We start from the raw sequence: 144,179 nt of genomic DNA, 5'->3' as shown, positions 1-144,179 counted from the left end.
TTCAAAGGTGTGTCGATCTAATCCAAAACTAGGTACTTTGGACAAGCTTTTGATTGCGAGGATTGAAAGTAGTAATATATTCAAGTCCATAGCTATGTAGAGGAAGATTATCAGAAGTGAAATTTTAAAAAAAAGTGGTTGCTTATAACCTGAGAATGTGGCTTGACCCTGAACTAAGGTCATTTGAACAAGGTCAAGAGTAATAGGTAGGACTAATGCTAGAATGTGTTGTATCTCTGCAACAAGGTGATCTGAAAGGCTGTATTACCAATTGTGTACAGTAAAACACACTTATAACAAAGTGCAAAGGATGAATGATTTTGCTTCATTATAAGCATAATTCGTTATATCCATTAAGTTTACATGATATTTTAAAGTCACTGGGAATAAAAAATCACTTCGCTATAACCGTCAATTCATTAAAAGTGTGTTCACTATAAGCATGTTTTATTGTAGTAGTTAATTGTTTTGCATTACTTGAAACATGTATGAGAATATCCTGAAGCAAATACCATTCAGAAACATACTCAATTTGCAGCTTTCCACTATCACACCAACACAGTGGCATCTAGTTTACGTCAGGATTTCACTTCCTTTGATCTTTAAGAGATTCTTTCTATTTAAAATGAATTCCATATTTTACTTATTTCAGTATAAATCTTCTTCAGTCATGATCTGGAAATATTCAAAGAAAGTTGCAAAATCTTGTGCTTAAAGCCAAGGATGGTACATAAGTACAAAGATCTCTGCTGCAGCATGCAATGAAAATAAACAAATTTGTGAGGGTAATTTTTTGAAAATTTATTTAATCACCTCCATATGTTGAAGGAGGTATTTTATAAATGAAACAGAAGTTATCAGAAAGATGTTGAACAAAAATATCCCTTTCCTCTGCAGATGTACATAAAGACGTCTTCACATGCAGAAAACAATCTGATCCAAAATAAATCACTTAAAATCCATAAAAAAAACATCAGGATTTCATAATGTGGAATTTGCAGAAGATAATCAACTGATCTTTGTAATATCTACTTCATTAATTGATGTTCTCCTTAACAATTGAAAAAGAATTTAAACAATCCATTACATACATAAGTTTCATTCATACTTTTCTTTTTTATTAGAATTATAATGCAGTTTAAAGTAATTCACTGCATTTGCTTTTAATTTTTAGTCTAATTTACAAAATGAAGGTAAGCCATTAACCTATGACTGCTGAATTTATGAGCTTTGTCTGTCAAAAAATGAAAAAGCTGTGAGCAACAGAATTCTATGTACAGAAATCCTAAGATGGTTACAAAATCTTTGGCACATAGCAAAAGAGAAAACGTGAATTTTTGAAACAATGTTCCCCTGGTGGTGACCAAACACCTACTTGCCCCTTTAATCTATCACACTAAAATCTCTCCCAAATCAGGAATTCCCAACATTCATAACTAAAATATCTACAAGGTCTGAAGTCTTTTTCATGAAACGTTTTGAAGTTGAGATGAGATTCAGACTAGAAAACTAAGTCATGAAGGGCCCTGCATTGCACTCACATTGATAACCTTAATATTTTGACCTTGACCTTTGAGTAAGCAGAAAATATATTGGTGTACATGTAAATTATGAAAACACAAGGGTTCAATAAAATTCAGTTATTGGGTCAGTAAAAAAATGCAGGGTCCTAAAAAAAATTTGAATAAACAAAGGGGTATTAAAATTCCTGTGAATGGAAATTTCCACATATTCTTCAGATATACCTTACACATACAATTATATTTTTATCATACTTACAAGATTTAATAAAAAAAATTACAAAAGAAAGTGGTATGGGAGAATCATTTATATGGAAAAATCCTAGTTGTAATGTATCATAGAATAATCCATGATTTATTCTGCAGTCATAAGTTAGCAATGTTATCGACATAAAAAAGATCACGGTATCACACAGAGTCACAATATCACTTGATATTCAAATATAAACGTATCACAAATGGGATGTGTTATTGCATTATATCATGATTTATATCTGTATCAGTCTCAATGATAATTATTTTCATCAACAACTGTCAAGGCACTTTCCATACACAGAGCTATAGCAAAATAAGAATAAAAGAGGACTAGAAAAAACACTGTACATGTATATAGTCAAACCGCAATACATTGAACATCATGGGTCTAGGGAAACACTTCAAGATATTTCAGCTGAGACTCAAACTAATAATAATATGTATTAATGACAACTCACTTAAACATCTATAATGCTATTCAATAATCTGTGTGTATAATGAGGGTATTCTGGAAATTCTCATTCTGGTAAGCATTTAAAGGCAGCATATTATGTAGAACCTTCAAGTCTATTTTAAATTTCATTAAATGTACATAATACATAATGATACATTTAACTTTGGAGTACCTGTGTACACAAGAATGATATCAAATAAAACATACTGATACTAAATGATAATGTTTTTTTGAAAAATATATTCAATGTTATGATATGATGAACATAATAGACAAAGGGTCATAACTCTTATAATTACATGTTGAGGATAAAGCAGATCGCTTACAAAATTTTCTGAGTTAATACATGCAAAAGAAAAGAGAAACTTATTGCACACTCCTAAATGCATATAAAAAAAAAACAGGACACATAATTTGAAAATAAAATCATTACACATTCAATAATGGTTTGGGTATTACAAACTAACTACTAGTATTTACAACTAAGAAAACATACACATACAAAATTCAAATTAATTATCAAAAACAAAATTTAAAACACCTTGTTATTGCACTAAGTGCCAAATCCATCTTCAAAGATGATAGCCAATATTCAGCAATGAAAGTCTTCAAACATTCAGAAAATTTGCCAGCAATGACAGACTGAGCACACTCCTTTGAATTAAATTAAAAATACATGTATTATGTCACTAAAGATTGAGGAAAGGAATGGGGGTATGGATGGGGCTGTTAAAAAAAATAATAATAATAATAGCACAAGCACTAGAAAATATCACCAAGATTAAAAAAAGAAAACATTGCAAGAATTTAGCATATCCTGAGATACTTCATCACATAGTTCGACAAAGGGACATAACCACATGCAACATCAGCTTATGAATTTCCTAAGCACTGTTAATTTAACTGGTTCAACAAGGTAGCCGAGTAATTAAAGCTAAATGAAAAAATAAAGTTTAAAATCTCTCTAAACACAGTCTGCAGTAGTCATGTTCTGATGATGTTCATGTATTAATCATAACTTCCTACTGATACTGTCTTTTTTGGCCATCTGCGAGACCTTTCATTTATCTGGTCTTTTGGGATAGCGAAGTGACGACCCTTTAGTGGAGCTGCTTGGTGTTCTGTTCATTATGACTGGTGTGTGCTGTCTACCCGTAGGTGTGTTCAGACTCATGGTTCTGGTGGGGGTGGAGGGGGCTTTGCTGGGTGTAGAGGTTGTTCTGCTTGGGGTACTTGGTGATACTCCATTAGTCTGCAGTAGAGAAAAAAAAATTATTGGCATTGACTTCAACAAGGTCAATTATTATTTTTTTCTATTTTGATACATGTACATTATATTATTCCTCAACAGCAATTTTGCTAAAAAGTGTAGTCTCTGTAATCATGATGAACAAACCAATTAAACAGCAAATATAAAAATGTACTGTATGAAACGATTTTTTATTTGTGATTTTTTCAATTGATATGATTTAAAAACATATCCAACGCCAAAATATGTGTCCATTTATAACACACAAATCTGCTGAATGACTGCTTTACAACCATTTGCTGCAAATAATTTGAGTGAGAGACAGTCACAAACATTCTTCAAATAAAACTTGATTTTTAAAGTGCAATGTTCTAAAGGAGATTTTGAAAATAAAGTAGCAAATTAGCTTCACTGAAACAAAATATTCAAAGCTCAGGCCTAAGAAAAAAAATATGTTTTAAGTTTACCTGAATGACCCTAATTTTTATGCACCGGACCCAAATATATTGATTTATATACATATAAATTTTTGTTTGTAAAATCTGGAAATTGCATTTGTATATATTTTCATTCAAACATAATGGTTAATAGGTCATAAGGTCACTTATCAATTAATAGCTGTTTTAGAGCCATTAGGTAGATGGCTAAAGAAAAGATACTAATGGTATAAAATGAGAGCTTCAAAAATATGCCTACATGCAATTATGTGTGATTTACACACCTATAACATTCACTATCTGAAAAACATTCCTTATGTTTACATTTCAAAGCTTTAACCCCCCCCCCCCCCCCCCCAAATGTCAATATTTGATTTATTTGCTGCCCTATATCAGTATTTTTTTTTAACATTCCTGTCATTGTGGCGTCATAATAACATGCGATTCTCCATGTATATTTCTATGCATGACTATAATACATGAATATGGCATTCAAAGCAATTTCATAGGTGGCTTAGTAAAAAATCACAGCAAATAAATATATGTGTTTGAATAAGATTATTGTAATACTCTTAAATTTGTAGTGATTATCTCCCTTTAAACAGTTTTTTTTTTAAATTTAAATATCAAATAATTGAAGGTAACAGTGATTTTAATGTAGGGTGCAACAAACCCTCTTCCTAAGGTGCAGTAACTAGCCAAGTTTTATGATTCTAGGCTTAATAGTTTTCCAGTTACAAGCCGGACAGTGTTTTGTCATATTTGACCTTTTTTAATGTAAAACACACCTTCAATCCAAAATGTATCTGATTATTCTAGGCCTTTAAGTAATGAGCCAGACAGGAAAGAGCTATTAGATGGACAGACATGAATACCATACCAAAATTAGTCCCATCTGAAGACAGGCATATAAAAAGTGTATTTCAAAGTTAGGCCTTTATAAAAAAAAAAATTGAAAAAATCAAAACAAAATCCTACATTATTTTTCATATTATGTTAAATAGCAAACAAACAAAATTTTTTCTTAGGCCTTACAGAGTAATTTTTTACCATATTAGCACTAGCTAAAACTACAATATTAAAGATATTCTACAAAAAAAAAAAAATTCAAAATAAAATAAATTCCCTGTTGTAGAAATGAACAAAGAAATTTTAACTTTAAACTAAAAAGTTTTGTCCTAATTCTAAGCATCTACAAACATGCTAATCTGATCAAGGCAAAGAAAGCAAAAAGAGTCAGCAAAGTAGATAGATTAACAACATGCAACACTTTTATTGAAGTTCTCACCATTATGGACTGTTTTTAAATCCTTTATTACGTAAATTCTGAAATAAAGTAGCACAGGTGCAAAGTGATGGATTCCAACCAAAGTAAGTAAGGAACATAAGTCAGTTTTGTTGTAATTCACACATGCAAGCACACATATAAGAATGAATCAAAGTTATGAAGCTTTTAACCATTTTATCATCAAATAATTGTCATATTGTGGAATGATGAAAAACCCGATGAAGAACCCAGTATATGAATGTGCTGGAAAGAAACAAGTGTGTTTGTGGTGGATGGATTTTACAAACAAGTCTTCAGACATGTTAAAATTATGGAGAAAGATAAGAACAAGTTACAGTATCTGGTCAACTTTGAAAAATTCACATGCGTTTTAAACCATCCCCAACCATGCCAACACCAAGAATTGCATATAATACCCATAAAGCTCTCTGTGGCATTTGACAAGGGTCCTTTTGTCTACATCAGCAGCTCAAGGAGAATGAAGATAGAGCATAGTGCTTTTTTATATGCAAGCTCTTTTTATGTGAGCGTACCTCATCTCCAGCTTGAACCACTTGTCTGCTCGCTTGACCCAGCTCGACGGTTCGAACTCGCTGAGCAAAGTTCAAACTGCACACTGATTCTCCAAGGTTTTTCTCTACTGGAGCAATCTGTACAATCATCAAGGTCTTACTATCACCACCTGAAAAAATACAACAGAACTGTAGAAAACTTGGTACGAGTACACTGTACATGCATGTCTGATAAATAAAAATGTGATATGTAAGTTACAACTTGACAGATTTCTTTTCCACATTTCTACATTCGATCACAAATGACTCATATTTGATGATCCTTACAGCAACACAACTCAGCAAAAGTAAATGCAGTATTCCAAAAAACAGGAGACACACAAAGCTAAATTTCCATTTGGACATAAAATATATTAGACTTCTGACTTACCAAGAGAGTCTTGCAGCAGGTAGGTGAGTTTTGAGTTCCTGTATGGCACGTGGCTTTGTCTACTTCGGAGAGCGTGGATCACATCCCCCAGACAGGAGAGTGACTTGTTGATGTTCTGAGCCTCCTTAAGTCGAGTACCATCTGCTCCTGACTTACTGACTCGCTCAGAGCCTGCCAAGTCTACCAAGTTTAATTTTCCTACAAACCACCAAATGTGATGCTTAGTGAATAATATTTTTCTTTTAATATTTCTGAATTAGGAAAAAAAAAAAAATTTCAATATGATAATGTTGTTTAACAAACATCCTTAACTCTTTTAATTTTTGGGGGGAAAAACATTGAGAATATGTAGAAGTTGAATGGAAAATGATGAAGAAACAAGATGTGTTTGTGAAACACTGATGCCCCCGTATGGTAGCTAATGGTGAAGGTTAAAGTTTCTCAAATGCAAGTCAAAATCCAGGCCAAAAGATAAAAAATGTTAAATTTGAAAGCCCTAGCTGCAACTGTTCAAAAGTTATGGCAAAGGTTAAAGTTTTTAAAATGTAAGTAAAACATCAAGGTCAAGGTCAAAGTTGTTGGTATCCAAAGGAAGGTCTTGTCACAAGGATTACATATGTAAAGTGTGAAAGCCCTAGCTCCAACCATTCAAAAGTAATGGCCAAGGTTAAAGTTTTTCGAAAGTAGGTCAAACTCCTATGTCAAGGTCAAAGGGTCAAAGTGGTTGGTATCCAAAGAAAGGTCTTGTCACAAGGATTACATATGTGAAGTATGAAAGCCCTAGCACCAACCATTCAAAAATTATGGCCAAGGTTTAAGTTTTTCAAAAGTAGGTCAAACTCCTATGTCAAGGTCAAAGGGTCAAAGTGATTGGTATTCAAAGGAAAGTGATGTCACAAGGATTACATATGTGAAGTATGAAAGCCCTAGCATCAACCATTCAAAAGTTATGGTCAAGGTTAAAGTTTTTCAAAAGTAGGTCAAACTCCTAGGTCAAGGTCAAAGGGTCTAAGAGGTTGATATCCAGAGGAAGGTCTTGTCACAAGGAATACACATGTGAAGTTTGAAACCCCAAGCACCAACTGTTCAGAAGTTATGGCCAAGGTTAAAGTCTCATAAAATTTTGCAAAAGTGGGTCAAACTCAAAGTTCAAGGTCAAATATGATGATACCCAAAGAAAGATCTTGTCAAAAGGAATACACATGTGAAATATGAAAGTCATAGCTCCAACCAATCAAAAGTTATGGGCAAGGTTAAGGTTGACAACAGACAGACAGACAAACAGATAAACAGACAAACAGACAGACAGGACAAAAACATTATACTCCCGGGATCTTTCGATCCCGGGGCATAAAAATACTTACCCACAGTTTTGACATTAGTGGTTTTGTTGACACCAACGACTTGTACTGTCAGCAAAGCATGAGATCGAGAGGAATGCTCATTCATATTGGTTGTGGCAGTAGCTCGATTCTTCTGGCCAAGAGCAAACACCTTCAAAGCAAGCACACAACATAATAACTTGCTTTATTGTTATCTTGTAAAATTTACAGTTACTGGAATCTGTGTTATACACAAGCCTTACCTGATTGACATCATCTACTGATCTGACCTCTTCTGAACACAGGCCAGGTACATGTAGCCCTCCCTCTGGATTCATCTTTACCTCCATCTTGTAAGAGGGATCATCACTCAACAGATCCCTACAATACAATAGGTATATTAAAACTTTTTTTATTGATCCTCAAATTTAAAAAATGCTGTATTTTTTTTTCATTCTTTAAAACCATTTCTTACTTTTTAGAGTTAAGGATAACTAACACATGAAATTTGATTAAGTTTTTTCCCAGCCCCAATCATTCTGCAATAATGATATTTGATTGTAAATAAACTGTTAAATAACGAACTTCATAAATTCATCCAGTTTAAGATATCCTGACATTACCTGATCTTCTCGTTGTAGATCTCCATCACACTGACTGTTATGGTGTATGCCCAGTCCTGGCCACGGCCCTCCACCTCCTTAAATAACAGGGCCAGGGCTCGCTGATTGATGCCAGGATTTTCTCTGTCTCCCTGAAAATACCAGATATCATTTAACAATCTCTAAATTTTTGTTCACATGGTTGCTTTCAGAGTTGTAGAAAGCTTCCTCAGCTCTTACCTCCATGGTGAAGGTCTTTCCGGAGCCTGTCTGTCCGTAGGCAAAAATACAGACATTGTAACCATCTATACAGGATGTCACCAGGGATTGAACCTCCTCAAACACCTGAAAAGTTTGAACAAATATAAACTTACATGATCCAGACTTAATATAAAGCAAAAAATAATTATCTACTGAAAACATACGAAAGTAAAAATGCAAAAGCTTCATAATTTTTATGCAAATAATTCCTTTTTTCTGTCCACTCTAACTTTCAAAACCATCAATATCCAATAAGTCAGACCTGTTCTTGTGTGCTCTCTGGAGTGAACACTAGATCAAGTTCAAAGTTCTGTGATCTCCCCTTGTTGTTCACATAGATGAGCCCATTGTCATCTCTGTCATAATCCACCACAATATTTCCCATCATGCCTCCACCATCTTCTTTTATTTTAGGACGTACTCGACAAAATACTCTGATGTTGCCTATAAACAGAGAATTGTAACATGCACTACATGTACATCTCAAACTATAATAACTTAAAAAATAAGGCAAGCAAAAAAAGAATATTTTGACACAAGTATTACATTAAAACTTGTCTAATCTGGCCGGATTAGACAACATTTTCAACATTTGAAATTACTGAAAGGAGCTTTAAGTTCACTGTATTATGCAAGACTTTGGAATACACAGCATCAGGATCAGACAAGATTCACTGTCTGTGTGATCAAAAAAAAATTCTCTATGCTGTACAGGAAAAATGCCTTTTACTTCTCATGACGAAACAGAACATAAAACTCTACTCTTGTGTCCACAACATTAATGTAACATAGGGTACCTTTCAGTTCAACCAGTTCATTATGATATTTTTTCCTGAGCTGCATCTCTCTGTGATATCGACGGACCAGGTCTTTATTGTAGTCATCAATATTTCTTATTGCACGGCACATCTACAAATTTAAACATATTCATTACTTAAGTAAAATCTTTCTTGCTTAGCTTTTACAAATTATTTTTGAATTCATGATTGAATATCAAGGAACCCAAATATAGTCCAAATAGTCCAAATTTGGGGTACATGTATTGACTTTTAAATTGTCACAGGGGAGAGGTTCATCATGGATGTAAAAACAATAGATGTTATACTTTTCTAATGAATCTACAGGTATCCACCAAAACTAAATACAAAACCAAGAGAATTAAATATTTGAAGTTTCACTTCTATGTACATAACAAGTCTAATAGAAATATCTGCCTTACAACTTTACCTGATTCTTGACATCAGTAATGGCCGCCTGCAGTAATTGTGGGAACTGTCTACACTCAGCCTCTAGATGGACGTAGGACTTCTCTAGCGCCTGGTAGGCTGGGAGGATAAAGGAGACCTGCTCACACAACTGTCTGTACTTAGTCTAAGAAATGTAGAAATGAAAATTTTTCACAAATAAATAGTAACCTAAAATATTTTCTTTAAAATCATGATGGTTTATATATATATATATATATATATATATATGAAGTTGTCTTAACACTGACTAAGTCCTATGTGATAGACTTCTTTGACCTCTGACCTGGACAGATGTGCACTACCTTAACCACACACAGATATGACCTTTTAACCTTGAATATGACCTTGAAATAGTTATCTTATATATTTTAAAAGTTCCCATCAGAGTTGAAGATGTACCAAACAAACAAACAAGAAGAAATAACCCATTCTTTTAGGAATATAAAAAATATAGAAATATTTTAAAAATAGATGAAAAAAATCAATTCTATCGACATCATACTGTATGCAGGGAAATTTTCCGCCCCCATTTCATTTTAGCCACTTTAGCTCTCCTTGCATATAGACGAATTTAAAATGGCGTGAATTAAAAGAAGACTGCATTATATCTTCAACGCAATTGTGCCTGGGCGAATTTAAGCAACTGTGAAGGGGCAAAAATAACTTGGGGTAAAAAAAATCATGTATACAGTACTTTACTCTTTATAATGTGACAACACATTCATAAAAAGTTTCAATTTAAATATTTTTATCCCTAATCAAAATCAGATATGAATCACAATTTGTTAAAATGTCATATAAAAATTATTTCATATTACGAGACATGTTATACATGATAAAAACATCATTTTCATATTTTATTGAATATCAAACAAATGTCACAGAATTTCCTCTAATTTATCTGAATACCATTGTCTTATTGATTAAGAGTTTTCCAGTTGTTTAGAAATTAAAAAGAAAATTAACTTGTCATTTTAATATGTTTTAGTTGAGGTTTTCTCTTTCTAATTGTGCTTTATGCAGATCACTTTTCAGGTTGTGATGGTAGATTTTTAGTTTACATATATATTCATTAATAAACTGACAAATATTATAAATGTGCACAATGAAAATATTAATTTATACAGGTTTGTTTATCAACATTTGCACAACACGTTTTGGCTATGTATAAATGTTTTATTTCATTGGAGGAATAATGTTTTTAGTAAAAGTTACATTGGAGGGATATTTTTGGATAAGTTAACATTTATTCTCAAACCTGCCATTGCTGAGCATTTTTCATCCAAAATGAGGATATACCATTACAAAAGTTAGCCAACTGAAGTAATATGGAAAAAAAATATGTGTCAAAACAGTCACCAAAAACAAAATAAACTATTCTAAAGAAATTAATAAAATCTGCAAGTTGTAAAAAGTAAATTGGTTTGACGTGAAGTCTAAATACCAGCACACCTCCTTACAAAAAAATGAGAGAGCATGTTTTAGCACAAATGCATTGCCTGGGGTTTTCATGCAAACAAATTTTAGCACAAACTTCTTCCTATAAAGAAATTAGCGCAATCTCATGTCATTATGCTTAATTCCATTATAATCTGTGTTGTGTGTTTGATTCTGTCAAAATAAAATAAATTATCATTAGCTTATTAGAGTGTGCAGCTTGTATATGCATAGGTAACAATTCGCTAAGATGCCTCAAACTACATGTAAATGGTGCGTCGCACTGTCCGCAAGACAACAGCGTGTCAAAGCTATGTAAACAAAACATTAAACACACAATAAACATAACACAGATATAAACATACACGTATTATGATTTGAAATGTACAGAACATGAATATATCACCAAGCTTAATATTGAGTTGTTAGTATGCATGCATATAACTGGATCATAATTTTCCTAGCAAGTTATAAAAAAAAGATGTAGTAGCACCCCAAAAAAAGGGCTTAACTAGACAGTGCATCAGGTATTTTACATGTATTTGTTTCAGCATATCTACCTCCAAATGCTTAAGATTTCTCTCCATTTGCATTTTTGTGCTTTGAATGGCTGCTTCTTTTGCTCTGTCTGCTTCTTCTAGTTTTTCTGCTGTGTCCTGGACGAGACTTATCAATTTCTCCTTCTGCTTATTGACCTAAAAACAAAATCCCAATTCAAGCAACCAAGAATAACAACTGGTTATCCTTGCCTTCTTGTAGAAAAAATATCAAAAAATTCCTTATTTTTAACCACATATCATTTCATTTATTTATTTATTTATTTATTTTTTGCTATATATTTATTTATTGATGAATCATATCTTGAAAACACAGAAAATCATCTTTTTTTGGAATTATGAAACTTACCAGGGTATAAATTAAAAAGTAACACTTATCAAGACAAAAATGAAATGAAATTAAGGGGAGACAGGACACATGTCACATGACTCAATTGACTACGTCATAGTCACCTTTAATGTTGATGTTAAACGTTGTTATAATCACCTGTATTTGTATAATTTTTGTTAAACTTGTTGAGCTTAAACATTTTATGTAAAATATTTAAGAATTTTAAAAGATCAGGTAAATATTTAAAAATTGTGAAATCGATTTATCCACCCCTCTGTTTCTTTACGCTGCAGTCTAACATGTCCGTGACATCATATATGATCTCTCAGTGCAGAGAGATCAAGTACACGTTGAATACCTGGTCAGTTTTAAAACATTAAAACAGATTACAGTCAAAGCATCGTGATAAATGTTTTGAAGCAGGAATTACAATAATAATTTTTCAGTGTTTTGTAGCAGAGATTATCTTAATATTCCATTTCACTTGTGTAAGTTTTCGTGTGATGTCACAGTTGTTTTCCAGTACTCAGAAAATGTAAACATGAAGTGTTTTTACCACACTTATGTCTTGTTCAACTATGTCCTGAGTGATAATGAGGTAAGCATCACCTTACGATATTGCTACAATTAATTACTACGAAGAAGGACCTCAGTTCAATCGTAAATTTTAAAATATTTAGTGACAGAATTTTTTCCCAAGTACGTTTTTTGTCGTTGAAGCTGTCTTGAAAAGTGCGTAATTTATCCAGTCCACATGCATTGTGAAATATGAAAAAAATGCCGTAAGAATTCTAAACACTATTTATCATGTTTATATTCTGAATATTTGAAGAGCTGCATGTCCTTATACATATTTTTTGTTTGTGTTTAAAAATTCCCATTATAGACTCAATAATGGACCCGTAAACACGAAGAACCAAAACTTAATACAGACACTGTACAGAGCGATATTTGTATGGCGATATCTCTTTAACAAGTCAAGAAAATTGTGATGAAAGAATTGCTTTAAGATATGTAGGACATGCTAAATTAAAAATATACAAAATATGAAAAAAATTCATTGACTAGATTTTTTTCAGCTCAAGGTCCTGTTCCTCCTTAAATTAAATTTTGAACTAAATACCCTGTCATGTTGTCTGTTTTTTCTTTTAAAGTATTCTATGTATGCAAAAGAATGCATGCAAAAAAACTTCCCTTGAACTTTGAAAGAAGGCCACAGAATAGCACAAACCACCTGTACTTTTATCTTACGTTTCTTACATCTTTCACTTCTGATGAATAAACAGAGAACCCTCCCCAAAAACCACAATAAACACTATCCTACCTCCTCTGATAGTGTCTCTGTGAGGTGTTGTTCCTTCTCCAGTAGACTAACAACGTGCAAGTGCTGTGACTGACTCTCTTCCATCTTACAACGGTAGTCCTCTCTCTCGGCCTCACAGGCTTTAAGGGCATCCAGAGTCTTCTGGGAATCTACCTCCACTTCCTGTACTTTGATTTTGGTGACAACCTGTCAAAATTTACTTAAACCTTAAATATAAACTTCACTTCATAAAGTTAAAAACTCAAAAGTCATACAAATTCCTATAGTATGCTCATCGGAGTATAAAAGATTTTTAACCTTTTACTCAGCCAAATTTTTTTTTAAATTTACTGTCTTTCCTAACAATTTTCTGTCAGTGAATTTCTAACAAATACCTGAGATTTGGAATGTATCTTATGAGGAACTCAAGATATTAAAGCCCAAGAAAATATTATGTAATAGGCTTGCCTGCACCAGTAGGTTTCCCGGTTTTACATAGGTTCCTTTGGTTCTGACAATTTTTCACACCCACATTCACCTCTGCCTTACCTCAGGTTCCCTAGCCTGTAGGTGGGTCACCTCCACCATGAGGTCCCTCATTCTTTTGGAGGTGACACGGTTCTCCTCTGACAGTTTGGTGACCTGCTCTCGATGTTTCACTTCGTTCTCCTTCAGCTCTTCAGTTTTCTTCTGTAAGTTCTCCTTGAGTCTGGTGAACTTTTCTCTGTATCTCTTTAATTCATCTTCCAGATCCTATAAAAATTGAAATATTTACTGCCCTACTGAAGAACATCATCAAAATCAGGCATATTCATCAAAAGTCGTACTAAATAATAATTACATAAGATTGTTTTTAACCCTTGGTTTGATATTTCATTTTTTTTTCATGAAGAAAAACAATTTTTATGAGGAAAAAAAATGAATAAAAAAATTATGTGAGGAAATTTGATTTAATAACAGAAGCTAATGCATACAATTTATTCAACTCTTTTGAATCTTTTTCCAATTCTTTGTCTAGGAAGAGGAACCTGTGTGTGAATCTGACCTTTTGTTTTTTCACCCCCTCCTCAAACAAGGAAGTGGACCTGGCCTGGGACTGCCTCAGTTCCTGCACTTCCTCCTCTAGTTCCTTGTTGTGGGACAGCAATTTCTCCACCTGTTTCTCTGTATCTGTGTGACAAGGCCCTGTGTCTGAAGGCTGATGTGTAAGAAATGTAAAGAAAATAAGTTAACATTTCAGAAAATTAGGTCAAACTTCAAGGTCAAGGGAACGTAAAACATAAAGCACGTGCGAAATATGAAAACCCATCTCCTCTTATTCAAAAGTTATGAAAATGGAAATACCTTGCAAAAACAAATGTACCTATTTTAACAGGGTGCATATTTTGGCACAAATCTTCGAGTGTATATTCATTAATAGTGCTAAATTTTAATTATATAATTATATCCTTCAAAAAAATACTGAGTGCTTATTCATGATTGCACCAAATAGTCACTGACCTATCTTTGCTCTAAATTTTGAATACAGTTCTGAAGCCTTTATGAATTTTGCCTTAATAAACAGGTACATTTCTTGATCTGGATTATCTCTAAGAAAAACTTCTCCATCTTCATAAATTTACCAAATTATTTTTGTTGTATTTGCTGAGCTCATCCTGTAACTCCTTTTTCTCTTTCTCCAGCTGAGCTATAATCTCTTTGTTGGAGTCATCGCTGACCCCGTTTGTACAGGAATGAGTCTCCATCTCCGACTGCACCATCTCGAGTCTCTTTGTGAGGTTGACCTTCTCCTCGTGGAGTCGCTTTATGTCCTCCACCAGTTTATAATTAGCACCACCATTAGCATTTCCAGGGAGTTTCTGATTCGTGTTCCCTGCAATTAATGACATTATTTCATCCTCATGCATCTATTGGCAATAACAGGATTTCTTCTATTAACAAATTGCTGACATTTCCTATCTACAATTAATCCTAATATTTAAAGGTGTATATCAACTTCTCTGTGCATGAGTGTAGGTGTATAGAACAAGAATGTACATGTAGGTTATTATTAGATCATCTAATAAAATATACTTCTTTTAGACTTTGTCATTTTTAATAAAGAGAAATTGAAATGTTGACTGGATAATATCGAATTGTTGTTGATCGTACAAATCTACCAAGATAGATATTGTGTATGTGTGTGTGGGAGGGGAGGAAAGGGGAAGGGATGTAGGTCTAAATGTTTAGAATTTTCAAGAAATATGAACCGGTGCTAACTAAAGACTACGGACTGCTCTAGATCTACCTGTGACAAACAACACTACTGTGTGTTACACACCACATCATCATAATACTGGTGCACATCAATAAATATTGTTTATGGACCTTCAAGAACTTCTGGTAGTACGAACTAGTGCTCTATGAACATGATACAATCTCAACTGTACATGAATTAATGAACTGTTGAACAGTTCTGTCATTTAGTGAAACATATTTTGTTCTTTTCTGTTAGCAGAACCTTTATGATCACAAACGTTTTACAAGAACATTCAAATGATAACCCCCAATACTATTTCAGTAGTCTACATAAGTATTCTGCATGAATCAGTACTCCTATGAACTCTGATAGATTGTTCCAGCTCTTCAAATGAACCAGTCATTTAAATATTATATAGTATTAAACACAAATGGATAGCTTCAGTTCTCTGACATATGAATGTTTTCCACTGGAAAATTCATTTAATCTTCTAATTTACATGAACAAGTATTGAAAATTATTCCTTGATAAACTGTTCTAGTATTCCTGTTGAACCAGTACTTGTCCTAAACATGAATCAGCCCTTACTTTGATGGAATGCTCTAGTTCTTAACATGAACCATTTCTTTACTTCATAAGAATTGGAATCTACATGAACATGCACTCATGCACTTATTCTACCTGAACTATTCTGTACATGAACATGAACCAAACAGTATATGGTCATGAACCAGTCTGTGTATGAACCAGTTGTACCTACCATTGATGGACTGCTCCAGTTCCAGGATTCGGTTTTCCTGGTCCTCCACCAGACTCTGTAGATTACCAATCAGCTTATCCTTCTCCATTAAGTTAATCTCCTGGGTTTTACACAGAATCTTCATCTGTTGTCTCTTTGTCATCTCCTCTTTTTCCAATTTATTTTTGTACTTTTTGTTCTTCTCTGACAAATTCTAAAAACAATTTAGGTTAAATACTGAAGAAAAGACTGCTACAATAAATATCTATGACATTTCTTCATTACATATTTGCAGGAACCGAGTTAAAACTCCTTACATGGCATATGTATTTTAAGCTGATAAAACAATTCACTATCATTTACAAAGCTTTGTGACTCTCCATGGAGAGTCTGTCTACTGTATAACATATCCTTCTGCTTACTTTTGATTAGCTACTGAATTTCTTAAAGATTTCTAGCTTTTCTTTTTAAATGTTTTATTGTGTCTCTTGTATCTCTTCATGAAGTATGACAATATCTAAAGACTAACAAGGACATTAATTATTTCACTCAGTCCTATCCCAGTGATATAACTAGTCCTGAATCTTTGAACTGTCAGCCTTGAGGACTTGACCTTGGACACTGCTAATACATTATCAGTATACATGTTTTGTAATATTCAAAGGGACAATCCATTAACATGATTCCACTGATACTGGACAAAAAGCTAGAAGAATCATGCATAGGTAGGTCTTCTATGACGTTCCCCTTACTCTAATGGTAAACAAAAGCTCATCTCTCTCAGCATTTCTCTCATCCAGCTGTTTCTGTAGTGTCTTGTATTCCACAATAGAAATATTCTCTTTGTTATCTGTAAAATAAAATAACTGAGGTTACAACTAGGATACATACAAATCACTCATGATCATTTTCATGGATACTTTTAAACATATAAACATACAAACATACAATAAGAAAATCCGAGGTCAAGGTCATAGGGAAAGCAGTTTCACAATTTTAGCAAACTTGAATTGAAATAAATTGGGCATGCCATAATCTTTTACTGTAAGGTTGAGGTCATTCTCCTAAGCTACAAAATTCTGAGACAACTGCAGTATCATTGAGACATATGTGTACAATAGTAAAAAGAACTATTCCAGAATGTATTTCTTTTCATGCCAAAATGAAAATGCCTGTGAAGAAAGAGAAAATCTAGATCATATTCCAAACACCATTCAATTTTACTTTCCAATATTCTGACTACAAAGAGTAAACATCCCAAGACTTCTCTGATATTTACAATTTCAGATAATAAAAGACCAATACATCTAAACAGTTTCATCCCGTCCCACTACAATTACAGGATTTCCCAGTGATGCATCTGATTTGTCTAGACTGTAGTGCAGCAGGATATATTTACTGTGTATGGCAATTATCGACAATTCACTGCACTAGGATAAGGTCTCTTTAGAATAGTCTTGAAACAAAGAAGCCAATCACCTCATACCGTATTATAACATCTCATATTTGCACACTGAATTATTGTTTTCTAAATCATTTTCAAAATGACTGCATATCTTATTTCAAATCAAATAACTTTTCATTAATTATATCTAAATATGGAATCTTCTATATTTTATCCCCAGAAGGATAAAAATATATGTGGCATTACAATGAGTCAATAAGGAGCAAGGATTATGAATACATCAAATAGATAATGAAGGAGATGATTAATTAACTCATTTGTAATCCCTCTCTTTGAAAAAAGAAATAGAACTGTGTATGAAAATTTTTATAAAAGTATACACATCCTTTTGCATTAAAAGATGTATAATAAAACCTAATTCCCTCATAAATTTCAACAAAATTTCTAACCATCCAGCAAAAAACAAGACAGAAATGAAAAAAGCAAAAATTTATAAATATCCCTTACATTCAAAATAATATCCATTTCATTATGCTGCCTATATTTGATAGACAATCATCCATTTTCAAATACATCAAATTTAACACAAACTTTTCTCTGGGCAACAGGACACATTTGTACTTACATTGGACATTATTATATCCCAGCCCCGAAGGAAATATGTAAAGCTTCTGAGGTTGTCTGTGGGTCTGACATAAACAACATCCGTAGTACCGGGGACACACTAGCATTTTACCGAGTCGATGAACATACATAACAGTTAGCTCCATCTATCATTACACTAACACGTTAGGAGACACCTCCCGGGAACTATAGTTGCCAATAATTTTTTTTTGCTGCACCAGAAATCAATTCATGCCTCAAGATGCAAGTCTGTTTTTAATCCATCTTCTAAGCAATTATGCTAAAGAGGAAGCATTTGAAAAAATATGCACTGATAAGGAAATGGATTATCCCTGTAATTTAATCATGGCCTCCAATAACTGCAGTTTTTTCGAAGATCATTGATAAAAAATGGATGAAAACCGGTTTTTGTTCTTTGAACAATCTTATATGGTTCATTTTACTGCTTCAATAAACAAGTGATGAGTATGTTAATTTCACACTTGGCAATTTATGTCACAAAGTAAATACTTAATATTCAATGTACATGAATCAAAACCACTAAAATATTTAAACAATTAATCCACATCAAAGGCTGAAAAACTCACTGAGGTTTTTTGTTGTTGTTTGCTTTTTTGGTATAGATATATCAAGTATTAAATTTTTCCAGTTATCAAATATCTGATTTATGAAATAAAACTTTATACAAACAAATTATATTCATACAATAAAAAAAAAATAATAAAAAGTTAAACTAAGCTACAAATTCTAAATCCAAGACCAAAAATTACACTTCAATCTTCCCAACTCCTGCAAATAATCCATCAAAGTCTACAATGTCACAAATACACATTTTCATTTAAACATTAATATGCACTTAAATTTGTATTTAAGGTTGAAAACTCCTGCACAGTTCCTTGGAGACCCACCTACAAGTGAAGGGAGTTTTCCAATACCCAAATCACTCTGCAAAATGAGAATAAGCACATGGATCATACATCCACCCACTATCTAGTTATACAGGGTAGCTCTCAAAAAAAGTACAGCTGAGGACCCTGAACTTAAACATGCACTAAAAATCTATTTATTTTCTTCCTTGTTAACATTTATTTTTTCAATGACATCCATGAAGTTTCTACTAGTAATTGTACTTTTAGAATTGATGTCCTATTAATTACTTGGGCTCTGTGTGTTGATAAAAGCGTTGCTACTGATCAACAACAATGTGTCAAGAGGTTTTATCACATTGACTTCTTCTGTAGGTAGTTGTACTTTAAAATCTGACTTTTAATTTCCACTATGAAATAACAGCTTAAAAAAAAGGGGGGGGGGGGAGGGGGCTGCAGTTTTCACCTTTACAATGTGTTACCAAGTAATCAAATATTGTAGTATATATTTAATCTATTCCAATATATTTAATTATGATAAAGAGAGAGATTCATGTTAAGGGAAGGATGGATACTGATAGAGTCAGAGCATGTACATAGTACTCGTACAGGGATTTCAATAATTCTGAAGTAAAGAGGTGAATTTATTAATTTCCAATATTACAGTTTATTTTGCCAATTATGTAATTTGAAGATTGAAATGGTAAAAAAATCACCTCCTTCCTACCTTTATTGAAAGCCCTGCTTGTATACTATGTCTAAAAAGATGTCCTTTTCAAAATTTATTTAAATTTTAAAAAAAACACTTTAACATATAATTGCAATTATCTAAGACTTTAAAGAAAAAAAAATTCAATTCACAAATTTAGAACCTTTTTTTTTAAGCTACTCTGTAGATCCGATATTAAATCTTTGAGCCATAAAAATATTCTTTGTATAGGTGGAGATGTGTTTATCTTGAGATAAGGTTAACAGATTTATTGAAATATCCATCAGAAAATTCCCTTTTGACAATCACAGAAGTCAGATATTTGTGTACTATATAACAGTAAAACTGCACACAGTAGGCATTTTTGTTCAATTTACCTTAAATGCTCATGTTTACACACCACTTGTAATTAAATGGTTTTTAAACTGTGCCTGAATGAAAATCATGCGGTATACAAATGACAGACCTCCATGACTGGAATTTCATTCATAGATTTTATGAATGCATACATCACAAACAAGTGTTTTTCACTAAATCAACATTTCTTAAATAAAATTTGCCTCTCATTGACTTCTTTAATTTTCCATTTATGCATACAACTAAATCATTTTTTAAAATCATGTTGTTCACACTGAATATATGCACTACACTGTATGTTTTTACATTTGTCAACATGCAGTTTTGATGTTGAAGAATTTTCTATCTGCCCAGCATTTTTGCTTTACCTGATTTTGATAGCAACCTATACATGTTCTTGCTACTAATGATCTGTTACACACATGAAGGAAATTTAAGTTATTCAAGAAAAAATCCAGCACATCCATTTTAAAATAAAAAGGAGAGATAGATAATCAAAGGTTACAAAGCTCACCTACATGCATCAGTCCAGGTAGGGCTAGAACCTGTTCACTCGGTTGGAAAATTTAGGTCAAATTCAGCATAACATGGTAAGTTTGGTATTGTGCATCAACAGATGAATCATCCATGCAAGTATGATCTAAGTAGGGCTTACAGTTACTTAGGACTGAACCTGCTCTAAAACATTTAAACGTTTACTCATCTGGAAATTGTCGGTCAGATAAAGCATCCACAACCAGCCTGGTAGTGTAAATCCCTAAATGCATCATCCATACAAGATTCTTCCAGGTAGGGTTTATAGTTAATTAGGAATGACTTAAACCTGTTCACTCATCCAGAAAATGGAGGTCAGATTCAGCATCCAAAGCTGTTCACTTGTCCGAAAAATGTAGGTCAAATTATCTAGCATCTGAAGTGAGTCTGGAAGTGTACATTATCCATTCAAGTTTCATCCAGGTAGGGCTTACAGTTACTTTGGAATAAACCTGCTCAAAAACCTTTAATCTGTTCACTCATCCAGAAAATGGAGGCCAGATCCAGCATCTGAAGAAAGTCTTGTAGTGCACATCTCTAGATGAATCTTCAATGCGCATTTTTGTTACCATAGGACTTTAAGTTACTTGGGAATGAACCTGCTCCAAAAACTTTACACTGTTCACTCATCCAGAAAATGGAGGTCAAATCCAGCATCCACAGCTAGTCTGGTAATGTGCATTCATTGATGCATCATCTATGCAAGTTCAGTTACAATGGGGCTTACAGTTACTTTGAAATGAGAGCTGCTCCTTAAACTTGCTCAAAAACTTAAACCTGTCCTTTGATTTGGGAAATGTAGGTCAGATCAAGTCAAGTGGTATATATCCCATGATGCATTGGTCCAGGATTGGTCCAGGTATAGGGCTTATACCGTAGTTAACTGGGAATGATACCTGCTCTTAAAACTTTAACTGGGATGCCAACACCAACACCAGAGGTATAGTATGAGCTCATCTCGATTTCGTTGAGATGAGCTAAAAATGAATTACAAATATTTTGTCAGACACTTTGAAAAATACTGATTTTTCATAAACAGATTCTGACTTCAATCTTACTAGACAGGTGGCTTTACATATTTTAAACATTTCCTTTTTAGTGTAAGAAATTATGAGATGTTTATAAACTCTATCCATGGACCACTAAATCTGTATTGTAATTTTAGTACCAAATACATGATATGTTTCCTTAATAAGATTTCCTTATTGCTGATGGATATGATAAATTAAAACTTCAAAGCACTGAAAATGTGTTCTTTAATTGCCGACACATTTTACAGTTATCCAATATGTGTGAATTCATTTACATGTATTATGGCATGACCATGAAATTATACATTTCCAAAATCAATAAATTTGGGGTGGGGAGGGGGGTCAATGTGTGTTGATTCAAATCTCTACAACCATCACTGAAAACTTAATAATAAACAAGCATTCTGAGAGTATTGCATTAGCAATACTAGTCCCCTACCGGCAAGTGTAATCTGGTTCCCGTTAAAAATTGAAAATGCCATAATTCCGTCAAACATCATTGAAACGGAACGAAATGCAAACCTAATCTATAACTAATCAAGGTAAAGTTACATACCAAAAATCAGCTCAACATCTGCAAGCGTTTTGAAAAATATTGCGGAAAACCCTTAAAAATTGAAAAGATCGTAATTCCGTCAAAAATCAATGAAGCGGAACGAAATGCAAAGTTAATCTGTAACTCATCAAGATACATTCACATACCAAAAATCAGCTCAATATCTGCAAGCGTTTAGGAAAAAAGTGCGGAAAACCAAGTGGGACAGACTGACAGACAGACAGAGGGACAGACAGCTAGACAGACGGACGGACAGACTCAGAGGAAACCTATAGTCCCCTCCGGTTTCACCAGTAAGGGACTAACAAGCATTCTTAGAGTATTGCATAAGCAATACTAGTCCCCTACCGGCAAGTGTAATCTGGTTCCCGTTAAAAATTGAAAATGCCATAATTCCGTCAAAAATCAACGAAGCAGAACCAAATGCGAACTTGTTCTGTAACTCATCAAGATACAATCACATACCAAAAATCAGCTCAATATCTGCAAGCGTTTAGGAAAAAAGTGCGGAAAACCAAGTGGGACAGACTGACAGACAGACAGAGGGACAGACGGACAGACAGCTAGACAGACGGACGGACAGACTCAGAGGAAACCTATAGTCCCCTCCGGTTTCACCAGTAAGGGACTAACAAGCATTCTTAGAGTATTGCATAAGCAATACTAGTCCCCTACCGGCAAGTGTAATCTGGTTCCCGTTAAAGATTGAAAATGCCATAATTCCGTCAAAAATCAACGAAGCAGAACCAAATGCGAACTTGTTCTGTAACTCATCAAGATACAATCACATACCAAAAATCAGCTCAATATCTGCAAGCGTTTAGAAAAAAGTGCGGAAAACCAAGTGGGACAGACTGACAGACAGACAGAGGGACAGCTAGACAGATGAACAGACAGACTCAGAGGAAACCTATAGTCCCCTCCGGTTTCACCGGTAGGGGACTAAAAACTGAGTGTCCATTTCTCAAAATGATACAAAATAATGTCACTTGTCAATCACACATATGAACATCAACAAGTTCAACAAGTTACTTTTCCAAACAACATTTTAAACCAGTTAAACAAAGTTCCCCAGAAAACATAAATTTATGTCTTAAATAAGGGCTTTTCTGGTATCACCCTTAAAATGATAAATAGCAACTTGTAAATTAAAAATCAATTTCATCTACTTGGTTGAAGTCATTTCCAAATATTTACATAAATTTGGATCAACAACCCCCCTCACCAGCCAGATTTATCCATTTATGTGGAGGTATAGTCAATTTTAGCAACTAATTGTTTTTATTTAAATACACTCCTTGAAGGTTCCATTCAATGAAATGCCAAAAAAAACCCTAATATTAGTGTTAATTGGTGTTTAATATTGAGGAGTAAAGGTCACTTAAGTCACTTTGAAGTTGTTCATTAGCTCTGTGTTCAAAGAAGAATGGAAATAATAGGGTTTAAGAGAAAGCAGTACAAAGCCTACCACTCAGGTCCAACATTTGTTTCAATTCAACACTTATGTTAATAGGTAAATGGATGTAAAATTTACATGTAATATTTGACCAGATTGACATTATATATGTATCATCCCTCTAACATGTGAACCCATTTATGCTCCTTTTACTATTACCCATTCATACAAGGCATTCACTGAACAACAAATTTTGATTGGGCCACACACACTTTGGCTACTTTCTGATTGTCATGACAGTGTGAAATCAAAGTACTCAGAAGTACAGAGAGCCGGGCTCATATACAGAAAAGTGAACAAATCCGTTTTACATGAAACATACATTGTAATAACAGATGAATAACAACGAGACACTGGAAGAATATGTAACACAAAAATATATTTATGGCATATAGTATAAATAAGAAAAATGTTTAAAAAATTAAATAAAATGCAGTTCGAATTTAACAGTGTAAACAATTTATCACATGTATCGTTTCGGGGTCTAACATCACTTACAGAAGTAAATAAACATTGATGCAGCAAGGTCAAACGTTTATACACAGACGGGTCCTCAGCAGTGAGTTTTGCATAAAGGTGCGCATCGGGTCACGTGCTCCCCGCATTAGTGTTAGCCTGTTAACACAAGGTTCTTTATTTATAGAATGTGACGTTGACAGAGACTTGATGAAAACCTTTCGCATATTTTGAACAAATACTTAATTGAAGAAGAGGGGAGAAAGTATATTACCATTAATGTTTTTGGGTTTAGAGAATTTTGTAGTTAACTTAAATTTGTTTATTTTAGTCTTTGTATTGCTTCAAAGGTGGTTGAGCATACGTACTATATTCTTACTCGTATTTGATTTGGCGGTGAGGAAGCAGCATTTCCGGTTGAACACCGTAACAAAAGCCGGCTATTGCTCTTCGAGCAATGAGCCCGGCTAAAAAAGTACCACAAAATCAGCTCTTCAAAATATTCTCTCAAATACAAAATAATGATCAAGAAATTACAAATGTGGTCAACTAGCTACCACAGGAAGACCATTTATTTAAGTGTAAAACCAGAAAACTATTGCAAATGTCTCATTCATTACTGAATACAAGGGACAAAACTGAATTTCAAACTGAAAATTTTACAGCAGAGAAAACAATTCAGTATTTCAGATGATATGACTTTCTTTAAATTCAAATATTTCCTTTGACATCAAATTGAAAATGTAATATTTTTCAAATTAGTTAAAATGCCAAAGGTGATCAAAATATGGGACTTTCAAATGATTACATTCAATACAGATTGCTGATATTTTTAACAGTAAAAAAACATAGGTAATCAAAGATTACTAAGCTCACCTCGACGAATGTTATCTATAAGTAAGGTAAATCTCACATCATATTTTTTTCCTAGTTAGTGTACATTCCAAGATTAATATCCATCAATATTAGATTCAGAATCCAAAGTAAGTCTGGAACTGTCCATCTCTAGATACATCATCATTCATGCTAATTTGGTTAAAATATGGCTAAAAATCACTCATGTGGAAAATCTAGGTCAGATCCAGAATCCAAAGCAGGTTAGTTAGTGTACATCCCTAGATGCATCATCCATGCAAGTTTGGTCCAGGTAGGGCTTATATTTAATTGGGAATGGACCTGCTCCAAAAAAACTTTAACCTGATCAATCATCTGGAAAATCTAGGTCAGATCCAGCATCTGAAGCAAATATGGTAGTGTCTATCCCTAGATGTATCATCCATGCAAATTTGGTCCAGGTAGGGCTTTTAGTTACTTGGGAATGGACCTGTTCTAAAAACTTTAACCTGGTCACTCATCTGGAAAATCTAGGTCAGATCCAGCATCCCAAGCAAGTGTGGTAGCGTCCATCCCTAGATGCATTATCCACGAAAGTTTGGTCAAGGTAAGGCTTAAATAATCACTTGGGAATAGACCTGCTCCCAAACCTTTAATCTAGTCACTCATCTGGAAAATGTAGGTCAGATCCAGCATCTGAAGCAAGTATGGTAGAGTCCTTCCTTTGATGCATCATCCATGCAGGTTTGGTCCAGGTAGGGCTTATAATTGGGTACCTGCTCCAAAAACTTTAACCTAGTCACTCATCTGGAAAATCTAGGTCAGATCCAGCATCTGAAGCAAGTGTGGTAGTGTCCATCCCCAGATGCATCATCCATGCAAGTTTGGTCAAGGTAGGGCTAATAGTTTCTTGGGAATGGACCTGCTCCAAAAACTTTAACCTAGTGACCCATCTGGAAAATCTAGGTCAGATCCAGCATCCAAAGCAAGTGTGGTAGTGTCCATTCCTATATGCATCATCCATGCAAGTTTGGTCCAGGTAGGGCTTATAATTACTTGGGAATGGACCTGCTCCAAAAACTTTAACCTGGTCACTCATCTGGAAAATTTAGGTCAGATCCAGCATCCGAAGCAAGTGTGGTAGTGTTCATCCCTAGATGCATCATCCATGCAAGATTGGTCAAGGTAGGGCTAATAGTTACTTGGGAATGGACCTGCTCCAAAAACTTTAACCTAGTGGCCCATCTGGAAAATCTAGGTCATATCCAGCATCCAAAGCAAGTGTGGTAGTGTCCATTCCTAAATGCATCCTCCATGCAAGTTTGATCCAGGTAGGGCTTATAGTTACTTGGGAATGGACCTGCTCCAAAAACTTTAACCTGGTCACTCATCTGGAAAATCTAGGTCAGATCCAGCATCCGAAGCAAGTGTGGTAATGTCCATCCCAATCTGCATAATCCATGCAAGTTTGGTCCAGGTAGGGCTTATAGTTACTTGGGAATGGACCTGCTCCAAAAACTTTAACCTGGTCACTCATCTGGAAAATCTAGGTCAAATCCAGCATCCGAAGCAAGTGTTGTAGTGTCCATCCCTAGATGCATCATCCATGCAAGTTTGGTCCAGGTAGGGCTTATAGTTACTTGGGAATTGACCTGCTCCAAAAACTTTAACCTGGTCACTCATCTGGAAAATCTAGGTCAGATCCAGCATCCGAAGCAAGTGTTGTAGTGTCCATCCCTAGATGCATCAACCATGCAAGTTTGGTCCAGGTAGGGCTTATAATTCCTTGGGAATGGACCTGCTCCAAAAACTTTAACCTGGTCAATCATCTGGAAAATCTAGGTCAGATCCAGCATCCGAAGCAAGCGTGGTAGTGTCCATCCCTAGATGCATCATCCATGCAAGTTTGGTCCAGGTAAGGCTTATAGTTACTTGGGAATGGACCTGCTCCAAAAACTTTAACCTGGTCACTCATCTGGAAAATCTAGGTCAGATTCAGCATCCGAAGCAAGTGTGGTAGTGTCCATCCCTAGATGCATCATCCATGCAAGTTTGGTCCAGGTAGGGCTTATAGTTACTTGGGAATGGACCTGCTCCAAAAACTTTAACCTGGTCACTCATCTGGAAAATCTAGGTCAGATCCAGCATCCGAAGCAAGTGTTGTAGTGTCCATCCCTAGATGCATCATCCATGCAAGTTTGGTCCAGGTAGGGCTTATAATTCCTTGGGAATGGACCTGCTCCAAAAACTTTAACCTGGTCAATCATCTGGAAAATCTAGGTCATATCCAGCATCCGAAGCAAGTGTGGTAGTGTCCATCCCTAGATGCATCATCCATGCAAGTTTGGTCAAGGTAGGGCTTATAGTTACTTGGGAATGGGACTTGCTCCTAAAACTTTAACCGGGACGCCGACGCTAACGCCGACGCCGACGCCGACGCCAACGCCGGGGGTATAGCATAAGCTCATCTCGACTTCGTCGAGGTGAGCTAAAAATGTCTCCAAGCAACTGCAAAAATATTGATTCATTTCAAAGTTCTGATTTTTCAGTGATAAATAATGAAGAAATTGACCAGAATCAATCAGGTTGAAAAAGATTTGCATTCTCTGTTTACTTTGAATTTCCAAGCAAATAAATCTCCTCATATATCATACTTACCCTTGATTCAAATTTTCCAATCATTTTATCAAATACAGTCAGACCTCGTTATCTCAAACTCAATGGGACAGAGAAGAAACTTTGAGATATCTGAGGATCTGGGGTATCCAGGGTAAAATACTTAAAGGATAAGGGGTTGGGACTTCAAAATCACTTTGACATATCCATGGTATTTGAGATATCAGTGTTTAAGATACCAAAGTTCAACTGTATATTCAATAAATATCAGAGTATATTGGACTGCACAAGAACCCTGTTTTTATGTTTTGCAGTTAATTCTTACCTGAATCATCAAATGGATTCTCATCCTCCTCCGATTCTGATGGAGAGTCCACTGGAATATCATCTGTTGAAAAAAAAAAAGATTGTCAACAGTTTTTCTAAACACTGTAACAGTTTCTTTAAAAGTTACACTTCACTCTATTCCAAAAATAAATCATACAAAAATGAACAATTTCCTTCCTGTTCATATACTGAAATATTAATTATATTCAATTTCAAAAAATGGATAAATAGGGCCTATAGTGTAAACATACTTTTTTCCCACATGGTCATAATTACACAGAATCACAATTTCTGTTCAATCCAGGAGTAGAAAATAACGCAGATTTCTTTTATTGCCATTGAATTCTTAAATATACTTTAAGTACGCTGTGACAAATTTTGGAAAATTTGTAACTGCACACAGTGTAAATTAATTCCATGCTGAATAATGCATTTATATTGTATTTAAGGTAGTTCTACACTCAGCACTACATGGGCTCAATCTTGAAAAATCTGCTTTTATAAGATAGACATACACCCCAGCAATAGAAAAACATAAGAGAAATCAAATGTCAACATGTTTACTTTTCTGCTATTGCCTCTCAGACTATATACCCCGAAATGCAAAATACTGAAATTTATGAAAATACAAATTTGTCTATATACATGTATAAGAATATTAAAATCTAAACAGTCAATTGTAATACACAAAATAGAAGAGAAACCTGTTAAGAAATAATATTTAATCATTGTTTTGCGTGAATTATTATAAATATGTGCACTTTGATAGGCTAACGTATCAAAATTTAGCACGAGAAAATATGCTTCATATGTCAATCTCGGTCATTTTTGAATATTTTTATGGACTCAATCTTCAAAAATTTGCTTCTTTTTTTTTTTTTTTTACTAAATAACATCTAAGAAAAAGAATAAGCTAAAAACAATTATATGTTGACCCATTACTTTTCATGATATGAGCTCTGCAATAAGGGTACCCCCATGAAATTTCTCTTCCAAAAGTAATATATTGCAACTTTTTACTATAATACAGTTAAAGTTTGAGTGTACAAAGTTTTACATATTTAAAACAATAATGCACACCCAATACCTACTGTCCCTAAAATTTACCTTGTTTTAAAAAAAAATTAAAAAAAAAAAAAACAATAAAAAAAAACACTTGACAGTAAATTAGAGACAATGGATCAGAACGTGATTGACTGATTCCCACAAACTGGATGATCTGGTTAAAGAAATTAAGTGTGCTGCAAGTGAATCAACTATTTTCATATACTAAAATTCTACAGATAACTTTGCATTGTGATTAAATGCGATGGGTTTTCGTGGGGAGGGGGGTTATGTGTCTAATGTGATAATTATTATATATTCAAGACAAATATTGTAATCTTTGAAATAATAAAATTTGTCACTGTCAAATCGTAAAAACTCCTTTTCTTGCGATCTTTCAGTGTTAGCTTCAACTTGTCTGCCGACAATAGTCTGTCTGTCGTATTGATTAGATACATATACAAGTACAGTCCAGTACATTACGAAAAACTGTAATATTACAATTTTCCATAATATAGTGTAAGTAAGAGTCATCTCCCTCATTGAAAAAATAAATCTAATGCTTGATTAAATCTGCATCTAGCTCACAGCAGGACCAGTACTATCACTAACTATAAGAATAAGAAGTAAAGTAGATACCTAAGGAGTATCATGTATCTTATCTAAGCCTTTACATTGGCTTAATACAAGATTATCACCTGGATAATCATTAGTGCATTAGTTACACTATGAAAGAACCATGATGGTCAGAGCAAAACTAGGGAGGACAGAGACATAAGACCAGTATTGGGTCACTGGGTCAACTTCAAACTATACAAGAAAATTAGTGCCAATCCCAGAAAAATATTTTTCTTTGGGAGATATTGACATCCAAAGTGTGCACTATGTCAAAGAAAGTGAAAAATAAGCAATAATTTTGGACTATTTCTTACAAATTTGCACCATGAAAACAATTAAAACAGATGTTTGGAACCAAAATATAGCATAATGAAGCATTTGTATGGCTTAATTTTGATATTTGCACAACATTATCTATATTACAGTTTTCCGTAATATTACAATTTTTCATAATATAGTTATATTATGAAAAATTGTAATATAAAATCTTATATTATGGAAAACTGTAAATTACGGTTTTTCATAATGGACTGGAGTGATGTAGCATACTTGTGATCCATGTTATCGGCATATTCTCATCCACAGAAAAGTCGTTTATATTATATCTATATTACCAATCAACTCTCTGTCAACCGAAAGTTATTTCCAGCCTTACTTTTTTTTTTATTATTTTCTCCTCAAACAATGTTTGTAACTGATCGTAAGTTTGTTGATGTGACCAACTTAAAGCAAAATCGTTACCGGATATTTAAAACGCCAAGTAAAAGTCAAACCAATATAGTTCAAAAATCACATCTCGGAAATAAGAAGTTTGGTTCCAGTTTTACTATTCGTTACTGACGTAGTGCGAGTATTGGTCTACTTTAACACATCCCTGGCACAGGGAAACATGCTATTGTGAATACATGTTTGTTATAAATCATATTTCATTACCAACAATTGTATACTGATATTAGATGAATTTCTACAGAAAAGAAGAGCCCCCTAGTGGTGGATAAAGTAAGTACACTGGGTGCTTGATGTTGCATTAAATCAAAATCTTGTTTTTTACCTTCATTGTGATTTTAAAATATCTTCATGTTCATAGGAAGCAGATAATGGCTAATTAATTAATGGCTAAGGCTAATAATGCTAGGAACTGAGAGTCAAACAGAGCACAAACAATACTCCAAATTATTTTAAGAACTTTTGAGACACCCCCCCCCCTTTAATGAACTTTCCTGTTAATAAATTTTCATGCTTTAAAAGTTCTATCTACCAACCTTCAAAGCCCAGTTGTTTTTTCCACAGCTCTGATCTGGAGGGGGAGGGGACTGGCTTATTACCCACAATCCTGGGGCTGTAGGACATCGGGGTTCTGAAGGCTGGTTCCTATATAAAGTAACAAGTAAAATACGTAGATAAGTAAATATAATATGTCCAACAACTGATCTTAGAAAGTTCTCCTGCAGTATCATGTCTACTTTGCAAATTTTGTATGACAAATATAGCTTTCAATTCAACATACAAGCATTAAGAGATTCTTTTTTAAAGACTGATGAATCTTTTTTGTCATAAGAATAAGCAATACCTTCATTTTTGGTCCTCCAGGGGTGAAGGCCTTTTTTGCACTCATCTTGTTAAAGGCTAAAAGAAAAGTACAAGTCATAAATAAAATTTAAAAAATGTTTCACATCAAAATTACTTCAAAATACTCACAAGATTTATTCATGAAAATTCAACTTTTTTTCTCCTTATAGCAGAGCTTTACCAAATTTTCTGATCATCCTCCAGAATTTCGTCCCAGGATTTAGAAATTCCAAAATATAAATGGTTTAGAATGTATTCCTTGAGGCCACAAATAATCCAACACCACAAAAAATACTTAAACGCCACATTTACAGAACCACAAAACAACAAAGGAACTAAGACAAATTTTCAGTTGTAGACCCCGGTGATTAGGTACGGTCAGGTACTAACAATAGACACTGCAAATTAGCCCTTCCTAATCTTTCAATATAATTCTCTGCCAAAGTTTTCTTAATCTTTCTTAATTACATTACATAGCTCTTCTCTGTCGAATACTTTTAACATTTCCAGTTTAAATGGATTAATCATTCCCATCAAAATTAAAAGTTTCTTGTGTTGTGTGAATAGTAAATGACATTGACTGGCACATTTATAATGGAGAAATTAGATTTATCACCACACTAGGCTATTGTGCAATTCGTATTGACACAAGTTTTACAATCAAACATATACACTTGAAAGAATGGAACGGCAGCATTTGAATATTGACAGTAACAATTTAATATGTGGACCTCCCCAAGTTACCAGCACTGTTGTCAAAGCTAATTCTTTGATTGTCCTTTCATAATTGTTACAAATTTCTGCCAAAATTGAAAAAAAAAAACTTGGAGTCTCCTTGGCTAGGGACTGATTGATGGACCAGATACAAGGAGACTGTTCAACACTTTAAAGAACTGTCCTTAATCTATGCATGTAGGTCTACAATTTGGAGACTTTCTTCAGAGATGTGTCCCTCTGCCAATCTGCTAAAATTTTCTACTTCCATGTCCAACTCTACTACTACTGTTTAACCATTTGTCAATTGTATAGCCAATACAATCAAAACTAGAGGCACTGTGAGCAATGAGCTCACGAAAGGACACACCCTCCCCCATTATAAGTATATATTGAATGACAAAGTTCATGTTTTACTTTGGGGAAGCCCAACATTGTGTCCAATCAAAATGTTTAATAGGAGGAACACAATGGCACTATGTAATAAAGATTCTGTGAAAGTATCATTAAATTTTATTCAGTGGTAGAGGAGAAGTTGTGGATAAGAGATGGGTACCCCAATTATTATAGAAAGAATGGGAGTGTCTATGTTTTACTATGGGAACCCCCAAATGTGTGTCTCATCAAAATGTAAAATAGGAGGAGCATTATACTCTGTAATAAAGATTCTGTGAAAGTCTCATTAAATTTTATTCAGTGATATAGGAGGATTTGCAGATAAGAGATGGTGTACCCCCAAGTGTAACAGATGGATGGACACCCCATCACTATACACCCCTGCTTGTTAAGTGGGAGGAATAATGAAAAAAAAGTTTATGACAAAGCAATTCTTTTCAACAAAGTCACAAAATTCCAATATATCCACAACTTGTGCCTGGGGTTTACCAGGACCATGATGGTTGTGTTTAATGGTTTTAAATATTGACAGGAATACATGTTCATATAGAAGAAGTACATGAGGCTATCCCTCAGTGTTCAATAAAGATATTTTAGAAAAAATTCACAGATTTGTCAATGGTGAATAATTGTAATGGTCAACTCTGCCATATAAAAAGTAACATACATATGTTGTTTGAATTGAAAAATGAAGAAAAAACAAATTCAAATTTACAAAGCTGTACACCAGCAACTTTCCTTCATCATATACATGTATATTGAACCCTGTTCATTGGAGCTGTGGTCAGTGTTTGGCACTGGGTTCAGAATATTTCACAGAGTGGGAAAATGGGTTGAAAAATTGTATATGCATGGTAATATTCAAGTTCTTCTACCCTTCGTGAGGAAGAGGAGAGGTAATGAGTATACATCTTGAAAGAAAAGGCCAGAAGTCGAATCACGTAAGAAAAATCATCGTGTATGCATTTTGAATAGTAAATTTATTTAATTTAAAAAGTTACCCAGAATGGATAGTTGAATCTACAGTTAATAATGGCCTTCGCCTTCACAACAGTTCTGTTTTTATGGAATGTCTTTCTCTTTGAAGTATCAACAACCTGATTAATTCTCTGTACAAAATATACACCTTGACGAATCTCTTTTGTAGGCTTTTCTATTTTTAAAATGTTTTTCCTCAGTGATAAAGACCCACCTGTTAATCCCTCTTAGGTCCACAGAGGATTAGCTGGGATTAGGATTATCTACCTGTTCTCTGTTTTAATTCTTATGTAACTGAAACACTGTGATCTGAAAAACAAGAGGATAAAGTCAGGTCTTTGAATCAATAGGTTCACGTCTTATAAAATCTATACTAATGATATTTAAGGGCGTTTGTGGTCATACAATCTGTGTTTACAATTGTTTTAGAAACACATTGTTTTTCTTTTTCATGTTGAACCCTTTTTAAAATTTGAGGGAAAGGAAGAGGTATAATTATTTTAATAATTACTACATACAGAATCAGTCCATTTCTAATGTCATTATTTCATGGAACAAAAACTGATAATATTTCTCTTGTAAAATATAATTGTTTAATCTACTGATGTTTTAATTAAATAACCATAATAAAATATAATATGCATTGCATTATAGCACTGGAAAATTTCATTACCAATGTCTGAAATAATATCCTAAGTCTAGAAGTCTAACATTTACAAATCGGTACATGATATTTAACCCTCAACAAATACTTTGACACGTACCTATCATATTCCAGTAGAGGTACGTGTGACACTGCCTTCAGCAATCAAAGTATTCAAGGCACTGTTGTTAGATGAGCTTTTCCAATTCAGATTTCCTTCCTTACAAACCCCCCTTCAGAAACTGTTCAGCAACAGCAACTATAACAAATCAATACACACCATTATTTGAACAAGCAAGGTAATGCCGAAGTGAAAAAAAAATTCCTATGAGGCTGTCAATAGAAAGCTTGAGTACCAAATATTGACTTTTTGTTACACCTGATATGAAAATTACCACACTCATCTTTTATGATATATTATTGTCAACAGCGAAACTATTTTTTTTTCTTTTCCAAATAGTGTGCAGAAACTGACTTTCTGATTTTTGGTACAATGTATTTAACTTTTTGAGACATTCCTAGTCCACATTTCATTGTAAAGAAATCAATACACAGCTTTTATAAACTTAAGGTGGTGTAGTGATTCAAACATTTAAAAAACTTGAGATATTTACCCAGACCTGTAAAAATACTGCAATAGACCAAAGTTTATGTTTGGAAACTAAACTAACTTCAAGTGAAGTTTTGATCTGTTATTGATTTCTTTTTTTATCGCTTCTAAAAGTCTCCCCAGGACCACCATTTACAGAAATCCTACTCAGCATAAAAAACACATTAGCACTGCAACTGCAGTAGCATAAGACAAAAGCTTATTACATATTTAAGTCATAGTTAGACTCCTATTATGCCAAGATACCTCAGGGGATCAATGTGTTCATCTCATTTTCAATAAAGATCAATTATCCTCAATAAAATCTCAGTATCTCCAACTCAAAGGGACCAAACAAAATCTTTGAAATGTTTGAGATAGTAAGACCCTTTATAGAATATTTTGCTTGACCAAAGCATACATCTTACAAATATCTGTACAATATATACAGTCAAACTTTGCTGTGTTGAAGTCAATAGGACTGAGAAAAATCTTCAAGATACCCAAGAGTTCAAGATATTAATTCATAAAGAAAATGTGGTGGGTACATGTACTTCCAACTCACTTAGAAATATCCATGGTATTTGAGATATTGATGTTCGAGATACCGAAGCTCAACTGTATATATCATATACTGTAAATATATCTATTCTTGTACTTACCTTCAACTTTGTCAGAATTTTTGCCTTGAATTTCTTAAAACTGTCCTAGCTACCAAGGAAAAAAAATTTCACAGTTTATCAGTTTTTCATAATAGTACTCTGGTATACATAGAATTCACATATTAAAGAGAGATTTCATGCAAACTTCTCATTTATCAGCATGCAGATATACATTGAACTAAAAGAGCAAAGTTTTGTTTTCTAAAATATACCTTAAATTTGCAGGAACATGTATACTGCATGCTAAAATTAGACTTCAATTCTGTAAAGACATAAAATACAAACAGTTAAATCTGTATTTTTGTACACACAACAATAAAAATATATTATATATACATGCAGATGTCAGTCAAAATTCATTTTAAATTCAGATTATAATTTTAATTCATATTATCACCAATTTGTTATCATTTAGGATTATTATTAAATATTCAACAGACATGACAAATCCACTCGTACAAACAATCATCTCACTTCTCCTACTGCTATTGTCTACCCAAGACAAACTTCAATAACACTAAAATATTCATTTAAATTCTGTGTTTTTCAATGCTTAAATCTACACCCAAAATGAAATCTGATACTTGCTATACCCTCTCCATGTGTGCTTGTTCTCTTTCTGTCTCACAGATCAATAATCCTCCATATACATTGATACCTTAGTCTTACGATCATCTAATTTAATTGATTTACATCTTGTTCACTCAAGGTACATGTTCATTAATTAATTAAAGATCTCCCTAGTAAGAGATTATAATGGCAGAATGCATGCTTTGTACACTTAATTTAAACAACTTAGGTGAACATGTTGAAATATACAAATTTGAAAATTATCATGATTGTGCCTCAAGAATATATTAAATTTGAGTATTTTTTAATGTGACAGATGTCCCTATTATATTTGTGTTGGTTATCTGGAGAGAAATATATATTTAATTTTGTTATTTTGTACTGTTATTATGAGGTAAACATAAAATTAAATTGGTTAAAGTAATCTCTATGAAACACTGTAATAATCATACCTTGTTTGTGATAATTCAAATAAATTTTCAAAAATCAGACAATATACATGCATTAACAGTGTGAAGGTTTTTGTCCTCTACTATATGGCTAGATAATTGGTCCAATACAGTTGGTATAGAGTCTTACAATTTTGAGAGCATTAGACAGGTGTGGCATTGCAGAGTATATATTACTAATAAAACAGTTTTGTATGAAACAGATTTTTCTCATCTACCCCTTTAAAGATCTCATTCTGAATATAGTAAAAGCACACCAATCAGATACGATATTATCCAAATATTTTTCTTCAAAATAAAAACTCAAGTACCCTACCTTTGAATGGTCTCAAAGCCCAGTACTCCTTCACAAATATGTTCAATAGTATCCTGGAATCTTCCAGCTTCTCAGCTAAAAATAAATGATACCCACAAATAGATCAAACCTGACTCCGGAATCTATAGCAATTCTCTATTGCTTTTTTAGTTCCTTGGGAATCTTGAGCCAAATACCAGTTTAAGATTTGATCCTGTTATAACAACAATAAGCCATTTAACTTTCTCTGTATCCCTCTCTAAGTGACATTTTCATTAAATATCCTTTTGTGCTAGGGCAAACAACAGTTTTTGAACTTGATTTGCTCTTAGAATACAATTACAGGTCTGCACTTGTGAAATATCTAAATAGGAAACAAAAAATATATAATTATATACCTATCAATTGATCAGAATTTTAAATCAGTTTAAAGGAATAAATCTTAGCAGGTAAAACTTCAAGGTCTAAAGTTGTTAAGGAAACTCCATTTGTGGTTTAAATCCCTTAATTTCTTGTGTGACTTTACCTTCCTCCAAACTTCATATATATATCAAGTTTCTAGCACAAAATAATAAACTGATTTTTAATAACTTTGTTGAACTTTAAACATCATTTAAATGCCCTTGTTTATTCAAAATTGTAGGTAAAAAAAAATCAGCCACTGAGACTTAATTCCAAATATAGAGTAATATGTAGTATAGTACATGTATATGGAATACAATTTTCAAACTATTACATTTCCAAATTTAAAGTGAAATACAGTAATTTCTTTTAATAAAAACCTGGCAGTAGTAAGATTTCCTAAATTTATATGATTTCAAAGTAACTATTGTTGAGCTAGCATACTATCAATGTTGTCATACTTAAATTAAATTTAATGTGTAAGCAACACAGTTCTAAAACTATAGTGCCAAACAATCGTTATAGTGCTTTAATGATGAAACATTGTATTGTTATCTTATTTAAGATAGGACCCCATTGGAAATAAACTCTCAAGCTTTAATGGGTTATCCTGGTATCAACTAGTCACAGTGGAATTACATTTCTAAAAATATTGTTTCCTGATATTTATTTATAAATCTATTTAAAATTTATGGATTCCCAAATATTGTCTTTCGAATGATTATGTATAGTTATGTGTATTTGTTTTATGTGTGATGACATGATACCAAATAAATGATGATGATGATGACTAGCTTCTGCTTTCTTTAAAATGACAACAATCAATGGTATATATTGTATTTGGAACACTCCCCTTTTTTAATATATTCGATCAGTGCATATTATCTGTTCAAGATATATTACTAAAGTCAGGTACTCTTCACACAATTGCTCCGAAGAAAATAGTTCCATTCATGATCAGTAGATACATTACACCAAATGTTAAGAATAATGATGCATATTTAATACGTTAAACAAAACAAAATTTACGTAAAAAGATTTTAAGAAAATCACTTTTTCCCCAGAAAAGCAAATAAAAAGTTTTCATATTCCTACGCTCGCTGCCTCCTCAGTCTTTTTCACGAAAATATATAGGTCATACTTCGATTGATAATGATAAATCTTTTCACCAATTATAAATCTTTTCACCGATTATATTAATGTCATGATTATTGTTCGTTAATTGCCGTATATTTCTTTTGAGTGAGAATGTTAATCATTAACTGTGTGTTTTTTTCTCTTTTTTTTAAATAACGGAATGGTTATTTTGGTTAAACACCTGCAATCGTAACTTCTCTGCACAGCAACGTGATTTTGTCGGAAAGGATCTTCCCACGTGTGTAGACCTTGGCTATTTGGTCTTGCAAGCACAGGTGTGTGCACCATTCGCTAGTGACGCTAAGATCATGTAGACTGGGCATCAGAATTTTCTACAGAGATGAAGAAGTTTAGAACTATACACTAGTTTCATAACAAGTGCAGGTTTTTTCTCAAGCCCTAGACTGGGCTAGAGGGGCTGAGTTATCTATTTAAAACAATGCTAGGTCATCGATCTACTCCGTTTAAAAACACGAAATGTGCTATTTTTGTAAAGAAAAACATTTCTAGAAACAAAAATGAAGTTTATCTTCAAAACGTCTGCATATTCAAAATCTATATCAAGTGTTAAATGTCGGATTCTATTCTATGACGAAGGAATATTCAGTGATGCTCCACAGCCGCAACCGATCTTGCGCTTTCCTTTGCATTTAACAACGGCCGTCTCTGGACGAGTTCATTGATTACTCTAAAAGGTGACAGGTTGACCCATCTTTAACATCTGCCTTTACTTTGAGTGATTGTACTTTAATAGCACAAAATTAAAAAATAAATTAAAATCTATCCTTGATAGATCTATAGTTTTGCTATTTTAAAAAAAAATTGGGCTATTTTGATAATCCATAACGGCTTGGACTTGTTTACAGAAGATTCTATAATTGGAAAGTTAGATGGTACACATGTAGCACAGGCCCATAGTACGCGAGATTTTTTTCGGAGCCCCCCCCCCCCCCCCCCACTTTGAAAATGTTGCTACAGGCCTGTAACATGCTGTTTGGATTAAATATTCCTGAAAATGAGTGAGGTGTTAAATACATTTTTAAAATTATACTATTAATTATATTTAGTCTATGTTCTATGTGAAATTAAAACTATTTTTTAGGCATGTGTAACTTTGTGATAAAGTCACTATATGCATGTAACGTTATATGTACATGCAGTTTGTTTCCTAGTACATGCATATTTTTATTCAACGAAAGATGTTGAAACTCAGTAGCCTAAATTTTATGTCACTTTAGGATATTTATGGCACTTTTATAGTTGACTTTCTATAGCTTGACTATCGATTTGTCAGTAAATACTTGTTTTTTATTAGAAATCATCTGAGCACAATGAAAATTCGAATAAATTAAAAGTCGAATATCTTGGATATGGGGTAACCCATATCTATTCTTGTTAACAGGCATCTGTCAAGGAACCATAACTGGTATATTTACCTTTTAGATCCCTAAAATATATAAACTGGATACTAATAGGTCTTACAATCACATGATATTGGGGAAAATAATAAAGAAGAAAAAAATTATCTATCACAAAATCTGAATGACAACATATTAATAAGTACATATACTGAGATTTAGTTGCAAGCCCAAATATCAGTACAGTTGATTTGCTATTTAGTGAATATTTGCCAGTATCGAATAATTTTTGCATTAATATTCTAGAAAAACATAGATTTAAACACTGGTTTAAAAATTCTTACTAGGTAAACAAAATCATGAAAATTCTAACCCTGTGTAGTGTTTTTGTAAACATGATTATTTTCCACAGTATTTACAATTTGAAACAATGACCCAACTAGATTGAACACACACAAGTGAACAAATATGTCTAAAATCAAAATTTTCGATGTGTTGTCTTTCTTTTTTTTGTTAGTACGGAATTAACTATTGCTATTACAGAAAAAAATTACATAACCCGGGTAAGCTGGTTATGCATCTTTTCTGCAACAGCTGCAGCATTAATTCTAACAACTAAAGAAAGCATTTTATCGTCTAAATATGATATGTAAATATGTATACCTTAAAATTGTATAAAAATGTAATTTTCTGGGATGCATCTAGAATTTACAACTGCCTGGTTCAGGTTTTAGTTTACAATCAGCACGTCGAAGTAAAATTTGAGTGTTTGCACATCATGTTGAAGCCATCAAAAATAGAAATGACGAAATAGCAATATTGGAATTTATGAGAATGCATCAACGATATTTTTCGACAATAAGGGTCTGAAGTGAAGGTAAACGAAAAACACGTCTTATTCTAAACTTACCTATACTTTTAAATAATGCAAAGGTTTTTTGATGCTTTATTATATCAAGGCTAAGTGTAAGGCTGTAAGCAAGTTGAGCGATGAACATCCCTTTTGAATTTCCCGAAATTCTTTGTGAGATGATCGTTCATTGGTTAATTTAAGATTATAAGAATAGGTCTGAATATGAGGACACTGAATTATTCCGGAATAACAACTCTCATATCACATGGAATGGATACCTGTTCGTTGATTGATTTTCGTAGAAAATATTTGCTAATTAATATGTTGGTTAAAAATTATTCTTACTTTAAGAAAATGAATTTTATGTCTACTGGGTTGGCATGGTGTAAAATACATACTTCATCTTTCATGTTACAGTAAATGACCACAAGTGCGTCATAATTTTCTGCCCACTATATATTTCACTTAAAACTGTGATTTGAAAAATAATTATTGCAACGTTATTTGTAGTTTTTATATATATCCACAAATGCAGAATAAGTTTGTAATTTCTTTTACTATTATCTGTAGGCGTTATACGCCAAATGCTAAACTAACATTTTTATCAAGAAATAATACATGTATTTCGAAGTTAGAAATTTTGACTTAATTATTTTTCAGGAGTGATTCTCATGCAGAGATCAATGTATCCTGCGGCACATTTTTGCTTAGCATCTAGAGGAGGAAGGGGGCGCTGGATTGCATATATAGTTTTGCGAAGTTCAGTGAAAATTTGTAGAAATATTCGACAAAAATTGATTTCAACATAAGTTTGTGTAAAAAAAAAAAATGGTTTTTCAATGCAATATATGGCCATACACACCACACACTTTAGATTTTCCTTTTAAATTCTGATGAAATATATCTTTATATATATATAATAACAAGCAATTTTCACCGAATGCCTGGATACCTATAGTCTTTTTATTCTAAAAAAAATCGTTGTTGATCAATTTGCAATTGGAAAATGCGTAGCTGCATGGTGCTTTTATTCGTGTTTCCTGAAAATATATTTGATAGTTTTCATTGTCTAATATGATTAACGATATCATGATGAACTGTGAAGAAATACCATGGGTAAAAACACATTCCTTTGTGAATTCAGGGACCTTATTTTGATTATTTTCAAATACTTAACTGCTAATCTTCAAAACCTGAAGATCGGGCTACTTTAATATATGGGGATACCTACATATCACACTGGAGAAATTGTGGACTATTTTTGTTTCTGGGGAAGTTCTTTCCTCTGTATAATCTGATACAAATCTTCTATCCCCTATACCGTATTTTATATATATTAATGAGAAGCTCGTAGGAACCCAAGGGAGGGGAGGGCGGGCGGGTACTATTAGCATTTTCATATATACTGGTAGAGGGCCAATATAACTTTCAAAAATTGGAAAAGATATAAGAATTTTATGCTTGACATGTTAGAAATTCAGATACTTTTGATAAGTTATTGTGTCTAAAATTCTCAGAAAGGGGGCGGGGTGGGGGTTACACCATTAATTAAACTGTCCATCCAGTTAGGACGAGAATGAAAGTGTTTGATGAGAGTCAGACTATGGATCTACTGGTAATTATAATATAAGAGGAGGAAAATAGCATCCGAATTTGAATAACTTGTACATTTTTTTTATTTTGTTTTGTTTTGTTTTTGTTTTTTTTATTTGTTTGTTTGTTTGTTTTTTATGCCTCCGTAACCGAAGATTCGGGGGTATATAGTTTTTGCCCTGTCCGCCTGTCTGTCTCTCTGTTTGTCTGTTTGTCCGCAAAAACTTCAACATTGCCCATAACTTTTGATTGGTTGGAGCTATGGTTTTCATATTTCACATGTGTATTCCTTGTGACAAGACCTTTCTTTGGATACCATCGTATTTGACCTTTTGAGCTTAAACTTGGAGTTTGACCCAGTTTTGCAAAATTTTACCCAACTATAACCTTGGTCATAACTTTTGAACAATTGGTGCTAAGGCTTTCATACTTCACATGTGTAATCCTTTCCTTTGTATACCAACAACGTTGACCTTTTGATCTTGACCTAGGAGTTTGACCTATTTTGGAAAAACTTTTACCTTGGCCATAACTTTTGAACGGTTGGTGCTTAGGGCTGTGTTACAACGCCAAATGTAATAACAACGCAAAATGTAATAAACTGGGATTATTACATTTTGTGTTATTACATTTGCGTCGAGTTCAACGCAGAATGTAATAACGCAACATGTAGTAACACTATTTTGGATTATTACATTTTGCGTTATTACATTTTGCGTTGGGATTAACGCAAAATGTAATAATGCACTTTTTGGTTGTTACATTTTGCGTTACTTAATTTGTGTGTGTGTGTGGCGAGGAGAAGCGGTGGTTGGGGTTATTTCGTATGTTGATCATTGTATTTTTATGTGCATGCAGAAACTATCCATTTTATTATTGAAGACAGAGAGAAATATTTTATTTTTGCTGGTCTGCAATACACATGATTTGTAAAACAGTATGAAATCTTAAAGTTGTCAAGAACCCCCCTTCCCGCTAAATTTACACCTGCCAGTAAAAATAAATAGATTTTTTTTCTGAATTTCATGCAAGTGCCTATCAAAAAACAAAAGCAAGCTGATACACTGATCAACAAAATAACCTCCCCACACAAACACATACACACACGTGCGCACGCACGTTTCTAATTTGAACACCTATGAATTTAATATCAACTGATTTTAAATCGCTAATAAAATCAATTTATGATGAAATTAGATCTAATGTAAGAATCAGCATACATTTATTTTTCCTTTTGTTTTATTTTCTTTCCGTTTATTTTCTTCATCTACAACTGAATTGAAAATTATTCTCAACCTAACTAACCAAAAAGTGTGTAATTACATTTTGCGTTGTTGCGTTTTGCTTAATCTCGACGCAAAATGTAACAACGCAAAATGTAATAATCCAAAAATCGTGTTATTACATTTTGTGTTATTACATTTTGCGTCGATCTCGACGCAAAATGTAATAACGCAAAATGTTATAATCCTAAAAAGTCTTTTTTTTTTTTTTTTTTTTTTTTTTTTTTTTTTTTTTTACATTTTCCGTTATTACATTCAGCGTTGATATCGACGCAAAATGTAATAACGTAAAGTGCAATAATCCAAGTTTATTACATTTTGTGTTGTTATTACATTTCGCGTTGATGGCTTTCATTCTTCACATATTTAATCCTTTTGACTAAACATTCCTATGGATACAAACAACTTTGACCTTGACCTTGGAGTTTGACCTACTTTTTGGAAAACTTTAACCTTGACCATAACTTCTGAACAAATGGTGCTAGGACTTTCATACTTCACATATGTAATCCTTGTGATAAGATCTTCCTTTGGATACCAGAAACTTTGAGCCTTTTACCTTGACCTTGAAGTTTGACCTACTTTTGTAAACTTTAACCTTTGCCATAACTTTTAAACAGTTGGTCTAGGGCTTTCATACTTCACATATGTAATCCTTGTGACAAGACCTTCCTTTGGATACTGACAACTTTTGACCCTTTGCCGTAACTTTTGAACAGTTTTGAACACAACCTTTGCCATAACTTTTGAACAGTTTTGAACACAACTTTTGCCAAGGGCTTTCATATTTCACATGTGTATTTCTTTTGAGAAGTTCTTTTCCTTGGGCACCATTAATTTTGTCCATTTTGACCTTGACTTACTTTTGAAAAATATTCACCTTCTCCATATTTATTCAATGGTTGTTGCTGGGGCTTTCATATTTCACAGGTATGTTCCTCTAGACAAGACCTTACTTTGGGTACCAACATATTTGATTTGCATTTGAGAAAATCTATCCTTCGCTATAAGTTGCCATCAGTGTTTCACAACCACATCTTGGTTTTGTTTTTTTTGTTTTTTTGTTTTTGTTTTTGTTTGTTTGTTTTTGTTTTGTTTTGTTTTTTCAAATAAAACCAAACAACTGTAGGAGGTGTAGCAATTTAAAAATACTTCACAATTTCTTTGTATTATGCCCCCGAAATTGGAGATTCGAGGTCATTTAGTTTTTGGTTTGTCCATCTGTCAAGCTGTTTGTTAATCTCTTCGTCCTCAAAAATCTTTAATTAACATTGCCTATATCTTAATTGGAACAGATGGTGCTAAGGCTTTCAAATTTCAAATGACTGTGTTTTCTTTATGACAAGACCTTTCTCTTTGGGTACAGCCATTTTTGACCTCAAGACCTAGACCTACGAGTTTGACTTATTAATTTTTGTAAAACTTTAACCAATTTTAACCTTGGCCGTAACTTCTAAATGGTTGGTGCTATAGCGTTTATTTCCATCTGTGTATTTCTTGCGATAGGACTTTTCTTTGGGTACCATTATTTTTTACCTTGTGACCTTGACCTGATGGTTTGATCAACTTTTGAAAGACTCTAACCTTGCCCATCACTTCAAAATGGTTGGTGCTAGGGGTTTCATATTTCACGAGTAGTCCTTATGATAACACCTTTCTCTGGGTACAGACATTTTTTACCTTTTGACTTTGGCCTTGGAGTTTGAACCTACTTTTGAAAAACTTAAACCTTCGCCACAACTTCAGAACGATTGGTGCTAGGGCATTCATATTTCACATGTACATGTATATTCCTTGTTACATCCTAGTTGGGTACCAACTTCTTTTTACCTCATGACCTTGAACACATGTATATTCCTTGTTACATCTTACAGTAAGTTTGGCCTACTTTTGGCAAAAAAACTTCTGAACAGTTGGTACTAGAGTTTTCATATTTCACTTGTGTATTGTGATAAGACCTTTCACAGAAATTTCTATATATTCTTAGTAACCATAACAACACCTATGGTCAACATAAACGAGAGGCTCGTGAGCCTGGAGAGTCACCTGAATATCAGGCTATGACCACGTTGGCCCTAGCTAGAACTATAACATTGGTGACGAGAGGCTCAAGTGCCACATGACTCACCTGAGAAATATTGGCCATCTGTTCTTCTTAAGATGTTTAAAAGATTTCTTTCTCTCTATATTCCCATGAGAAATTTTGACCCTATATCATGGCTAAAGTTTAGCCCCAGGAAGTCACGACTTATAACTAAGTTTGAATCCACACTACATGGGGGTTCTAAATATCACTATGACTAATCTAGCCTTGTTGTTCTGGTGAAGATTTTTAAAAGAGATTTTCCCCTTTTTATATAAATATATAAAGTAAATTTTGATTTCCTGATTTTACCCCCAACATGAAACCCATACTGCACGTCCTTAATTCTGTAATTCAAACTATAAGTGAAATCTACACGACAAATCAATATAGTTTAAAGTTGTCCTGCTGCTCTCAAAAATTAAAAAAAAAAAAGACTAGATATTCTCATGTAAGAAATTAAACTATCCCAGTACTAATCCTACCCCAAAGAGGGAAAGAATTAATCAAATATGAACCCTTTCTCTGGGGACCATGATATAAAATAACTCTACTCTGCATTACCTGAGACTGCATGCTTGCATTGCCTAAGCAGCCTTAATTTGTTCTTGTTATAAAAAAGATTTTGAAAGAAATTTTGATCCCTTTTTCTGGCCTCATCCGACCCCAGGGGCCTAGATTTGGAAAATAAAATGAATCTGCACTTCCTGTGGATGCTTGCGTGTTAATTTGACTAATCATGACCTTACTGTTCTAAAGAATTCTAAAGAATTCCCAGTAAAATTGAGATTCCCTGTTAAGGCTTACCTCTATCCCAGTTATGGGACCAAAACTATAACAAAATTGAAATTGAAATGCTTGAAAATGCTTGCATATCAATATGTCTAAATATGGCTCTGATGTTCATGAAAAGCTTAAGATTTTTATTTCAAAAATTTATTTTTTCTTTCTTTTTGTTCCCTTCTTGTGCATGGCCTTATTCTACCCTCGATTAGAAAAAAAAATCGAAAAATCGAGTATCTTCACATGCTTGTATATCAAAATGACTAATCATGGCCTTGCTGTCTTTGAGAATTAAGTTTTTAGCTCACCTGAGCCGAAGACTCAAGTTACCTTTGCTGATCGAAGAGTGTCCGGCGTCCGTCAGTGTCATATAGTCATATATTAGTCATATTAACAAGCATTCTGAGAGTATTGCATTAGCAATACTAGTCCCCTACCGGCAAGTGTAATCTGGTTCCCGTTAAGAATTGAAAATGCCATAATTCCGCCAAAAATTAATGAAGTGGGACGAAATGCAAACTTGATCTATAACTAATCAAGGTAAAGCCACATACCAAAAATCAGCTCAATATCTACAAGCGTTTAGAAGAAAATTGTGGAAAACCCTTAAAAATTGAAAAGGCTGTAATTCCGTCAAAAATCAATGAAGCGGAACGAAATGCAAATTTGGTCTGTAACTCATCAAGATACACTCACATACCAAAAATCAGCTCAATATCTGCAAGCGTTTAAGAAAAAAGTGCGGAAAACCAAGTGGGACAGACTGACAGACAGACAGAGGGACAGACAGACAGACGGACAGACAGACAGACAGACAGACGGACAGACAGACGGACGGACAGACTCAGAGGAAACCTATAGTCCCCTCCGGTTTCACCGGTAGGGGACTAATAAAGAAGCATCCTCAGGTAGTGTAGATTCAAGTTTGTTCTAATTATGACCCCTGGCAGTAGGGCGGGGCACAACAGGGGATCAAAGATTTACATAGGAATGTATACATGTAGGAATGATCTATTTAAAAAATCTTCTCAAGACAGCAAAACCATGATTAGTCGTGCGTGATCCTTGGTCTGAAGGGACATGAATTTTATATTATTTATGAAAGGATAGCTGCTTATTATGATCATGATAACAATTTGCCTGCTAAGTCCATGAGTGATAAAAATTTCAAAGATGCACATGATGATATAACCAACTTAATTAATAATCCCTCTATGGGTCTAAACCATGAGGACCAAGCATAAGTTATAATTGTTTGCCTGCTTAATGTCCATGATAAAACAAATACATGTAGTTTCAAAGATATTTAAAAATTCATTTTCAGTTCATGTATTAAGACCAACTTTTCCCACCCTTGAACCTGTACCATGGATCCAGGGACATGAATTTTACACTTGGAAAGATTTTTATGCCCTCCCATGAATATGACCGGGACATATTGTGTTTTCATGTCCGTCTTTCGTCCCTCTGTCCTTACGTTACACTTTGCATTTAGCTCAGTTTCAAAGAAACTATTCAAGATATTTTTATCAAACTTCACATGCTGATACATATTGACGAGTGCTATTCAAAAGCATCAACATTTTTTTTTACCTTGACCTTTCCTTTGACCTTGAACTTACTTTTGTTTAAATTTGTGTTTATCTCAATTTCAAAGGAGCTACTCAAGATAATTTTATCAAACCTTATATCCTGATACATATTGATGAGAGCTATTCAACTTCATCAACATTTTTTGACCTTTCCTTTCCTTTCACTTTTCTTAAATTATTTTTTAGCTAAATTTCAAAGAAACTATTCATGATATCATTATCAATCTTCATATGCTGATACATATTGATGAGAGCTATTCAATTCTGCGTCAACATTTTTTTACCTCGACCTTTCTTTTGACCTTTACCTCACTTTCTTGAATGAGTGATTATCTCTATTTCAAAGAAACTTGGGATATTTTTATCAAATCTTATATGCTGATACATATTGATCAGAGCTGTTTAACTGCATCAAAATTTTTGACCTTGACCTTTCCTTTGACATTGACTTCAAATTTGTGTTTCGCTAAATTTCAAAGAAAGTATTCAAGATATTTTTATCAAACGTCATATGCTTATACATATTGATGAGAGATTTTCAATGGCATCAACATTCTTGACCTTGACCTATTCTTTGACCTTAACTTCAAATTTGTGTTTAGCATAGTTTCAAAGAAAAAAAATCAAGATATTTTTATCAAACGTCATATGCTTATACATATTGATGAGAGATTTTCAATGGCATCAACATTCTTGACCTTGACCTATTCTTTGACCTTAACTTCAAATTTGTGTTTAGCATAGTTTCAAAGAAAAAAAATCAAGATATTTTTATCAAACTTTAAATGCATATACATGTTGATAAGAGCTATTCAATTGCACCAACATTTTTTTTCTTGACCTTTTGTTTGACCTTCAAATTTGTATTTAGTATTGTTTTGGAATGAAATGAAAGACGTCTTGATCGTATAGTGGTTTATTTGAGACTTGTTATTATCTATAGAAACAAACGAAAGTATTATGACGTCACAACAAAGTTTACGTATATGACACTCCGGGCACCAAAATGAATAGTAAAATTTGAAAAAGCTCATATTAAATTAACAGTTCCATTGAAATAAAAAGCAAGTTCATAATCACTAAATTAAGAGGTCCATTCACGGATTCTTTCTTTGGCTTTTGGTTTTGATACTCAATCATCTTCTCTTCAGACACTTTATATTTCAGGTTTTGTATCAGAGTCTCAGTTTTCGAGTGTTTGTGACGTAGTTCTGTGTTAGCTCTCTCCAGCTCCATGTTCCGAGTCTGTAGGTTGTTGTCTTGTTTCTTTATCTCTGCCATGTCCCTGAGATTCTTTTTTTGTGACTTATCTTTTTCCTTTTCCTCGGCCTCTTTAAGTTTTTCTATCAGCTGAGTTTTCTCCCTTAGTGCCTCATCCCGAGTCTTTGCGGCGAACCTATAATCTCTCTCCCTGATATCTACGGAGTCCTGTAAAGTTTGCAGCTGATTTTCCAATCTCTGTACGTTGATCTTTAGATCACTTATTTCCCTTCGAGTGTAATCACATCCTGACTGAAGACTGTTGTTTTTAGCCTTGAGATGCTCCGAGTCAGAGGTGGCGGTTTTGAGTATGTCAACTTGGCCCCTTAATTCCTGAATCTCCTTATGCAGACGTCCGTTTTCGTACGCCAGTTTATTTTTCTGTTCCATCATTTCCTTCATCACATTCTCTACACGAGTCTGAAAATCCTTTCGTTGGTCAAATTGTGACACTCTCTCTATCAGGGTGGCATTCTCATGCTCCAACGCGTTCCTCCTTTGTGTCTGTGTCTTCAGCTCTGATTTTAATTTTTGTATCTCGTTAGTCAACTTGTTACGTTCTTCTTGCATTGAGTCCACGGTCCGACTTATCGGAGACATAGGCCTAGCTGTATTCAGTAAAACACTTGTAGGTCGATGTTCAACGTTCAGTACTGTGGTTTCTGGCTTCTTACTCGTTTCTACAATGTTGACACTTGCTGATTTGGTGTGCTCGTCTCTGTCCCTCGTTAGTTTCATGTTGCATATACTTGTGTGGTGTTTTTTCTGACACTTTTTACACCTGTTGCGGGATTTACAATCTGAGGCGCAGTGGTTTCCTAAGCAGTTGAAACATAATTTCTTCCGTTTTAAGATGTCGAATCTTGCACTTACGTCTGTAACTTTCTTGCAATTCCCTGGAAAATGATTCTCTGTGCAACAATAAATGCATGGGCGGCTCTTCATCTCTGTTGTTTCAACATGAGGAGTTAACTCTCTTGTTTTCTGATTACGTGAATAATGAACGTTGTGTTGTTTCTTTGATGCTCCGGTAAGAAACATTGCTGTTGCGTGAAATCCATCGCTGTTTTCAATCTGGCCTGATTCAAGGATTGTGACTTCTCTGCTGATAGCTTTACGAAGATTTTGTAGTGAAATGTTGTCACCATCGTACTCACGTGCAATGTTTTTCCTAATTTCAGTTGGTAGCTTGTTGATTATAACTGGAATAAGTAATGCTCCAAACATCTCTTGTCTTTGTCCTAGACACTCTAAGCTCCTGACATGAGATTCCAAGAAGTCTCCATAATTTCTTAAACTAATGGCATCATTTCTGGGGGCAGGAAGTTCGATGAGTGCTTTCATATGAGCGTTAATAATTTTCTGTGGCTGACCAAATCGTTCTTTGAGCAAGTCTATTGCCGTTTCGTAATTAGCATTTGTAAGCGCAAATCCTGCTATTGTTTGTGCTGCTGTGTCGCGTAATTGAGCTTTGAGATAGCTAAACTTTTGAATTGGCGTCAAAGTATGATTGCAATGAATCGTTGATTCGTAAGAATCCCAAAATGTATTCCATTCTAATACATCTCCGTAAAAATGAGGAAGATCTAACTTTGGTAATCGGTGATTATTCGTGGCCTGTTGGGATGTTAATGACAAAACATTTTTCTGGCTACTTTGTGCATTGAGATCAGAGACAGGAACATTGTTCAAAAAATTCTCACAATCCGTTTCACTTGAGTTAATTGTAGCTGACGTGTTAACGTTATTATCATAAATTTCTGTGGCTGGTATGAAACACTCAGCATTGGCGTTCAAAGTTTTACATGGAATTTTTTCTGTGAATTTTTCAGTTTGCCTAATTTTACAGTCTAATTCATACATGTACTCATCTGTATTTGCGATTTCTGTTTCGATGTCCTCTTCAGAAAGGATATCCAATATGCGGTCATTCAATTCTTGTAGGGTCTGCCTTTTCAGCGCGAGAGACTTTCTAATTATGTTGATTTCCTCGGTAATTTCTTCACTGGCTGGATTTTCCTTCAAGTCCAAAAACCGTCTAAATAGCTTTGTAACTGCTGATCTGTTGCCTGCTCGCATAGCTTTTAGTCTTCCTTCCATTGTATGTACTACGTAGAATTCCGTCGGTCACGGCACCAAAATGTTGTGGAATGAAATGAAAGACGTCTTGATCGTATAGTGGTTTATTTGAGACTTGTTATTATCTATAGAAACAAACGAAAGTATTATGACGTCACAACAAAGTTTACGTTACATGAATTCGCGGATAATCCATGACAAGTATAGTTTTAAAGAAATCAAGATATCTTTATCATACTGCATATGCTGATACATATTGAGGAGAGCTATTCAACTTCATCTTCATTTTTGACCTCGACCTTTCCTTTGACCACCCTTTTTTCATTGTTTTTTTCATTTTTTTTTTTTTGCTCAAAGAAACTATTCCAGATAATTAGTCCCCTACCGGTGAAACCGGAGGGGACTATAGGTTTCCTTTGAGTCTGTCCGTCCGTCTGTCTGTCTGTCCCTCTGTCTGTCTGTCAGTCCGTCCCACTTGGTTTTCCGCACTTTTTTCCTAAACGCTTGCAAATATTGAGCTGATTTTTGGTATGTGAGTGTATCTTGATGAGTTACAGATCAAGTTTGCATTTCGTTCCGCTTCATTGATTTTTGACGGAATTATGGCCTTTTCAATTTTTACGGGTTTTCCGCAATTTCTTCTAAACGCCTGTAGATATTCAGCTGATTTTTGGTATGTGGCTTTACCTTGATTAGTTAAAGATCAAGTTTGCATTTCGTCCCGCTTCATTTATTTTTGACGGAATTATGGCATTTTCAATTTTAAACGGGAACGGAACCAGATTACACTTGCCGGTAGGGGACTAGTATTGCTAATGCAATACTCTCAGAATGCTTGTTTTTTTATGTAAGCTTATGCACTGATACATTATTTTGTGAGAATTAATTTATCAACTGTGTCCATTTTTCTTTTACCTCCACCTTTTCAATGACCTTTTACTTTGCTATTTATCGTGTATTTAACTAAGTTTTAAAGAAGCTATTTAAGGTGTTTTCATCAAACTACATGCACTAGTACAAATTTTCATGATGCATTACTAATTTAATTAACCCTGGACGGGGCATTCATGTACTATGGACATATTCCAGTTATTGTTATTATGCGAAAGGGTTATCTTCTAGATGTCCATGAGTAAAGAAGATTTTCACAGGTGTAATGCATTATTTAAATTTTAATTCATATATGACCAACTTACCAAACCCTGGGGTCTGAACACCCAACCCATTTTGTTAAGGTTCTAATTGTAAGCAAGCAAACATTTTCAAGTATCAAGATTGGTGCACCTGACTAGTGATAGAGGGGTCCTCGTCTAGCCATTTCTTTCCTGTCACACAATAAAAGATTAATTCCACATTTTGAAGCTTGAATAATGGGCCATGAATTTCATGTAATTTAGGTTGAAAGCTAAGTACTCATTATACTGGTAATCATGGAAACCTGCTAACTGCCCATGAGTACAGGGTTTTCAAAGAAAATATTCAAAGATGTCATTAGTTTTCAATATATGACCAACTTAGCTCCACCCTAGGGTCTGAACCAAGGATACAGGGAACAGGAATTTAGCAAAAAGTTAAATAATCATAACAAGAGGCCCATGGGCCACAATGCTCACCTGAGTTACTTTGGCCCTGCTGTTATTCACCAGACCCCCCCCCCCACCCCCCTTGTAATACTTATTGCGACCCGCTCTACCCCCGGGGCCTTGATTTGAACAATTTAGAATCTACACTACCCCAGGATGCTTCCACATAAGTTTCAGCTTTTTTGGACCAGTGGTTCTTGAGAAGAAGATTTTTAGAGATTTTGCCTATATATTTCAATGTAAAACTTTGATTCCCTATTCTGGCCCCGCCCTATCCCCGGAGGCCATGATTTGAACAATTTAGAATCTACACTATCCACGAATGCTTCCATATAAGTTTCAGCTTTTCTGAACCAGTGGTTCTTGAGAAGAAGATTTTTTTAATGACCCCACCCTATTTTTGTCTTTTCTTGATTATCTCCCCTTGTAAGGGGGGTTGGCTCTTCATTTTAAACTCCTCTTCACCCAGGGATGCTCTGTACCAACTTTGGTTAAAATTGGCTCAGTGGTTCTTGAGAAGAAGTTGAAAATGTGAAAAGTTTACAGACGGATGGACGAACGACGGACAACAGGTGATCAGAAAAGCTCACTTGAGCTTTCACCTCAGGTGAGCTAAAAATCAGGCAAACAGCTTCTTTGCTTCCTAGATGTCCACAGGTACCTTTTCAAAGATATATGACAAACTTGGCCCCATCCAGAAACCCAAACCTAAGGACTGTGGAGTTTCTAATTTCGAATGCACACTCATTGCTTATTATAATCATGCCAAAAGTTTGAGTGCTATATGTCTAGAAGTAATGAAGAAAATCTTTGAAGATTGCATTAAATTTTATGGTTTGGCCACATCCATATGGCTGCAGGGAGACAGAGACCATGAAAATCACAATTTCTGTACCTTTTATACCCACATATATGTTAATATGTACTAAAATTGGTTGAAATTGATTTAGCCATTTCAGAGAAGTTGAAAATGTCTCTACTTGTGCCCCAAATTTTACTGAAATAAGGCCAAAACTAAAGGATAGTTTTTTTGTTCTCTCACTTCTGAAAACAATGTGGGTCCACTATACCACGTATGTTCAACCTGTGCATAAAATTTGCTGATTATCAAAGATTCAAGATGCATTTATTGGTTGAACACGTAAAAACCACTGGTTTATTGACCAACCCACCAACAACAGATCTACCAGCCCAGAGGTGGAAAGCAATATGCCTTACTTATTCAACTGCAAGGGAGAAAAAAAATTACACATTAATCAAACCTACACTGTATTTAAAATTTTTAAATTTAATGGACCTGGGCCAAGATCAAAAGAACAATGTCCGATAAAAAACTAAATTCAATAGTGAAGGCAAATTGGGATAAAGCCCCAAAAGTTGTTGTTTCCAGCATATTGAGTATAATTACACAGAAGTGCATATTATTGTACATGAGATTGTATGTTATTGGTCTTTGAAATGATTCCTTTTTAATAAATAAACAAAAGAAATGCAAATGTTTACAATGTCACTAATTATAGTTATTTGTTTAATAATAAAATTTCAATCAAAATTCGTCACATATATAAATAGATTTGAAAGGGGGAGGGATCTTGAGGAAAACCATGTGAATTTACCGCGGTAAGTTTTTTGTCGGACATCAAACTTTTGATAAGTTATTAAACGACAAAGAGTTCACCACACAGAGGATTTTATTGGACTCTGATATCTCAAACATTACATTTGTGTTCTGACTTCTAGTTAATTTAATACATTCAATTTCACTTTGACTCTCCATACAACCAGTAACAGACAGATGACATATAAATTAAAACTCCAGATTTTGATGAAGTACTACAATACTTACAAATTATAAAAAACAGTGATTATATTAAAATCATTGAGGATACTAAGGGCTTAGTTACAAAATGCATCATTCTTGTGTTAAAAAAAAGAAAACAAAAATTACAGTCAGCCTACTTTGAAAAAAGTGTTATGGAAAACAAGTTGCTTTTGCCAAGTATGAATGAAACTTTGTCAGATATCTACTATAGTACAATACAAAACTACATCAAATGCCTCTCCTACTTGTGGGTGCTGACAACTAAATATTGTACTGCAGCTGTTAGTTTTTCAATAAATATAATCACAACAAATGTTATATGATTTTGACTTGTTCAACAAATAAAAAAAAGGAATAACAGTGTTTAAGACCCTTTAAATATAGCATACACACTACTAAATCTCTCACTCATTCACTTCTTTTTCTCTCTTTCTCTCTCTCTCCTCTACAGAGATCCCTATAACAAATATAGCATGTGTTACATATAGCATAATGATCATTTTACCACATCAGAAAAAAAAGAAGAAAACAATTTGCACAAATCTTATCCTGCTAATGTTTTGATGCATATCCAAACAAATGAATATATTACATAAAAAATATTTCAATACCACATGACATTGACACTTTTTGAACAGTCCACTTCAAACCAAACTTTTGACAGATAAAAAAAGCAATTATTGTAAATTAAGATATTGTTATACAAAGACAAGGAAATTCTTATTTACATAATAATATTAATACATGTACAACAAGGAATTAAATTTTCTGTCAATGTACACAATTTTTTCTAGCTGATACAATGAATTATTAGTGTACCATCATGATCAAAATAAAAATCATATATTTCATTGCAAAAACTTTGGTTGTCCAGTTTAATTTCAAAATTTGATAAATTGTAAACAACAATGCTTCCCAGAAAGGTTAAGTTTTTGCAGTTACTGTTAATTCTTTAATAAATTACGAGAGGGGGAAAACATTGTCATGACTAATACAATCTTAATAATATTAAAAGTTAGTTAAAAACAAAGAAAGCATCTGCAGGAATTTTCCAGCATAAGCTCTAATATTAAAAAGCTCAAAGCTTTTTACAACTATCATGTTGCCAAATTAACACAAATATCACCCAACATTCATACACTGTTACAGATCTTGACTTTCCAACACCTGTCCATTATCTTTTTCAACCAAAATATCTCTATCTTCCACTATATGTTACTTTTTCCATACTAACATAAAACTAGTTGAAAAAGAGAATACAGATTTTCCAAATGAACTTTTCAACTTTATCAGACATGCTTGAATATCATGAGCATTCTGTTCATTCTATCACATAAATTTTCTTAATTCATTCAAGAATTCTTTTTCTCATCATGTGTTACTTTAGCGGCCTGCAGTGGCAGCTGCTGTTGCTGTTGACTGAGCAACTTGTGCTGCTTTTTGTTTCAACATTGTCCAGTCAAATGTGTAATCATACTGATAATTCAGGGTTCGGAAGAGAATTCGGAATAGTTGCCGCAGGTACATGTAATCAGGAGCCTCTTCAAAGCGCAGTCCACGGCAATAGTTTAGATACATGGCAAACTCTGCAGGGAAACCTTTGCACAGAACTTCTACAGGTGTGGACATCTTTTTCTCACTGATTTTTTCATACTTTTGTTTCTTTGTGTTGGCTTTAAGTCCTTGCCATGGTAAACTTCCACGGTTGAAGTACATCAAAACGTATCCAAGGGATTCCATGTCATCTCTTCGGCTTTGTTCAATTCCTAAATGTGCATTGATACTTGCATACCGGGCAGTTCCAGTGAGATTTTTGTCTTCTCTGTACGCGATGTGGGTGCGTGTTCGGCTATCTCTGTACTTTTTGGCCAATCCAAAGTCAATAAGGAAAACCTTGTTGCAATGGCGACCTATTCCCATGAGAAAGTTGTCAGGCTTGATATCCCTGTGGATGAAATTCTTGTTGTGGACATACTCAATTCGGCCTATCATTTGATCAGCAAGCATTAAAACGGTTTTCATTGTGAATCTTCGAGAACAGAAGTTGAAAAGGTCTTCAAGACTTGGCCCCAAGAGATCCATCACAAGGATATTGTAATCTTTTTCTTGCCCATACCAACGAATATGAGGAATTCCCACACCACCCTGAAGAATCTTATAGAGTTTACTTTCATACAGTAATTGGGGGTGTCGAGCTTTTGTTGATTCAAGCTTTACAGCTACCTCTTCTCCGTTTGTTATGTTGATACCAAGATAAATGTCTCCAAAAGACCCACTGCCTATTTTTCTTACCAAACGATACTTTCCTCCTACCAGGAACTCGCTTTTCTGATTTGATCCGCCAGCGCTTTCCATCATGAAGAAATTTATCACAATACTTCTATTACAAAGTCTTGAAAATGGGAAGAATTTTTGTCCCAAAATATGGTAATCTTTTAGTTTGGCTCGGTTGCCATTTTGAGAGGGCTTGTCGTTGTCGTCGCAATAGATTACCCACAATTCCAATTCCCACTCGACGAGCTCAGACTTGAACTACGCATGTGTAACCGGAAACGTTGACATCTAATTTAAACTTCCTGTGTGAAGAAAGATGATGTGATAGGCTGGTAGTGAATCATTGCTTTTACTGTTGACGATAGGTCTTGCCGAGAAATCAAGGAAAATGAAGCGACCTGTTGTCGTGCCTCGTCAGGAATCTCTCATGTATCCAATTGTAAAAAATCCTTTCGTGCATAATCTACAATTTACTACTCTAGATATCGTTAGGGTAAGTTCTGCTTCATTGTTTTCATTGACGTTTCCAGTTTTTAATGCATAATATTTATTTGAATGGCAGCATTAAAATAAAAAGAAGTTAACGTTTTTAACATAATTGTGGAAATTGTTACAAAGCTCTGTTATGTGTTATTTTGACTTCATTCCTGCATGTCCCAAAAAAAAAAAAAAAAAGATTCTATAAAGTTATGGCTTTTCAAATGGTCAGTTTGGCTTGATATTTCTTTCTGGGCAATATCAAACTGTAGTAACTATTGCTTAGTTGCACAGCTGGCTCCAACTATGGCATCCATTGTATTTGTTTATATTGTGCAAGTTATAATTTCTGATATCACAATATTAAATATGTGCACACACATTGTCCCTCGATCCTGTTAACATTACATCAAAACGAATTAAAACAATAATTTATAAATCATATGCATTTGCATAAATATATAACAGAGATAGAAAGAAGAGATAATAATGTTTGATATAAGACTGCTAAAGGATTTGGTGGAAGACATGATGGTTTTTGACACTTCCTTGTTCAAAGATATTTCCAGCAAGATGGTAAAAAGCATGTTCCATAATACAAAAAACTTCCATCTTTGATACTGAGTTGGCTTTCTTGGTGGGGTTTATACATATGCAGTGTTTGTAAAAAAAAATTATGTTGAAGTTGTTGGATAATTCTATCAACACATTTATAAATATTTAGTTACCATGGGTCCAGTGGTCAACTTCTCTGTGTAGATTAACATGTATGCTACTCAACTTGAGGATATTGATGATTCAGGAAACATTCATCCTTTGAAGTATTTATTATGTAAAATGCAGGAAGGTATTTGTTAGCCAAAACAGTATGGTGATAAAATCTGTTAATTGACATAAGGAAATATATTAAAAAGGAATTTTACTGATTCTTAAGATAAAAACATAACTACAGATGTACCAGTGAAGGTTTTATCCTGTTCATGGCATACTTTTGATTGTAGTCTTTATTGAAATTATTGCCACAGTGTAGACTCACTAGGTTTCTTCATTTTTTTTAGATGATGTACATTTTACAACATTTCATTAATTTTTTATTATAAGCAATGAATTTCATTATTAATATATACTGTATGTGAATGAATTTTTCAGATTGTGATTATGTCTGTCACTATAGCACCTGTTAGACTGGTATCCTTGGCCCTGCTATTTGGACTTGCCTGGTTACTAGCAAAAATTTCATTGGCTTGTAGAACACCAGAAGAAAAACAGAAACCGTTAGAAGGATGGAGAAAGTAAGTATATATTATTAATTCCAGTTAAGTGTGTCGTTTTGCATTACGTCACAACCTATGATGACAGCTGCGCTCAAGGTAAATGTTAGACGCCTCCTAACCGCAAGCTTTATAACTGGAAGTTTCTTCTTATCCCTGATTGGTAGCTGGTGCAACAGACTATTTCCGCGTCAATGTTGATAAAATGAGTTGACCAATCACGCAGCGGGGGCGTGAATTGTTTACGCTGGGTGCATCTGTCGAAAAAGATTGTGACGTAATGCGAAACGGCACACTTAACTGGAATTAATAATATTAATAACACATCTGAAATTAAAAACATTGAATACAATCTTAATACATGTGATAATATTTTGCTGAAGTAAATTTCAAGCTTTATCTTTGAAATGTTTAAAACAAAAACTCTCTGTGTGTCAGTATGATCATTAAAAATAAAATAGCCCAAATAAATGTAAAAATATTTCTTCAATTGTTGGGATCCTTACAAATTAACAAATTACTTAGGCAGGCTAATATAAATTGTGTCAATATATGAAATATTACTATATAAAAAAAAAAGTATTTTATTTAAGCAGTCAGTAGCAAAATGAAATCTTACTTTTCATCACTCCAGATGATTTTGAGCACTTTTTATTCTGTAATTAATGCATTTTATTTGTTTGAATAATGTTTTATTTTAATATTAGGTTATGTTGTGCCTCAGTGATATATAAATTGAAGTATGCAAATGTTTTGTTATTTTATTGAAGTAGTATGAAAAAATATACATTGAAAAGTTGGACTGCATGCACAAAACTGTTCTCTTATACCCAGAATTCTTTTTTTATTGTTAATTTAGAATGTACACACTGATTTATAAGGGCGAAACGATTACATGTGTATTAAAATGGTGACATTTCAGTTAATTGCTCTAAACTTTTAGGAAATGAATAAACATGTACACACAGGTTTATCCTGTGAATTAAAATTAAATCTATTTCTTATTACTATCATGCTGTTTTTCCTCATATTTTTCAGTGAAAACACATTATTCATTAATTAATGATCTCTACTGATAATTAAAACATTTAGATGGACTGAACTCAATTGAACCCAATATGTCTAACATTATTTAATTACGATTTTCAATCCATTATTTATAATGATTATGATTTATACATATTTCAATATATAAATTTTAAAATTATTGATATTTGTAGTTGTTTTTTTTATTATTATTATTATCAAGACATTACGAATTTTCCTGGGAATCAACGTTGAATTGAATCTCAAAGTGTTAACCTGGATTTGATAGTGCTGTTCTATAACACTTTATTTGGATATGTGGGCAGAGAAGACATTGAATTGACGGGTGTTTTAGAGTGATTCAGTTCAATTCTTTTTATTCACAATGTAAAACATAATAATTATAGAGTAAAAAAATTCATACATGCAACCCCCCAAAAATGTTAATTTCATAAATTCTCTATATTTGAAAAGTTTGTAGCCCTATAATTCAACACAATATAATTTCCTATTTAAATGAAACTGTTTTGTTTACTGCTGTTCATTTAAATATTTTAAATTTTCAGTAAGCGTTTCACCTGATTAAGTTACTTTTATCACATGTTTACTCCTTTATACAGTGGATATAGCTTACAGGATATTGTTTTCATATCCAGTGTTGTGACATCACAATGGTTTTTGCATGAATTTGATCAAGTCAAATATTGTGGATTTACATATATATAAAACACTTTTTGGGAGTTGAACTATGTTCAATCTCCCTGGTCATCACAGGCTTTCTAAGCGCAGTAATTTGTATTGATTATATAGTGGCCTTCCGTGGGGCTTCTGTGTCGACCAATTTACTCCTATGATATTCAATGTAAACTTGCATAAACGTCCGCCATAAAATAGTCCATTTCAATTTTCTGAATTTATCTAATTTTGATAAATGATATGAAACTAAATACAATTGAATTTCATTTAACTTAATTTGAATACTATATTTTGATTAAATTAAAATTGATTTATACAGAACTAAAAAAAAATGTTGAAAATTGTCGTCACAAACCTCCTTTGCAGCACAAACAGCGGCACCTATAAACAATGAGAGGGAAATTAACGACAACTCTGCACATGTGACTATATGACTGCGCGAAACCTCTTTGCATTGACTGACGCGTGGTAAAAATTATTTCACAATCAAAGTTATACCTTTTTTTAGCCATAAATATTCGAAGTTTTCAACAATATTTATTTGGTAATACAATAAACATCAAAAGAATAAACAAATTACATTGATTTGGCTATAATTGAACAATTGTTCGTTTAATATTGAATCCTAACACGTTTAACATCGAAGAGGAAGAAAATCGAAGAGAAGGTGATTAACTTACACAGAAAGATAAAACTTTAAGATAAATTACTAGATTAAGCTTTTTGAGTTTTCAAGTTGTTTTCATGTGGCATAAAATTTATAAGCATTTCACATATGAAATTCTTGATAAAATAAGTCGGAACAGCCAGGTCTGACATTCGAACTACATGTACGTATGTAAATTTTAAGTGGGAAAAACAACCAATTATAACCGTTTACGTTAGATCATCTAACAAGCTGAAACTTTTTAGGTCACCTGAGTCACTCAGGTGACCTATTGCTATCTGTTTTCGTCCGTCGTCGTCCGTCGTGCGTCGTGTGTTAACATTTGAACATTTTCAGCTTCTTCTCTGAAACCGCTGAACCAATTTCAGCCAATTTTTGCATGTGGCATCTATGTGTGAAGGGGAACAAACTTTGTGAATTTCATGGTCCCTGCCCCCCTGGGGCCTGAGGGGTGGGGCTAAAACCATCACAATTAATGCAATCTTTAAAAATCTTCTTCTTTACTCCTGGACATCAAGCAGTCAAACTGTTGACATGATTGTAATAAGCATTGAGCCCTCTACCAAATTTGTGAAATTCATGGCCCCAGGGTCAGGGGTTCTGGTGCTAGGGCGGGGCTATATAGATCATATAGTGAAAGTGCATTATTTCTTTGAAAATCTTCTTCTCTACTCCTGGGTATTATTGAAACAAATTGAATACATAGTTATGATAAGCAAGGGTGACTCTACCAAAATTGTGAAATTCATGGCCCCAGGGTCAGGGGTTCTGGTGCTGGGGGGGGGGGGGGGGCTCTATAGATCATATAGTGAAAGTGCATTATTTCTTTGAAAATCTTCTTCTCTACTCCTTGGTATTATTGAAACAAATTAAATACATAGTTATGATAAGCAAGAGTGACTCTACCAAAATTGTGAAATTCATAGCCCCAGGGTAAGGGGTTCTGGTGCTGGGGGGGGGGGGGGGGCTCTATAGATCATATAGTGAAAGTGCATTATTTCTTTGAAAATCTTCTTCTATACTCCTGGGTATTATTTAAACAAATTAAATACATAGTTATGATAAGCAAGAGTAACTCTACCAAAATTGTGAATTTCATGGCCCCTGGGTCAGGGGTTCTGATGTTAGGGCGGGGCTCTATTTATTATATAGTGAAAATGCATTAATGCTTTAAAAATCTTCTTCTCTGCTTCTGGGTATTATTTAAACAAACTAAGTACATTATTATGATAAGCAAGGACACCTCTTCCAAAATTGTGAAAGTCATAGCCCCAGGGACAGGGGTTCTTGTGATAGGGTGGGGCTATATAGCTCCTACAGTGAAGGTGAATTATTTCTTTGAAAATCTTCTTCTCTGCCCCTGGGTACTATTTAAACAAACTATGTACATTGTTATGATATGCAAGGATGCCTCTTCTAAAATTGTGAATTTCATGGCCCCAGGGTCAAGGGTCCTGGTCAAAAGGTGGGGGGGGGCTCTATTGATTATATAGTGAAAAATCAAAATTTCTTTGAAAATATTCTTTTCTGCTTCTGGTTAAAAAGCAAAGAAGCTAAGTATATAGTTATGATGAGCAAGAGTGCTTCTTTCAGAGTAGTGAATTGCATGACCCCTGGGTCAGATGTGCTGGTATAAGGGTGGGGCTGTTGATAATGTAGTGAAAATGCATTAATTCTATTAAATAATCCTGTCTGCTCCTTAATGTTAAGCAAAGTGATAACTTATGATGAGCAAACTTGAAACTTCTGGTCCCAGGGTGAGAGGCTCTGGTGTTTCTCAGTGGTGAAGGGGGGGGGGGGGGGGGAGAGGCTCTATTGATAATATAGTGAATCTGTAGTGAAAATGCATTATTTCTTTAAAAATCTTCTCTGCACTTGGGCATATCAGAGGCAAAAAGTGTAACAGTTGTAATAAGGTAGGGTATTTTTACCAGATTTTTGAACATATGGACCATTTGGTCAAGTGTTCTGGTCCTAGCCAGGGCTCAATTAATTTGCATTCTACTGAGAGGAGTTATTCCCCTTTGCCGTTTACTTTTGATAATTAATCATTGTAAATAATGTACTTGAAAAATTAATAGAATAAGAGAATTATGCAAGAATTTTTATTGTATAATACAAAAAGTATTTTCATAGTTTTAATGATCATGTGGACTTGTAAGTAATAGATAAATAAAAATGAGACAAAAATAACTTGTCTTATTAAATGTTCATCAAAGACCAAGAGAGGCCAATGTAAGAGATTACAACAAGGAATTAAAATAGTACAAAAGCACTGACAGTTTGTTAATATACTGTATGGTGATAGTGATAAATGGGGAACAGATTAGAACCTAATCTATGAACTGTTAATGAATAGTAGACTAATTATTTTGTTGATCCTGATCACCCTATTTTTCTTGCTTTTGGGCAACAAAGCTTCACCTTTCATTTCATTTTAATACTCTATGGATCCTCTAAATTGTTGTATTCTACTCAGGTGACCGTTAAGGCCCTTGGGCCTCTTGTTTTATTGTTATTTTTCAAAGTTCCAAACAATTAATAGTCATGTGATGAAGGAAATAAACCATGGCAAAATCTTGCAAATATTTCACCTATGCTTCTAAGTATATTAGGACAGATACAAATGTAAAGTCTATACAACTGTAAATGAATTTACTGTGCAGTGATTTTCGGAGCAGAGTTGTCAAAATTTTTGAATCACTGTCAGACATTTGGTCTGACAAAGTCAAATGATCTGTTTGACTGGACAAAGTTTTGTCAGACCAGATACATGCATCTTATTTTGTACGCTGAATTGCTGATAAAGGGAAAAAATAATAGCACTAAAATAAGATGCCTTTTAAGTTTTATGATATTCGATCTCACAAAAAGTCCTATCTTATGATACAGAGTCTCTAATCAGAGACATGCTTTAACAATTTTGATCGACAATCGTCACCATACGGACGATTTCGGTGTTTTGTGGTCCTTACCTAGGCACAGCGTTTCAGAATTTGCATCACGTTCAATGTTTTAAACGGTCGTTTGGACCACTGTTTTCTTGTACGTTATCGGTCCAGAAAATTCCTTATCGACCTTGCCGACAAGACTGAGTGTTTTTGATAACTCTGCAGATAAGAATTACTTATAAAGAAAGAAGTAAATGTGTGACAATTTCAGATGACATTAATTTTTAATCCTCAATTTCATGAATTTATCGGCATTCAGTGGGTCACGTGTACAACACTAGTACTGGACTTGAAAAATGTGTGTTACATTAATTAATGCATTTCAACATGTCTGCATATAAAAGTGTATTGCAGTAGTACGTCATCATTGAAAAAATGTTTCATTTGATTTTATTAATAAAAACAATTAAAATGAATGAATGCATGCGTGTGCGGATACAATGGCTTATTAAGACCAGTGATCGATATGCGAGAAAGATCGATCCTCATAATTACAACAGTTTTATTTCTTGCAGTAGCTAGTTAAACTACGTCTGATTTTTAATTAAAAAAATCAAAACAGATTCAAGTCGATCGTTTTAATTCATTGAAAGTTTGAAAAACTTGTCCAGCTCAGCTACATGTAAATAGTATACCTGAAATTCAATTACATTGAAATTTGTATCAAATCAAAATCACAAATAGTAAATGTCACTCGCGTTGCACAGTTGTTCAACTTCGTTTGCTCTAGAGATTCAAAGTAAGGTGTTAATCATTACGTCGTGGGTTCGAATCCAACTGCGGTATGCATTTAGAAACGGACCCTTCGGATTAGACCGTATAAACCGAGATCCCATTTCGCAGTAGGTGCTGGCACCCCCCAAAAAATCCCTCACTGCTCAATGGTTCTGAGTGTCCTGTATAGGTAAAAATTTGCAGCCCTAGCCTCCATTGGCAAGTGGTAGTGTCTCTTCATGAGTAAAAATTCTCGAAGAGATGTAAAACAAGCAAACAAAAGGCAAAGTATTCAGAGATACTTACTTCTATATAGAAATTTCTTGACATGAAATTAAAAATTATGGGATTTAAAAAAAATACATAATGATTGAGTTATAAAGATAAAAACATTTTGATAGAAAAATTAAATACAAAAATTCTATAAAAATTAATTATTGTGTCCGAAAAGAACCAGTTATACCCAAAAGATAATATCAACTTCTTGTTCCAATCAGAGGAAGAAAAAAATGACGATTTAGTGTCTGGTGATGGTAACATTGAAAATAAAGTGCCAGTTGGTTGTTGGCACCAAGGATCTTGTATATATTAGAAGAGAGTAGGGAGGGCTTTGTGCTTCAAATGCTTTCATAGGTATTTTAAATAGATTATCAATGTCCGAAAAAGTAAAGAAAGGAGCCCAGAAGATAAAGATTTTATTTTCAGAAATTGGGATGAGCTGTATCAGCATGTCCATTAATATTTTACAGATTCATATACTACTTCCAAATGATTTAAAAAAGTTACGTTTGTTTTGAGAAAACTTTGCTGCAATAGAACCATTAGAATGCAAACCATTCAAAGTTGTGTTGATTCAGTTTGCTTAACAAATTAAGACCGCGGAACATTAACTGGCAAAATTGGAAATATGCAACTTACGTCATCTCCATCTGTTACCGTCAAAATGTTAAACGATAAACAATGAAATGGGTGGGTACAATTTGACACGGACGTCCGAGAAAACATTGGATTGAAATTCTAGTTTGAAATTCATTTTCAATCCACCTCAGCTACGCAAGAACGTACGGTGTTACTGATTGACCAAGAAGACAAATAATTTCAATTTTGGAATAGTTTGAAATTTATATAAATCAGAATTTTCTGTCCAGTGTATTTAAAGAAATATAATGGGACAAATATTTGATTTCTGTTTGGTATGTGAATGTGTGTGCTGGGAGGGAGGGGGCTGAACGATCTTGGAATAAATATGAAAATTTTCTTTTAAATTGACATCCCCTCCCTGCTTTTGTTTGTCAAACAGTTTTCAGTGAAGACAAAACTAAAAAAAAAAAGCTTTGTCATCCTAGAAATAAATATCTTCTATCATGTGGAGACATGATCTGACTCGACAATTTTTGAGCCCCCCCTCCCCTTCTAGAATAAAATGGTCGTCCCCTGAAAAAGTAATCTCTGTCTTCTTTTACTTTTACGTATCCTTAAAATTATATGCTAAAGTACTCATATAAATATGAATGTCAAACAACATGTATTTGGGAATTGAAATTATTTGTCTTTCGGATCATACATTCACACTTTAGGTTTGAAAACAGCTCAGGTGGATTGAAAATGAATTTCAAACTAGAATTTCAATCCAGTGTTTTCTCGGACGTCCGTGTTGAATTGTACCCGCCCATTTCATTGTCTCTCATTAAACATTCTGATTGTAACAGATGGAAATTTAAATGACGTAAGCTGCATATTTCTAATTTCGCCAGTTAATGTTCTGCACTCTTATATTATATGGATTCTATGTGAGAATTGGCTAAAAATTAATTTGGTATATTTAATGAATTAAATAAATTGGGATTTAAGTTGAATGTATGTGTACAGGAAAAAATCTTCATATTTGCAAAACAATGTTATTAATATTGTGTAGATTTAGAGACCCCTCAGAGTTTGATATCGCCATATTAATTTATGCTGACACATTTTTTTTTCATGACAGGCACGTAGCATAGGGGAGGGGGGAGGGGTCTGCCCCCTTTTTTTCCAATCATGAAATTTATAAAAAAAATTAATATTGTAAATGTTCATTGAAAGTCCGTCCCCCTACTGTTTGTTGCAGAATATTCAAATAGGGGTGATGTAGTAGTGTATGAGTAAAATTTGATACTGAAAGAAGTTTGAAACCTATCCCCACACCCAAAAAATAGAATTTTCGAGCCCCCCCCCCTTTCAAAAACGATGCTACGTCCCTGCATGGGAATATTAAGTGGTAAAAGTTTTTGAAAATCTGAATAAGAACAACACGGTTAAAGTCATTAAAGTTACTCAGGTGAGTATTGTGGCCCATGATCTTCGTTATTCAAATGTTTTTGAAATTATTTCTTATGTTTGATGTTGTATCTCTATCAAATCTGCAATAGTTGACTTGTATCTAAAGCATGAAAAAATGTTCCGATATTATAGCTCCTTTACTTCCTGTTAAATCTTTCACATTACAATGTTCAACTCCCATGAGTACTTTCAGTACTTTGATTAACAGTGTAAATCATGTAAATAGCTATGTGTAAAACATGTGATAAAAAGAATCTCCATGGTTTGTGGTTAGATATGATTTTTTATCCAACTTGTGTGCTTTTATCCCTTTGCCAAGGCATGGGGCTAAAAACACACAACTCATTGAATAAAAAAATCATGTCCAACAACAAACCATGGGAGATTCTATATATATTTCTATCAATTAATAAACATATAATCCAGCCTTTCTCCACTATAATCTTGAGTTATATAGATCTATTGCTATATAGATGTCTATGTATGTTATGCTACTGTATATTCTAAACTTTGGCAGAATCCAGAATGCATGCATATCATTACAATTTATATATCTCAGTTGAGTAGAATATTCAATATATCCATTCATTTTTCAATGATATCTTAACTGAGTAGAATATTCAATATCCCTTCATCTTTCAATGATTACACTCCACAGTTGTTTACCTTATTTAACTCAAGAAAGACATTGCTTGCATTTTATTTGTAACAGAAACCCCAAATGTAACATATCACATTAACCTAAAATGATGTAACACTGAACTCTTTGACAAAGTAGATATATAAAAAAATTTTTTTTAATCATAGGGGCGGAACAGCTAAAGTCGGACAACATCGAATGTCGGACACTCTTCTTTTTCAGAATAAAATCATTACTATATTTAGTGTCGTTTGTATTTTTCTTAAGCATGTGTTAAGTATCTCTGTTTACAGGGTGTTATTGGTTGTTTCATTCAAATGTAAGTCATGAAAATGTTTGAAATAACCTCTAAAATTCGTCGGGTACATACGCATCTCACGGATCCGGATAAAAACTCGCATGCACAACACATAGTGATCCTTGGCGAAATCTTCAGTTTGCTGTCTGTATTCTGTGATTGCTAATATATTTTGTAATTAAAGCATACTTTTACATGATAAATATTAACTATTCCCTTAATAATAATAATTTGGTGGATATTTATTTATAAAAACCATTAAAATTAAACTGTCCGACTTTACATTCTGGGTCATTTAAAGTCGGACAGAGGAGAATTTAAAGTCGGACAACACACAATACATTGTTTTTTAATTGTCAATTTTCTTAAAAACTAGAACAATTTATTAACATTTCGAAAAAAAAATTTAAAAATACGGTATGGGATGGGATTTGAACCCGGAACCTTATTATGTAATATAATTTACCGGTAATTTAAGAGTATTTTCGCTTTTGCAATTCAAATTCTGCATGCTGATTCCCTGCAACTTTTAGGAAGGAAGAAATAAAAAAAGATACATCTACCTAAAGAAATTTTCATTTCAGAAAAACAATGAAAAACACCTATAAAACCAAAAAACATCTCGAAGAATTTTAACAGAGAAATGAGAAATATTGGAACTGAGGAAAATAAAAGAAGAAAAGGCCGCGAAAAAGTCTAAAAAAAAAAATCAACACAAATATTTTTTTTCACGGCTTTATTTTAGTTTCATGTTTATAACTCGGCACTCAGTTTCATTGTTTATTTTGAAAAAAAAGAACTTTCCTTGTTGAAAAATAAAATTAGTTCCATAGATTACTGATTCCACTTTAAAGATTGAGGGATATATAGTTTTCTCCTTTCCGGCTATCTGTCTTATAATCATTATATAATAAAATGGGTTTAATTTTGGAAACAATTTAAACCTTAAAATTTATTCACACAATAACGCATTGGTTTATAGATCGCAAGATACTATATGTTCATTTAAATTTCTTGGTCTAAATGGAAAGTTTATCTAAATAATCCATACAATGACTACTAAGTTTATTACGTAATAATCACTTAAATGTTCACGAAGTTTGCCCAGGCACGTAGTATCGTATTTGAAAGTGGGGGGAGGGGGCAGCCAAATGAAAAAAAAAATCAACTTACCTGAAGAAAAAAAATGACGAGCAAAAAAAAAAAAAAAAAAAAAAAAAAAAGGAGGGGGGTAATTGTCCAAATTCAAAAATCCTATTTCGGGGGTTAGTTGGAGGGTTCCAACTTCTTTCAAAACCAAATTTTATTCATACATTACCAGATTACCCTGATTTGACTATACTGCAACAAAAAAAGGTGGTGGTGGGGCAACCAGCCTTTCATTGAAAATTTTCAATGGTGAAAAGTAATGCTTGGGAAAAAAGTGAGCCCCCCCCCCCCCCCCCCCCCCCCCCCTACGTGTCCTACTCTCTAACTATGATTTAGCCTTAAAAAAAATGAAGAAAATTGGACTTTAAATGTCGAAACCAGTATGTGTCCGACTTAAAATTCTACATGTCCGACTTTCACTGTCGATGTCCGACTTTATCAGCCCTTTCCCTGACCGTGTTTGGTTTTGATTTATAACATTACAAAGCTTTTAACCAATGAAAATTAAGAATAGAAAGAGGGTAAAAAAATCATTTTATGTGATGTAAAAGTTTCCGGTTATATGTGAAGAGTTTGGAGCGTTTACCAAAGGTGCAGACGAGGGGGTCCGAAAAACCGTCCGACTTTCGCTGCCTCTCCCCTACCATTACTTTTTCTCAAGTCATAAAATTACGTACTTTGATTGCACATGATAAATAAGATACCTCTATTTGGTAGTTCATCCTTGCCGTATGCAGATTAAAAATTATCATTTGTACATGTTATTGAGTGATATAAACACAAATTAATAAGCATGCACATTTATTTTTAATTTGTATTTTCTTTTTAAAAAAAAATTAAAATAAAAGCAAAACCCCCCATGCATGCATTTACCCACAGTATAAAAAAATTATTGGAGTAAATGGAATAATATGAATATATGTTATTGGCCTCACATTTGCCGTATTATAATATGTTAATAGAAAAAATAACCAATTAAAAAATATTCATAACAAAGATAAAAGATGAACATACTTGCAACTTACAATGCTAACCTATTAAAAAATATTCATAACAAAGACAAAAGATGAACATACTTGCAACAATGCTAATACTTGGCAAATGTGAAGCTTGGCTAATATCAAGCATAATGATATAGGGCCTTTATAAAAGTACAGTACTGTCCTAATTCAATTTATATTATATCCAATATGCCTGTTATTTTGTAGCTCTTTACGCCCACTAGTGGTAATTGTGAGCCGGTGTGTATTTTTTGTCGGTGGATTTCATTGGTTGACAGTTAAAGGCGAACATCACTCGGCCAAGGAGGCCCCCATTATAGTTCTTGCACCTCATTCCTCATTTTTAGATGCCCTTGCCATCGTCTATCTTAATTTGTCCACAGTTGTTGCCAAACAGGAAACCGCTCTTGCGCCAATCATCGGAAGTATGTTTTTTTTTTAAGTTTTCAAAATTCCTGGGTATGTTTCACTTCCATTTTTTTTTTTTTTGGACTCCAAATGTGGAAAATTTTGGAAGTTTATTGTTGTTGAAAGTGGGCTAAAATTTTTAGAAGTCCTTTGTGTAGTTGTACATAAGAATGATGAGATATTTAAAAAAAAAAACAGGAAAAAACCCAATATTTCATCTTTAACGACCTTTCGTAAAATGTTGCAAGCCTGTTATTGTATGTGTACATATATATATATATATATATATATATATATATATATATATATATATATATATATATATATAGTTTTTGAAAATTTATCATTGCACAAATTTCCCTGTCATTAAATAACTGAAAATATGTAACATATCTAAGTCAGTAGGAGTTGTTTCCCTTGAAAACATTGACATTTAATGATTTAATATAATTTCTTTATTGAATATTTAGAATTTAAATATATAGGCATTTTACAAGTTAAATAAATGAATCATACTGTAACATGTGCAGCAAATATATCCTTTTCATATAGGGCCTACCATAGGTATATGTATTGTATCATTTTTGCAATCGGTAATGTTCAAGGGAGACAACTCATGGAAATTTTAAAACCTTTAAAGAACATCACTTAGTTAAGGATGCATGAGGTTCCCTTGCTCACATGTAGAAAGCATACGCAAAACATAGCAAAGAGCACATTGTTCAGATATTAATGTTAGAAATTGTGAAAAATAGATATTGAATAATGGGTAATTTATGCTGTTGTCAATTGGTTATGGAAATTAATGTTTCTGTCAAAAATTAAAAAAAAAAATGCAAGACATTCAGATCATAATATCTTTACATTCTAAATTGAATGGCTAAAATTGCAAATGCAAAAACCAAAGTGCCATTTTTAGAGGATCAAATTTGAAAAAATTTCAAGAAGCAGACACAACCCATTATATTGTATTTTTTTCATGTTTCTATTAAAATTTCAATAGATGTGATGTATTCCTTTGTGATGTGAATTTTGGAGCTTTTTTTTTTCTTTTGCAAATCTCATTTGCATGTCGCAGCAAAGAGAGCCATATTCCTATTGATTTTGGGAATAGCAGTAGTCATATTTAATTGTAATATTTGCATTTAAGGTTAACTGTGCTCTAGTAGCTTTGTGATGTTTTCGTTTGCTACTAACCTTAATTTCCCCCCTAACCTGAAGTGCTATATTAACAAAACCAATCTTTGTTCATTGTTATGGCATATGAAAATCATGCAGTCTTTAAACTTTTCAATGTATTGTTATGCCAAAAAAAGAAAAAAATGCACTTATATTGGTTCTTTTTTCAAAAATTGGGAGACAGAGAGTTTGAGAATGATTATCATGTTTTTCTAAGTCATTTTAATTATCAAGATTTATTCTAGCCAGTGCTTTATAAAAATAAACATAGATTCCAAAAAACTTAAAAAGAAAATAGAGTTTGAACAGGACCAGTACAGATTTTTTTTATTGAAAAAAAATATTGCAGAGTGAAACATTTCATTTTGGATTTAGAAAATAAAAAGATTAATGTTTTTATTAATGTTATGTCATAATTTTAAGATGGAGACAAAAAAAATGAAAATAGAAAAGATGATTCTTATTCTCAACTATGTTTGCTCTTGCATGTTAAATAGATATTGTACTTTTTCTTGTCCTTTTTGATCAGGTTCTTGATGAGACCAATGATAATGGTGGGGAGAGCTGGTATATTTTGTTCAAGTTTCCATAACGTTAAGATTAAAGGTCAACCATCAACCGCCAAGGAAGCACCCCTCCTGATAGTGGCCCCCCATTCCAGTTTTTTCGATAGTCTTGTATTATTTTATTGTTCGGAATTTCCATCAGTGGTGTCTAAGAAGGAAATCTCCTCCCTTTTCTTAGTGGGAAGTACGTATTGCCGTTCTGTGGTGAATTAAAAAATCTAATGTGTTTATTGCATGTTTAACCAAATATTTAACTCTGTTTTGGAGAGTTTGTGATATTTAAGAAGTTTTAAGATGTTTTTATCACTCAGTTTACTTAGTTTGATTAAAAATTTTCCAGTTGAATTACAAATAATACAATGACACAAATTTATATTGACAGTATACTCTCCAGTAGCATATAAACTCAATATTATACATTCAGGTTTAAATAATCTGCACATTGTATTACTGGGACATAATTATATGGTACTTTAACATTATATATATAGCCCAAGATGTACTTAAGCTTGAAATTTGAATTACCCAAGAACATGGAAACTCAAAACTCTTAAATTAGGATAAGCCATCTTGACAATGCTATGTATTACATGGACTTGCATCCCTTGAATTTAGTGAAGAGAAATACTGTACCTAATTCTGAATGTTGTATTCATAGTGTATTCTCTTTTGATATGCCGGTATAACCTAAGTACTTGATGGGGGGGGGGGGGGGGAGTAGGCAACTTAGTATATCTGGGTCTTTTACGTATATATTTAATTTTGTGTTTTTATGTACACTGTGTTTCACAGGAAACTTATGAGGATTAGGTAGTTAGCAATATGGTAGGTTTTCCTTTACAGTTAAAAGATAGCTCATTGGGTTATATCCTGTTGATTTATAATGGGTAACATTAACGGAATGTGAGAAGATCATCAAACTCTTGGTTCACTTGAGGTTACCTTATCCATGTAACTTGAGGATGTTAATGTTGAAAGGAAATGTAATTTTAGTACACTACACTGATCTTCCTTAAGTAAGTTTTAAAGAAATTAAACAAAAGAATAATAATAAAGGTTTATATAACCTTAGAGTGAATGTAAAGCTAGCTTGGTTTTAGACCCTGCATCTAGAATTTTGAAATTGAGTTTAAAAAAATTTCCTCCTAGGATAGTCATTGTGAAGTACATATAATTTATAAACATATCCACATAATTTTTTCAAAAAAAGTATTTTCAATTTCTTGGACACTAATTAGACATAAAATACCATGGCTAATTGAACCCCCCCCCCCCCCCATCCCCAAGATTTTGTTTACCATCCTATTCTTATTCATGGAGGTTGTTAAGTAGGCCAGAGCTTCAAAAAGATGCAATTTTATTGTTTTGTTTTTTGGTTTTTTGGTTTGTTTGTTTTTTTTTGCCATTTTACATGTAGAGAGACCAGGGTTTAGAAATGCTTGGTAGATTAACCTCCAGGCCCCATAGGAAAATCAAATAACCCTGCATGGTTGTTGTTTGTAAAGGAAATAGCATGTCATGTAACACTATAGCCCTGCACCTGTATTCATAGTTACTGATTTGGGGAATGCATGCTGGGAAGGGACAAAGAACATGGAAATCCATTTTAATTTTAATAATATTTCAGAGATGAAACTTAAAATCAGGAGCTTGTGAACAAGTCTAAGCTTGTTCATGATGAAGTATTTAAACCCTTCCAGTAGCATTGTTACTATAGTATTTTACACACACTTAAATTGATTGTTAATTGTAAATGATAAAAATATAGGGGGATGCTTTAACATGTTTATATGGTACTGAGAACAAAAATCATATATGACAGTCTTATGAAGAAATGTGTTTTCTTGAAGTGAATCAAATTGTGTCTGGAGAGCCAAATTTTGTTACTAACTAATGCTGTTATTATTTTTCTCAGTGAAAATGTTTTGTTGTTAATGGTTACAGATAATGATTGCAAGTAATTGCTAGGTTTTTAACATCATCAGTGAGACAAATACCTCTTTTAGAAGTCAAAAGAAGTCAAATTATTGATGTTTATTGCAATCATAGTAAACAATATGTATGCAGTTCAAATATCCTTTCATGCAATAACAAAAGTATGTTTTATATAATTATATTTGTATCTAATTAGCTCTCATAGAGTATACACAGCCAGTGCTAGTCAAAAGAGAGGATCCCAATTCCAGAACCAACACAATCAAGGAAATTCACAGAAGAGCTCATTCTGGGGGAAAGTGGCCCCAAATCATCATCTTCCCTGAGGGAACATGTACAAATAGAAGTTGCCTTATTAATTTTAAATCTGGTAAGACACTTGTAGGAGAAGGAAAACGTGGAAGGAATCACAATATTAGTTTTACAAACTAGTGTATTATGACACTAATTGTTCAATTGTAGCATACAGTTAAACTTCAGTATTTAGACCATTAATATGTTGAATGTATGAGGTATGTTGAAGTGAGTTGGTGAACATGATTTGATTATAAATGAATACAAATCTAAACTTTGATATACTTAACTCTTGGATATTTCACAGTTACCTCGTGTTTGAGATATCAAGCTCTGCCCATACAGTATGTGGCTTTATTTGTTAATTAATGAAGTACTAAATGAATCATTGAGTAAAAAAGCATTTACATTACATCGTACTCGCAGCAGCCATGTTCTGGTGGTCTATGTTTTTCTCAGTAAATACTCTTTTCAGTTACTATATTAAATGTTATTTTTTTGGTGTGCATTATAGGTGCTTTTTATCCAGGCTCCCCTGTGCAGCCTATATGTATACGATACCCAAACCAGTTTGTAAGTTTTATTTTAATCCAAAATGTTAGAACTCCACTGTGCATTTTTAGCTCTACTGGTCAGAGACCAGAAGAGCTTATGCGATAGTAAGGTGTCCGTCGTCCGTCCGTCTGTCTGTCTGTCTGTCTGTCCGTCTGTCTGTAAACAATTTTTCAAAACGCTACTCCTCCTACAGTTATGGTCCGATTTCAATATAACTTGGCACACAAGTAGACTACACTAAGATACATAATTTAGTGCATCGGTTTTTGATTTCGATGGACGGTGTTGCCATGGTTACTAAAAATAGAAATATCTGTGAAATTTCTTTAAAACGCTACTCCTCCTACAGTTTTGGTCTGATTTCAATATAACTTGGCACACAAGTGGACTACACTAAGATACATAATTTAGTGCATCGGTTTTTGATTTCGATGGACGGTGTTGTCATGGTTACTAAAAATAGAAATTTCTGTGAAATTCCTTTAAAACGCTACTCCTCCTACAGATATGGTCCGATTTCAATATAACTTGGCACACAAGTAGACTACACTAAGATACATAATTTAGTGCATCGGTTTTTGATTTCGATGGACGGTGTTGTCATGGTTACTAAAAATAGAAATTTCTGTGAAATTCCTTTAAAACGCTACTCCTCCTACAGTTTTGGTCCGATTTCAATATAACTTGGCACACAAGTAGACTACACTAAGATACATAATTTAGTGCATCGGTTTTTGATTTCGATGGACGGTGTTGCCATGGTTACTAAAAATAGAAATTTCTGTGAAATTCCTTCAAAACGCTACTCCTCCTACAGTTTTGGTCCGATTTCAATATAACTTGGCACACAAGTAGACTACACTAAGATACATAATTTAGTGCATCGGTTTTTGATTTCGATGGACAGTGTTGCCATGGTTACTAAAAATAGAAATTTCTGTGAAATTCCTTTAAAACGCTACTCCTCCTACAGTTTTGGTCCGATTTCAATATAACTTGGCACACAAGTAGACTACACTAAGATACATAATTTAGTGCATCAGTTTTTGATTTCGATGGACGGTGTTGCCATGGTTACTAAAAATAGAAATTTCTGTGAAATTTCTTTAAAACGCTACTCCTCCTACAGATATGGTCCGATTTCAATATAACTTGGCACACAAGTAGACTACACTAAGATACATAATTTAGTGCATCGGTTTTTGATTTCGATGGACGGTGTTGTCATGGTTACTAAAAATAGAAATATCTGTGAAATTCCTTTAAAACGCTACTCCTCCTACAGTTTTGGTCCGATTTCAATATAACTTGGCACACAAGTAGACTACACTAAGATACATAATTTAGTGCATCGGTTTTTGATTTCGATGGACGGTGTTGCCATGGTTACTAAAAATAGAAATTTCTGTGAAATTCCTTCAAAACGCTACTCCTCCTACAGTTTTGGTCCGATTTCAATATAACTTGGCACACAAGTAGACTACACTAAGATACATAATTTAGTGCATCGGTTTTTGATTTCGATGGACAGTGTTGCCATGGTTACTAAAAATAGAAATTTCTGTGAAATTCCTTTAAAACGCTACTCCTCCTACAGTTTTGGTCCGATTTCAATATAACTTGGCACACAAGTAGACTACACTAAGATACATAATTTAGTGCATCAGTTTTTGATTTCGATGGACGGTGTTGCCATGGTTACTAAAAATAGAAATTTCTGTGAAATTTCTTTAAAACGCTACTCCTCCTACAGTTTTGGTCCGATTTCAATATAACTTGGCACACAAGTAGACTACACTAAGATACATAATTTAGTGCATCGGTTTTTGATTTTGATGGACGGTGTTGCCATGGTTACTAAAAATAGAAATATCTGTGAAATTCCTTTAAAACGCTACTCCTCCTACAGTTTTGGTCCAATTTCAATATAACTTGGCACACAAGTAGACTACACTAAGATACATAATTTAGTGCATCGGTTTTTGATTTCGATGGATGGTGTTGCCATGGTTACTAAAAATAGAAATTTCTGTGAAATTCCTTTAAAACACTACTCCTGCTACAGTTTTAGTCTGCTTCTAATATAATTAGGCATACAAGAAGACTATACTAAGATACATAATTTATTGCATTGGTTTTTGAATTCGATGAACAGTGTTGCCATGGTTACTTAAAATAGAAATTTCTGTGAAATTCCTTTAAAACGTTACTCCTCCTACAATTTTGGTCTGATTTCAATCTAATTTGGCACACAGTTAGAATACACTACGATACATAATATGTATTTCTGTTTTTTTTTTATTTGGGTGAGTGGTGTTGTCATGGTTACCGGTACTAAAAATAGAAATTTCCGTGAAATACTTTCAAAACGCTACTACTCCTAGTTTTCATTTGATTTCAATATAACTTGTCTCAAAAGTAGACTACATTAAGATACATAATTCTATTTATTGTTGCATGTTGCAATGTTTCTAATCCAAGTGCTACTTTTCTTTTGTTATACAAACAGACCAGTAGAGCTACAGTCTCATCAGAGACTTCTGGTTTAATAGATGTCTCTATTATAATGTATAACATTTACAAAATCAGATCTAAAAGATATGATATTTATTTCTTTTTTCTATGTATTAATCTAAGGTGGATAAATGATGAGGTTACTTGGTTTTAAGTAGTTAAAGATACCTTGAGCATGCAGCCAGAGACATGTAAAATCTAAAGGACTCTTAGTAGTGCAGGTGCATTATTTAACTTACTTATGTATAATATATGTTTTCAGGAGTTATTCTAGACTTTTTTTTGCATTTCAGGACACTGTGACATGGACATGGGAAGGGCCTGGGGCGTAAGTTTCAATTTAAAAAATAATTGTACTTCTTAAAACAAAATTTTCATCTTATTTTTTCTTCGAAAAAAATTAAGCGGTTGAACAATGAATATTTCATATGGATTTGTCATGCTGATAAGAAGGGAAGACTTTGAAGCATGACTTTCTCCTTTGTTATTGTATATATGAATTCAGTGACTTGTAAACTAATTGAATAATATGGTGAAGTTCACATTTTTCTTTTTCTCTTTTCCAGCTTTGCCTTGTTATGGTACACATTGTGTCAGTTTCACACAAAGTGTGAAATTGAGGTTAGTATCTAAAGAGTGATTCTAATAAAATTTCTATATTTTGCCTGCCCTCTATATAAATATTGAAATAGTATACCATACATGTAATTATTAGAGTCCAAACTTTAAGTGGAGAAGGAGTGTACATGTAATTGGGACTTACTTGAATATAATTGTTTGGTTCAAGAGGAGTGTGTTTTTATTGTTGTATCTCTATGTTCTCTACCTGTAGTTTTTACCTGTGTATACTCCATCCGAAGAAGAAAAGAAGGATGCTGCATTATTTGCAGCCAATGTCAGGGCGACAATGGCAGAGTGAGTAGTTGGCCTAGTTCAAATATTTGATACAGAGAAAAGCTTAACCAACCCTGCAGTGGAACTGATTTTGGATGGAATCTATAGCCACAGTAGCAACTATAGTGGAAAACTCTCTTGCTTCCCTCAAAAATTCTATTCCCTCTTTAAAATAATAAACCCAAAGATAAAACATGAACACTGTGGTATAGGGCCAATAAAATTATGCAAAATATTTGTACCGTATTTGGCTGAATATAATACGCACTTTTTTCCCAAAATAATTTTTTGTGAGAAAGGGGTGCGTATTTTACACCACAATGGGATTTTGATAGGTTTTTCTTTCATGTGAAACACGGCTATCATACGCACATACCGTAGTATTACCTGGAGACTTAGGCAATTTCTTGCTGTTTATCGCCGTATTTAAAACTTCAGAAAGTTATTGTTGGAATGTAGGCTTGTTAAAATGTTATATTTATAACCTTTTGATAGTTAAATTAAATTTAAAAGCAAGTTAAAATTAATTTGAGCTACATGTTCATCGGATGTTATTTATAGGTGTTCACACATTCCTTTGCCACGTGCTTCCGTAATCATAGTACACATGTACCTAATCAGTCAGACACTCGGTTAAAAAAGTAATGTCATTTTTTAATGAAATACAATACAAAAAAATTTATTTTAGGTTTTAAATAACTCAGTGAAAATTCATTTCATTATAAACACCCCTCTATACGTCCCAATGAATGGAAGCCAACGTTGTGAACACATGCGCTTGACACTTGATAATTACCCCTCAACACCCCTCCAGGCAATTAAATTGTTTACCGACTCCAAAGCATTGTTTTTACAGTTAGAGCACTGATCATTTTTCACAGCTTTGGAGGTGTGTTGATAACTACTATTTTTAAAAGCTTGTTAAATTTTGATTTTATAACATCAGCTTTTATTTAATTAATTAATTTCAAGTTCAAAAGAGGAAAATCGTAGTCTATGAATACTTTGATGTTGAAATATCGCTTGCCCTGTTAAATATACATAATTTTCAATATGATTACCTTAAACTAAAAATAAATATGACAACTGTTAAACTTGCAACAATATCTCGTGCTTTGTTGAAATAAAATTATTTCCACAAAGAATAGTTAGTATACGGCGACGTATAATTTCAATATCACCGTGTGCTAAAAAAATTAATAATAAACTCTGTTAATACTTTAATGCAATATTATCTCGTGCTTTGTTAAAATAAATTATTTCCTCCAGATTGCCGCGATATGGAAAGTCAACATTAAGAAATAAAAACACATTTGAATAAAATACTGTGTTCTGTAAATTTTCGGCACTTTATATCCGCGCCATTTTCATAGCAAATTACCGCGATTTTCAAAAGTTCAGAACACCGCTTGGTAAAATTTTCTGCTGCGTATAATACAACCGAACTGCGTTTTTTCCCCTAGTTTCAGGCTCAAAAAGGGGGGTGCATATTTTACACCAATTAAGGAATGTTTTTAGTTTTGTGTGAGTTATTGGTGTGTAAATCACACAGACTTGTCACGTAGGCATATTTCATGAAGCGCGCTAGCGCTTCATGAAAAATATGCCTACGTGCAAGTCTGTGTGATTTACACACCAATAATTCACACTAAACTGAAAAACATTCCTTATATTTACATTTTACAAGTTCAAAAGCAACAATTTTATGCTCAATATTTGAATTTCTTGCTGCCCTATATCGTTACATTTTTATTAATGTCTCTGTAGCCTCATTGTGACGTCACTTTACCACGAGTTTCACCGTGTATATTTCTACGCGTGAGTATACACAAAAATGAACTTCAAATCAATTGCACAGTTGGCTTAGTAGAAAAACATAGCAAATGTAAATATTGCGTATTATATTCGGCCAAATAGGATACTTGAAAAGGTCTGGCAGTGGAATTATAAATCCTTTCTTTATTTTATATGTTTGAGTAACCAAATTAAAGTCAGCATCAAAGGCATTGGAATTTGATTTGTTGATAGTAGATAATGTTTCTGCCTCCTTTTTTCAGAGCCCTTGCTATCCCTGTCACTGATCATTCCTATGATGACTGCAGATTGATGCAGAAAGCAGCCAAACTCAAGCTCCCCAAAGCTGCAGGACTTGTCGAGTTTATGAAGTTAAACAAAAAACTAGGGTATGATTTCGTCACTCAAATAACCTTTAAAGAAAAGAGAGGTTGCAATCACAGACTAAGTTCTGATAATTGTTTATTTTACAACATCGACCCACCTATTAACCATTATCTAAACTGTTCATAAACTCAAAAATACTGCCAGTTAACAATTAGTGAGCTTTTTGCATGAGTAAGCTTTTTTGCAAGGAGATCCAGATGTTAATTTTTCTAGGCCTCCAATGAATACTGTGGAATCATTGTAATTTTTGGTCAAAGTTCATGGGTAACCATCTCAGATTGTTTTTTCATGAGTAAACTTGTATATACAGAAGATTCAATGAACTGATAAGTAGATTAGGGGGATGTAAATTTGTGGTTAAGGTTGACCCACAAAATCTTCAAACATTGATCCCCCACGATCAATAATTTCACAGTATAAAATAAATCAATCATAAACTATTAGTAAGAACTTACAGAAGCAAAGTATAATGTGATGTTAATCAACTGTGAATTGGTCTCTTGTTTTTAAGGTTGAATTTTGATGCAGCCAGTGAACTGTTAGATAGATTTTATGCTATTGCCAAGAACAGTGATGGAAAGATTACATACGAAGAATTTGCAAATTATCTACGTTTGCCTAAGTCTGATGCACTGGAAGAAGTCTTCTCACTTTATGATCGGGTAAGTAGAAAAAAAATGATTTTCAGTGATGCAGATTTGATTTACTTATGGCAAAAAAAAATGGTCAGAAAAGTAGCTTGGAATGCTTTTATATTCATAGATTTTTCAAGGCACTTTGGTAGGTACACCGTTATTTCTTCAAGCAAAGAATTGCACTTGTAAGAATTGAAGAAAGACTGTCAAGCACTAAATTCCCCCTCCACCTCCATGTCCATTATTCCAACCCCTAAAATCCATGCTTGTACATGTACATGTATATTTTACATATGTAGCCTATCATGGATACATGTAATATATAAAACTTTAGAGGACTAAAGTACTGAAGTAAATTGTTTACTGAAACCAATGTGCAAATATAGAATGTGACTTTCAAAAGCATGGCAACTAAGATGAAGTATATGTATATCTTTTGTAAGAGGAGTTTCTTTTATGAATGTTTGAATCTAAATTAAAATTAAATATTTAAACAATTATTTTGAACAGAAAAAATATGGTATTCTTTAGAAGTGATATATGTGAGGTATTATACACACACATTTTCAATTGCATCTTTATAATATGGGACAACCATGAAAGTGACTGTAGGGAAAACCACGAAAGTGACTGTAAATTGCATATTAGAGAGTTATTTTTCTTTATTCATTTCAAGCATAGCTCTGATAGATGTTTTTATCCTACCAAAAAAAAAAAGAGAAAGAAATGAAAGAAACTATACAAAAAGTGTATACGGTAATGAGTTATAGAAATATAGTTGAATATGGCTGAAAAACGAAAAAATTCAGTATTCACGAACATTCCAAGCTCTGATAGATGTTTTTATCCTACCAAAAAAAGAAATAAAAGAAACTATATGAAAAGTGTATATGGTAATGAGTTATAGAAATATAGTGTTGAATATGGCTGAAAAACGAAAAAATTCAGTATTCACAAACATCCCAATTACTTGATATTGTCTTTCAAACCTTTCCTTAAAAATGGTAAATGAATAATTACCTATATGCTGTTGAAATGTTTGAACAAATATGTAAGTTTTTTTTTAGGATGAATATGTTATTGTGAAGTTTTCTTAATTTGTGACGTTAAAATAATTTATTCATGATTAGTTCAGTATTATTGGTATGGAAGACATACATGTATGATGTCAAAATAGGATGAAATTTATTCATGTTACTTGAAATTTCCAATGTAACCTATTTCAGAATGTGTCAGTATTCTCCTTCTTTATCTCTCTCTCTCTGGAAAAATATGAATATGATGGAAATAAGATATGATAATTAGTGCTTCAATACTTTAAGAAAAGGAGTCTATATATAAAGTTTATGTTCAGTAAATGACAGAATGATTGTTACGATTAATTACAGGATGGATCAGGAACAATCGACTTCAGGGAGTACGCAATAGGGCTGTCTCTAGTATCCTCTCCTGAAAACACAGAGGAAACCATTCAATTCGCATTCCAGGTAAAAAAAATCAGTGTAGGAAGAACAGGTTTTCTACATGCATAAAATGAGGATATATTTTATGACATAATTGGGTTTTTTTTTTTTTGAATGTTCATTATTCATTAAAAACATAAAATTCAGAGGTTGGCCAAGGCACAGGTAGTAAAAGTATTTTATTATATCCCTGACGAGGAGGAATGTAAAATTCTTTAGTCTTAAGTGTAATAAGTCATAAACATTGCAAGTTTGCAGCAATTTCATCTCCCAAATTTAATTAAAGATATACATGTACAAGTATTTTGTGCTATTTAAACAAATCTACTTTGACCGATTTTGGTTATTTTCCATTTATTTTCACTTTCTGCCTAAAACAGCTTTTTGATGAGGGAAACAAAGGATACATTACCAAGCCAGAGCTTGGACAAATTCTGCATAATGCTTTCAACATGGATGGGCTTGACTCGGATGCTCTGTTTGATGAGGTTGACGTGAATCAAGATGGCAAAATCTGCTTTGGTATGGCAGTTTTTTCTTCACATTATTTTCTTCAGATTTTTGTCTAGTCATGAAATACAATAATACGAACTAATACATTCATGATTATTTCAAAGTGATGAAACTAATAGTAGGAGAAATTGTTGGCAAAGGACACTATTTTAATTATATCTCTACATTTATACATTTATGTAAAGTCATTCAGTCTTCATCATCACATAAGTAGTTAATAAGAGTGTGTAGGTAAAATCAAGATAAAAGCTACATAAAAAATAATTTCCCCATTGACAATATTCCTAATGGAAGTTGAGGGTTTTTATTAAAAAAAAAAAAACTGTGCATATAATGTTGTACCAATGAATAGAATTACATGGTGTATGATACATGTGTTTGTGGATATGTTACTCTTACATAGTAATGTCCCCTTTCAGATGAGTTCAAGAAATATGTAGCGGAGAGACCAGAATATTTACCTGTTTTAAAGAAACACATAGAATTGACAAACAATGAATTTGACGATGATATTGGTCTATTGTGTGTTTCAAATTTTCTTCAATTCCTTAAAAGACAAAATGCTGTATATAGCTCTATTTTCACCTCATTTTTTCTTCTTACTGTTTTGTGGTTGGATATAATCATGAATTTATTAATGTGGTTAAAATCATTTTTGTGATAATATATATGCAGAATAAGGACAAAAAGTCATCATTCTCAAAATTGAGCAAAAATTTAAACATGAATTGAATGAAAATCCATGCAATATACAGTATCTGTTTAAAGTTACTAGTTTGTATTTCTTGTGTTACTGTTGTTTTTTTCTATATTTAGAGAGTACAGCATTCAACTGTTAGATTATTTTAAATTCTGTCTTTTCCTTAATTATTTTGAATTACAATTGCATTTTACCCTCCCACTGGACAATAAAAACAAATACTCTCAAAGCACATTAATTTCTAGTTATTGCTACTGCAGCATTTGATATAATTACGGAACTAGTGAAAATGAATGCTTTCAGTCGAACTATTCCCTGCAGAAAAATATTTTAAAAAGAACAATCCAAAGATATTTGGCCTATGAAATTAACGTGTACTTAATACCTCATATTGTAAGAAAAAAATTTGAAGGAAGAAGGCATCAACTACAGTCAAACCTCGCTATCTTGAACTAGATGGGATTGAGGAAAAAACTGAGAGTTATCCAAAGGTTCAAGATATTGAGGGTAAAAAAACATAGAGAAAAAATAGTTTGGGACTTTCAAATGACTTCAACATATCCATGGTATTCGAGATATCGATGTTCAGGATACTGAAGTCCAGTTGTATTAAATAATATGGGACCTTTATGTATGTTCATAACTGCTTTTACATGTGATTGGAATCTTTACCCAGAGAAGTCATTCCTTTCACTCACAAACGCTTTTGTCAGCACCTCAAGTCAAATGACTAAATTGATAGATATGAACAAAGTTACTAAATAAACTTGAACACATTGATCTAAAATGTAATGTGTATTTAAATGCAAAAACTTTTGTTGATTGTTTTTGTTTACCTCAGATAGAATGGACATTATTAAAGAAATGAATTTAAAACTAAGAGTTATTTCTAGGGAATATTTAAATCTGAGATGTTGACAAAATTTATGTTAGTGAAAGGAACAACAACCCAGGGTAGCGTTTGATCTGATAGTATGAAAGAAAGTGGAATATCATTTTTACCACCTACCGGTAATTTTATGGAATTTGTTCCAAGTCATATGAAGTATTGAAATGTTCATTAAAGTTATTTTATTGATGTTCATTAAATTTCTTTTGATAATTTATTTTTACCAGATGAGTTTTCCCAGCATGCCATGAAGAAGCCAGAATATGCAAAGTTGTTCAAGACCTACCAGGATGCAAAAACCAATGGTCATCAGAAACAGGAATGAAAACTGCCCAGGAGGCAGCAGCTTAGCATGTACCAAATGAGCATGTGCAGTGATAGAACAGGAAGTGACATCATTGTCAGTGATGCTGGTGCTTAGTTGTGTCTGTTTTAGTTTGTCTTGGTTTTTGTTATGACAGTATTATTGTTGTCTGTTTAATTTGGGGGTTATCTCTATGACATAGTCATGGGTTTTAATTTCTTTAAAATATGTTTTTATTTTAATATATACATATACCATAATTTCTGGAAGATAGGTTGATATTTTTCTCTCAGATGTGCTGGTCATGTCCTATTTACTGGATCAGCCTTTCTAATGCTCAGGTTTAGAAATTTGCCCAAAGTTTGTTTTAATAAAAACCTATAAATTTCAATTCAGAATTTTGCCACATTTACAGCATTTCAGAATGTCGGCAAAAAAAAAAAATATGGTAGAAGAAAAGGAAAGTATTTCTATATGTGAATTCAGTGTAAATACTGTTGTACATTCAAAATTATTAACAAATTAACATGTACAAAAAACTTAAGTGTGTCTCCAGACTAAAGTAGGAATCCATAATTACATGCTACAATTAAAAATGAAATTTGATCAGTGGGTCATCTCAGTTTGATAGTAAAAACATCACATACACTCAAACAAAATTAGGTTATCAATGTTGCACATCACATAACTTGCTGTTAAACATGTTTTGATATTCAGACTGTAAATACGCTTGTATGAAATAAATTTAGAAGCTAAGTATTTAAAAATCAAGGAATATTAATTAACTAAAATGAACATACATACTATATACATGTAGTTACCTGAGTTTTAGTAAAGCCCTTGACAGAAAATGCATTGAAAAGGCAGATAATGAATTATTCGGCTTAAACAAACTCTGGGTTATGAAAATGAACTATCCTGAGAATATCTTCAGAAAAAACAACAGTGTAAATAATTTTCATCGTTGCTCAAACTCTATAAGGATCGAGTCAGCGGAATTAGGCATTGACAAGATGGAATTATTGATATTAATTTTGAAGAAGTAAAGTACAAGAGATATAATTCTTTTTAACAATTAAAAGTAATTAAGATATCAATTTATCTTTAATATTAATATGTATCAACAATACAAATTAATGATTTCTGCCTCCCCAAACATTATAGAGCATATGAATCAGTGATAAACATTGGAATTAGCCTTGTCCTTTACTCCAAATCAATCTAAAGATTTTATAGATTTTTTGCTAAAAATGAGCCATTTGTCATTCATATATCTTCCGAAAATTATGGTATATTTTACAAAGGAAGTCAATTTTCCATATACATATAGCATAGATTTGATCTAGTTGGGTATCTAGTTTATAGGAAAATATGCCTCTACTGGGGATATAGTATGCTTGATTTAAAGCAGATAATATGTTTTCAAACTTTTGTCATCTAAATATGATGGATATGTTGATTGATCTGAATTTTTATAAACAAGGGATATAGTAACTGACCTGTCTGTTTGCCCCAGTATATGTCCATCCGTCCTCTAAGCTCAAAGTTTTTTCCTGATATACCATATACAGGATTACTTTTTCCCCATGCTATTTATGCCCTGATAATCTTGGAAACAATTTTGCCCAGTTTTAAATTGGCCCAAAAACAGTTGAATTAAAAGAGAAATTACTAATCTCTGTAGACTTCGTCTTGTTTTTGTATTCACCCATTGGCGATGAAGGCGAATAAATCAAAAATAACAGGGGGGTGAAAATTTCCCTGTATACAGTAATTCCAACATAAATATCTTTTAAGACAGAGGTTCTAAAAGACATTAATATACAATGGCGTTTCAATTATTTATTTGACTGGTCCAGAAGAAGTGGTAATAGAATTAGTAGTGGCCTTGGGGGGCATGGTGTTTCATAAGAATTTTATTGCTTTTGTTGCTTGCAAAAGCAAGGTATATACATACAGGTAACTCTTGATTGCTCGAACTTCGATCTCTCGAAGTTATTGATCGCTCGAAGTGAATCTTCGGTCCCAAATTATTCCCCTGTATAACTAAGCAAATTTACTCTTGGTTTCTCGAACTCTTGATCTCTCGAAACCCTTGATCCCTCGAAGTCAAAATGCAGTCCCGCTATGCATATTCTATTATAATTTACCCTCGATACCTCGAAGTGGCATTGTGTATACAAGGTTATATAATTAGCACCTTTACCTGGACATTTAAATGGCCCCAGGCAGAAGACGCGGGAATTGAGGAACGGGATGTTTATTCAGGTGAAACTATGCTGCAAGGTGATAATTGATTTATAATTAATCTTTTTTTTTTTACCTATATGCTATTAAAAAAATTATCATCGACTGTATTACGATAATTTAGAGACGCGGTGTCAGTGAAAAGTAGTAATTGATTAAAAGACGAAACACTAATTTAATTTTTATTTCGAGTCAGTGTCAAAGTTAAACGAAATATGAAAAAGCAGAAACAGCCTCAATGTCAATATGACGACTATTATTGGAAAAATACTTGCAGAACTGCGTTCAATGATCATGTTTAGAATAGTCAATGCTATACATGTACGACGCTGTAACATGTTGTTTTCGTGTAACGAATGCGTAGTATGATGTCCGTATTACAAAACTAAATAAATATACATGAAATGACGATATACATTTTTTGCTTTACTCAGTTTAATGAAATATTCATCTAAATTACGAAAAAATATCGTTGTTTTATAAAAACCACGTGTAAAAGGTTATCACTGCGTGAAAATCATTATATCCAGTAAGACTAATTTTAAAACCTGTCAACAAACCCGGAAAATTCCGGACTCTTGAAAACTCGAACTCTTGATCTCTCGAAGTTTTTCCTCGGTCCTGCGGACTTCGAGGTATCGAAAGTTACCTGTATATATACCTTAACAAAAATGACTGTTTTACTGCTTGCACAATGAATCTTTTTTTGCAAAATCTTGTGTATTTTCACGTTTTTTTGAATTTATATTTACACACTACAGCTAAGAGTGTACTTTCTTTAGTGATGTTTTCGTTATATATTAATTAGTATTGATTAATACTCATTTCAAAGATACATATATATAAATTATATACAACAAAAAGATAAACAGAACAATTGCTTTATATTTCCTATCTCATCAACTCTCATATTTCCATTATTTTTTCCAGAATAATTGTTTTCTCATTGTGCATATGAGAGTGGAAGCCCCCCCCCCCCCTTTAAGCTTTCATGTTCCTTTTTTTTCATATGACATTCAGGAGTTTGGCATGTTAGAGGTGGAAACGACATCATAGACATGGGATATTAACTCTAAACTATTATTTATTTTCTTAAATAACTGTATGAGAAGACATTGCTGTGTACCTGTACTTAATAACTTTTGTATAAATAGAATGAATGAATATCTTATGTACTGAATTAATGGCGAGTTGCAGTCAGGTATCTGTGAATGATATTGTAAAAGAAATACGTGTTTTTTTTGTTTTTTTTGTTGTTTTTTTTGCTTCAAAGAATCATATTCAGTAATGATAGCAGTAGTAAAATGATTTTTCTCGTTTAGATTTTCTCATCAGAATGTATTTTTTTTGCATTTTGAAAGGATCTTATGATACTTAATTGATACTTATAAAGTTTACATATTTAATTGTAAATGCAACAGATGGTACTGTGTGTACCAATCTATATTTTCATCGGTCTAGTCATTTACCATAGATGGTTTTAAAAATGTAAATACATGTTGGAATCTGTGCTTTTTTGTGGGATGTTTGTGCAATGTGAATATTTTTGATAGAGTGGGGAAAGATGTGATAGTTTCTATACCTTATATTTTATTGTAAATGAAATTTCTATTTTGAATATTTTGTAACACAGCTAATGGTGACTTGTCAGCTACGTTGCTATAAGAAGAAATCGTTGTATATATATTTTATTGTATGTGTGATCACTAGGAAAAAAGATATGTGATATTAATAGTTTCATACAGATTTAAGTACAACATTTCTGTGAAGAGCAAGTGATATCAATAATATTCAAAAAAGTACGGCAGAGAAAAACCTCAGCTGTCTGAATGATAATATAAAAAAAGTAGTAAAGAGCTACCTACTATTAGTTGATGATACTACATCATATATAAAATGGTGTTCATTTCTACTGGGTTTTTCCCCTATAATCTAGACTCAGGCCACTTGATATGATAGTTCTCTTGGACAAATATCAGCTTAAGTGTTAAGCCCTACCTGCCCCAACTTTCTATTATTACTTTCTTACTTAATACTTACTTACAGGAAATGTTAATATACATTTCATTTTCAAAAAAAAAAGTTGAATTTTAATACACTGTAAGGTGTATGAATAAGATATATACACATATACATGTATTTTTTTTTAAAGCTTCAAATTTGAATTGTTTTATCCTTCATTGTTTTCAATAACATTGAAATGAAAAAAGGGAAATCAGTTTTTTAAGTATATGTATATAAATTGTCTTATCTTCAATACCTTAGGTCATCAGATCTCATGTTGTTGAATACTTAACATTTTTGGCATCCATGACTTACCATTGTTCTTTTTTTTTAATTTTTTTTTTTTTTTGGTGATATTAGATCCTTATTTGATATTTCTGGCTCAGTTTAAACTTCAATTTTTGTACCTCAGGGTCAAAGGTCATCAGGTCTGTCTTGGCATTTTGAATATTGTTATGTCTTTACTCTTCAAATCTTCCTGTACGTTAGCAAAAATGATCTCTTTTGTTTTCTATAAGTGTGCCTGTGTCTGTGTGTGACTTTTATGATCTGTGATGTCTGTTAACAACTTTTTGGATAAATAAAAAGCTCATCTTAAAATTGCTTGTTGAAATTTTTGTAATGCCTGCAGAGACATTGAAGTGTTTTACCAGGTAAAGGAACGCAGCATATTTTCTCTGAGTAAAACAATGAAGTGGATAGTATTGCACACTCTTTGCCTCCTGAAAAAAAAAGAAAATTAGAAACTAGAGAGTTCCAAGAAACACTTATGTTGCCTGCTTTATAGCATCATTAAAGATGCAATTAAATGTAAGAGTGGTCAGCTATTTATTTGCTACTAGCATTACAGATCATGCATTTGCCTGCAGAAAAGTCCACGGATAGCAAGACTGTGTTAGAGTTATAAATATGATTCCCAAACCCAAAGCTAATTTTATTCTGTGTTTAATCCAACAACCCTCTAAAAGAGATTTCAGTACGTCTTATAGACAGTCTACAACCATCCATTTTTGCATAGCGATCCCGATTTATGTTTTCATTGTATGTATGGTAACTGAATATCATACAGATAACAGTTTCTAAATACAGTGTCATGAGCTCATAAACGTGATGTAGAATAAAATGCTAATTATCAAAACTCTGCACCTAAAAAATCAAAACAAATAAGTTGAATTAACCTTCCAGAGTATTTTTGTAAAGTAGGTCAAAGGTCATATGAACTTTAACACTGTTTTTTTTTTTCGTAATATTTTATGACAAACTGCACATGCTAAATATCATAGATTTACCTCTTAAATGTGAAAAATATTCTGTATGTACATATAAAGTATTTTGAAAAATAGGTCAAAGGTCATGAGGTCGGTAACCATGGTATTTTACAAAAGCTATAGTGCCAAGCAATAAATGTGCAAAATGTCAATTCCGTATCTATTAAGGTTATCACGATGTAAGGTGTGGCATATGGATAGACAGACAGACGCCGGTGAAAGTTATCCCTCAGTGTCGCTCTACTCTGCAGGCGACAGAAAAAATAGCTCTAACCCTTTCTTATTTCTTCAGAGCCAAATTGCAATGGATATATTTTATTATATGTGTCAGATAATGAGTCTTTGGGCTTTGGGATGCGTAGGCCCAAAAGTAGGTCACTGTGACTTAGCATTATTCTTAAGGTATGTCACTCGTGAAATTAGTTATATCAAGGATTTTTTGAGAAGTATATTTTAAATAAGTACTCATATAGCATGACTCAAAATCACAAAGAAAATGGGGGGTCAGTGTGCATCCTACCGAACTAGGGTACAATTAAGTTGACCTTTTTGCACTTAAATTGTAACTCTTTGGTTAATCACTTTAATCTTTATCATATTTTATCAGATGTAATATTGGCAATGAATATAATCTTATTTTACGTAAAATAGTTTAAATGATATTTATCATTGAACAAATCATGCAAATTAATGCGCATAAATTATTGTGTGACCTTTTTGCACTAAAAAAGTATCATATCTGGGGTATAAAATATCTAAATAGGCAATAAAATATTTTCTTGTATCAAACTTTTTATGACTTAAGTGCTGATCGGTTGGAAGTATCTTGTTGTTTAAAATTATGAAAGAAAAAGTTGGGGTCAGTGATGTAAATTTTGAGATATTGGTCAAAATTTGCGATTTTCAGGCAAAAAACGGTGTAAATTTTATTTCGACTTTTTTAATATATCTTTATTTCTTGGCGAAGTCTGTTGAGTGAATGTATAAAATTTATTCTAAAAATATAAATTGAGACCTATATTTAATATTCCTAGCATATCATAAAGGAAAATTTTCTCTAAGTAAAAATATGTGGGGCTATAGTTCCAAGACATTAGATTTAACAAATGTGGAGATTTGAAGAATTTTCTTCTAAATATCCTTCCACCACAAGAAATAGTCCCTCATAAATCTTGCTTCTTTATTAATTTCTGAGCAGTTTTTTCATTGAATGTTGAATAATTTGCATTGTTTAATTTAAATATGTTACAAAAATTGAATTGTAATAAACTGTTTTGAAGCTAAGGGTTCTGACTGAACTTTTCTAAAAAGCTGACGAGTGACATACCTTAAGTCAGGTCTAGAGTCATCAAAACTTGTTTATTGATGCATCTCTGGGTGTGTCTACCCAAAAGTAGGCCCGCTACTATGGCTATTCTTAGTACACTCTGCAGTGGCCTTAAATTGTCAATTTTTTGCCCCCGTATCAAAGATTCGGGGGTATATAGTTTTTGCCCTGTCCATCCGTCTGTCTGTTTGTCTGTTTGTCCGCAAAAACTTTAACATTGCCCATAACTTTTGATAGGTTGGAGCTATGGCTTTCATATTCCTTGTGACAAGACCTTTCTTTGGGTACCACCATATTTGACCTTTTGACCTTGACCTTGAAGTTTGACCCAGTTTTGCAAAATTTTATCCAACTTTAACCTTAGCCATAACTTTTGAACAATTGGTGCTAAGGCTTTCATACTTCACATGTGTAATCCTTGTGACAAGTCCTTCCTTTGGATACCAACAACTTTGACCCTTTGACCTTGACCTTGGAGTTTGACCTACTTTAAAAAAAAACTTTAACATTGGCCATAACTTTTGAACGATTGGTACTTCAGCTTTCATACTTCACATATGTAATCCTTGTGACAAGACCTTCCTTAGAATACCAACAACTTTGACCCTTTTACCTTGACCTTGGAGTTTGACCTACTTTTGGAAAACTTTTTAACCTTGGTCATAACTTTTGAACCGTTGGTGCTAGGGCTTTCATACTTCACATATGTAATCTTTGTGACAAGACCTTCCTTTGGATACCAACAACTTTGACCCTTTGACCTTGACCTTGGAGTTTGACCTACTTTTGGAAAACTTTAACCTTGGTCATAACTTTTGAACTGTTGGTGCTAGGGCTTTCATACTTCACATATGTAATCCTTGTGACAAGACCTTACATTGGATACCAACAATTGTAATCCATTGACCTTGACTTTGGAGTTTGACCTACTTTTGAAAAACATAAACCTTGGTCATAACTTTTGAAGGATTGATGCTTCAGTTTTCACATTTCACCTGTATATTTCTTGTGAGAAGGCCTTTCCTAAGGCGCCATTAATTTTGATCATTTGACCTTGATGTTTGACTTACTTTTGAGAAACTTTAACCTTTTCTATATCTATTCAATGGTTGCTGCTAGGGCTTTCATATTTCACAGGTATATTCCTCGAGACAAGACCTTACTTTGGGTACCAACATATTTGATTTGCGTTTGATAAAGTTTAACCTTTGCTATAAGTTGCCATACGGGGGCATCAGTTGTTTCACAAACACATCTTGTTATCAATTGATTCACTCTGGTATTTTAACCCAAAATGGGTCATAGTGACATAGATTCTTACCTTAATACGTTGCATAGTATAATCACCAGAATCATCAAGCGTTATCAATTTATATGCCTTGGTGTCTGAAGTTGTGACAACCTAAAGATCAACATGACAATCCAAAAATTAAACTCAAAAGAAGGTCAAGACAGCTTTTATTTTTTGTGATTTTTTTTATTTTTCAATATATTTGTCCCCCGCTTTCGCAATCGCTAGGGGACATTAAATATCATTCGCCTATCAGTCTGTCCTTCTGTCAGCCTGTCTGTCACAAAAAAACTTTAACCTTGGTCATAACCCTTGAATAAGAAGAGATAGGGCTTTCATATATCACCTGTACCCGTGTCAAGACCTTTCCAAATATACTATGATTTTTGATCCCATGACCTCGACCTTGAAGTTTGACCTACTTTTCAAAATTTTTACATTACTTTAAATTTGTCATAACTTTTGAATGATAAAAGATAGGGTTTTTTGAAGTCTGACTCACTCTTCAGAAATTTTATCTTGCTTATAACTTTTGAGAAATGATAGGACATTCATATTTGACACGTATACATTACCTGTGACAGGACCTTTCCAAATGCACTATAAATTTTAACCCCATGACCTTGATCTTGAGGTTTGAAATTTTTAAAAATTATAACATTGCTGATAACTTTTGATTGAGAGAAGATATAGCATTTACATTTCACATGTGCATTACCTGTTTCAACACCTTTCCTATTGTATACTTTAGTTTTTGATCATGACCTTTATGTTTAACCTACAGTCTTTTCATTTGTTATAACTTTTGAATGAGAGAAGATAGGGCTGTCATATTCCTACATGTAAATTACATTCATGCTCCGGAAGAGACAGGGCTTTTTTTCACATGTGCATTACTTTTGACAAGACCTTTCGAATTGTATTATGATATTTTACCCCATGACTTTGATCTTCAAGTTCGATGTAGTTTTGAGAAGCTATAATCTTTGCCATAACTGTTATTAATTCAATAATTTATGTCTTTTTTGTATGATGGACAAACCATCTACACAATGTCAAGGTTCTGTGATTTCGGAACTCCACACAAACCCTTGACATAAGTCCTATTTAAAAGTTGAGTTTGTGGTTACACATGACGTAATGGGTAATTATAAACTAACCAATGAGAATATATTGTTCAAATCCGTCGTTTCCAAATGTCCCAACTCCAGAGCATATCTTTTGTGATTGTTAGGAGGACGATCTTCCAAAAATTAATCCTCGATGTTTCATTTAATGTAACTAGTCACAAATTCTACAATATCGACACTTTCCATCTGAAAGACGAGTCATATTTGTTTACAAAACTTACCTACAATAAAAGCTGTTTTCTGATTGGTTCCAGTCCTAGACCAGGAACAAATGAAATAGTAGCTTTCTAGCCCAACTTTTAAAGAACGACTTATGTCAAGGGTTTGTGTGGAGTTCAGAAATCACAAAACCTTGACATTGTGAGGATGTGGACAGACAAGATAGGACACAAAAACAAGGCAGTTACACTATGCCATAAATAATGGTATCCCATGCACTAAGACACCAAAAGCTGGGGACCAAAATTCTTTGAATTTGCTCGTTGTGCATGATACCCATCTACCTCACTATGAAGACTAGGATCACTATACCCTGTATGCTGAGACCTTTAAACTTATACACTCTTATATCTTTTGCCTGTTATGCAGTTTAAAGGTGCTTGGACACAGATTTGAAGTTAACATTTTCTCATTTTTTCTGTATAATTTCATGACTTATATGTTGCTATAGCATTTCATACTAAAATGTAATAAAAATCTTATTTCGTCTCGAAGTTATTAAAACTTCGAATTTTTGGACGCGTTGGATTGACACATCCTTGCGCTTTCACATATTTTAATTTTATTCTTAATACGTAAGAAAAGTGGCAATTTTGTTGCGGATTTATGAAAAATATTAAAACTATAATCCAGAAAATTCAGAGTAGAAATGTGAGAAACAAAACCTTTTCACAGTATTGTAAGTCCGTGCTCAGTTTTGTGTGCAGAGTTTACTGACAATTGAACACACCCAGTGAATCGTAAACATTAACAATAACAATACAATAACAGAGCTCGTGTCCTGTTTACAAAAAAATTTACGTTTCACGGGTGTGTTCAATTTGTTAAAGTTTGTACACGCGCACATCACAGAGCACGGACTGACAATACTGGTGAGTTGGTTTTGCTTTCAAACATTTCTACCCTGAATTTTCTGGATTATAGATGTAATATTTTGCATTTATACATAACAAAATCGCTTTCTTTTCTTAAATATTAAGGATAAAGTTAAATTTGTGTAAATTTAGGCAAATTTTTGTAAGTGCAAAGATGTGTTAATCAAACGCGTCCCGGAATTCGTAGTTCCAATAATTTCGAGATAAATTAAGTTTTTAATTATATTTTCGTGTGAAATGCTATTGAAATATATAAGTCTTGATATTATACAGAAAATTTGAGAAAATATTAAGTTCAAATCTGTGTCTAAGCACCTTTAATAGAGTAGATCTCTCGAGTCTTTTGTTTATGTTCCGTATGTGGGTCTTAGAGATATAGAATTTTTCGCGCTGAGTAAAGTGCGCCAGTCAGTGAAAATAGCCGGATATGAATTCACTTATGTATGTAAATTGAATTCGAATTGAAAGCTGTTTTGCGATTTTACCCGCACCTTCTAAAGAAAGTTCAGTATATATTGTTGTTACCCTGGTCCGTCTTTCCTTCACACTATCTTCTTCCTCAAACCTTCTAACACAATTTCTCCTTTGGAATGAGATAGGTTATTTCCAGTAGATGTGCAAAATGGTTTTGAAATTTTTAATTTCCACCCTAAGGACCAATTTGGGGTCGAAAAACAATTATGAAGTATCCAAATTATATTTTGGAATAGAATTGATGATGTCCTAGATGTGAGATGATGTCCTGGATGTGAGATGTTGTCCTAGATGTGCAATAGGGTTTCGGAATTTTATATTTTCACCCTCGGGCCAATTAGGGGGGAATGGGGAGGGCTTTTGCTACAAAAACCATTTTCCCGGAACTTGTCTTACATTTCATGCAGTAGCCAAATCAACTTTTAGAACTAATTGGTATGTAATAAGTAATAAGATTTCGGCTTTTTCTTTTCCGTCCGGGAGGTCAAATCGGGGCCGAAAAGCTCTTCATATTTTAACTACAAAAACTTTCTCTCCAAGATTCATATACAAACATAATTAAATTCTCAAGTTTCAGACCCAGCTTTAATAAATTTATTGTATGAAATACTAAGAGACCCACGGACCATATATTCACCTGAGCATTTGATCTTTAACTTCAATCACAGGAATTTTTTTCGGGGGGGGGGGGGGTCCACCCTCAGTCAAAAAATTTCCACCCCATAAATTACTTGAAAAGCCAAAAAAACAAACAAACAAACAAACAAACAAAAAACAAACAAACAAAAAAACAAAACAAAACAAAACACCCCCCCCCCCAAAAAAAACCCCATCCATTTCCAAAACGTGAAAAGAACCTATTTCGTGGTGCGCTAGAACTGCACATTTATATAAATTATTGAATAAGTAGTTACTACTGTTGCTTCTTCATTAGCTATCCGTGTATAAATGAGAATTATAGAGGCAAATGCACTTATACTGGGGTAGTTTCTCTTATAAGTACATTATCTATAAACGTGTACAAGTCTGAGATACCAATGCACTATAAGTCTTAAGTCAGATTTCCATAACTTTCTCATCAATATTATACGGTAAACACCGTTCTTGTTTATAACCTTTTGCTTGAGTTAGCGTTCATTTCTGTAGGGCCAGGGTTATAGTCTAGATTAATGAAATCCTGTCAGGTACTTATCACAATTAAAATCTATATCATTATGGACTGTATTTCACACAGAGTTATAGTGCGTTTGACGAACTGCATGTTGTCTATTAGTTCAATAAAACTTCCAGGGATCATTCTAGATGACAATCTTAATAAATCTACAATTAAATCTAACCTTGGTAAAAAAAAAATCCTTCATTATTCATATTTTGTTTAAGTGGAGCCGGATTTTCAAGCCCCCCCCCTTCCTCTTCCCGGTACAGTTATTTACATGTTTGATCAGATCTAGAAATCGGCAATCTGAATGAGGAGTTGCTAAGCAATATACTTGCAATTATTTGGTCAACGACCAGGCAACGAACCTGATGAAGACATGAAATGTCCCTCAACTTGTCCTATAAATGGTACTTTTTCTGGTTCGTAGAAAATACCGGTATGAAAATTTAAAGAAAATTCTATATAGGCCTATACACGTGTTGCTCACCTGAGCCAAGAACTCAATTAGAATATTCAATTTGTGTTCTCGCATGCACCAAATTTTAAATAAAAAAACATTATGTATTATGAGTACTGTAAATGATAAGGAAAAACATTTATTGATTGAAAAATAAGTATGTTTTTCATAATATCGATTGAAAAATAGGTACTTTTTTTTTCAAGATATAATTATAAAATCTCAATCATTTCGATACAGCAAGAAACAACTATTACAATATTTTGCTTTATTATATTTTGTGTAGCGATCAATGGAAAAATGTAATAACACAAAATGTAATATAATCACTGTGTATACAACGAAATGCCTTTCCTTGAAATGTGGTCAATAGAATTGTCTTAAATCATTTGGACCTCTCCCTAAATCATGCATTTTTTTTTCTACGACGTAAAAACCAAAAGTCATTGAAAATGAATTCCCACAGAATAGATGCTACTTACTGTGTGTAAATCATATAGGAGCACTGACTCATATTATTAGAATCATTTGGCTTGCAATGAATGCCATGCGTGATATTTGACAAATTATTGGCGAGATCATTGAATCCACAAGCACCTGACGAATGGATGGTGTCATCCTCCTTCCCAACTTCTGAAAATTTTTATTATCAAAAAACTTTTTATATACCCATTGAGGGGCAATCTCTAATACTTAACAAAAAAACGGAAAATGATATCAGAAATCGAAATAAAGGTATGCTAGACAAGGAATATTTTGGATAAATTATCGTGTCTAATAAAAATTGTCAGAAGGGTGGGGTGTGGCACCATCCATTCGTCAGGTGCCTGTGGTTTTGATCCATGTGCCTCATCTTGAACCGTGGTGAGATTTAAACTCTAACCTTATTCAATAAGTAATTGTCATATTAGATCTTTGTTTTTCAAATAAAACAAGATGTGTTTGTGAAACACCGATGCCCCCGCCCGTATGGTAACTTAAAACAAGAACTTTCTCAAATGCAAATCAAATATGTTGGTACCCAAAGTGTCCCGAGGAATAAACCTGTGAAATATGAAAGCCCTAGCAGCAACCATTGAATAGATATGGAAAGGGTTAAAGTTTTTTTTTCTCAAAAGTATGTCAAACATCAAGGTCAAGGTCAAAAGTAATGGTGCCCAAGGAAAGGCCTTCTCCCAAGAAATACACAGATGAAATACGAAAGCCGAAGCACCAATCGTTCAAAAGTTATGGCCAAGGTTAAAGTTTTCCAAAAGTAGGTCAAACTCCAAGGTCAAGGGATTACAATTGTTGGTATCCAATGGAAGTCTTGTCAAACGAATACACATGTCAAATATGAAAGCCCTAGCACCATCTGTTCAAAAGTTCTGTCCAAAGTCAAAGTTTTCCAAAAGTAGGTCAAACTCCATGGTCATGGTCAAAGTTGTTGGTATCAAAAAGAAGGTCTTGTCACAAGAATTACATATGTGAAGTATTAAAACCCTAGCACCAACCGTTCAAAAGTTATGGCCAAGGTTAATGTTTTCCAAAAGCAGGTCAGACTCCAAGGTCAAAGGGTCAAAGTTGTTGGCATCCAGAGAAAGGGATCTTCGATACGGGGGCATAAAAAAATAGTTACAGGACTCACAGACACACGCATAATTGATTTTTAAACTGAATATATTTTTTTTTCCTTTTTTTATTTTAGAAAACAAGAAAAAAAAACATGAAAATGCATGTGCTGAAAGAAAATACATTTGAAAAGAAGGAAATATTTCGTGTTGTATTCGTGACGATCACTGACTGCTGATAACGATATTTCAAAAATATTTTGACTTTTTTTTAAAGACAGATATCTTCCTTCAAATTCATAAAAAAATACTTTAGAGAATGTAAAATGTATTTGTTATTGCGTTTTATGACCCGTAACATAATAATCGTAAAATTCAGCCATTGCGGTGTCAAGGAAACACTGATTCTAGGCATTCAAATAATTGTTCATTTCTTCTGTCCTCTACCGAATTTAAGAATTTTTTTTCAGATTTGTATACAATTCACAGATAAATTACATTTCAAATAAATTCTATATTTGTAGAACACAACATTTTCTTCTTTTTCCAAGCCTATCTATAAATCAGCATAGCTCCAACCCTAAACATAACGCTTACAGTGCCCCGGGCACTAAGTTAGTCGATGATAATTTTTGAAGCGGACATTAGGATGAACCTGGCCGTTACCACTGTGGACTCTCGAAGAAATAACATTGGCCGATCTTGACAGAGTTACCATATTATATGGGTATATGAAGGACCTAGGAGTAGTTTGCAAGTAAACATTCCTGGAACTGTTGTTCGAATCTTCATATTTAATGCCTTGTTTCGAGATGGGCAAAAATTTTTCTTTTGTCTTTCTTGGTTTCAAAGGTTTGAGAACTTGTACCAGGACTCTTGGGTCAATTAGTGCTTGTTCATCGGCCACTTCACCTTTTGCTAGACGTCGAAATTGGTCCGCAACCAACCAGTTATTAAGTTGGCACGAAGGCGAGTTGAGCTCGCAACAAGGCTGTGTATTGTCTTTTTGAAAGTTCTCGAACGTTTGAGACACAATTTGGTCAAATTCTCCAGAAATGTGCTTAAGCTTTTCTATGGACGTTTCTTCTATTATTGAATTAAAATCCGCGTCAATACACGCAGCATCCAGCTCAGGTAATTTCTTTTCTGACATGGCCTACAAAAAGATATATAAATCAAAATCACATTTCAATTATAAATAATTTAATTCTGATTGTAACGCGCCATTTGATTGGATAAAAAAATTACTTTATATCGTATAAATTGGTTTGCCTACGTCACAATGACGCGTGAAAAACGTATCGATCCGCCTGACGTTACATTTAAATTTTGTGCAATTTGAAGTCATAATAACAATGATAAAAGAATGAAATACTAGAGTACGAAGCTTGAAGATAATAATATGCATTTACTAAATAATAAATAGATAACCTAACCTATGTGCAGTGAATCAGCAAATTTCATAATTATAAAAAAAACATGTTTATATCTAAAGAGATATGATCCGTAATTTTCCGATAGAGAAAAATGCCCGGCATATAAATGTACTTTTACTTCTTAGCCAAAGTTATGTCGATTCTATCTAATATTTACCAAAAATTTAAAATAAAAACCTCAAATCTAAAGCAATTAAATAAATAAAGATAATTAATACATGGAGATCTCCGACGCCGAGAGCTCTCAATATAGATATAAATAAAAACAAGGTAAATATGAGCAAAATAACGACAAAAAACTACGGTATCAATAGAATTTAAAACAGGTTTCACGCGACACAGAAAGTAGTCGTTTGCCAAGTTTCACCTATTCTTCGGATGGATGCCACTTATTGTGGTCATTTCATGTATTTTGATGATGAATAATTATGAAATATTTCTTTACTAACATGCTTGTGTATTTTTTATAAGATTCATCAAACAAATTTCTCTACCAGAAGAACATCGTCTAATGCAGACCTTAGAAAATATTTCAGAGGAAAGTTTTGGATTTGCCTCTGGGAGATCTTCCAAAGGTGACCATTCATCAGACTCAAATTCACATTCCAGCAAGTCATCCAATATGGCGTCATACTCGCTGCATACGATAGGCTCTCCACTGACAGACACTTTACTGTTTGTTTCAAGGTCGTTTAGATCTAGAAGAAGCTCTGCCAATTTTTCAGAACGCACGGTTTTTGAGAAACTGACACCTTCACCAACAATCAACTTTCGGGTGATTTCGCTGAACTGTTCTTGGATCACTTTTCTCTGCTGTTCTCGCTTCTGTTGGGCCATTTGAAGAATGGTGTCCCAGATGTCGAGAATACTTTGGAATAGAAGCTTACGATACAATGCTTGCATGTCTGTCTTCCTTGATATCTTTTCTTTTACTCGTTGCAGTTCTGTTTTGAATTCTTCCATTAGTTTTGTGTAGGCTTCGCTTGATACATTATAAACGAATTCTAAACGTCTTTTAAGTTGTTCATATTGCTTGGTTGGGTTTGATTTTAGGAAACTTGTCATAGCTGCATTTAGGGTAGAGTCATCTTTGGTGTTGTCTAAAAAAGATTTCAAAGAATTATTCAAAAAAAAAAAAATAATAATTTGATTCTTTGAAAGAGTACCAAAAACAAGAGTTGTAATTCGCTGAAGAACCGAGTGTCCAATGTCTATGTAAACGAAATAATATTGAAGGAATCCGCTGTTTATAAGAAATGACTTGTTCAGTTGAATAAATTAAAAGTAAAATTTTTATGATGTTGACATAAAAACATGCAGACCCTGATACCGATTATATGTAAGCTTCTTTATTACAAAGTTATACCGTAATACACCGGAAAAAGAAATACATGTATATCCAATCCCTGTGACCTTGACTGCGTCCAATAACTGTTATAGAGGATCGGTACATACCCTATAAAAAAATCCTTTCACTGTGTCAACCTTTAGCAAATGTTAAGGTTCATCATCCCTCTGCTCATTCATGAAAATGTTGCTTTAATGATAATGATTTTCAAAAAGAAATCTTAACTATATAATTGAAATGCGAAAAATTTCAGCATACCTTGCGGTGCAAATTTGATAGAAATTGCATCTTATCGTGACATGCAATTCTAAAAAGGAATTAAAGTAATTTATTCCAGAGGGTGAATGACCCTTAAGCTTGATTAATGAAATTTAGGCAAAATATAAAGGAAAATAAAAGTACTTTAAAACAATCAGATATGACTGGTTATTGTAAAAAGGTAACGAGACCAATTTTTGGGATGAATTCTGCATAATGTCATTAAACAGAGGTTTGTATTTCATCCATCATATTTAAAATTGTTCTAACATTTCTATTACTAAAGTACATATTTCAGTGAGTGTAGGCGAACTTTTATGTCAGAATGAACACCAACACCTCTCAAGTACAGGGTGTTTCAAAATATATGTTACATTTTTAAATCTAATTATTTTTCTTACCTATCATATTTCTATTACAAACTATATATCATTTTTTACATCAAATCCTGCATTTTTATTCCATGTGAAAAAGTCAAGGAAATCATGGTAATACAATGATTAATTGTGACATAAACGCCGATGTCATAATTTGAATATTTTTCGAAATGGACTTAACTTATCAACATATTGCTGAATTGTAAAGCTGTTTTTTTTTCAATACATGTCGCCATTATTCATTCAGAAGTTGATTAAGGAAATATTCCAAAGGAATGGAAGCTCTTTAGGATGCTTATCAGAAGGCTAGACAAGGTTAAAGGACAGGGACGGGTAATATGCGATAAATGACACAATAACTCCAGAAAGCATAAGGAGTTCAAGAACCGAAGATTTAAATGGTGAAGTGGAGACTCTTAGATAGTTTAGCAAACTCCTGAGAAAACTGTCAGACGGATGTATTCAGAAATTGATGCTGTCAATATCAGCATTTCCATCATATATTGAACTTTGAAATATGATATGAAGTTATCAGCGTACAAATTTTCAATAATGCAATACCCGAAGAAAAGAGTTTGCTCTCTGCATTCGCCAATCTCAATCTTTGGGCTTTTTTCTGTGGGGGGTCTTTGGGAACAGGGTCTACAATACTAGACAACAGATACTGAATGAGCTCAAAAGAAACAAACCTTCAAATGAGGAGTGTCTAAGCAAAAGTTTGTGACAAGGTTATACAAATTTCGAGAAGCAACTTTCATTTGTAGGTGTAATAGTGGAGGTCATTAAGAACATGTAACGTGGACTTTTGACGTTTTGAAATTCAACGTAACAAAAATGACGTAATTTAGAAATTTCACTAATTTTCATTAATGTTTGAGATTTCGTCCAGTTTTTAATATTTTATTTGGTAATTGTACATAATGAATCTTATGGATATATGCATCAAGTTGATAAAAACACTTGTGTGTATCTTTTTCTTGTGTTTGTTAAATAGAAGATTCAAAATGTAACATATATTATGAAACACCCTGTATATATACGGCAGATCATTAATAGTCCTAATTTGTACTGAAAGTCATCCACAATCATGTGTTCAGTTAATTAGTTTTATCATGGATTATTTTCTTCCGTTTATTAGAAATCCCCAACGACTGCAGCGCAAAGATTTATATATAGCAAAGATTCTGGAATAACAGCATTGACTGGCCGTCACCCATGACGAAGGCGAGTTAAAATGCACTGTAGAAAAGGACAAGAGTCTCCTCAGATTTAAGAACTGCGCACGCTAACACTCGATTCCCGCCTACATTTTACATCCATTTTATTTAATATTTATTTGGCAAATTGGTCATTAAAACTAGTTTGAATGCAAAGAAGAGTTCACTAGTAATATATTGATAATTTTAAAACCAGAGTGTCAGAAAATTAATTGCTCTTATTTTCAACTCTTTTCATAAGGGGTGGGGTGGGGTCTGTGAATATTTTTATAATTGAAATCTGGCTTTAAAACGTCACAAGATTTTCAGATACTCCTGAAAATGGATAAATGACTCTTAAAAATCTGTCCGTATTTTTAACTTAAGTAAAATTTAACTTACATGCATGTAAAGTAAAAACACAGATTTTACCAAATTTATAGAGTTATCTCTCTTTGTTTTCCCAAATAAGTTATGTTTTATGAAATGTCACAGACATATCTATATAAATATGGAAAAACGTTGGACAAAATGTGTGGAAAATCAATCAAGTATATTAAATTTTGAAAATTGACTTGGAGGTAGGCGGCAGAACAATACTATCGTTCGCAGCTCTTTATGTCATTTTATCGAGAGTTTTCACCGTTGCCTAAATAAACCTTCAAGCAGGACATAGAATTTTACAATTTGTCCAGCAAAAATATTAAATATACTGCAGTTCTTATTAAATCAAAATTTGGTAGAGTTATTTTGTTCCAGCAAATGTAATATGCAACGTACTTTATTTCAGAAAATTGGACGACATAATAATAAACCTTAAAAATGCGATTTTAATAATGTTTCAATTACCGGAAGCCTAATTGATGTCAATATAATATATCGTATTTTTGTGTTCATTATGAAAGTTTTTGACACATACATTTGGTATATGAAACAAACCTTTGAAACATACTAGTATCCTTCTCCCCAAGATAAATAACTTTGCATATACTATGATTATCCTAATACTAGTACTTGTAATCACCATAGTACAATATATGTCACATACAAGAAGTCTTTTACGTCATCACTTACCTCCTCCTCCTACCTACCGGCAAAATTTTTCTCAATATCTTTAGCTTATGTTCTGGTTTTAAATTGTCAGTATTAATGACAAAATCTGTTTCAATTGTGATACATGTAGATGAAAAGCAAAATGTTATCTGACACTGCAGATCCCGTCCTACATTCTTGTGAAAAAAACCCCCAAACCTTTTGGTTTCTTCTTTGGAGTAGAATGGCGGTTTTCATCATTGGTTGCGCTGTAAGCTCTTTGGTAATACTTTAACTTTTCCTTGCTACCAAGGGTCTCCCAAGCTTTGCGCATCATCGCCTCCACTCCTGCAGAATCGAGATCCTGATGGGTCTGTTGGAAATGTCGACGGTTTTCGCTAAAATGACAAAATTATTTTCGTCTTTTATCAATATGGATGAAATATTTACTTAAGAAACACTATTTTTGTATCCTTTATTACCTTGAAATAAAGTTCATTATTATTTTTTTTTACCTTGACCAAAGAATGCTGGCATGTTTCCCTAAAGTCTGGTTCTGTAGAAGAGCAAGATCTGTGGCGGAAATTCTTGTTGGCGTTGACACCTTTCCGCTGAGGAAATACAGAAATGTTTCCTTCATTATTTGATTCTTTGATAAATATCTTGAATCAATGTACTGGCCATGATAAAAGGAAAAATAACTTACCCTTTTTGTGATCCTGTTGGTATCTTTTTTTTTTCTTTGGAACTGTTTTCTTTAGATTGCTTTCGGTGAACCTTCCCTTTGCTACGTGGAGGCTTTAGCTCAGTCTCCGGATTTTCTAAAGCGATCGTGATCTCTCCTTCTCCGGATCGTGTCCTGCTCCGGGTCTGTGTTTTACCTCTTTCGCGAGAATCAATTTGTATTTTTTTATTCTGTTTCACAGAGCCTTCAGATATATTTTGGTTTGATTTATTTGACTCAATTTTGACATTCACCTCTATTGTTCTAGAAGCTGATGCATTCCCAGGGGAACCTGATGCAGCCAAACGAGGCAGAACAACAACAGGTTTATTTTTCAGTTTTTGCAGGTTTTTAATTATTTTAGCACCCTGATTTGTCTTTCGCATCACAATTTTGAGTGGTTTTTGTTCGTTATTTACTTTGGTTCCCTCGATAGTTTGACTTACAGGATTTCGGTTGATGGGATTTGAACTGGTGTTTGGATCTGGTTGATCAGTGACAGTAAGTACTGGCTGTAGATTAGAATTTGTGACACTCTCTGGAGCCTTATCCTCCAGATGATCATGTTCAGTTTTTGCGGTGGTTCCTATATCGCTAGCAACAGACAAACAAGTTTTAGCAAAAGTGTGTTCTTTTCCGACTGCATGTAGCGGTGCTTTGGATTCATCTGTTTTCTCTGACTCCTCTATCTGAGTAATAATTGCGTTAAAAATATCTGTGATTACATTATAGTTTTCACTTGAAGCTAATGAAAATGTGTTATCATTTTCAGCACTATATGTTGGCGATATTGTTTCCTCACAGGCACTCAAAGCTTGTTTTCCATTGATGGTATGCTTTTCGTCACCCTGGTTGTTTTCTTCAATTCTAGACGCCTCTGAATGTTTTTGTAATGTGTCTTGAAGAGAAGAGTTGTTATTTTCGGTTTCACAATGATTATTTTCTAGGGACATGTCTACGGTACTTGTCGTTGCATTATTGCTGCATTCTGTCGAATCTAAACTCTTCATATTGATGTTTTCATCACCATTTTCCTTTTCTCGAATCCTCATATCTGATTTCTGAACACTGATTTCAACTTTGTTTTTCAATTGTTTGTCTTTTGGTTGACTTGAATGTTCTTGTTTCTTGCGATTATGCTGTAGCATAGTCTCGCCTATCTCTGATTGCTCTTCGCCTTTCCATTCAGTTGTTCCATTTCCAAATAGACTCTCTTTAATACTTTCTTTGACATTAATCTTCCGTTTTGTGTCATTTTTTCTTTCATTATTGGTCAATCTCAAAGAATCTTCTCTATGTTCGTTCAATTTGCTCTTTCCGTTTGAATCCTGTTCATAACGTTCACGTTTTGGGGTCCTTCTAGTTGCCATTCCAAAAGAATTTTGGTTGTTCTGCAGATCACTAATTTGTTTTCCTTTACAGTTTCTAACAACTTTCTGGTCTTGACAACGTTTAACAATTTCGGTTTTACGATTTGCACCTGTCTTTAAAAAAGTTGGCTTATTTTTACTGCTACCCACTTCTTCATTTTGCTTTGTACTGACTGAGTTTCTGGCAACATTTGCTGAGATTTTGGCACTCGCCTCATGGCCTCGTTTCTTTACATCTTTATCTGTTAATGTTGTTTCAGTACTATCACCTATAGTAGTTCGGAAGTCAGGTAATAATGATCTAACAGACTTTTTCTTCTTCAAACTAAATTCTCGCTCATGCCAAGGAAGAAACTGGTCAGAAGAAGACTTTTCCTTAGAAGACGATCTCTTTTCCTGGAGCCTAGCGCTGCGCTTTGGGGTAACCACAGAATTATCAATGGTGCTGATATTTTTTGATAAATCAACCTTTTTCTCATTATCTCTTTTGCTATTAATCTTTGAATACAAGATATGATGTTTGTTAAGACTGATATTTTTGTCATCGGTATTATTCTTGTAGCTCGAGATGGGATGTTTGTCTTCCTCTTTGAGTTTACTATTCATTTTTGATACGCCTTCCTCCTTGAAGAAAGAGAAGAGTTCCTTGTTATTAACGTCTGCTTTTCTGGATTTGTTGTTTATTATATCTGATTCAGATTTAGAAGAAATAAGTTCACATCTAACATTACTCTTATCTGAGCAAGGGTACGTGTTTGATGCAGTTTCCTTCACATCATTTTTTAAAAATTCTTCACTTTTCACCAAGAATTCAGCGTAAAGATCAGCAAAGCTTCTTCTTTTGGCATTAGAAGTGTTCGAATAATTTCCTTCATTGTCTTTAGTATTTTTATTTTCCTGTGATGACTTGTTAATTTTCAAGGAAGCGTGTTTCTTCGGTGTAAGGCGTTTGAACCGAATTGGCAGAATTCCTTCCCACAATTCATCATCTTTTACTTCGCTGCGCAGTTTCTTTCTTCGGACAAAAGTTTCCTCTTCATATAATTTTCTCTTTGGTTTTTCTTTTGTTGTTATTTTTGGTTCAGGTGATTTTACATTTTCGAGTTCTAAACCACTTCTCAATGACCTCTTGGTATCATCTGGAGAAAAGCTTTTAGTCCAGCAATCCTCCATTTTCTTGAGCTCACGTTCTTGACATGATTTTTTCTCCCTGCTTCTTGGCGTGTTTTTACAGATTGCCTCTGATTTTTTGTTTGTATCAATATTTGGCGACATAAGTGTCGATTTCTTGGTCTCAGATCCTTTGTGGCGTTTTTCCTCGCTTGATTTTAAAGGTATGTTGTTAGTACACATGTTTGAAACGTTCGTTGGTGTTCGACTATGTTTTTGCTTTACATCAGAATAAACCGTTTTTCTTTCAGAGTTTGAAGGGGAGTTCATTTGACGCATCGACCTCGTATTTGAAGCTGGAGAATTATCAGTTGTACATTTTATTTCTCGACATGAGTTTCCGTCGACAAAAGTTTGCCTTTCTAGAGAACTTGACAGAGTTTTTCTTCTTCCTCTATCTGGTGTATAAGAAGATGTACTCACTTTTATTTTATGACTATTTGGTGTGCTGTCTCCGCTGCTGGCGGCTTTCGATAAGGAAGATGTTTTTTCATTGTCCCCTTGAAGTTGATTTCTTCTTACTTGTCGCTCCGACTGGCCTCTTTGTAAGTGTTCTTTTTCTCTCCTTTTTTTATTTTCCATTTCGGTGGTTAGCCTAATTACAGTCTTGAAATTCTTCTATCGAAACAAAGGCAATAAAGGGTGGATTTTAAAAAAATAGCATTGTCATAGCTGTTAATGATCAACTATGACGTCAGATATTTGATCATCTTATTGTGACGTAACTCCTTCAAATAAGGCTACAAGTGTGTGTTCCACCAATGGTAGCCAACATCTTTACAATTATTTGATTTAGCCTAGTAGAACTTCTTATATTAGAGTGTATAAAAAGGACTTTGCATGACTTATCACTTCGCATCGCGCTTGGATTCTGCATGCACATGGACTTATATTAATTCCATCGTCTATATTTAATTGAAAACTCAATATGATTTTTAATATTAATTTAATTTAATATCCGTAAATAAGAAAATTTAAAAAAAAAAAAAAAAAAAAAAAAAAAAAAACCTGAAAGCGAGTAAAACAATAATTCAAAAGTTCTAATATTTATTTCTGTTAATGTGTATCCCAGTCAGTCCATCATTCCTTACAAAAAGATGAGGATGGTGATCGATATCAAGTTTACGTACATGTACTTTTACATTCAGGCAAAACATAGGACGCTTAATTTTTTTCAACACGTAAATTATTCCAAATCTTTTTTTTTTTTCGCTCTGACTGCACGAAAATTAATGTTCTTATCTATTTATATTTTCATTGTGTCTAGAGGAAATTTTATGCCGAGACTGCATGGACATTAATTAAAGTTTTTCATACGAATGTCAATCAGTATACTCGTATATTTAAATTTGACATGTAACAGACAGACAGAGGTTTGAAATGCCTGCTATATATATAAAAAAGGTCTATATAATCATTGCATCAGAAGTTGTTATACTTTATTTTTTACCATACAATGGTATATGAAGTACATGAACATATTTACATATTAACAAAATACAAGGTCAGGTAAGGAAGAGAAGGACAAAAATAGAAATTTACTGAAAAAAAAAATCCCTAACAAATGAAGACAGTTATCATTTTTTTTTAAGTGAATCAACATTCGTGGTAGACATGCTTAAATTAGAGTATTATGTCTAAGTGATCATTGAAAATCTTGATATAATAGTCATCGTCTTTTCTCAAATGTTATTTAAAGCTTTTATGTTGCTTGAGGCCTAGGCTTTGTTAAAAACAGCCCTTACTAATTACCTCCCTTTTTAAAATTCAAATAAAATATAACTACTCACATGTTTTATTTTAGAAAAAGTCTACTTTTGATTTATAAATTATATTGATTTTCTCTCTTTGCACCGTTTAATACTTGCACATAAGCTATAACTATATACAATTATTCTAAGGAAGAAAAAATAGCAACTTTCCCTGCAGAGGCTAAAGGGCGTGAGCTCCGATTTTTTAGGATTACAAAACTGGTTTAAAAAAAATAGAATCGGCTCAGAACAAGCCACGAAGAACGGCATGAAAACCTAAGGTAAGGTCCTCATATACAAGTTATTAAGCAATATGTATCCTAATTTTCCCCACCTGCATTGTCATATTGGTACATGTACAACATACGGGCGGATCTTGTGATGTTGAAAGTACATCAGATACGTAATCTTTGGTCAGTCGTTTATCCGCGACCCGAAATGAAACGATCCTATTTGTCAATGAAATGGAGTCTTATTTAACACATAGCTCTTTGCATATGACAAGCAAATACTTAGAATAACCTGATATTAAACATTTCACTTTATTTCAGATGTGTTGAACCAAATCTGATCAAAAGTACATCGGGTATCTGGTACTATCTCTATGTACATGTATATTTTCATTAAGTTAATGAAAATCTAGATCAGACATGCTGGGTTATTCGACATACTAGCTCAGAATCACTGAGAATAACTACACTTTTAGTGCAAAGAGTTATTCTGGTTTCATATAGCTGTTACCTGGTAAATCGAAACCCCCTTTTAATGGAGTTTATAATTACTAGAATTTAGAAAGGAAATATCTTCCTCAGAAAAGGTATATTGTACATTCTCAATGGTTGGTCAGTTGAAGATTGTTTTAAAGAAGATTAATTTATGGGTAGGACAACTGCAAAAGAAAATATTATATATCGCTCCTGTATTATTCAGTCGAATGCTATAATTTTGATTTCCCATACACAATCCTTTTTCCCCTTCTAATTACATAGAGAGAGTTACTTATAAAAAACCTACCACACCTATATACAAATAGAAACTATATATATATATATATATAGGCGTGTTACGTTTTTTTTTTTTTTTTTTTTTTTTGAACATGGCCGGTATTTCTTGTCTGAAAGTGTCAGAATCTTTATTGTAACAACTTTTTAAAGGTATAAGTGTATTTTAAGTAGATTAAAAATTTTATTAATTTATTTTATATCAATAATCCGGAAGACAGGCCCCTATGATTATTTCCATAAATAATGGAGAAACTCCTTCAAAATCAGAATAACAATTGATAATTCTTATCTAGATAATCTTAATTACATCGACTAAATCACAAGAAAGAATGAAAGAAGTAAATATATAATCTGTTGAAATAACGTGAGTATTCGTATTTTCCCATCGCTGTTGACACATACATCAATATATTCTTCCGATTCCATTTCTAAATTAGTAAACTCGATTCATAAAGAATTATTGCAGTAATTCGAAGAGGAGTTATTTAATTAATTAGTCTGTAGTAAATAAAATAGTTCCGTAGATGATCCAGCGCGTAGCTAGGCAATAAATGATTCAGGGTAACATTATCAAGATGTAAAATTTGTAAACAACATGTGTCTTTCAATAAACAAGTTTACCCCTGCTTCGGAGAAATTCTTTTGTAAATTCAGCGTTTATCTCAGGGGTCATGTTGTCGTTTAGTTGCCTACAACTTAGAGATTGTCTTTCGTTATATTTACCTATACTACTGTTTCTTTTCTGCTGCGGATGTCATGTCATTTTTATTCAATTCCTCTCTACAATTTTTTTTTAAAGTTAACCTTTACCTGTGAAATCATACCTTTTGTTAAGTTACCCCCCCCCCCCAGCATTGTTACGTTTACCTCTAGCTCGGGGACCAAGTCCACTTGTTACAACGTTTACACCAATCCAGCGCTGTGCTTGCTTAAGTTTACCTCTGTCTAGGAGATTATGCCTTTTAATAACCCCTCCAGCATTGTTTTAAGTTATTGGTAACCTCTACCTTGGTGATAATGTCTTTGAACAGTTTACATCTCTCTCTCTCTCAATCTCTTGCATTTACTTCTATCAGAGAGTTAGAAATTTACACCCCCTTCAACACTGTGTTTGGGTTAAGTATAGCTCTTCCTGTGGGTTATTTTGTTAGCACCAACTTTAATCATCGATTTCTCTTAATTGTTTTGAATGAAAATGTTGAAATCTTGAACAAACTCAATTCTAGTGTTGGTTATGATCAACTGTGGGCATGTTGCTATACCCTGTCAAATCTTTCTCATATGAATATCATTTGAAACAGTTTCACTTGAATTCTTGTGAATTAAACGTGAAAAACTTTGTTTTAAATCTAGGTGGAAAAAATCGCACGAGCTTCACTTTGTGTTCGTTAAATTTTCGTAAAAGAATTTTGATTTTCATGAGTTTCTGGTGAAATTCAAATAAGAAACATTTACTTTTATTGACATAAGATGTGATTTCTCTTTAAAATTCCATTTAAAGAAATTCTATGTCCACATTCCCATGTTCTGTAACTGATGAGGAATAGTAGAAACGTCAACTGCAAATGGCACTATTTTAAGTTAAAATGGAAAAAAGTACAGTTTCTCTATTTCTATGTTTCTTCGTCTTGTCATGTATGCTATATTTTTTCCGTCATTTTGTTTATACTCATGTTGTGGCAGGGCTTTGCTCAAAGTGAGGTCTTAATTTTTAACACCCTCCCCCCCCCCCCCCTTAAAAATGCATTGATACTTGGTATATACTAAAAGTTTGAAAACTTCTGGAAATGCAGTTTTCTTTCTTATCGTTCTAGAGAGAGAGAGAGAGAGGGGGGGGGAGCTTTTTAATTAACAAGGCGATACAATTTTCATTTTTGTTTTATTTGTAGTGTATCCGTAACAATCTAAGTCTATGATATGCGATGAAGCTTGAAGTGATGAGGCTGGCAAATTCACGACGACAGAATCTTTCAAGCAGTTGCTTCTAATTTTGTTGTTAACTTATTTCATTTTTTTGTGCGTCTGTGTCGTGTAAAATTTTTACAACTCTGGAATATAATATACTTTTTCTAGGTCCTATCTAGATAATGATTGCGAAACAAAAACGATAACAAATTATATCCAAAGTACATGTACGAAACCCTGATAGGCTCATTGCTGAGAAAATAAAGTAATATATTTAAAACTCGTTATAACGAGATAATTAACTCGTTATAACGAGATACTAATTCGTTCTGGAAATTAGATTTTTTTTACGCTGTCAAAAATGAGCCTATCCAGCTTTCGCACCAAAGAATACTTCAAAGAAAATGCTAACCTAACTTTAAACTACACTTATTTTAGCTGCATGCAGAACGAGTTGTCTAACTAACGTACGGACAGACCGACACAGCCTGCAATTTTCCAATAAACACCCTATAAAATGCCACTATGACGCCTAGTTAAGTCACCAAGACACCAAGAAACTAGATCCCAGAGCTGAGAGGTATACCTAAAATTTCTGTTGTTTTCCGATACAGTCAAAGAACCTAACCCATATAACTTTCTCTAACTCTGAGTACACAACCTATACGTGTGTCTATATATCTGTCGATCACTACCGATTGGTTATAATTGGTAGTTTTGATTGACTGAGATATTTGTATCGGTGCTGATTGACTATGAATAATCCCAGGTATATTTCAATCCAGTTTGCTAATTCTACATGTTTGTTTGTTCTTTCGTTTGTTTTTGAAGGGGGCAATGATATAAAATATATAACTCTAGGCATAGGTATGAATAATGGTATGTGTAAACTTTACAAACGTTACTAAAGAACATAACACCTAGATTCAGGTGTAAACGTAACACAAGACAACACCATAGTCAACATAGTATATGTAAACTTTACAAACGTAACACAAGATACAGGTGTAAACGTAACACAAGACAACACCATAGTAGACATAGTATATGTAAACTTTACAAACGTAACACCAGATACAGATGTAAACGTAACACAAGACAACACCATAGTAGACATAGTATATGTAAACATTACAAACGTAACACCAGATACAGGTGTAATCGTAACACAAGACAACACCATAGTAGACATAGTATATGTAAACTTTACAAACGTAACACCAGATACAGGTGTAAACGTAACACAAGACAACACCATAGTAGACATAGTATATGTAAACTTTACAAACGTAACACAAGATACAGTCGTAAACGAAACAACAAACAGCGCCATGGGTAGATGTAAACGTTACAAAAGACATTACTAAAGGGGAAGATGTAAATGTATCCACCCTAGGGGTATATGTAAACAGTACAAAATACATTCTTACCTCAGAGGAAGATGTAAATATAACAACCATAGGGGAAGATGTAAACAGTACAAAAGACATTTTTACCTCAGGGGAAGATGTAAATGTAACAATCTCAGGGGAAGATGTTAAAGTGATAAAATATGTAACCTTAAGCATAGGTGGAAATGAAACAGAAGACAAACAAAGGGGTATAGATGCAAACATAACAAAACATCTTCTTGTGTTATGTTCTTTTGTAAGTTTACAGTAACCATTGTTGTTATATTTTGTTATTTTTACTCATATGCCTATAGGGTTATATGTTACATGATTGGTCTCTTCCATAGCCCCAGAGACAGGTATAAACGAAAGAAGAGACATAACCCCACAGGTGATGTAAACATAGCAAAGACATAGCCCCAGAAGAAGATGTAAACGTAACACGAAACATAACCCCAGAGACTGGTGTAAGCGAAATAAGAGACATAATCCAATAGGTAGACGTAAACGTAACAATCCCAGTGGAAGATGTTATAGATACAAAAGACAAAACCTCAGGGGAAAATTAACTAAAAGGCAAAGGTAACAAAACATAAATATAATATCCAGGGATAGGTGTAAACATAACAAATATTAACAATATAACATCAGGGTAGATGTAAGCGTTACTAAACTCCAGGGGTATGTGTAAAAATAAGAAAACACTTAACTCCAGGGGACATTACCACAGGGTTACATGTAAGCATAACGCCATTTTCTTTTTTTTCACCAAGTGTATCCTTCTGACGAAGCTTGTCGATTCAGTTCTCAGTTATATCCCCACAGTGCATTGCTGTCTGAACAATACTAGACCTTAGACGATTTTCCCTGTTCAATAATTTTGTTTCATGATTTAAGTTCTTCTAAAGTCTACAGACTATCGATGGTTTTAACACCACATAATCCATCATACGTTATACAAAGGCCTCTTTCGGGTACCAATATATAACATATGTTCTTTTAGTACAAATTTCTCATCGTCAACAGCTTCAGATGGTCGCTTATGAAATTATTGTAGCGTCAGACGATTACAACAAATCTAAAGAAATGCTATATATTTACATGAAAACTAGCCGTGCTCAATATGTCATTTTCAATAGAGTTCGTCCTTTCTGCTAGACAAGTCTTCCAGGAATGCATTTTGTTCAATAGATAGAAAGATCTCTCAATCCAAAGTATATCTGTTTTAAAATAAAATATATGAATGTACACGTTTTGGAAATTTGAGCAATATAAACATGATTATTAGATTTCAGCAGTTTGAACACTTACAATTTCTAAAACGAGGCCAACTTTTGAAAAACAAATTGATGAAACAAAGATATCAACAGTCTCGTTTGAAGTCAACATTTCGCAAGTTCTATGGTCGATACAATGACCTTGTCAGCATAGACTGACGTTTTTCATATTAATTGTTAGGCCATTATTTACACACTGAATTGTCTACGGATTTTTCCATTTGCCCGATCATGACAAGGAGCACACGGCGGTGTGACCGGTCGGCAGAGGATGCTTACTCCTCCATATGGCACCTGATCCCACTTTCGATGTTTTTAGAGGTCTATGTTTGCTCAAGCTGCTCCCGATTTGTATTGTTTCAATGGACTTTGAGCTTGATTACTTTAGTTATATCCCTATTTCATTCAAAAGAAATTTATTAAATATCTCAGAATTTAATAATGATAATATCTTATATCTCATACATACATTTATATGCTTTAAAAGTACCAAACAGATGTTCTTTATTTTAGTGTTACAAGTTTGGACAAGAATAATGATTTGTCTGCCTTTTTGAAAGAAATGGTAAGTTTTATAATTAAATAGAAAACAAAAATTGAATTATCAAAGTATTTAAAATAGAGATATTAGATATCAATTTTCGAAGTCCTATATTTGTAATAAAATAATCCAGATGTTGTGTTTATCGTTCCTTGTTACATTTTTTAACAGTGAAATGCTGCAATTTAATCATTAAATAAAACTGGTTTTTTTCCAGATATTTGTTATTTTTACACTATGAAAATACATGTAACCACCGCAACTTCTTAGCTTATGGGGACAAAATGTAAACCGAAGAAAATGTCCTAAACAGAAAGAATAAAAATATAATGTTTTATATATAGTTGAATGTTTATTTCACTCATGAGACAGGATGTTTAATATTTTCACCCGTGCTTTGCATTCAAGTAATTCTTGTCCCACACCTGAAATGAATTCTATAGCTAACTGCAAAACATTGAATATCCTCTATTTTTCACTTAGGATGCACTCATTCTTTAGAGAAGAGTAGAGGAGACAGATTCCTAGTGACTCTTGGTTCCTGACAACTACAGCTGTTTATTCGTGGTCTATAACGGGAACCTGAAGGTCATTCTACGGCAAATTATCATAAACATTTTGTCATTGAATCTTATCTTTTTAAAATGATACTGTTTGAAACCTCCGGTTGAATCGATCGTTTATCTTGGAGGTAATTCACTTTGCTTCTTTGCGAATACCTGAGAAGTTGTAAGGGTTGTTGAACTGATTGAAATATTGTAATTAGCTTAACAAAGGAGTGTTTTCCAGGGGTAAATTTTGTTTGACTAAAATAATTATTTGTTTTTTCTCTAGATGGATAAAAAGGACTAAATATTAGATGCGAGAAATTATATACTTATAGACCCATTGACTCAACAAAACGACGAAAACCGACACCATTACTAAGCAAATATATTTAATGATTTATTATTATTTTTTATTATACAACTTAAAAAATATATATATAAAAACAAGTCTCATCATATGTCTGATCAGTCTGATGTAGAGAGAAAAAGAATATGTTTGTACTTTGCATTTTGTTTATTTAAGGACATACGCAACGTACCTTACCTACTGATAATTTTTCAAGATATTCTTAATTTAAGATTATAATGCCATCAGATGTTCGTAGACAAAAATTCAGCATGCATTACCAGGGGTTTTGAAAAGATATCAATTGATGAAAGTTCTTGTATAATTTTAAAAAAATGCAAAAATACTAAACATATATTCTAAATGTTTTGTTTATCCAAACTTGTTTTAGAAGAAGTGTACAGCAGCATATATAGACATTAAAATGTAGCACAGAGATCCTTTTAGTATATTGGAACTCTTCAACTCCAGGGAAAAAGACAATAAAATTCAAACTACGTTGCGTATGTCCTTAAACTGACTGACATCACAGAAGAAATATTGCTTGCTTACTTTGCAGCAAAAAAAAAAATTTTCGTATCCCTGTTGTTAACATTTACAATTAATTAAATACATTTAATAGTCAATCAGTAGATGTTTCATTGCAGTTCACAGTATTCACTGCTTTTGATTACTCAAATGAGTCTTTCAGATGAAGTACCATGTCCTATTCCAAGGGGAAGAAAATCAATGAGTAGTTAAAATACAGCTGGATCATCCTTTTTTATTTCTCAAAAAAAAAAAAAAAAAAAAAAAAAAAAAAAAAAAAAGTGCCCAAAGGACAAAACTAATGTGAAAACGTTCTTAAAAAGTGAATATTCATGTTTGTTTAAATTATATCCCCGAGGTTTAAGCGGGTTTAAAAGAGGGGATTTATTTTTTACAGGGAAATAAGAAGGGGATACGTAAAAAATCTTCTCAAGAACAGAATGACGATGAAAAAATTCCAAATTGTGAATAAAAAAAAATTTAAATCATGGACCCCGGACCACGAATAGGGCCACAATAGGAGGTTAAATTTTGATATAAGGAAATAACAGAAAGTATCAATTTATAAATATTCCATATTTGTTCAGTATCGGGGCTCCTGGATTTACGGCAGGACTTCAATAAGGGGAAAAGTACAGGTAATCAAACTTTGGTAAAGGAATATACGGGGAGGCATTTTCACATGTAAATATACAATCCCCTTGTAATGTAGTTTTAAATTTATTTGAACATACTTGACTCTGCGCTAACTGGGGATGCTTGAATACTGATATGCCTTACTACGGTACTGCTGTTGAAAAGAGGATACAATGTATTTTAAGATTTTTTTTCTGTGTATTCCAATGTAAGACTTATTCATTAACGTTATACTCCACTTAACCATCACTGTTGGTCCTTCTCATCTCCTCTTCTGACATACTAGTATCTTTAGGAAGCTTCCATCTCGATCCAATGTCTTCTTACAATCGCATGACCTGTGCTTTGACGAAGTTTCTTCAGAACTGTAAGTAAATTCGTGAAATCTATCTTTATTGCATGTGAGTGTACAATATGTATATTTATGTGTTATTTCTTTCTACTTTATGGGCATATTAATTATTACTTACAATCTGTCTCTTTATGCCTTCCAAACAAGGGAAGCATGACCTTTTTGTCTTTACAGATGTAATGTTCCTTGTCCTTGAACAAAACTTTTGGCATTCATGAATTATTTTATTTGTGAAGTCCTTCAATTTTATATTTCCCTACATAATTAACTGAATGAGGAGAGCTTAGAAATCTTATGATGTTTCTCTTAAATTATAGTCAAGTTTGTCCTGATTTTCGTTATTAAGATGATGACTTTACTGTGAAAAAAAAAATCACATCTAACAGTGAGAAATCTATAGGCACCTGCAATAATAGATCTTTCCTTTAGCTGAACAGACTGCTAAGCATCATTTGCATTGTAAAAGCATTGATCTCAGAAAAAAAACTTTATTTCCAATATACCATAATGGACGCTGTCAGGATTGTTACCGAATCTTCCAAAGTTAGTTTCATTGTTACATCTACTTATGGGTGTAACGATTTTAACAATACTTGACAAGTTATTACTGAAAGAGTTTTATGAATCTTTTGTTATTCATTTAAAAAATAAAAACATTTAAATGAAGGATGTAGAAAAATATTTCATTTCATGTATGTTCTCATGCATTTCTTCTGAACACGTTTAAATTGACAAAACAATGTATATTTGGAAATTCATTCGCAACTACAGTGTAATCTTTCTTTCATTTAAGAATTTCGGGGGGAAATATGAAATATGTGGAGATTACGAACAGTATTCGGCTCAAAAGTCCATTAAAGATCACAAAATAGGAGCAAAGAAAACACGGACCTCTAAGACATCAGAGGTGGGATCAGGTGCCATGGAGGAGTGAGCATCCCCTGCCGACCGGTCACACCCGCCGTGTGCTCCTTGTCATGATCGGGAAATAACGGAGAAATCCGTCGACAATTCAGTGTGTAAATAATGGCCTAACAATTAGTATGAAAAAAGCCAGTCAGCATTTGACCTAGTGAAAGATTGTATTTGCTGAAAAGGTCATTGCATCGACCATAGAACTTACGAAATGATGACTTTAAACGAGACTGCTGATATTCTTGTTTCATCAACTTGTTTGTCAATAACTTACCTCGTTTTGAATATTGTTCACACGTAAACCATGCTCTAGCGTATCGAATAAACTAAGAGATATAAACCGCGTATGCAGGTGATATGGGTATATTGCTGCATAAGTAAGGGAAGTTGACGTTTGAAAAGTTTAAATCATCACGTTTATCATAAAGCTTTGTTGTTAGATTACCATTAACGTCTTTTTCTAATAAAATATCCAAATATGAAACAGATGTGTCAGACTCTGTGGTATCTTTTATCTCAAGCTCACCGGGATATATCGTGTCGACATAAGAATGGAAATAACCATTGTTAATTGACAATACGTAGTCGATATATTTAAATGTCGAGTTGAAGGTCACAGCAAGTGTTTTCTTCTTTTCACGTTAAAGATTTTGAACAAATTCTCCTTCATATGAATACAAAAATAGGTCTGCTAATAAGGGGGCGCAATTGGCACCCTTGGGGATTCCAATAGATTGTTGGAAGACCTGGTCTCCAAAAACCACATAGATATTGTCAATCAGAAACTCGAGCATCTTTTTAATATCAACTTCAGAGTACTTGTGTGTACAATCAGATTGTTTTTTATAACAAAGTAATTTTGCAAATGACCAATGACAAGGTAAGTAAATTTACGAGTTCCATTTTGATTGAAAAAGCAGCTGTCAACGATGTCAGAAAGTCTGGACTTTAATTTATCGTTGGGAATAGTATATAAAGTTGAAAAGTCGTAAGTATTTATGTTGTCGATTATGGTAAAATTTTGTGATTTCAAATGTTCCAAAAGTTCCTTGGAATTTTTTAGTATCCACATATGATTTACACCACTTCTCGAATATATTGTTGCACAGTACTCTTGAAGTTTCTCCTTCACTACTGTTAATATCTTATTGAGGAGTAAAGAAAGAGGCTTGGTAGAAAATTACTGGAACCCGCTATGTATATTTGTTTGTAAGGATTTTTATGAAGTTTCGGAATCCAATATAGATATGGTAATTCAAATTCATTTTGGTTGTTGGGAATATTAAAAATATTCAAAACTGACCTATGATTTTGAAGAAGTTCCTCCTTAGAAAGGGAGTTATGGTATAAGTTGGATTACCACTTGAAGAATTAAGTCCCAGTTCCTCTAAAATACAATTTATATAATGAGCCTTACAAACAAAGACAATGTTGTTACCTGCTTTTTGTTAAAATTTAATGTGACGATAGATGGATATACTAACGTTGAGAGAAATTGTCTGATCATGATTTTTTTTTACTTTATAAATAAGTTATTGCAAAAATTAAGACAAGAAGCCAAATTAGCACCAAACATTCACTTGAGTCACCTTAGCCCTGCTGTATCAGAAGATTATTTTTAAGATTTTTATTGCAAATTTAAGCCCCGACCTAGCTTTAAGTGCCATATCTAAACAAACATGAATCTGCACTAAATTGGGATGATTAATATGATTTGCTGTTGCACTGCTTTTTTTAAAAGTTGTTGTTTTATGTGCCTTTTTTGTTTTTTAACGATTTTCTGATATCCCTTATTATGGCCCCACCTATACCTCGGAGGCATCGTTTGAATAAATTTGTACAATCTTTGGATGCTTAGATAATATTATGATTTATATTGTGGCCATGCTGACTTTGAAAAGACTTGTTCCCTTTCAATTCAAATGTAAAATTTTGATCCCATATTCTAGGCTATAATCCTATCCCGAGGGAAACGGTTTGAACAAATCTGAGGTTAAATGAAGATTGAAAGCTTGCATATTATTGTGACTATTCGTGACCTAGCTGTTCTTTACAAGAAATTTTGAAAAGATTTTTTTTTAATGTTTTTCTATTCAATATTTTTATCCCATATGTCAAACTATTCAAAAGACCATGAATTGATTACCCGAGGATGCTTGCATATTAATTCCCATGTAAAAACTTGATCCCCTATCGTGGCCTACCCAACCGCCGGGGCCATGAATTGAACAAACAAATCTACACAATGTCAGAAAGCTATCACATAACTTACTTTTTTCTGACCCACTGGTTCTTGAAAAAAAGATTTTAAAATGATCCCACCATATATTTGTCTTTTCTTGATTATCTCCCCTTGAAGAGTACATGGCTCTTCATTTCAAAAAACTTAATTTTTCTCTACCCATATGATACTCTGAGCAAAATTTGAGTAAAATTGACCTATTGGTTTTTGATAGGAGTAAAGAATGTAAAGAATCAGAAAGATGGATGAATGAGGGGGAAACTTCGAGAATCAGATAGATGGATGAATGAGGGGAAAACTTCGTTTCGCTTAAAAAAAGCTTTTGATGTTTTTATAGGTCTTTTATGTTTCAATATTATTTTTGTACATTTAAATTGAAAACAGTACTGTGAAATGTGAAATCACTAAATTTCGTGTTGGTTTCATTTCCGTTTATATATATATATATATATATATATATATATATATATATATATATATATATATATATATATATATATATATATATATATATATATATATATATATAAAGTTACTCCACTGTAGAACCGCTTATTTTATTTTCGTGGAGTTTAATCTTGAAATGCAATTATAAACATCTTGTAAAGAGCACAATCATAGTTTACTAGTATTCTGTAGCATCACAAGAATATTTTTTTATTTGGTTGAGAAAAATCTTCTAATTGGAGTAAATTATTTTTCTTTCAAAGTTCAAATAATTTTCTGTCTTGAGTTGAAAATGCTTACATGATAATGTTCATTTATTTCCTTTCAACTTCAGATTAAGATTAATAATTGACACTTTTAAGGAAGAAAAACATAGATATATCGTATTTCATAACCTTAACGTAGACAAAAATATGCATCTGTTATGCAATGTATTTTATTGTGAAAATGTTATCAGATATAATTATTCCAACATTGTTTCATGACAGAATTTTTGGTAGAAAATCACGTTTCAATAAACCTGATATTTTTAGCTAATTATTTTTACACTTTCCTTTAATATCTTAGTTACTGTTGATCACGTGTTGATCACGTGTCTGTTTTTACTTTTTTCCCGCGTGATTATTATATCGGTTAACAAAGACTAAAGAAAAATACTGTTTAAATGAGCATGCTGTATTAGATCTTAACAAACAGTGTGATTCTCGAAAGCAACCCAATATCTATAACAGCTAGTTTATTCACTTTTTCGTATACAACTTTGAATATAAAATAATTTCAGCCCCAGTATTGCCTCGCACAAATGTTGCTTGTGGATACGGCCATTCCCAAATATATACCCTTGGATTTTTTTTTTTTTAGAAAATTTCTTTTGTTTCATAAATTATTCTTTAACATCCATTTGCAATGTATTTATGATATTATTTTGGGTGGGGGATACAACGTCACTTTTCGAATTTTCATATTGAACACATTGCAAGTGCTTGATAGAAGAAAAAATCCTTGGGGCCGGGAATATACTTATAGGTGAGGGACTGTGCATATGTGTGTGTGTGTGGGGGGGGGGGGGCTAGGTTAGACTATGTGTTGGTATATCTATCGAAGATGTGGAATGGAGAGATTCACTATGAATAGATTTTTTTCCTTGAGAAGAATTCTAATTAGAGGCTTAATTTGTAAGTCCACACTTTGAAGTCCGACGTGTTACGTAATCATCTTAGATAATTTGTGATAAAAAAAGATTTTAGCTAAGAAGAAAATACTGCCTTTGGCACATATCATCTTGATAACACGCAGAAAAAGTTACGTCAACCTCATTCTTATACACCTGAAAGGTATCCGCACGTGAGCATAACCGGTATAAACTGGGAGATTTCTTCAAGCCAAAACACATGAAATATGGTTTTATTGTCGTTCTTAACTGTTGATATATTAGCAAAAAATGAACCTGTTGTAATTAGGTCTGATATCAAAAGAATAAATTCAAAATTCATACGATTCATGCATCTAAAATGATAACGGCCTACAGATGTGTTCATTAGTTTGAAGCATCTTACCTTTAAAGTGCAAGCATACACACTTTCTCTTCAAAGTGTTGACAGAGGAAATAAAATAACTGAACCTCAATTAGACAGGACAAATCTACCTTTACAGACAAATTCTTCTGCCTATCAAAAGCTTCTACATGTACATAATATAGAGGGATTTTTAAAAAAAATCTTATCGATTAACAAACCTTGCTTAAAATCTATAGTAAGCAAAAGTGAAAATTACTGAAGCTACATGCAATTACATAAAAGGTTATTTAAGTTTCAGTGCAATCACGTGATTTCTGGATCACGTTCACACTTTCTTGAATATATATTGGTATATAGGTATATCGTGATCTCTGGCTAAAGAAAAAAATATTTTGTCAGTATTCATCGTGTACGAGATTAAGCATCTTTTTTTCTGTTTAAGTGATGTGAAATGCTTTAAATATATTTTCAGAATGTTTTATGTCTTCTTATTAAATGTTTTTGTTGAAACAAATTGACTATGATAAAGTATATCGTGTTTAACACATCGTCGTTTTCCACTATAAAATCTAGGAAAAATTGGAGGATTAATATAAAATTATTAAACCACAAGGTATAAAGGGCCTTCGAAGTCACTTGAGTATCGTGAGTTCTTCAGGCTATAGCCAATTTGGTCCCACCCGGAACTGGAACTCTGGACTCGTGTGACGAAACTTTTATAGCCTAGTAAGCATTTTATTATCATTTTCATATTCATGCAGCTTGTCTTCTTAAAGTCTAGGAGTAAAGAAAATAAGTACACTGTCTAAGAAATATCAATAAATCACCAACGTGGCCTCAACCTTGGACCTAACATGAATTTGATTATTTCTGTAAATTGAAGGATAGCTGCTCATTATAATCATTAAAAAAAATATGCCAGCTAAATGTCCATGAGTAAATGAAGATTTTTAAAGGTGTAATGACTGAAAAGAATTTTTTGCTTAGTCATGTATTGAAAGATGTAATGCACTTTTCTTATAGATCAACGAAAAGGGTGAAGATAACGAACACTGATTAGGCTAAAGGTGTAACCATCCCCTCTCGATTGGTCATATATGCAGTAAACCTTCTTTATTGATCGGGTAGAGTAAACATCTGAATAAAAACAATTGTCTAACTAACACTCTTTAGTCAAAATTCGATCCAAAGATCGTTTTTTGCAAACAAAATCATTAAATAACGACCGTAAAATTTGCGAAATAATGACTTTCTACGAATTTTTTAAATGACCCAAGTAACATCAACTTATTTGTCAGTAGCCTGTCTCTTTTGTCAGTAGCCTGCCTTTAAAAAAATATCTGAGCCAAAGGATTTCATGAATTGTACACTTTTAGCAGAGGGCTAAGCAAATAGGTTGTCAGCTAGATTTCTTTGAATATAGTAAAGGTGTTTTTTAAGTGTAACGTATTTTCAATATATGAGTATGAAGCCCCACCTTTGTGCCTGAACTATGGACACAAGGGAAAAAGAATTTTACAATTTTGGTTTAGGGTAAAGTACTAAGTGTATTCATGCAAACAGTTTGCCTGCTAGAAGTACATGAGTAAGGGGGATTTTCAAAGGTTTACTCTAATTCTAAATATAAGACCAACTTAGGCTCATAGTTGGGTCTGAACCCTATATCCAGGGGTCATGAATTTCACAAGTGTAATGCATTTTAAATTTTTGTCCAAATAAGTCCCGCCCCAAGGCCTGAACCATGGACCCAGGGTAAATGCATTTCTCAAACTTTGTAAAAGGTTGAGTAAGTATTCCAGTTATGGAAACAGTTTGCCTTCTGAATTCCAATTAAAAGAGAAGAGATTGCAAGATATTTATATATAATGCATTTTTCAGTAGATGACCAAGCTAGCTCTACTGAGGAGCCTGAATCCTGAACTCCGGGGCCATGAATTTCAAAATTTTAGTAGAGTTTATTTTTTATTGAGCAATTTGACTACTGGATGTCAAGGAGTAGAGATTAAATTAATTTTGATGGTTTTAGCCACACCCCTCTGATCCCAAGAAGGCAAATATCATGATCAATTTGTGATCCCTTCCCCTTTACCCATAGATACTATAAACTTAAATTGATTGAAATGTTCTGCTGTCCCAAAGGAGAAAGAAAATATTTTTAAAAAATATGAATGATGCACAACGGACAACGAGGGACAAAAACAGAGTGACTCAGTGACCTAAAAAGACACAAATATTAGTGGGTTGTATAGTTTACCGTTTTATTAATTATAGTTTCAGATTTTAGAAGTTGAAAAACAACATAGAGGTCGTTGCTACGATCTAATACATGTGAAAACATCATTTGGTAACAACTTCAGTAGACACTAAGATGAGAAAATCAGCTAAGGAAACTTTGATTTCATGATGACTATGGATTATTTTTTGTGCGGATTTAAAGCAGTCTTACGTTATAGATAACACCAGTAAGTATTTGTTTATTTATTTTTTTTTTTTGTTTTCTAAAGCAGTGACATCATATGATCATATGCCAACGTCACGATAAAAAAGGTGAAGATAAGGAAGAGTGGTTGATCTCAAAATAAGCCTATAAACAATATAAATTTGTAAACAAGACATAAAACTCAGACCCCTGAAATTTTCAGAGGTGGGATCAGGTGCCTAGTAGGAGAAAGCATCTCCTGTCAACCGGTCGCAACCGCCGTGAGCCCTATGTATTTATCAGGTAGTCCGTAGTCAAATATAGTATAAAACAAATGCCTAACAATGGTATGTCAGTCAAAATACAACCCAATGGTAGTTTATATTTGCTAACAAGATCATTATAACGACCCCAGAATTTACAAAATGCTGATTTTAAACGAGATCGTTGAAATTCCTATAACATCAACTTATTTATCAGTATCCTGCCTCGGTTTAAAAATTGATCGTACTCAGAACATTATCTTGAGCATCGAATAATTTGGGATACATAAACAAAATATGCAGGTGATAGTGGAATACTACTAGATAAATAAGGAAAGTTGACGAGTTGGCTCTTTTCGTCCATAGTAAGTCAAAACATATCATTTGAAATTTAAAACAGATATGACAGACTCTGTAGTGTCTTTCATTTCGAGTTCCTTGGGATATATCAAATCGACATATGTATGGAAGTTATCTGAATTCAAATTGAAGGCCACAGCATTTGTTTTTTCTTCTCATTTAGAAGTTTTTGAATAAATCCTACTTCATAGGAATATAAAACAGGTCGGCTGATAAAGGAGCACAATTAGTGCCCATTAGAATTTTAACAGTTTTGGGGAAGGCCTGGTCTCCAAAATCTACATCGATTTCGATGAGGAACTCCAGCATCTTTTTGATATCAACTTTGGAGTACTTTTGTGTAAAATCAGAATGATTTAAACGACGGAATTTTGTTTTAACATAAAAGTTACCATTAATGATCATTCCTTTAGGTGTACATATATTACAGGACCTCCTAACTAAAAAAGAAAACCCGAATAAGACATGTTTGGAACCCTTGCTTCTTTTTGCAATAATATGACGACAGCTTTCTCTCTGATTCCACATTTTATTATTGATCTTCCTCTTGGCCTATGAAAAGTGAACCCATGTTTTGTCATCAATCACCCAAGTTTATCATACCTTATTTTGTTAAAATGTTTATTTTCAATAGACAATTGGCTGATTTAAAGTGTGTTTTATCTTAGGCATCTGTAAATAAGGCACCCATCTGAGAGAAATATTTAATAGATTCATTTCCTTCGTCAGAACTCTTATAAACTGTTGTAGTGATGAAATGTTTATTGTCTTAGAAATGCCTTTGTAAATCTGACATTTTCAGATATTATGTTGCTCAAAGCATAGACATATTTTAATTTCCCTACAGATTTCGATCAACCAGTTCGACTGCGATCTTTTAATTTTAATTTTGGATTTATTAATCCACCTGAAAACTGTACAACGTGAAAGACTAATCTCTCCACTTATCTAAACTATATCTTTTGTAAGGGTTCTTCCGCGATTTTTGAAATGAATCACAGTTTTGCCCCCATTTTTTTTTTATCTTCTTGGCAGATCATTTTAAAACAGTCTTCAATTTCATTGTAATGACCATACCTATTTTAAAAGTGAACTTCTATGCGAAGACAGTAGAAAAAAACATGCGGTTTTCAGTGATTAGCAATTCTTTAATAGAAGTTTTCAACTGTAAAAAATAAAATCAAATATTTATACATTAATTATGATAAACATAAACCGTATGTTGCATTTCTTATTGAACGTCCTTGATCTCATTCTAATATTCTTTCAGGGTGTAGTATCAGCATTGACGCTTTAAACGGAATGGACATGTCTTCCTACTATCCCTACAAAAGTGCTTTTACTTGGCTGAACTGTTACGCTCGAACATCAGTGAAAAGAATCATTTTCAAAAGTTTAGATATTGTTGCAAGAGGGACTGAATTTTGTAATGAAAACTTCTTGCAGGTAGATGCTGCAAATTCTTTCCAGCACAATGACCCTGAGTATATTTTGTGGGTTTAATTCTTTTGTCTGTCTTCCATTTCTGCATTACACAATGCTTTATACAACTATTCCTCACGATAAATTAAATATTAGGAATTTTGACATCATAGACAGCTACTTCTTCAAGAAAAAAGGAAGTCGGAAATTTTTTTTATCTTGTGACTGGTCATCAACAAAATAACTTCGTTAAAAATCACTCAGATTTTGAACACTGGTACTCTGAAGTTGATATTGAAAAGATGCTGGAGTTCCTCATTAATAACATTTATGCAGTTTTCGGAGACCGGGTCTTCCAATTAACTGCACTTATTGTGCTCCTTTATTAGCCGACCTGTTTTTATATTCCTATGAAGCTGAATTTATTCAAAAACTTCTACATGAGAAGAAGTAAACACTTGCTGTGGCCTTCAACTTGACATTTAGATATATCGACGTTGTATTATCAATTAGCAATAGTTACTTTCATTCATATACATGTCGATTCGATATATCCCAATGAACTTGAAATAAAAGACACTACAGAATCTGCCACATCTATTTCATATTTGGATGTTTTACTGACTATAGACGATAAGGACCAGCTAACAACTAAATTGTATAACAAATGAGATGACTACACCTTTTCCACAATCAACCTTCCTTATTTATGTAGTAATGTCCCACTATCACCTGCATACGATGTTAACATCTCCAAACTCATTCCATACTCAATAGCATGCTCCGAGTACGATCAATTTTTAAACCGAGACAGGCTACTGACAGATAAGTTGATGTAACAGAGATTTCAACAACCTCTTTTAAAGTCGGCATTTCGTAAATTCTATGGTCGTTATAATGACCTTGTTAGCAAATATAACCTATCATTGGGTCGAATTTTGGCTGACTTATTTCATACCAATTGTTAGGCCTTTGTTTTTGTACTGCATTTGACTGCGGAAAGTTCTGTCTACCTGATCAATACATAGGCCTCAAGGCGGGTGTGACCGGTCAACAGGGGATGCTTACTCCTCCTAGGCACTTGATCCCGCATCTGGAATTTTCAAAGGTCCGTGTTTTATGCCCAATACAGAATTGTATTGTTTATAGTTTTTTTTAGATCGATCGTTATCTGCGCCTTTTTTATGTTTTACCTTTTTTATTATGTTACATAATCTTTCTAAAGGCCTTATGGTGTAGGGTTTCAGACGGAGGTCAAGAACTTACGGACTGTGTAAACCAAACAATTGTGAATAAAGAGGATTTCATATCAAGTCCCTTTTATCCTTCCGTTTATCCTAATTTTCAGGACTGTTTTTATTTGATTAAACCAACTATCAACATCAGTTCTATATACCTAACTTTTCACAGATTTTCTTCGAATCTGTTAATGACATGTTCTTACAAAATGATCTATGCAAATCTTTCTTTGTAGAAATATATGAACATCAAAAGATTCATAGAACTTGTGGATGGTGGGAAAGGAAAAAGACTTTTCCTGAGTTTTACACTACTTCAGGTGAGATTTTGATAAGCTTCTAAGTACAAGGCCTGGATTCCGAGCATTCTGGGAAGTTGTTGAGCTGTCGTCTAACAAGTTTTTTTTTTTTTTTTGGTAAACCTATCAATTTTGAATGGATGTGATTCATTTTTGAAATTTCATTCAAAGAACGTCCATGACATAATAGTGCAGCCATGCAGGTGTCAACACAAATGAGGAATTTTGGCGATTTTTAATGATTCTCAGAGCTATGATCTAATTGAAAGTTCTTTAGCCATTGGGTAAGTAAACTCAAAATAAAATCATAATTATGGAATCCATCTCATTTCTTGTCTGTTAATTTGTGAAATATACAAAATAAACGGCATCTTTTTGCAAAAAAATGTATTTTTAGAGAAAAACTACTGTGCGAGTGACGTAGATTGGTGCAACAGATGCAGGAAATAAAAAAAAAATAATAAAATTTCTTCCAATGGACTGAGGGTTCGTCTGTCAGCTTTTTCACCTGAGTCGACATATCTTTCATATGACTTATAAAATGGGTAGCAATACGATACTTTTATGCAACTGGAGTTTTATAAGAAAATAATTGCTGTGTCATAACCTTTCAAGGATCAGCCACACGGCATGTTAACAAACAATAACTTGTAAAACTTGAGAAGATGTATAAAAATGTATGTAAATATTATAACACATTTACATATGATTATAGCTCACTTTGTACGAAGGCTTAAGTTATTTTTCTACTGGTTAGTTCTTTGTCTATTTTCGAAAGCAGTTCAATTTTTAAAATCACTTTTCAACAACCACTTGAAAACTGACATGAGCAACTAAACTTGTTATAATCGTCTTTGGGTGAAAGAGATTTAATTTTGTTCCAATGAATATTGATAATTCTTTCTAATAGAGGATTTGGTTGAATAGGTGAAGGTTTAGTTGGAGCCAAAACTGGGAATAAAAGAATCCTGAAATGGTTCCAAATTTTTACGTAGAAATATTTGGTTCACATGTAGTATGAATTATTTGCTCATCTTAGTACCCCAATAACAATTGAAAAATTGTTTCAAATTAGCTTAATAACTCTTTTATCAATAGTTATTTGCTGATCTTGTAATGTTATGTGTGAATGTCTTCGGTAGTTATATGTACATCTGAGCTGTATGTAATTTGTTTGCTTTGCTAGATAATAACAAAATATCAAATTATCATATCATTTTATTCAATACAAAAACAAGCCTCAGAATCGAATGATATGTACAGTGTGGTATAAACATGTTGACGTCTATAACAATAATGTTTTCATATGAAGCTTTATTGTACCGGTATTTCATTTCATAGTGCTAAATCAAGATTATTACAAATGCTAACGGATTGGGCTTGATGCCAAATCAGCAAAACTTTACAGTGAATAGATTCATTCGCTAATGTGTGCTATCATTTTTCCTGTATTAAAATGTGACTATGGCTCAAAAACATACAGTCTAATTTTGAAGAAGAGAAAATAGGGATTTACCTGCATTTTACTTTCGTTAGTGAAATGAAATAATCATAAAAACACTAGCATAAAGTTGGACGTACAATTTTACACCAGGGTTTAGTAGTCATTACCATTAAAATCGGTTTATTGTCATCTCTCATTATAATGGAAAAAATAGATGTGATTGCTTAGAATTATCGGAGAAAGTAGAATCAAAATAGACACATAATGTATTTTATTATGTTTCTATGATTACGTTCTCTTTGAGAAGAAGTGAGCAGGTTACTCAATCGGAACTCCTCACAACTGGTTATCGAATTTGAAAGACATCCGAGGTGTTTCGATTGGCAGGAATTTCAGATATTCTCATGTCATATCAGATAGGTTTGCATGCCCAAGAAACTTGAGATGAAGATAATCAGCTTCATTAGATTTAATAATTCTTAATTTCTTATAAATCTTCATGATCCTGGTTTTCATTATCAATACAAAATCAAGATATGCGAGGTAAAAATTATGGTAATAGGTCGCAATATGTTTGCACGTTGATATTCCAGTGGGGAGTATATTATGAGGAACAATAAGGCTACAACTAACTGTATCTGCAATTTTTGCAAATTACTTCGATTCTTAGTAAAAAATATATGATATATATTTTTGCTTTTCTTGATCAATGAGCAATATGTCCCATTGAGCATTTTGTTTTACTGAACACTTCCGAAAGTGTAATACAGAAAAGTGAAATCATCCTCAAATCCTTTTTTTTTCTTCTCTTTTTTGACTAAAGTAGAAACGAAAACTGTGATAAACCCACTTTTTTTGGTTTATTAACACATTATTTTCAATTCATTAATCAATATTTTTGATATACTTATTTACTTATGTCTCTGTCGTTTTGTAGGTGTTTTAACGCATCGCATATGACGGCTCTTCGGCTGATAAAAAAGTATGTGATAATCTATGTATCGTTATTTATTCTATATTTGACGGCAATAATGATGCAGCTCCTGGTTTCAAACAACTGCGGCTCGATAATGAACCTGACGATGGTTAAAAGAAGCGTTATTTATGACAGTCCATACGCCTCTGGAAGACTGGAACCTTCCCCTGTAATGTATAATGTATACTGTAATATTACTATGATGGCACCTCTTGGACACATCATCGAATTGATTTTCTGCACTTCAATGCAGAATTTCAAGAAAAGTAGTTTTTCTTTTCAAACATTTATCAAGCATGTGTTTCTGATCCTAATATTTTGGATTGACAAAACACCTTTCACAAACATTTTTCTCTTCTTTTCATCAGTTGCTCAAAAGAAATTTAAAAAAAAAACAGAGGGAAGGATGGTCTACTATGAATACTTAGAACATAAGTGATAAAACTTTGTTACTTGAAATAAATTACAGGAAAATTGAGAAATTTATCTCTTTTTTTAGCTATGCCTTTGAGAACGCAACTATAAAGAATTCTTTGAAAAGGGAACCCCCTCTTTTAAAAAGAGTGGATCGAGATTGAAACTCAAACTTAAACAATTTGTATTGGAAATCCAGTGGCAACATAGCTTAATTCTCCACTAATTCTTCGGTGACAACTTCTGGTGATTTTTCACAGCCTCTGTAGCAGAAGGTGGCCAAATCATATATATAGTCATGGGTGTTTCGCATATTTTGCCCTAGTATTTTTTTAGATACAGTCGTGTATGCTTCAGGTTTGCTTTAGCGCAAAGTATGTCGATCCACAAGACAGGAAAAAAAAACACGTAAATTTCAGCCTCTCTGGATGCTTCTATCTGTTACGAATAAGAAGTATTTAAAAAATGTACATTTGAAATTTAATTTCTTTGGAACTAGTGAAAAGCTCTAGAACTCTTGACAGATATGTTTGACATTTATTTGATGTGATTTTTTAAATCAATTGTAAAAACACAAGTTCGAATGCAAAACAGATAGAACAAAAGCAGAATAGAGAGTAATGAAAATAAATTCATTGCGATATGTCACACTCTGGTTTTTCATAGCGTCCCATGCTTTGCTCTTTTAACTTTTTTCTTAATTATTTCGACGACATTTTTATTTCATACCAGAAAGTATATTCTTAATTAAAACAACGAAAAAATATAGTATGGTAAGTAAAAAAGTATCGTTACATCATTATGACGATAGAGAAAAATATAAACAAAACAAAAAAATGGTAAGAAAACTAAGTTTAAAACATTTGTATGACATCATCTTTTGTTCTTTCTTGTATTTCTTTTCCTTCCTTTCTATTCCTTGAAAGGTCCAAGAGAGTCCAATAAGTTACCTGTAACCGTCCAATAAGTTAAAAAATCTGTCCATTATTAAAAATAATGGACAGTATTTAATAATTTATTGGACTGCTACAGGTAAGTAAATGGATTAAGAAAACACAACAAAGACACAGATGAATATTTGGTGTAATGAATCCAACAAGTTTCACAATGTAATGAAATATATATTCCAAGTCACAAAAACAAAAATGGAAAATGTTGAAATGTATATGCCAAATCATAATGAATGTCAAAACTTAAATTTGAAGGAAATATCTCCGAAATCTATGTAACTTGCACCAACAACACACGCGGGGATATCACTTCTCCTTTTTTTTATGCCTTCCTGGCAAGAACCAATTACTACTTCTTTTCCACTAGAACTCCGAATAATTTTGCTTACTTTCTGCAGGAGCACCTCGTTTCTTATGTTAAAGGAAAGCAAGGGTGTTTGATCAATAGTCTTTGCCCGATTCGTTTCTGACTTCAGCGATGAAAAAATAATAATTTTCTTGATTTCTTTTTCACCCAACATTGTGATGTCCTTAAGCATGAAAACATCAACATTGGGTACTGTATAACATTCTCCCTGACAGTTAAAGAACACAATCACTGCCCATTTACATTTCTCCTTTTTCTTCGAAAAGCTTTCTCTAAATCATTTAAATATTGTTGATTTAATTAAGGAAATCTTTCTACATTCCCTTTGTTTTTCAACATCCTTGAATAGCCTGGCCAAAAGTTGAGAAATATTTGGAAAAAAGTCAACTTTGAGTTCAAAGTTCATTATCTTCACAATCCTAAGCTCAAACTCCAAAAATCACTTGAAAAATGACATTTGTATTATTAATAGATTGCTTATCATATCTGAATTTGATTTTCTCAGAAATATGCTTTCTCCCTCGGAAGAAGACATGCTTTCAACATTGACAATCACAAGGAAAATTATTTCGGAATCTCATAGCATTGTGGTTAAATATTCTTAATTCGTTTATTTAAAATTAGCACTTACCTGTAACTGTCCACTAAGTTAACAATTACAATGAATGTAAGTTTCTTTTGATTGTAAGCAACCTTTACCTGACACAATCCAATAATTAGAGAATGCTTACTTAATACAATGGATGGAAACAATTCTAAAAGAGTACATTATGAACACAACAGAGTAAATGTTTTAAGTAGGTTATAGGCCGAAAACTGTCCATTTTGTGAGAAAAAAGAACTATTGTCGGGCCTAACGACCCTCCAACAGTTCTTTCTTCGCACAGAATGGACAGTTTTCGGCCTATATCCTTTACATAGATTACTTTTTTTGTTGTCATTTTTAGGAAGCTTTTGTTTAGCTGAAGAATTCTTTAACATTCCATCAACTACATTACGCTTGCTTTCTGCAAGGGACCCCCCCCCCCCCCCCCGTTGGTAATCCATGGATTTAAAATATTTTTATTCACACGTCCTGACAGTGGTATGCACAGATTACTTACATTTATGTATGACATAATACTGGTATACATTTATTATGACGTAATCCGGAAATTTATTTCCTTATACTTTTGGAATTTATGTGATCAATATGGCAATATGTTGATTACTTGCTACTCATGTTTTACTTTAAGCTTAGTGTTAAAATAAAACCTAATAGATGGAATAAAAAAATTGACTTTCGGTATAGGTGTTAAAAAGTTCCAACTTCTTCATAGATATCTTTATTAAAAACAGTAGATAGGATTAAGTTCATCCCATATATATTTTAAAATCAGAAGTTTTATTTTACATTCGTGATGAAGATATTAAGATGAATAGGAAATGGTACTTGTATTAAGAATTATTTCTAACACGACGCCATCCCTTTAATATTTTTCATTCAAATTTATATATAGAGTATATAATATAGAGTATATAAAACTTTTAAGCTTAAATCATATGCGTCAAAAGAAAATAAAAAAGCCATACATGAATTATAGAGTATTGATCAAATTTTAATTCAACAGGATACTAGTATATTTAATTGATATTGTTCTTAAACAAAAATAATTGCTTGGAAATAACATGCATCCATTTTAATATTACTAATTTCATTTTAAGATGATCTTACATATATTTATCTTCAATGTAGTTTTTGAGCATTCTTGTCTGTTCTAATAACACTAGTTATTAAGTTTGTCCAAGGTTTATCGATTACTGGTTTAATAAATATTCTTTCATTCATTCATTCCTTCTTTATTTCCTCTCTTCCAGAGATCTTACAACACGTATAATTTACATGTTATATCATGTTATGTAAGGAACATCCTATTGTAAATTGAAAATAAAAAAAGAAATGAAAAAAGAAAAGACGTACATATAAACGTATTTATAAAATTAGTAATATACTGGAAAACATTATGTATGAGAGGAAGCCCTGCTCAAAACGACAGAGGCTTCGCAGATAAACGTTGCACAACAACAAATGAATTCTTTTTGATCATGTTTGTCTTTCAACGTTAACGTTGGAGGGCCACCTATAGTAATAAATACAAGTCTTAATCACTCATGTGAGTTAATTCTACATATAAATGAGCATCAAATTTGTTCACTAAACAATGAAAAAATGAGTTTCTGATATGCTCTGTGGCGGAGCACCACAACACGGCATGTTGGAAGGGATCGCTTTATATTTTTTCACAGAGAGCACACGTTTGTTGGCATAACTAATTTTGCTACAAATTCTATAGTCTTATTTCATCAAAAGAAAAGTGGAATTTGTATATTCTTGCTGGGGTATGCTTCGATGTAAATCTTGAAACATTACGAAGTCTCTGTCTGTTTCGGTTCTGGTTGTCCAGGATATGTTTTGATACTGATGGATTGATTGGTGCACGATGTTTTTCCAGGCATGTTTTCCAGAAAACCTTGCTTCATGTTGAAATATCTGAACATAGTTTAAAAGATTGTATTTCAACAAAATTTGCCAAATGTCTCGTACAAAACCAGTCATATGTTTTCCTTTATTCTCTATAAAGTCATATAGTCTGAAGAAGAAAAAATGCTTTGATATTACGCCCAATTTAAGATTACAGTTTTCCAAAAAACAAGAGCTTACCGCTTTCTGCAGATATGGGATAGATTCCGAGCATGCTTTCACACATATCGGAAAGGGGGTTAATTCTAAAATTTTGAAATTTCTTTCACAATAAAGTGTCGCAATCGGTTTAATAGTTGTAGATCTGCTGATTCTAAATTCTTCCAAAGTTGCAGGATTTTTTCCTCCAAATTTGCATGGTCAAGTTAAACTTTTCAAGTGTAATTTTATTTCCGAGTTGCAAAGACGTTTTGTTGGCAAACTCAAGTATAAAGAGGAGTTTTTAACTGACAAAAGCTTTTGTTTTTGGTGATATAATCTAAGTTTTGGAAAATGTTTTAAAACCCAAACAATTGGAACCCCCACCCCATTTTTTTCAATTACTAGTCCACCTCGTGAGTCTAATACTTAAATCTATTTCAAATGAAGACATATTTTATATAGATTCAAGGTTCTTTGAAGATTTATAAACGGTCTTGTAAAGAGCTGACATTTGTACCCCATAAAAGAGAAAAATAAATTCGTTTTTAGAGAAATCAAATGTTTTAATCTAGCATTAATAGCAACGCTTATTAGCATGATATGAAATTAGATGTGATATGTGATGTCTTTACTATATATTATATATCAATTCAATTAAATAGTTGGACTAAAATACAGCATATGTATAAGCACATAGAAGAAGTAATTTTCTTCAAATGCCTGGATACCTATATTTTTTATCCTAAAATATATTTCTTGATCAATTTCAATTAGAAAGTGCATAGCTGGTGTTTTATATGCGTTATCTGAAAACATATTTCAGATTCGATAGTTTTCCCTATTTAATATGATTACTTATAATGACAAACTTTGAAGAAATGTCAAGTGGGCATTTACGTTACTCTGTGAAATCGGAGACATTTTTGTGAGCATTTTCAATTACTTAAAAGCTGATTTTCAGAACCTGAGGGTCGGAGTACCTTAAAAGAAGCGAGAGAGAGAGAGAGAGAAAAAACATTTGAAAAGACTATTGTTGTCTTTGCTCTTTGATTTTAAGTTCTCTGACATATTCAACAAAAGTATAATAAAGAAGTAAATATTAATATTCTGAACATCAGAAAATTAAAATATTTTAATTACCTAATAAATTTATATTCAAACTAGAAGGACTATGCTTATGTTTTATAATAGAAATAGTTTTTATATACATGTATCACAGTTTTAACAATGGGCAGATTGTTCGTTATACTAGTATTAAACGCTGTTGATTTATTGCATTGATTCAGTTTACTCTTTCAACATGTTCAATGAAATCTTTATTTCTCTGTGTACGAGTATATTACTAGTATTATTTTAAAAATGTTGCTTAGTTTTATGTCGGCGTCATATCCTCCTCCGAACAATAATAGAAAGATGAAAAAGTACCAATGTAAAATGATCTAGATAGTTTGACATTAATCAGATAGTAAATTTTCATTTTGGCATTATATAAATGTCTAAAAATAATAATTTCGTTGACTGTCATCGTGTAACGTATAATAATCACGGGTATATCTACTAAAATTAGAATCAATTTATTGAAATGGCAAAATGTCACAAAATATGTCTTTACTATCCTAATAAGACAATGTTGTAGAACATATTTTTCCTTTGATGAGGAAGTGATATGTATTGTTTGCTAATGATTGCACACAAGCTATTTTATAGGAAAGTTTATAGAGTGAGTTATGGAGGCATAATACTCATTTGGTTGCTATGTAGAAAAAGGAGAAAATGAGATAGACCAAACAAGGATTCCAAGTTGAGCTTCCGGTACTGTAAATAGATTGTATGCCACATAAAAGTCTTTGTTAAAAATCTTGAATCTGCTTCGATTTGTCAGATTAATTCACAACCGTTCTCACAAAATGAGTGAAAATTCATGTTTGTCCAAAACATGGGACTCATCCACAGTAGGGGTTTAATCGTTAACAGATATATACATGAATGCAAAGCTTTCATCAATTTTAATCAAACTACTCGTCCTTTGAGAGTTGCGCAGGTTCAATAATTAAATAGGACTTTGTTCATACCCTGAAGCTGGGATGAGGCCAAAAAGATTTCTAAAGAAAAAACCTTTCCCAAGAACAGCATGTTCTGCTAAGAACTATGCAAGAATCATATACTCCCTTTACATAAAGTGTTGGAATCATATCAAATAGCGGCTAGTTTGGTGTTTCAGTTATATAGAGGTTCTATAAAGGTTCGTTTGACAGTAGGAGCAAAGTGTCTTATTTGAGCGGTGTAAGTCGTTTCATTTATGGCCCAAACTGTCCTAAGGCAAACCTGGGTCAATTTAGAATTCAGTATTTTACCTAGAAATAGTTGAAAAAGAAATACTTTTCACCTCTTAATGATGGCTACAACCCATTTAACCCACCTATTCCATTTGATAAGCTAGCGTTCACATTGAGTGTAAATTTGATATGAGGTCTAAATTGTGTTTTACTAGGGACTCATAGTGTTAAATAGCAGTAAAAAGAGAAGTGCTAAAACCTTTTTTTTGCTGCAAGCGGAATAAGTATTATTTATATATCAGCATGACTTTGCATTTACTTTTGGTATTGTGAAGATTGAAATGTATTATATTTCAAACATTATCCGTTTTATATAATATTTATACGCTTATTTCATAATTATCTTTATTTCAGACGGTTGAACGTCTCCAGACTTAGTAGTTTGTTGTCTGAAGTTCGTTAAGGAAGTCATATACATACTTATAAGTACATGGAGGTAAACTTTTTTTTTAATTTATGATTATTTTAATGAGAGTGTTTTGTCCTTATATTCAATAACAAAAAATTACAAATTGTAATAAAGGTAACAGAAGGTAACAGAAACCAAAGGTTTGCCAATTTGCTACACAAATAAACTATCGCTGGCAATTCAGTTCTTCCTGACAACAATATCGAGGTCTAGTATCATAGTGTTTCAATATCCATTTTTCCTCGCGCAGATGCTGTGGCAAATCTTAAAATGATCTCGAGCCTATTTGTATCTTTTAAGTCGAATGAAAAAGTCTATACGTTTAACTCTCCTTTTCTTATCGTTTTACCTTTATTAATTCCTAAATATTGAAATTTGCGGTGAACACAATATTCTTCTTCATTATTAGTTTCTGTGACATATTTTTTGAGTTCTTGTTTAAGAATTAGAAAGTCAATCATTTAAGATACCTGCGCTTTAACTTTCCTTAATCTTTGATGACATTTAAGCTATTCTTTCAATCTTGCAGTTTACGAGTTTCTATTGCAAGAGCTTAGAATTATATCATGTCTTTTGTTTGTTCAAAATTTGAAGTTGTGGTTTAACCGTATGAGACGGAGCTGTTAAGTTTTGTCAAATGTCAAGGAGGACAAAGTAACATCCCAGGTCAAGGTCATTTATTTATAGATTCGGGGACGTAGCAATTAGACAGCCATTTTGGGTTTTTTTTTCAGGGATGTATTCTTCGAGAAATGATAAGTAAGGTCTCTAAATTAACGATCTATTTCAGTGCCATAGAACTACGCTCACGAAGACAAGGTAAGAAGAAATTAATGAAGAAGGATTGTCATTTCGCTGGCAAAGTCCGAACTTTCCACGCCCATCGCCAGCAAATTACCAACAAACACTTGTGACTAGCCTTGGGTATCAGATTCTTGTAGAAATTAAAACCTTAGCATTTCCTGATAACTGTACAGCTGATGGCCTGGTGATCATTGATGACTCTTGAGGATTTCGTCCTCCACTGCTTGTGGGAATAACGTGAATCGCACATTTAAATATTTTAACCATCCAATTCACTTGAAGCAATAGGAAAGGTGTAATTGTTTCTTTTGCACTGATTTACACACAGGATGAAAAGCCAGGTTTCCCAAATTTGGAAACCCGATGGAAACATATGGGAATCATGACATCAGTAGTTTCCATATAGTTTCCATTTTATGGAAACCACATAGTGGTTTCCACGTAGATTCCCGATATGGAAACAATCAACCTGTGGTTTACCATAAGTTTCCCAATATGGGAAACCGTGGAAACATGCAGTAGTGGTTTCCACGTAAATTCCCGATATAGAAACAATCAACTTGTGGTTTCCCGTAAGTTTCCCAATATGGGAAACCGCGGAAACATGCAGTAGTGGTTTCCACGTATATTCCCGATATGGAAGCAATCAACCTGTAGTTTCCTGTATGTTTTCCAGATATGGAAAACACGTATGCTGTGGTTTACACCTATTTTCCCGATAATAGACATTTTGGAAACGTGTATCAAAAGAATAATAAAAAAACTGTTTGTGTAATTCTGTGTAATAAAATTGAACATTCTGTGACAAATAAAAGATTTGTTTTAACATTTTAGTCTCGGTAAAAACTCATAAAGACACGTGAATTGGAATTAGTAGTAAGAGAAGATTTAATACAACTTTTGATTTTAGAAAAATCAGTGTAAACTGTTCAGATAAAATTCAATCATTGCGCTAACCCTTGTAATCGCGGGCACCTGTTCTCACGTGCCACAGGTGGAGACACGTGTCGCGAAGACACCTGCGACTGTGTATTTTTTGTATATTCTATGTGATTTGAGAGGGTTTTCTACCTAAGGGGAACAATGGGTTGTGGTCAAGCATGTACATACACATAGTCTCCACAAACTCAGTTTAAATTTAGGTGATAACTGCTGGCCATTGATTTGATTTAAAAAAAAAATAATTTAAATTATCAATAAGACCACAGAATATTGATAAAATAAGCTACATTAGTTTTAAGATGTTCAATGAGAGAAGGAAAAAAAAAAGAATTGTATTTTATTTTTTCATTACTGATTAAAAAACAAAATTTCCTAACCGTTTAAAAATTATATATACTTTTCTATCGGTCTAGAATAAATCTAAATTCTCGTTATGTGTTAAATCATAATTCTTTTTCAAACAAATTTGTAAGTGCATAGATAAATGAAATAAAATTTCTTAATCGGTAAATAACGAATCGTCCTTGTTTGACATCAATGTAAACTTTGAATATTGAAAACAGAAAGAATTGTTAATTATCAACTTTGTTGCCTGCTTAATTCGCAAATTGTTTATGAGAAAGGATGCAGGTGGATCTATTATACAACATAAGAACTAAATTACTAATGTTTTGTGTGAAATTCGTATATAGTCCTCTACAAACACATTGATAAGATAACACAGCAGAATAATATTCATATACAAAATTAATGAGTGTTAACTAAATAACTTATTTTTTATATATATCTGTACACAGACCCTGATATAGTGAATGTCTTCATTTTTCGCAGGGAATTACAATAATGTTGGTCTTAAATGCATACATGCACGTATATTTAATTTAGCCATTTTGTACACAAAGACCAATGCTGGCTCTAAATAAAGAAAAGTCTATGATATTTATATAACATGATTTTCTTTTCCTTAATAACAACGTCTTCTGAAGAACTGCATGCTAAGGCAATTCATTGAAGAAAAAGAATTAATTGTTTTACACGTAGATGCTTAGCGAAAACTTAATATTTTTAAATCGTGTATTATGTTAAACGGAAGGTTACCCCTTTCAAATTTAAGCCCCCTCCCCTCCTTCAAAAAATGGAGAGAAAATAGTTTCTTTCGATATTTAGGTATAATGTACTGATGTGGTGATTGTCAATACTTCTACATGTACAAACATTTCTTTATACATGCCGTCCATTTCTTGATTTTTGTACCCCTACATGTACCATTACTTATTTAAAAAAAAACTGCACTTAAAACTGTCTACTCAAACCACAGGCCTGTATAATTTCAGTTTGGGGCACAAACTTTACCAGAAAGTTCTTAACTAGCAAACCTTACCAGAAATTACCAGAAAAAAAGTTATATATGAAAGATACAGGGCGGTACTGGCCGAACGGCTAAAGCCACGTATATATATATATAATTATACAGCCCTGCACATCAACGAGTATACACCGGGCATTATTTTCCAACAAATCAGATGATCAAATATTGACAAATTGTTACCAGTCACGACTAAAATTCTGAACGCAATGGACATGATTGTAGGTTACCTACAATAATTCTGAGCTTATTTTAATTATGTGTTTCAGGTCAGTAGCAACAGTTTCAAAAGTGGGGGGGGGGTCCATAAAAATCTGACAAGCCAACAAAAAAAAAATAAGAAGAGCATAACCATTTACTTCCCCCCCCTCCCCCCCCCCTCCCCCGCATTCTACGGGCCGGTGTTTTCCAAATCAAAATACTGTTTTCCCTACCTTTGCTTAGATATTGATTCGTTTTTTTCACCTTGTGTTTACTCTCTTTTTTTTTTTAAATCAATTTTCAAACTTAATGTGAAAAATTCTGATACATTTTAACGGTGAGAATTATCTTAACTAAAGGCAAAGATGTTTGAAGTAAAATATAGCAAATAGAAAAAAGTCCAGCAATTTCGTCCACTGATTATTATTGATATCAGGCTAAAATCGAAACCAAAAAAGGAGGGGGTTCAAAATAGTATCTAAAGCCAAACAAGAGAAAAAAAAATCATCAAATGTTTATTATTCTTGAACCGTCCTTGCTGGTAATTAAATTATTTTGTCTTGATTTTCACAAGTGTATACTAGTCTAACATACCCTGATTCCTTCTACTAACTGGCAATTTTTGACACCGAACTTTTCCATCATCACTAAAAATAAAATACTGTTCTGTATACATGTCATGTAGTTCATTTGCATGCCAAATGCAGATCGAAATTTACGGCAGACTTCAAAGGACAACATTCTTGTCACAAAATAATAAACAGATGATAAAGAGTCATCAAACGTTTATTTTGAGGGGCGCAACAGGAAATAAGCTTTGTTTTCTATACTGCAAAAAATATGTTTAGGGACGTATGGCATGTCCACTATGCCCCCCCCCCCCCATTTTCTACGGTCCTCAACTAATATTCATTTTCTGACGCTTCCAATTTTAAAACATGTATACATGTATAAAGGTTTAACATCTTTCGTTGTGACATTATAAAATCAGAATAATGAATAATTTAATGAAAAAGTGGGGGGGGGGGGGGGGGTAACCGGACATTTTCTTTTTGGATGGGCACTACGTACCAAGCCCCCCCCCCCACCCCCCACCCCCCCCCCAAGTCAAATAATTTGAGGGGTCACACCAGAAACATAAAATGTCTCTGGTCACCCTCAGAAAACCTCTTTGTTTTCTATAGTATACTAATTATCAGCAAAATTGAGGAACACGACCTTTCTATGATTATTGAAGAACTTCACTAAGGATATGAACTCATAATCACCGTAATAGGGAAATTATATTATATATAAAAACTTTTATTACCCTCTAACATAATTAACGTAAACAGGTTCCGTTTCCCATAATGCATCGCTCTGCAGAGGCTTTAATTTCATTGGTCAATTTTCACGAGGCGCCATTTTTGGAGTTGAGCAAGACGGAGATTGACTCGGGTGTAGGTGCAAATGTGAAAAGTTAACGATGTTTTCGCAACCCAGTGTCTTTAAAACTATGAAAAATGCAATGATCAACAACTAAGGATTAGTGTACGTATATTTTTATATACTTTTTACGGTAAATAATACTAATATTGTGCAGAACAAATCTTTCCCATCGAAGACCACATTCGTTATGACGCCATTTTGAAAAGTTTGATATCAAAGTTTTAAATATGTTAGCTTACACATTGAAAAAAAGGAAAGAGAAACTTGAATTATACAATATTTAGTGTTTTACGTTCAATCATAGATGTATAGATAGTAGACTATAGTTAGGCCTATGGCACCACATTTGTCTTTTTCCATGCTGTATGTTGTATGTTAACGTTTCGCCTTTGTAGATTTTTTTTAATGAAATGCTTGCTATATTAGTTCTCTCTCTCTATAAATAAATGAAAAGTGTATGAAACTTTTTTTCGTTGTTAAATCGGATAATAATGTTTGTACCGAATATGGTTTCTTTTTAATACAGACAAACATATATCCGGTTTGAATACATGTGTTCTCGGAATGCAACTTGTTGTACTTTTGGACTTCTGGAACTTTTTATGATGTAACGACAAGGTAAAAATGAATTATTTCTCCTACTAAATTACGATTAAGTCATCAATATTTAAACAAAAAGTGTCCGCAATCTCAACTTATCAGATTATTCACGAAGGACATCATCATCGATGGAAATTTAAACAGTTAA

The 144,179-nt window shown here is 33.2% G+C and overlaps 4 protein-coding genes across 5 annotated transcripts; 1 reads left to right on the top strand and 3 right to left on the bottom strand.

Moving 5' to 3' along the window:
* Positions 1–2,637: 2,637 nt before the first annotated feature.
* On the bottom strand, positions 2,638–34,104 carry LOC133206423 (kinesin-like protein KIFC3). Its single transcript, XM_061342407.1, has 22 exons — positions 34,038–34,104; positions 33,488–33,582; positions 31,187–31,242; positions 30,879–30,987; positions 27,953–28,015; positions 16,936–17,033; positions 16,205–16,397; positions 14,828–15,078; positions 14,251–14,403; positions 13,755–13,958; positions 13,227–13,412; positions 11,575–11,709; positions 9,558–9,701; positions 9,128–9,239; positions 8,593–8,774; positions 8,310–8,414; positions 8,091–8,221; positions 7,731–7,848; positions 7,510–7,639; positions 6,146–6,343; positions 5,737–5,885; positions 2,638–3,481 (listed from the first exon to the last, which is right to left on the bottom strand). The coding sequence occupies exons 3-22, from the start codon at positions 31,229–31,231 to the stop codon at positions 3,290–3,292; spliced, it is 2,898 nt and encodes a 965-aa protein (XP_061198391.1). The 5' UTR covers positions 31,232–31,242; positions 33,488–33,582; positions 34,038–34,104; the 3' UTR covers positions 2,638–3,289.
* A 20,056-nt stretch (positions 34,105–54,160) lies between these two features.
* On the bottom strand, positions 54,161–56,816 carry LOC133172340 (casein kinase I). The gene has a single exon (XM_061307205.1). It carries the CDS (start codon positions 56,665–56,667, stop codon positions 55,693–55,695), a length of 975 nt encoding a protein of 324 aa, XP_061163189.1. The 5' UTR covers positions 56,668–56,816; the 3' UTR covers positions 54,161–55,692.
* An 85-nt stretch (positions 56,817–56,901) lies between these two features.
* LOC133172339 (lysophosphatidylcholine acyltransferase 2-like) lies at positions 56,902–86,856 on the top strand. 2 transcript variants are annotated; one of them, XM_061307203.1, is made up of 13 exons: positions 56,902–57,076; positions 58,210–58,352; positions 71,906–72,126; positions 74,074–74,247; positions 74,686–74,744; positions 77,534–77,568; positions 77,807–77,861; positions 78,073–78,155; positions 80,192–80,317; positions 80,827–80,977; positions 82,339–82,437; positions 82,794–82,935; positions 84,743–86,856. In XM_061307203.1, exons 1-13 carry the CDS (start codon positions 56,972–56,974, stop codon positions 84,838–84,840), a joined length of 1,491 nt encoding a protein of 496 aa, XP_061163187.1. In that variant the 5' UTR covers positions 56,902–56,971; the 3' UTR covers positions 84,841–86,856. The 2 variants fall into 2 exon arrangements, with proteins under 2 accessions (XP_061163187.1, XP_061163188.1); XM_061307204.1 differs by lacking the exon at positions 71,906–72,126 and adding an exon at positions 69,997–70,214 and having other exon boundaries at positions 84,743–86,854.
* A 12,135-nt stretch (positions 86,857–98,991) lies between these two features.
* LOC133171871 (uncharacterized) lies at positions 98,992–108,313 on the bottom strand. Its single transcript, XM_061306662.1, has 5 exons — positions 105,174–108,313; positions 104,983–105,078; positions 104,687–104,865; positions 100,776–101,356; positions 98,992–99,976 (listed from the first exon to the last, which is right to left on the bottom strand). Exons 1-5 carry the CDS (start codon positions 108,311–108,313, stop codon positions 99,431–99,433), a joined length of 4,542 nt encoding a protein of 1,513 aa, XP_061162646.1. The 3' UTR covers positions 98,992–99,430.
* Positions 108,314–144,179: the final 35,866 nt, after the last annotated feature.

The sequence above is a fragment of the Saccostrea echinata genome, unplaced genomic scaffold (assembly GCF_033153115.1).
Source record: "Saccostrea echinata isolate AGI-Se365-2 ecotype Australia unplaced genomic scaffold, CSIRO_AGI_Sech_v1 ptg000054l, whole genome shotgun sequence".
Taxonomy (NCBI): Eukaryota; Metazoa; Mollusca; class Bivalvia; order Ostreida; family Ostreidae; genus Saccostrea; species Saccostrea echinata.
This window is presented reverse-complemented; position numbering and strand designations above follow the sequence as displayed.

Excerpts from the sequence above, each read along its gene's own strand:
- LOC133206423 (XM_061342407.1), bottom strand. The coding sequence starts at position 31,231 with ATGAGTGCAAAAAAGGCCTTCACCCCTGGAGGACCAAAAATGAAG. Across the intron at positions 9,702-11,574 it reads GAAATCTTAAGCATTTGGAG|ACTAAGTACAGACAGTTGTG; the intron begins GTAGATATGCTG and ends TACATTTCTTAG. Across the intron at positions 6,344-7,509 it reads CACTAATGTCAAAACTGTGG|GAAAATTAAACTTGGTAGAC; the intron begins GTAAGTATTTTT and ends GGTGGTTTGTAG.
- LOC133172340 (XM_061307205.1), bottom strand. The coding sequence starts at position 56,667 with ATGATGGAAAGCGCTGGCGGATCAAATCAGAAAAGCGAGTTCCTGGTA.
- LOC133172339 (XM_061307203.1), top strand. The coding sequence starts at position 56,972 with ATGAAGCGACCTGTTGTCGTGCCTCGTCAGGAATCTCTCATGTATCCA. Across the intron at positions 57,077-58,209 it reads CTACTCTAGATATCGTTAGG|ATTGTGATTATGTCTGTCAC; the intron begins GTAAGTTCTGCT and ends TGAATTTTTCAG. Across the intron at positions 74,745-77,533 it reads TACGATACCCAAACCAGTTT|GACACTGTGACATGGACATG; the intron begins GTAAGTTTTATT and ends TTTGCATTTCAG.
- LOC133171871 (XM_061306662.1), bottom strand. The coding sequence starts at position 108,313 with ATGGAAAATAAAAAAAGGAGAGAAAAAGAACACTTACAAAGAGGCCAG. Across the intron at positions 105,079-105,173 it reads CCAACAGGATCACAAAAAGG|CGGAAAGGTGTCAACGCCAA; the intron begins GTAAGTTATTTT and ends GTATTTCCTCAG. Across the intron at positions 104,866-104,982 it reads GCCAGCATTCTTTGGTCAAG|CGAAAACCGTCGACATTTCC; the intron begins GTAAAAAAAAAT and ends TTGTCATTTTAG.